The 121,896-nt window shown below is 42.3% G+C and overlaps 4 protein-coding genes and 2 long non-coding RNA genes across 15 annotated transcripts in view; 1 reads left to right on the forward strand and 5 right to left on the reverse strand.

Annotated features, from left to right (window-relative positions):
• LOC112543263 (uncharacterized) overlaps positions 1 to 4,640 on the reverse strand; it is an 11,768-nt gene extending 7,128 nt beyond the window's left edge. For 3 of the 4 annotated variants that reach the window (XR_015797344.1, XR_015797343.1, XR_015797345.1), the window contains exon 1: positions 4,500 to 4,640. This is a non-coding gene — a long non-coding RNA (uncharacterized LOC112543263). Of the gene's footprint in view, positions 2,438 to 4,499 lie in introns of those variants that run through there. The other variant, XR_015797346.1, reaches the window with a different exon arrangement.
• A 22,773-nt stretch (positions 4,641 to 27,413) lies between these two features.
• On the reverse strand, positions 27,414 to 33,850 carry LOC148214833 (uncharacterized). Its single transcript, XR_015797347.1, has 2 exons — positions 33,630 to 33,850; positions 27,414 to 33,238 (listed from the first exon to the last, which is right to left on the reverse strand). It is a non-coding gene; the product is annotated as an uncharacterized LOC148214833 (long non-coding RNA).
• A 6,617-nt stretch (positions 33,851 to 40,467) lies between these two features.
• On the reverse strand, positions 40,468 to 54,633 carry LOC103066570 (C-type lectin domain family 5 member A-like). Of its 3 annotated transcripts, none has more exons than XM_088147448.1 (8): positions 54,454 to 54,608; positions 52,193 to 52,373; positions 50,792 to 50,880; positions 50,058 to 50,114; positions 47,614 to 47,670; positions 45,311 to 45,459; positions 43,585 to 43,694; positions 40,468 to 41,218 (listed from the first exon to the last, which is right to left on the reverse strand). In XM_088147448.1, exons 3-8 carry the CDS (start codon positions 50,868 to 50,870, stop codon positions 41,101 to 41,103), a joined length of 570 nt encoding a protein of 189 aa, XP_088003574.1. In that variant the 5' UTR covers positions 50,871 to 50,880; positions 52,193 to 52,373; positions 54,454 to 54,608; the 3' UTR covers positions 40,468 to 41,100. The 3 variants fall into 3 exon arrangements, with proteins under 3 accessions (XP_088003574.1, XP_088003575.1, XP_088003573.1); XM_088147449.1 differs by having other exon boundaries at positions 52,181 to 52,373; XM_088147447.1 differs by lacking the exon at positions 52,193 to 52,373 and having other exon boundaries at positions 40,469 to 41,218; positions 54,454 to 54,633.
• A 6,649-nt stretch (positions 54,634 to 61,282) lies between these two features.
• LOC148214834 (C-type lectin domain family 5 member A-like) lies at positions 61,283 to 76,919 on the reverse strand. 5 transcript variants are annotated; one of them, XR_015797348.1, is made up of 7 exons: positions 76,793 to 76,919; positions 74,065 to 74,235; positions 71,986 to 72,036; positions 71,764 to 71,900; positions 63,429 to 63,521; positions 61,661 to 61,730; positions 61,283 to 61,563 (listed from the first exon to the last, which is right to left on the reverse strand). XR_015797348.1 is itself a non-coding variant. In XM_088147452.1 (6 exons), exons 2-5 carry the CDS (start codon positions 74,141 to 74,143, stop codon positions 63,429 to 63,431), a joined length of 360 nt encoding a protein of 119 aa, XP_088003578.1. In that variant the 5' UTR covers positions 74,144 to 74,235; positions 76,793 to 76,919; the 3' UTR covers positions 61,283 to 61,730. The 5 variants fall into 5 exon arrangements, 4 of the variants coding, with proteins under 4 accessions (XP_088003578.1, XP_088003577.1, XP_088003576.1 ...); XM_088147452.1 differs by having other exon boundaries at positions 61,283 to 61,730; XM_088147451.1 differs by having other exon boundaries at positions 61,283 to 61,788.
• LOC112542808 (uncharacterized) lies at positions 65,257 to 68,038 on the forward strand. Its single transcript, XM_025176516.2, has one exon. The coding sequence runs from the start codon at positions 65,527 to 65,529 to the stop codon at positions 67,213 to 67,215; it is 1,689 nt and encodes a 562-aa protein (XP_025032284.2). The 5' UTR covers positions 65,257 to 65,526; the 3' UTR covers positions 67,216 to 68,038.
• Positions 76,920 to 83,686: 6,767 nt separating the features above from the next.
• Positions 83,687 to 99,954, reverse strand: LOC103066639 (putative DBH-like monooxygenase protein 2). The gene is made up of 13 exons (XM_088147442.1): positions 99,643 to 99,954; positions 98,508 to 98,654; positions 95,828 to 95,989; positions 95,544 to 95,627; positions 95,237 to 95,404; positions 94,405 to 94,507; positions 92,919 to 93,085; positions 88,061 to 88,152; positions 86,972 to 87,068; positions 86,802 to 86,861; positions 86,249 to 86,379; positions 85,192 to 85,306; positions 83,687 to 83,929 (listed from the first exon to the last, which is right to left on the reverse strand). Exons 1-13 carry the CDS (start codon positions 99,952 to 99,954, stop codon positions 83,687 to 83,689), a joined length of 1,881 nt encoding a protein of 626 aa, XP_088003568.1.
• Between the last annotated feature and the right edge of the window lie 21,942 nt (positions 99,955 to 121,896).

The following is a 121,896-nucleotide window of genomic DNA, read 5'->3' on the forward strand; positions in this document are numbered from 1 at the left end:
TGAGGTCATCAGCAAATGCCAGAATGTAAGAAAATTGTCCATGATTGCATTTGGTGTATAAACAGTTGTCTGCGTGGCCTTGTTTGTATCCTAACTGTGTTAGTGTGGTCTGTAGTTTTTCATTCCACGCCCTAGCAGCTTGTTTTAGTCCATAAAGCCCCTTCTGAAGTCTGCATACTAAATGAGATTCATTTGGTTTGATGAAAACCCCTTTGGGTTGCTTCATATAAATCTCCTCTGAGATCTCGCCATGTAAGAATGCAGTTTTGATGTCTATGTGTCTCACTTGCATTTGCTTTGAAGCTGCTCTGCTTAAAAGCGTTCCGATAGAGGTATATCTGACCACTGGGGCAAAAGTGGCATCACAGTCTTCTCCATACTGTGGACTGAACCCCTGTGCTACAAGCCTCGCTTTGTAGCACTGTACTTTCCCTTCTGTACCTCATTTAACCTGAAAGACCCACTTACTTCCAATAGCCTGTTTGCCGGGAGGTAGCTGGGTAAGAGTCCATGTCTTGTTCTGGGGCAGTGAACTGATTTCCTCCTGCGCAGCATCCTTCCAGACACATGCTTCGGTGGCTGGCATCTTTTCCACCGCTTCCCAGTTGGGAGGCTCTAGGGGTTGCGCCAACCCTGCAAGGTAGGACAGTCGTGGTGGTGGGACACCTTTGTTGGATCCCCATGAGCGTCTGACCTGTGGTCCATCAGCTTCCTCATCAGCTTCCAATGCAGGGATCTCCAAATCAGGCAGTTCCTCTTCATTTCTGGTGCTGCTGCTGGGAGTCTGGTCCTCTGCGTCTTCTTCCTGTTCATGCTCTGTAGATGGTGTTATGGCAATAGAAGGCAGATCCGGACAATCACACATTTCTGGTGGAAAGTACATGAGATCTGGTGTTTCCTTTTCGGGGTGCTCAGAAAAATCGATGACACTTCCTCTTTTGTCAACTTGGCTTTGTTCACCTTATCAAATAACCTACGTGTCTTGAGCTGAGCTGTCCTCTTTCAAGATCCATGACTCTGTAGCCTTTCCCTCACTTTTCCCTTTCCTTTCATTTGGTCGCTTAAATGCAGGGAGTCTTTGTGATTTTGGAGCTTTGCAATCTTTAGTCCAATGTCCTTCCTTATTACAATTAAAGCACACAATTTTCTTTTGGGTCACTTTGGCCTTCACTTGGAATTTGAACATATAGTTTCAATCATTGGCCTTTTCATTTCTAGTGGCAGATTCTTGTCTCCTTTCCACACACTCTTCTCTCAGATGGGCAATTGCTGTTCTTCGAGTTAAGTCTGTCTTCCCACCCACAAGAGTTGCAACAGTCTCGGTTGGAGGGCGGAGCTGGCGTCGCGGCGATACGGCGGGCGATCCTGGGCTCCCAGGATGGCAGCCGATATCTCCTCCCCCGGACGGTCCCGATGGACCTAAGCCGTCCCGTAGAGATGGCGATCGCAAAGGGCACGTCCCGCGGATCTCAGGGACGCCGCAAGTCCCAGATTGATCCGGGGAGAAGCTCTTGAAGCCGGCGGAGGAGAGCCAGCCAAAATGGCTGCGAAAGCCGGGGCAGCTCCAAAGGAAGAAGGAAGAGAAGGGTGTCAACTGGGTGAGATGGACTTTTACTATTTAACTATTCTTAGAGAACACCTTAAGTAACTTAAAGAGATTTTTAAAAGTGAAGAAAAGTGGATTAAGCGGCGAGATCAAGCCTTATAAAAAAAGGGGGGAAATTTTTTTTTTCTTTTCAACTTTCCCTTTTTAGTGGATTTGGCAAGATGTTTTTCTCTTAAAAAAATATATATTTTTAACTGGATTGGCTTTTTCTTTTTAATACTCAATAACTTTTTATTTTAAGCCTTTTTTTGACTAAGATTTCTTTATTGTTGTAAGAAATTTATACTTTTTGATTTTGAAATGGGGAAAGTGGAGTTAAGAGAAAGTAAATGAAAGAAAGTTGCACTGCCATCTAGAGGCTCGACATAGTGCTTTTTTTCTTCTATTGTGACGCATGCTCAAGGACCCTGTGCTTTCTAAAAAGATAGTGGGATGTGCATGTTTATACAGGTGCCATCCGTAACTATAAACAAGAAAGTGGAGTTGAAAGCGATTTTGAAAATATCAAGATGGAAAGTTTGAGCTAGTCACAAGAGCCCTGATTAGTGGCAGTAGCTCTTCTTTCTGCTAGAAGCTCTGCTTTGCTCTCCACTCCCCCCTCAGTTGGATTTTTTTTTAAAGAGACTTAGTCTTTTCCCTCCTCTTCTTTTTTTTTTTTCTCCTCTTGCTTTTTTTTTTTTTTTCTTATTTTTGGCAAGAACAAAGATAAAGAATCCTTTGACTCAATGAAGGTTTATCAAGATAATAAACTATACGAGAAACACAATGCAGAAAAAGATCTCTAAACTATTGAGGATGACTATAAAAAACTGGAAGAAGAGCTGCAGAAATTCCCGCAAAAAAAAAAAGAAAAAAAGATACTAAAGCTAAAATGGACTTAAACATAAAACGGGATCAATGGAAAAGGAAGAAATAGTACAAGAAATCAGAAACATTAAACAGAATTATTGTGGTTAATTAACTGATAAATGAAGAGGGACAGACTTGTTCTTGGCACTGAGGGTGAGAAAAAGATTATACAAGATTATAATGGAAAATCGTACTAAAAGAATGCACAAAAAGAAGAAGTAAAACAATATTGAAAGAAACTACTTCAGATGTTTAAAGAAAAAACGAGGGGAATACAATAATGATGGAACTGACAGAAGCTTCAAAAGCAGAATGTTTGAAAGGACATTTATTATTGCTTTCTCTTATCCAATAATATAGAAAAAGGAATAAACAGTTAGATATTTTGGGATATTGAATGAAAAGGGTGAACTCAAAATTATGCAAGCGCTGGAATAAAGTATAAATCTGAGATATATAGTTAAAAATTGTATTTGATTCTAAATATTTTAAGAGATTAGACATTTACATATGGTTGAATATAGTAACATATAGATTTTAAACTAGAGATATTTTTGTTGAAACATGTAGTGAAGAATCTGGTTAGAACTGTAACCCGGTTAGAACTGTAACTGACATTGTAACTGATACTGGTTAGAACTGTAACTTTTAAGAATTGGAAAAATTAAAAATTACTTATGCAGGAGGAAGTTATTGAAAATTATGAAATGTGCAGAGATGAGTTAAACTGAGATTTGAAATTAGAGTAAGAAGATAAGTAACTTGTTTTTATTAATGATTGGATGAGAAAATATAGTAATGTAATGGATTAGGAAACTTTATAATAGAAATTTGATATTAATTATTATATATATACACATATAATCGATAGATGAAAATGTATTACTAATCCTATTGAAAGTTAAAATTTCTTGTAATAAATGATTTTATAGATTAGCTATGAATGATTAATAATTGTTAATTGATAAGTATACAAGTATATTTTGAATAGATGATATGAGAATTTAAGATTATGAAAGGGGCACCAACGAGTTGGTAACTGGTTGACACACGCTATAAAATGGAAGATGCTCTTTTTTTTATGCCTTTTTATGGTTTTGTTTGTCCATGTATGTTTTGTGTTTGTTGTAAAAATAAAAAAATATTAAAAAAAAAAAAAAGAGTTACAACAGTCTCAAACTTAGATCCTAGTGATCCCAGGAAATAACAAACTTTCTGTTCGTTCCTGCATGGGGTATTCTGTGAGTTCTAGTTTTTCAAGAATTGTCACCAATTGAGTCACTCAGTGACTGTTACAATCTGCTTTGGATATGAGTTTCAAGTTAAGTAAGTCTCTTATCCAGGCACGGTGAGAGCGTTTCCTTGCAAATCCATATGACAATTCCAAATTCTTAAGGATTTGGGCTGCAGTATTCCCCTTCTTAACGTGGATCATCTGCACAAATGAAATACTGTCCAGAATTATAGCCACTGCTAACTTATTCTGCTTGTCCCATGCCTTGATTGAATCTTTAGCGTCTTCAGTAGTGCCAGTAGGCCTTTCATTTTCGATACACTCCAGAATTTCTTTAAGATCAAATAAGACCTCTAGGCGCTTTTTCCATTGGATAAAATGTTTCTCTGTGAGTTTGGGTAGCTTGAGGCTTCCCTCATCAGTGTGATTCTGATTGGCCATCTCAGGAATCAAAATTGTGCAAAAATTTAAAACTAAGTTTAAATCTCCAATCAAAAATCAAAAACCGTTTTCTGCCTAGCTACTGGAAGTCACCACATGCTCAGCAGGAAAAAGAAATGTCCGCTTTGAATCTTGCTTGTCTCTTAAGAAAATCCAGCGACATCCACGAAAATATTTCAAATTTCGTCGTGTCCCGGCCCAGAACTCTTTGTGGGCATGGGATCATGCCTGGAGCTACCCCTTTTATCCCCTCGAAAAACAACGATCACAGTTTTCTTGTGAAACAAGACAAAATTAACATTGTCTTGTTAACTTTTAACATTAACAAATTAAAATTATCAAAATTAACAAGACAAAATTAACACTCACTGACACGAAGTGGTTTTTCTTCAGGAACAGCAGTTACAGTAGCTACAATTAAGCGGCATATTTAATGTATTAAGCAAATTAGAAAATTAGGCCATGATTAGTCTCTGAGCTGAACAGCTCAGACACGTGCTTCCCCCTTGAGAGCACAATGAAGGAGGAAACGGAAACGGAAGTGACCTCACAGAGTCTCCGCCTCCTTCCATGTGTCCGTCTCCGAATACAGGATTCTGCTTCTCTGGAGCCAGAGGCGGGCAGGGAACCGCCGGCCATGATCCTGCCGGCCACAAGCGGCCGCTGGAGGGGCTTGTCGTGGCTTCCCTCTCCCCTCGTTCACGCCTGTCAGAGTTGATGGGGGCGGCATCTCTCCGAACGGGGTGCAGCATTAATCAGGGAAGCTTTGCTAATGGTGGGCGTTCTGGCCCCGGTCATTCCTCCTGCCTTTGGGACCCTGCGGCTGCCTCCGCTGGCAACACTGCAGGAGAGTGAGTAGCGGCAAAGATCAGGGAATCCCTCGCCCTCTGGAATGGTGGTGCCCACCCAGCACACAAGGCTGGACGTACTCCTTTTTTCTGCAAAAGTGAACCCTTATTAGCTAGAGATGTAATTTTCCTGAAGAATCCGTCTGAACGTGTACCTCCATTATCATAGATGAAACCATCAAAATCAGAAATTGTTTATGGTGCCATCATAGTCCAAAAATATGAATATTTTGCTTGGGTGAACCCTAGACTCTGGTTACTAGGCAGTATGCAATTTTTGTCAATCACTCAATCAATCATCCAATCATGTTGGATCAATCATGTAATCAAGTACATCTGGAGCTGAAGCTTTTCTGGAAAAGTGAATGAAAATCACTTCTGAAAGGTGTCAGCTTCTAATTGTAGTTGCATTGTGTCCTGGCAATTTCAGGGCATCTCAGATGGCAATGATCGTTTTGATCCATTTCATTCTGGCTTCTGGTCAGGGTTTTGGGACGCTGACTGCCCAGATTGCTTTGATCAGTGAGGTATGCCTGGGAATAGACAGGATAGAGCTTTTGTTCCCTCTGATGGATGCTGAATCCTCCTCTCAACCATTGGAGCCAGAGCAGGCTCTGGTAGTGTCTCCAGTCCGGTTTAGAGGTGAGGATTCAGAGGGTGGCATTCAGACACTGGAGAGGGATGGCTGTTCCACCTCAGCGCCATCAGCTCACAGATGGTTGCTGCCAGGTGACATTCTGGTCCTGCCCTCCTTCCTCATGTCTAGTATCATAACCAAACGGCAACAAGAAAGTTCATGGACCATCCCTAAATTTTAGTTTTGGTATATTTAGGAACTACAGTGTTCTCAAATCACTATAGGTGCTTAAATGTCTTATGTCACCAGCAGTAACTAAAAACAACAAAGTCTCTCTCCTTCTTCGTATGTAAAGTGGCAGGTCTCTTGTCAGAGGGCATATTCAAAATTTTCCCTGAGTAGCTAATAAGCAATGAAGAGGAGGGAGTTAAATACTATTATTGCCGATTTGCAAAGACTCATTTTAACCCAAACTTCCATGTGCTTCAAAGGAGACAAGGATTTTTCGCCAAGGGAGGAGCGACTGACTCTGCAAACTCTATCTCCTTTTGTAAATGCTGTATCCCAGCAGCAGAAATCCGGGTGACCACAGAAGATTAGAAAGAGCGCCATCCCGTAGTTGCATGGATTTTGCAATTTATATCTTAAGAACTGACTTTCGTTACCATTCATTACAATTCCTATCATTCCAAGGAAACATTTAATTCCAAATAAATATTCCTTATGTTGGTGTTCCCTCTTGTGATTCAAAGAAACAGTTAAGCAAGTTTTCAAAATAAATGGAAGGAATTCAATTCAAACTAGTCCAAATAAGCTGAGTAGCATATATCTGGTTCTTTCAACAAAGTAATAATATCGAGAAGACCCAAATCAATAAACTTCTTAGCTCTGTAGTTGCATTAAACAGTCCGTTTTTTGTCAAAGCAGTATTCCTCGCGTTTCCCGATGAAAGAAAAATGACAAAGAGAATGCTTGCTGTGTGTTTTTCAATAGCTGCCCTTGTGAATTAATTTTGGAATTCTAAGTTTAATTGAAATGAAAACCATGAGCCATTAGAAAGGAATATGAGAGACGATCCAGAAGATTAATTCGATCAACGACCTGTTCCACCAAACGTAGAAAAAAGAATCATAAATGCAAGCCAGAAAGGTTTCAAGGGAGTTTCGGAAAGAAATAGTTCCGACATTCAGAAAAGATGAATACCTTGCAATAAGAAGAGGACGGTGGATCTGGAGAAGATTTGTAATCCTCTGGGTTTGGCCCCTGGGAACAGCCCCCAGAGGAAAAATCCTCCTCTGCCAAATCCTTGCAAGGAGAACAATAAGAACATCTCTACATACATATTCTAAATCTATATTGATTTTGAAGTGATCAGGCCATTACATCATGAAAAGAGTGAGAGATCCTCAAGGAATACAGAGACTGCAGAGCAATGGATTCTTTGCCTTTGCCTTTTCTACGAGAATGCAGGGTTTGGCTCTGAACTGGGCAAACGGCTCCAGATCCCGCAGGGCATCCCAGAAGACCTACTGACGGCTCCTCAGAACAGCTGGTCTAAGGACCCCTGGGGCTTCCCCCAAGATCTTCCCGGGGGTCTGCAAAATCGGAACGATTTGCCAGATATTGTAGATATTTGCAAATATGGAAAGCAATGGCACTCTTCTCATTATTATTTTTATTTGTTAAAAAATAGGGCTTTTTCATTCACAATATTTCATTTATGTGAACATGTCATTGGCTTCATATTGTTATTTTTACGTGGTTCAGTAAATAACTATTCTAGAACTGTGTCAGTTTCAACGTTTAGTAGGGTAAATATAATCCATGCAACCAAAAGCTCTTTTGGGGTTCTCCATAATTTTTAAGAATGGGAAAGGTTCCGAGAGCAAAAGGTTTAAGAAACACTGCCATAAACACCTAGGCATTTTCCTGGGCTTCTGTGATAGCCTAAGAAATGCATGTTCGAGTGCAGGAAGCGCTAAGAGGACAGCAACGTGTAGGGTTGGTACCGTCTGAACTCAAAGGAATATCTATTTTTAAAAAACCGTTCAATCAGTATGCATTGTGACTTTCTAAGTTAAGAACACGTTAAAGTTCTTTTTCCTGATTGATTGATTGGTTGGTTGGTTGACTGATTGATTGATTGATTGATTGATTTACTGGGATTTCTATGCCACTCCATTCTCCTTGGCTCTTGCTGTTGGCTGGGATTGAGTCCACAAGCACATCTAATGCTGGGTGTATCTCCCAGGGAGCTAACGCTGTAGTAGCTCCTGTGATGTGGGTGGGGTGGATTATAGACGGTTTTTTAAAATACGTGGCTCCGTGCACTCCTGCCTAATCCCAGACTGCAGACTGTGTTTCCGCAAGAGACCGGGATCATCTTCTTTATCGTAGCTTTCAGTCTCTTCCCTTTGGAGATAAGCAATGTTATCTTTTTATTCTTCAGGCTTCTCACTTGTCTCTAGTGACCACATCAATTCCATCCCACCTTGACTTTTCTCTTTCCCCCTTCCTCTCAGTCCATTCCCTCTTCATCTCTTTGGTTTGCAGTTCTCTCCTCCATTCCCTCGACATGATTAAATGACTTCAACGTACTTAGCGACCACTCACTTTTGTATTCAGTCCCTGTTCGTTCGGCCCTCTTTCATTCAGCACACAGCCTCTTCTTGTGATCCCACAAACACGTCTAAAGTTCCCCATTCTCATTGCGCTCAGGTGACTTATGTGTTTCTCCCGACATACCCAAACCTCACTCCCACGTAACGAAGCGGGCAAAAAGTCCCATAGACAGCCACTTTCCCTTATGTCAGTATTCACTTCTTGATACACACTACTGTACATGCTGCCCATCTCTCCCAGTGTTTGCACATCTTATTTTTCATTTTTCCACTTGCAGTTGGTTCTGTACCACGATACCCAAATCCATCTATTTGCTCGTTTTTTGCCATTTACGTATAATTTCTCATGGTTCAGTCTCTTTTCCCTGTCAGAGACAACCATCATGGTCATGATGCATAATTTCAGATTCATACTCCTTGTTGCAGCATCTAATCTATCTTGACATTACCTGAAAATAATTCAGCTTTCTTCTTCTCCCTCCCCCCTCCCTCCCCCCCTCTCCTTTCTTTCTTCACTTTTATTCTTAATTCTGCGCACTCTTTGGATGGTCCTGGTGTAGCATTTTTCAACCTCTTCCAAAGCCATTTTTTGATTTCCTTTCAAATTGGTCTGCACTTTCTCTCATTCTTTTAGCATGACTTGCTGTTTTTGAAAAAAGATTTGAAGGAGAAATCTTCCCATTTTTTATATTTATATTCAGTGAAATCTTATCTTTAGAATTTGGCTTTATACCAAGCCAAAAAGGTCCCTAAAATATGGCAGGAGATGACCTCATCTGGAAATCTTAGTTCCAGAAAACTGCTGGATAAGGACCAGAAGAATTCGTCCCACGTGACACAGAAGAAAAGCAGTGCTGATCATATAAATCCAATATTTCCTTCTCAGGAAAATCTATAGGAGAGCAGAACTTCTGCTCCACGAAAGAATGAATCTCAAAAGGGTGCAGGAACTCACACGTGTTTCTACCACATGGATCAAAGCCAATTCCGCCAAACGAAAATACTTATTTAAAAATAATAATTCCAATAAGGGGGAACAAAACAATCTAAGGTGACAGAGAGGGAGAAAAGGCTCTGTGTGAGAAGGCTCTTCTGATATGAACCTGCCTGATATGGTCCACCCTCTCCACTGGGAAGGGGGAACAGGACTTCCTGTCCCAAAGCGGGGGGATTCGAATTCGTTCCAGACCTGCCCCCCGATGGGCTGACACAGAGAGCAGCACTGATCTCTCTTCCTTCCCCACTCTTAGCAGAATTTCAACACGAATGTTCTTGCTGATGTTTACTCTTTCATCTGAGGCAGACGGATGAAGAAACAGAATGGAGCAAAGACAGTTAAAAGTACCATTCCACTATTTATTGAATAATTTTAACAGGTAAACAGCCAACCTAGGGTGAATGTTGCTACGGGGAAGGCAAAAACCCCACGGGCTGAGCGTAACGGCACATTATGGGTAAAATTCCTTCCCAGCCCCGTCACCGGCAACTGACGTTTGTCCGTAGTAAGGGGATGGTAGGACACCCTAGGGGTCTTTCTCTGTGGGGCCGCAAGGTGTTCTCTGCTGTGGGAGGAAGAGCTGGAATTCCTGCAAAGACACAGAGATATCAGGCAATCAGTCTCTCTGCTCACAAGCCTTGCCTCAACCTGACCTGGGAGGAAGCCCATCAATGGACATTCCTCCCTTCCTGGGAAGGCCCTCTGCTGTTGGCCCCCACCCTAACAAGGTTGATTCAGGCCACAGCAAGTCCCCTCCCGTCAGAGGAAAACCCGGGTCCCCTTCCCCTGCTTTCCCTCCATTCGCCTCCATTCACCTCCAGTTCTTTCCCAGCTTCCCTCACCGGTCCATCAGGCGGAAAGGCCTTCATATTCCGGGGGGTACCGTGGCCGCCTACAGCCTGCCACCAAGCGCCGGAGGGCAGCCACCAGTCCATCTGGAGCATGGAGGGAGAAGGCTTTGTCCACCAAACCTTTCAACTGCCAGGCGACTCGCCTGACTGCAGGGTCCTGGTCCCCAAGCAACCTATCCACATCTGCAAAGATAAATATTAGATCAGCGCTTCAAAATGAATCCTGCACCCTTCCTCCCTCCCTCCCTCCCTTCCCTCTCTACACTGCTAACCCAAAGCTGTTCCCCTTTTCCCTTTGCGCAGGCATTGCTTACGAGCTAGGTAGATGGGAACCGTCCCTCCAGTGAGGAGGCTGCCGTGCTGATGAAGCAGGTGACCTATAGAGGAAAGGAGGGAGAAAAACACACCATTGAACCTTTCAAAACCGACTTCCCAGCTGAACGCAGCCGTAACCCCAGAATCCTCTCCCCCTTTGATCCCGGGGGAAACAAGAAGCTCCGTTACCAATGAACATAGCAGCCGTTCTCCTCACTGAAGCCTGCTTGCTCTTAAAGTATGAAAGGCAGGTGAACACTTCCAGCTCCAGCTGCCCCTCTGACATGGGGAACCGGATCTAGGAGAAGAGGCAGAAAGACAGAGGTGGGAGATCACCAACTGGTCCATATGGCAACCCTGCATCTCACCCCTAGAGGGGAATGGAAGCCAGAGAAGGGCTCCTACCAGGCGCTTGGCGATCTGATGGAGAAGCTCCTGCAGGCTGTAAGTCCCCCTCGCCAGGAGGGTGTCCCCGAGGTGCCACCGGAGAGCCGTCGCCAGGTGCTGCAGGGTATTCTTTGCTGCCTGCAAAAGAAAAAAAGAGAAAAAAGCTGATTCCTTTCTTCTCCTGTTTTCCTTGAGTGAGTCAGGTAGCCAAGGTGCAACCCTCTTTGCCCAAGCGAGCTGTGCCCTCACCTCTGCCACCTTCTCCTCAACGTCGTCCACGTGCATCAGCACTGCCACGAGGGTGTGGATGGTGGTTGTCCCCTCGAGATCTTTCCAGTGCTGCTGAAGAGGCCAGATCTGTTTCAGGGCTGCCCATCGGATAATTGCCGCCTCCTACAAAGGAAAAGGAAACGTTAAAGGAAAAGGGTCTCCTGTAGCCCTGCAGTTAAGGTTTCCATTGACTTTCTCCTCCCCTCCCAAGGAAGGAGAAGCTGAGGACTCACGTGGTGGAAGAGCGAGCGGTACTGGGCAGCCAAGGAGGCATTCAGGGGAGTCCAGACATCCTCCACTGTCTGGAGGCCGAGCTGCTCCGCCAAGCCCAAGAACTCCAAGGTGATGGCAGGGTTGGAACTGCCGAGCCCACTGAGGACTGCCTGGCAGAGCTCCTCAGGGCTCATAATCTGCAGAGAAAATGGGAGATCTGAAAGACTTTCCCCCAGTGAAAGAGAGATGACAACCCTACCCTTTTCTGATCACCGCTGGGGATCTTAGCTAGCAATCTCTTCTTAACTGAGCAAGACCAAAGTGAAGATGGAATGTGACAGCAGCAAGCCGTCACCATCCCAAGACTGAGTAAAAGGAAGATATGCCACCTCCCCACCAGCTCGGGCAGCATCCAATGAACGGAAGAAGATTGGGGGAAAGATGACACTTTCATCACAAGGCCCTCATGGGTCCTGTCTCCTCCTCAAATTGAGAGTGGTGTAAGGAGGAGGAGCACAACAGTTCCTCGTGGCGGTCCCCACCCTCCCCCAGAAATGTCAGAACTGAGGGCTATTTTCCTTATGATCTGTCTTTCCATCTATCTCACCAACTCATTTCCCTGAGAACTGCATGACACGGAGAAAAGTCTCGGACTGTATCTTGCCTAGACTAGAGGGGTTAGATCTCCTCCTGGGGTAGAGAAGCTCCACATTTGTCTATGCCCGGTGGGCAAGGGCCACTTACCACCTTGTAGTTCTCGCAGAGATAGAGAAGCCCCTTCCTGCTCAGCTGGTGAACAGTCAGGCTGGGGTGTTCCAGCCAAGCCATCAGGAGCTTCCAGGTCTTCTCCACGGGGGCTTGGCTCTTGTTGTTAGTGAGCAGCTGAAAGAGAGCAGAGAAGTAGAAGGCCCGTCAGTGGCTGGACGAGGAAAGAGAAGGAGTCAGCTTCACTGGGGAGAAGGTGCCCAAAAGTACGCCAGGAAAAATGCTTCCCCTTGCTCTTTGGAGAAGCAGGAACATGCCTCTAGCTTCTCCTTTAGCTGCAGGGAAAGCAAGAGAGATCGCTTTGGGAGCTTAATCCTTTTCAGTGGGACCTAAAGGTGGCGAGGGTCGACTCTGGCTTTCTCCTCCGCATCACTGTTGTCAGCCAATTCCCACTGCCCCCCTTGGCTCAGAATCCTACAGAATAAGGGGGGGATTTTCCTACCTCAACAAAGAAGGCCACCGCTGCAGCTGAATGCTCCTTTGCCTCTTCCTCCTCCAAGACAGAAGCCAGATGTCCCTGGAGGGTGCACGTGGCAGACGAGGAGGTCTCGATGAGGGTCCTGCAACAGACCAAGGCACTTTTGAGAAAAAGCCATCGGACGGACAGGCCAGGCTGGGCTGGAAGAGCAGAAGAAAGGTTCTCTTTGGGGAGAAAAGCGGCCCTTTGCCCTCTGACTTACGTCACCAAGATGGCCACGCCATGGAGGCAGCGGCTGGGGTGGCACAACATCTCCCTGCTGGTCTCATCCAGGAACAGGTGTGCCACCTTGGCCAGCAGCACCTGGATGATGTCAACTGTCTCCCTGCAGAGGAGAGAAGGCCAGAGTCACCAAGCCACAATCCCATCGTCTAAGGGGCAAAGGAAATGCTTTGTGCGACGCCCATGGGGAAACTTCCATCCTTTCCCTGGAATGCCACAAGAAGAGCAAATAGGGGAAGGGGCTGTAGAGGGACCTTTCTTCTTCCTTACAGCCATTCAGTACCACATGGGATTTGCGGCATCTGGGTGAGTTTGTCCCGCCACCCACCCCAATGGAATTTGGAATCATTTCCCAGGCCAAATATTTCGTTTTGTTTCCGCAATGCCTGGGGACAGACCTCATGACGTAAGCAAGGCGCCTAAGCTAGGAGCTCTGCGTGCTTGACAGCTTTTTTCCCTGGGGTCTATGCAATACCTGGCCTCTCAGAGGAGAGGTCTCTGGGGCCAGAGAGGCACTGCCATACCAGGAATGCTGTTCGGACATGCGAAGGGATAAGGAGGAGGAACTCAGAAGCCCAAGAAAGAGAAGGAGGTTTCTCCTTCCCAACGCCGCTGCTTACTCTAGAGGCCCATGGTCCCCTCCGTGGGTCGATGGATTCTGCTGCCTGGCACCCTTGATGATGATATCCACCAGGCAGAGCAGAACTTCAGGGAACCAAGCCTCCAGCACCACGGGGCACTCCCCGGACCGGACGATCCTCCCAATCAGCCTTATCGCGCTGGCCTGAGGAGAAAAGGAGAGTCTGCCTCACCAATAGAGCTGCAAAGGAAAGTTGTTGGAGGGAGTGGTTGAAGTCTTTGTGTTCAAGAGGACCACCTCCTTCTGAGCTGTACCCCTACCGTAGCTGCAGGAAGAGGATGGCTGGACTGTTCCTCTCCTCCTGGAGGCGGCCAAGGGACCTCCTTCACCTTGGCCAGGAGCAGGGCCAGGACCGCATCTCCACTGCAGCACGGTGAGCTGACAAAGGCCCAGAGCAGCTCGCCACAGGTGCTGGAAAGAAAATCAGAAATTGGACCCTTCTGCCCATCCCAGTTCCACATGGAGAAATGCAGAAGGGTCAGCCTGATGTTGGAAGGGTCGGCCTAGAACACGAGGGAGGAAGGACCCATACCCCTGCCTACCTCCATGGGAGCTCTAAGAGGCCATACATGACCCGCTTGATGTTCTTCCGGGTCACGACATGTAGGGAGGACGGGACCTGTCTTATTTCGAGAGAGGTAGTTGATGTCAGGGTGCAGCTCTTATCCAGCACCTCCTGCATATGCAAGAGAGAAAAAAAGAGGAAAAGGAATGGGATGGTGAAAGGCCAATTCTTCCAGGTGAGGGCTGAATTGGAGGTTGCAGCAATAGGTCCTTCTCTGGGGAAGTTTTCGTTTTAACCCTGGGTGTCAAGCCTTACCTGACATTCCCGCAGAGAGGTTGTCTTATTGCGGGGCCAGGTCTGGGGCCAGGTTTCAGCAGAACCTGTTCTGCTGGACCTGCTGTTGAGCGGAGAGATAGAGGATGATTAGACCTAGATTAGGGGTCAGTTTGAGGAAAGGGAGTTATCTGAAATTACGGTTCTGGAGGAGGTCAGAGAAGTAGAGCTAGAACAGAACCGTGCAGGATCCAACCAAGGGCCCCTCTGTCTCTGGAGAGGTCTCTCCGCCATCAACTGGCCAGGTGACATTTTGTCTCACACCCACAGCACACCAGCTTCCCCAGAGCTCCTTCACTCTACTGTCAGAAGAGAGAAGAGACGTGTTTCTATCCACAATAGCCACCACCTTGCAAGGTTTCTACCAGGTGCTGTTTTAAATAAATGAGTGGAAAACACCTAATGACTTTCTGCCGTGAGTCCTGGGCAAGGGGTGACAGTTCCTCAAGGATTGTGCAGCCAAAAGTAGGCACCTCTCCGAAATGAGACTCGGGTCCCAGGCCTCCTCCTTCAGGGCGCTGAGGTCGCCGGTGTGGTCTTCACCGCCTTTGGTGGAATCCTGTGAATGACAATGACTCCTCTGTGGCCACAAAGGGAAAGGAGACTCTGAATTGCTATGTCCGTGGAACCTGGGGACTCTGGAATGAAGGACTATCGAAGGCAGGGCGCCTGACCGGAACAGGGCTTCTCTTGCTTGATGCATCCCCTGAGTTAAAGGAACCCCCATCCCTCCCCCACGCATTCCCCAGGAAAGTAGGCTTTGCACTCTTTGCCTCTTAATGCCCTGCCTGGAAGCAGCAGGGCGGCGGAGAGGATGAGGCAGAAAAAGGAAAGGCGTGGGTAAGGGGTCACGTCCATTTAGGCCGCCAGTCAGCGAAAAGGGCCCTTCCCAGCTGGTCATGACTTACCGAGCGAATGGAGACCTCCTCTATCGTGTGGAGCCCCTGCCTCTGCAGCTCCGTTTCCTGAGAACTGGGGACAGATTAAAAGGCCCAAAAGTCAAAACTAGGCATGGGTCCTCTTACAAGAATGGCCACACACATGCTCTAGGAAGCGTGTCAGCTGGCCGGCCAAGGGCCTTGACCTGCGTTTTCTCCCTTTTATCAGAAGCAGGGTGGAGAAGGAAAGGAGGTGAATCTCCCTAAGAAGACGACTCACAGGCTTACAACTCTCCACAATCAGCCAAGCAGTAGCCCATGCGACTGGCTGGGCTGGCGGATTGGATGAAGGGATTTTGTTTTCCTTTTCCCACCTCTCCGTTTTACTTTTGTGCTGTGTCATTTTACCTTGTCAGAAGCTTGCTTACTTTACTGTGCTTTAAGCATGCACTCCATGCTCAGGGGCCTTCATCATCTGGTCCCCCTTTGGCCCCAAATGGCCCCCCCATTCCATTGATTAAGGAGAAAAGCTTCCTGTCCAGGGGGCTGAGCATGCATCCAACAGAAATCTATCTGTGCACACGTTTCTCATGCCCTTTTTAATCCGAGAGGGTACTACTGCTGTCTTCTTGGGAGCTGCAGATTCCCTCAGATGCGAGCAGATACCTTGCCCAATCGGGAACGATCTCCACATCTTCCAGGCTGTGGGTCCTGGAGGTTCCCTGGGCTTCCATTGAATCCTGCAAATGACATGCATTCATATTAAGGCATAAATCCAAAGCTCTCTGCATCCCAGTAGGATGGCTAAGGCCTAGGGCACAAGGTTCAGCCCCCTAGGAAGAGCGCCTTCAGAAGCCTTAACGTTCAGGGGACATTGCTTCCAGAATAAGGAGCAGCCATTCTCAAAACACGCTATGCTCAAGGTCAGGCGTTTGGCAACCTTTTCCCAAAGACTCTTCAGGCATTTGGAAGAGGCATCCCTCTCTCCTTTTGCCTCCTGCCTTGGACGGGGTGAGGAAAAGAGGGACGCTTAGGCACTCAGCCCCTTCCTCGATCACCCTTTCGTCACTGGATGTCCCTCCACCAGCTGTGACCTGACTTCTGGCAGCTCGGTTGCCCTTTCCAGATGGCAGGCCAGGGGGTTTGGATGTCTAATGGACCCAGGAACCACCCCCCTGGAGTTGAGGCATGAAGTCCCATCAGCCACGTTGCCAAACCTTTCTTACCCCTGAGGTAGAAGAGCCGTCCCCATCATGAGAGCTCTCCTGCTCCTCAAGGTCTCTCTGTGCCTCCTGGGTCCTGAAAGGAAGAAGAAGGGGAGATGTGGAAGAACATCCAGCTAGTTCAGCCTCCCCTTTTCAACACCAGCCAGTCCGCCTGGCATCTTTTTTCCCCTGCAAGCCCCTTGGGGACAGGAAGCGTTCTGGGGGGGCAGGGGCTCCTGCAGATCCTTGCGGCCTGTCAATGGCGCCCCGCCATGCCCAGGGTTTGGGAGAGGCCTTGGTACCTGGCAGGCGGCACAGGAAGGTCTCCCAGCCTGGGGCTGAGAAAGGCAGGCACTTCGTAGCCGGTCTTGAGACCACGGTTCCTCAGCGACCGGGCAAAGGTCCCAAACGACCTCCTTCGGAACCTAAACAAGGATGGTGGCTCTCTCAGGGCCAGCAGTGGCCAACCCTTGGTAGCCTTTGGCCTCTGCCAAAGGGAAACTGTGGGAAACTGTCTGATTGTGAGCAACACGAAAGCACAATCACGCGGCATAAAGCACAGAGAGGGGCCAGAGGTCCCTACTTGGTTCTCTCCTCGGCCTCTTGGGCACTTTGACCCCCCTTTCCCCTTCGGGCCACCCTCACCTGGTATCTCCTGCCCACCAATTAGCAGGCCCAAGTCCTGTCCCCTCAGAGGAGTATTTCCCTTCTTTCTGCCAGCCTGGGGGCCATGGGTCCAAAAGGGGCATCAGAGTTGGGGGGGGACGTACAAGAGGGGTGGGGCAGCCTCTCCAGTGTCTTTCAAAGCCACCTCCCCTCTGGCCTCCATGTCAGGACTGTGGCAAACCGGGGCGTCTCCGAGGGAGCAGAGATGGGGCTACAGGGCAGACTGGTTGCCTGGCACCGAGTCTGGGCCAGAGGGGCCTCTCTGGAGGAGAGGCCACGCAGTGGAGCAGAGCCTTTAAGGACACTGGGTTCAAGCAAAACCTCTTTCAAAGCACCTTTGGATATGATACTTTTAAAGAGAGATTTTGGACACGCAGGAGGGAAAAAAGCCACTCGGTGAGTCACGCTTCATTCCAGACTCATCTGCCTGGGCAGGCCCCAAAGCCTTTGAGCCCTTCCTCTTGGGCAGCTGCCACAACCTCTTCACTCTCCGAGGTGCCTCCTACCTTGCCAGATCGGGACTCTTTTCCCACTTCACGTCCCTCAGGCGGCTGGTCTTGTCTGAGGACGTTACTTCTGAGGAATCCTAAAAGTACAACCCAAACAAGGTCAGGGGCATCTCCAACCGGATTGCAGAGAAGATCGCGCCAACTGGCAGATGCAACCATCCTCGCTTTACCCACGTGGAGCTTTCGGTGGGAAAAGGAGCAGGGAGGACACGTTGCTCTTCCTTTGCTGACCCCTTTCCCAAATCCACCCGGGAGCTGAATGCCAGACTTGCAGAGGCCCCCCTCTATCTCAGCTAGCTGACACCACTGGGCATCTGGCAGCGCTGGGCGATGGAAAGCAGCGGAGGGAGGATGAAGGAGGAAAACAGAGAGCGGGAGCGCACTTCCGACAGGTAGCCTGTCCGTTCCAGAGTGTGTCCATAAATGTCACCCCAACCTCCACCACCGCGCCATCCACCTCCTGGCATATTTCAAGCCCACAGAGACGGGGCTTCTGCCGCTGCAGGGGTGAGCAACTGGTCACGGCTTACCGACACGATGGAGACCTCCTCTATCGTGTAGAGCCCCTGCCTCTTCATCTCTGGTTCCTCAACACTGGGGAGAGATTGAAGGGCCGAAAGATCAATACTAGCCATGGGTCCTCTTTCAAAAGTGGCTACACAATGCTCCAAGAAGACTGTCATCTAGCCTTTTTATTCCGGGACGGTACTGCAGCTGTCTTCTCAGGGATTTCAGAATCCTTCAGCTGAGATTTGCCCAATCGGCTCACCTTGTCCTACTGGGAATGATCCCCACATCTCCCAGGCTGTGGGTCCTGGAGATTCCCTGGACTTCCATTGAATCCTGCAAATGACATGTATTCGTATTAAGACATAAATCCAAAGCTCTCTGCATCCCAGTAGGATGGCTAAGGCCTAGGGCACAAGGTTCAGCCCCCTAGCAAGAGCGCCTTCAGAAGCCTTAACGTTAAGGGGACATTGCTTCCAGAATAAGGAGCAGCCATTCTCAAAACACGCTATGCTCAAGGTCAGGCGTTTGGCAACCTTTTCCCAAAGACTCTTCAGGCATTTGGAAGAGGCATCCCTCTCTCCTGTGGCCTCGGACGGGGTCAGGAAAAGGGGGATGCTTCGGGACTCAGCCCCTTCCTCGATCACCCTTTCGTCACTGGATGTCCCTCCACCACCTGTGACCTGACTTCTGGCAGCTAGTTAACAAACCACCTATCTGGAACCTTGCACTGGGGGCAGGGGAGCAGCCAGGCACGGAGGTCAGGGAAAAAGGAGGTGGCTCCACTGCGAATCCCCCGCCCCAGCTCGGATCCCCTTTGCAGATGGCAGGCCAGGGGGATGGGGTGTCTAAAGGACCCAGGAACCGCCCCCCCCGGACTTGAGGCATGACTTCCCACCAGCCACGTTGCCAAAACTTTCTTACCCCTGAGGTAGAAGAGGCGTCCCCATCACGAGAGCATTCCTGCTCCTCAAGGTCTCTCTGTGCCTCCTGGGTCCTGACCGGAGGAAGAAGGTGAGATGTGGAAGAACATCCAGCTACTTCAGGCTCCCCCTTCCAACACCAGCCAATCCGCCTGGCGTCTTTTTTCCCCTGCAAGCCCCTTGTGGACAGGAAGCAGCCTGGAGGGGGGGGGGTCCTACAGACTGTTGCCACCTTTCACTGGCACCCCACCATGTTCAGGGGTTGGGAGAAGACCTTGGTACCTGGCAGGTGGCACAGGAGGCTCTTCCACCATGCTGCCCACCAAGCAGGAACATGGGCAGCTTTTCAAGATGTTCTGTGAGGAGAGGGAAGCAGAGAAAGAGACCTGAGTCAGGGAGAGAAAACTGAGAATCGGGGCCCGTGACTTTCTCCTCCCCGCCCCCAGTTACTTGGAGGCTGAGAGGACTACACTTACTCTGAACATTGTTCGTACCGCCATAGCAGAGCTCGATCGCCCTGCAGAAAAGCCACAAAAGAGCTAGACGGCACGAAGACAGCCCACCAGTAGGAGACGCCCAGAGGAGCGTCTGCCAGCCAGCAGGCAAGTCCAGAAAGACAGTGAGCAGCCTGGGCACACTGTTTTTACAGGTGGGCAAACAATCGTGGTCCCTCAGCAAGTGGGGAATCAGTCACAATGGCCCTTTTTTGAACCTACCCCTACATGGCAGCTGTACAGGCAGACTCAGGACCTCCCCTTGGCAACGGGAGAAACATCCCCCAAAGCCACTATTTGAACCTCAACAAGGATGGCGGCTCTCTCATGGCCAGGAGCGGCCAGTTCTGGGTGGCCTTTGGCCCCTGCCTTTGATGTGGGAAGCTGTCTGTTTGTGAGCATCGCAAAAGCACAATCACACGTGGCACAAAGCACAGAGAGGGGCCAGAGATGCCGACTTGCTTCTCTCCTGGGCCTCTTGGGCCATTTGATCTTCCTTTCCCCTTCAGGCCAGCCCAGTCTGGAATCTCTTGCCCACCTTTGAGCGGGTCCAAGTCCTGTCTGCTCAGCGGAGAATCTCCCTTCTTTTTGCCCGGGGTACAAGAGGGGCAGCAGAGTTTTTGGAGGTCACAGAAGAGCGTTGGGGTGGCCTCTCCGACGTGATTCCCACAGGGGCTGTAAAAGCAATCCTGGGCGTGATGAGGGGATCGTTCATCTGCTAGTAAGTGTGCTTGAGGGATTCCTATGCTGCACCATGTAAATTGGCAAGTTTCCCAGGGCCATGAATTTGGGAATGCTCCCTTTGGCTCCCACCAACCCCATAGCACACCTTCAGAGGGTGAAAGCTTGCTCAGTCTCTGGATGAACTGTAGCATCAACAGCCCAGGGTCGCTGACCAGGCGAACAGCCCTAGGAATATGCGTTATCAATAAAGACATTACAATCTAGACTATGAAGGGCATTGTTCTGATACATAATTTTATACTCTCTCATAATGTGTGGGCATGCATGTGACAGTGCACTCTATCTTATTTATAAAGGATTAACTTGCTTTGTAAAGAGCACAGCGTTTCTTTCCCCCCACCTTATCTCTTTGTTGAAGGCCTGATTGCCTTCTAAGACAGCACACCATTCCCCCACCCCATTTCCTTTAGAAGCAATTAGCCAGATGCCTGACTGAACAAGTAAGCTGTAAATTAGATTCGTACCGGGCAGGCAGAGACACCAAATTCCAAAGAAGTTACAAAGAAAGCCAGAGAAAGATAAGGAGGTAGACATTTCTTTGGGAACAGAAGAAGAGGAACAAAGAAGAGATAAGGACCGACATGGGCTATTCCCTTGGTAACCAGAAGAAAAAAAGTTAAACTTAGATTCACCTCTTTAGGGCCCACCTTTACTCCTCCCTGGACCATCCCAAAAATCCTTTATATGGACATGAGGGGATGTACGATTTGATTACGTTTGTGGATGCCTATAAAATCTTTGTTGCTTGCTTTGCAAGGTGTGGTTTTCCTCAACACCTTGCCACGGTGTTGAATGAGCCATCCAGATGTTTCTTGGCCAATAAAACATTTGTTAGATAAAAAGCCTCGTCTCAAGTTAATTTGATTCTCTAAACTTGGGTAAATGAATAAACAAAGGCTAGTGCCTAACAACTACATCTGTATTGACACTCCACCTTTTTTACAGGGAATAGACAGAACTTTCTAACGTAGTTAGGTATTAGAAACTTGAAATGAGCCAAGGCCCTGAGCTCAGAACAGCTGATAAAGAGACGATGCAGCTGTTTTGAACTGGAACCAGAGTATTCCAAGCTCGGAGCACGTCTCATCTGCGTCTTGTACAACTGTTGCTTTCCAGTGACAGGACTTTGGAGAAGCCCTTCACCTGCCTCCAATGGAGTTGTATTATGACCCAGAAGAACCCAAACCTCCATGTGCTACCAACCAGGCAAGGATTTTTCGCCAAGAGAGGAGTGACTGACTCTGCCAACTCTATCTCCTTGTGTGAATGCTGTCACCGAGCAGCAGAAATCTGGGTGACCACAGAAGATAGGAAAGAGCTCCTTGTGCCATCCAGTACTTGCATGGATCTTGCAGCCCAGGCACGACGGCCTATTGCACTATTGAACTGCACAAATTCAGTCGTGGATGTCAGTCCCGACCTCCAGTAACCACAGATCCATGGGCATCTGGGGAAAGGGTCAAGCCCACGTCACAATGTCACAATGGAAATTCCCCTTCTCCTGGACGTGTGTCAGTCATGGAGATGCCAGTACCTAACAGCAGGATGGACTTCGCGATGTCACTGTTCACTGGCCCTCATTTCTCAATTATTGTGGCTTGCCGCCGATGCCACTGAGCAAATCCTGACATTGGCTTACTATGATATCAGAGGGCAGGTTTTTATCTACACGAGTAGCAGAGGATGCGTGTTTGTACAAGAAGGTGTGCTTTGTCTGCATGACCCTAAATGCAAATGAGTGAAACCAGGTCACTGAAACCTAGCCTAAGCAACGAATGTACAAGCAAGTGAAGTTGTTCCTGGCCAACATCATCAGCGGAATTACATACTTTTCTGCTGCTCAGCAAAACTTTTCTGCATGGAGAAATCTGGCAGAACATGCTAGACTACATCACGACTCCACATTGGAGGGCTTTTTACTTCAACATCCCGCTTCCTCCACCCTCCCCATCCCCAGTCACGACTGCGCTGCTCAAAAGGCCCGAGTGGGGCAGAGCTCCCAGCAATAGATCCGATGGTCCCTCTTTCTTCCCGTCCCGTCCCGTCCCGTCCCGTCCCGTCCCGTCCCGTCCCTTCCCTTCCCACCCAGCTGCTTTCTCCAAGCAGGTTCCAAACGTTTGGTCGGCCGTCCCCCCTTTGCTGCGATTCTCCTTCCGCTGTCCTCGGCAGCCTCACAGGGCTCCTCAGCTGCGCCCCGAAAGAGATTTGGAGAGGGTTTGGGAGCAGGAGAGGCCCGCTCAGACGTTTCCTCCGGTCCATTCTGCAGGAGAGTCCAGCTTTGCCTGGGATTGACACACGGTCCCAGCAAACACCCAGCTCGCTTCCTCGTCTCCTCCGCTCCTTCGTGCTCCCCTGATGGGAGACTTCTTCCCCGGCACCAGGTTTTTTAGATGGTGTCACATTTTTAAATCGGACTGGATGTCTTCCCTACATTTGTGAATTGGGCTGTATTCAACACCGAAGGCAGAGTTATTATGCTTCCTTGAAATCAATCAAGAGCTAAAGACGACTAACATTTCTGTACTTCAGTATGGGATTTGTAACGACAAAGGTATTTGACTAATCGGTAGAGGAATATAATTGCAATTTATGGCATAAGTGGTGTAAAGAAGGGACTGTTGAAAGGCGGATGCAGTCACAGTGTTTGGTTTCTTTTAAATAATATTTTATTGAAATTTTAAAATTACAAAGTTAAAAGTTAGAAATGAAAAAGAAAATTTAAAATACAAATTGTAAAGAGAAGGAAAAGAAAAAGTGAGATAAAGTAAATGAAAAAGAAAAAAGATATGAAAAATAGATAACTTCCAATCTATCTCTGGTCTTAGGAATAGTAAGACTATCATAAGTGCTAGTTTTTAATACATTAAGTAGGAGTAATTCTTTGTCAAGACATATCCCATTACATTTATAATCCAATCTTCAAATCCCCATGTAAGCTTCACCGCCCCTCCATTTTGCAAATAGCCCATCAATGGTTTCCATTCTTCTGGTAATAGTTGTGTGAGTTTTCTTTTAATAAGCAAGTCAGTTTATCCTTTTCTGCCATGTCCACCAGTTTTAACAACCATTTTTGTATTGTAGGTAGTGTCTGGGTTTTCCAGAACTGTGGATAAAGAAGTCTTGCTGCGGTAATCATGTATTGAGTAATTCTAATAAGATGTTTTCCTATTTGAAAGTCCATTATCCCAAACAGGAAGAGTTCTAGTTGAAATGGGATCTGTATTTGTAGTATGCTCTGCATCAAGGTTTGCACTTGAGTCCAAAATTTCTTTGCAATTTTACATGTCCACCACATATGGTAAAACGATCCCTCTTATTGGATACATTTCAAAGAAACGTTGGAAATTGTCCCATACGTCTTTGATAGTCTTTGGGGTGTCATGTACCATCGAGACATCATTTTATAGAAATTTTCTTTCAAGTTATAACCTAAAGTAAATTTTAATCCTTTAGACCACACATTTTCCCATTGCTGCACATGTATATTATGACCAATATTTTTTGCCCATTTAATCATGCATTCTTTGACTTGTTCTTCAACCATTTCTTCTCTCTCAAGAATAATTTGTATATTTTTGCTATGAAATGTTCATCTGTTTCACATAATTGGATTTCAAATTCTGATGTATTCTGTTCAAATCCAAATTCTTTTTGATCAATTTTACATTTTTCTTTGTATTGCATATAAGAAAGCCATTGAAAGGTATATCCTTCTAAACCCAATTGTTCTTTTGATTTAATTTTATATTCTCCTTGTTCTTTTCCTAATAAGTCTTGGTATCTCATCCCTTTATTTTTATCTCTTGTTTCAGTTCTGTAGAAGGCTTCTTGTGTAGAGGTCCACATCGGCATCTTAGGGCATAAAAGTGGTCTACATTTAGTCCAACCTTTCCATAGAGATCTTCTAATATCGTGATTTTTAAAGTCCACATTAACTTTAACTTTATCATACCACAAATATCCATGCCATCCAAATCTCAAATTGTGACCTTCCAAGTTTAATCATTTTTCATTTCTCAAGGTGATCCATTCTTTAAGCCATACTAAACAGCAAGCTACACAGTACAATTTCAAATCGGGAAGACCCAAACCACCTCTTTCTTTCACGTCTTGTAAGACTTTATATTTTATTCTTGGTTTTTTCCCTTGGCATATAAACTTAGAGATGTCGCGTTGCCATTGTTTAAAGGGTGCTTCTGAAGCTAATATTGGAATTGTCTGGAAAATATATAGAATTCGCGGCAAAATATTCATTTCAATCACCAATAGTCTTCCTAGTAAGGACAATTGTAACTTTTCCCATCAGTCTAAATCTATTTTAATATCTGTCCAGAGTGGAACATAATTATTCGGAAATAAACCCGCATTCTTTGATGTCAGATGTACTCCCAGGTATTTTATTTTTTTTCTCTATTGCAAATCCAGTTTGTTCATTCAGTTTCTTCTGTTGATAAAAATCCTAATTTTTACTTAAAACCATTGTTTGTTGTATGTTTACTCTGAACCCTGCTAACGACCCAAAGTCTCTCAATTTTTGCATTAATGATTCAACCCCCTCCAATGGGTTTTCTAAAGTAATGACTAGGTCATCAGCAAAGGCTCTTAACTTGTATTTTTCTTTTTTAACTCTTATTCCCAAAATGTTGTCATCATGTCTAATATCTCTAAGTAAAACTTCTAAAACCAATATGAATAATAATGGAGACAAGGGACATCCTCGTCTCGTACGTTTTTGAATTTCACATGGTTTAGTAAAGTCTCCATTAAGAATTATGTTTGCGGTTTGAGGTATATATATTGATTTAATCCATTTAACAAAGTTTTCCCCAAATGTCATAAAATCCAAGACTTTAAACATAAAAGGCCAATTTAAATTGTCAAAGGCTTTTTCAGCATCCAAAAATATCAAGGCTGCTTGTTTTTCATAATGTTGTTCCAGGTATTCTAATATATCCAAAACATTTCGGATGTTACCTGGAATTTGTCTTTCTGGTAAAAATCCTGATTGATCCTGATGGATAAATTTTACAAGAATATTCTTCATTCATTCCACTAGATTTGTTGTGAATCTCTTACAGTCATTGTTCAATAGAGATATTGGTCTATAATTCTTTGTCAAGGTCAGATCCTGTTGGTCTTTTGGAATCAAGGTCATATGGGCTTCTTTCCAAGTTTCTGGCATTACACCTGTGTCCAAAATTGAATTCATAGTGATTTGTAAAGGAGGGCAAAGCTACTCCTCAAAATATTTACAGTAAGCCGCTGATAAACAGTGTGGTTTTGAAGTGGAATAGAGCAGCCCCTTTGGACCCTTTTAAACTATGGGAAGTGGCTGACTGTATTGTTGACCTGAACAAAACCTCCATTGCCAGACTAGGAGGTTTCCTGAAATTTGGAATCAGCGACCAAGGGGAGGGCCTCGTCCAAGGAAAAACCTTCATGCCTCAAAGACCCAAATCTCTTTCACAGTCCTTGCTATGTTTCCGAAATGTTGTTCACTCTTTTTGATTGCACAAGACGCAACTTTGGAAAACCTTCTTCATTACTTGATTGCCCCGGCATAATGAGGAAAATGAGCTTTGCGTTCAGGAAGCACGTCTCAGAACAGGGTTTCTCAGACTTGGCAACTTTAAGATAGGTGGACTGCAACTCCCAGAATTCCCCAGCCAGCCATGCCATGCAAAACCCTCGAATTAAGCTCAGCGCAGCATTATTTCTGTTAAATCTTAACCAGCAGCTCCTCAACAAATGCAGAAAGACCTTTCACACGTCAGGGGTGACAGGGTTAGCACCCCTTGAAAATGCCAGATTGAAATGGGCAGTGCAGCCTTTAAAGTAATTCCTAGCAGAAAGTTGACAGGAGCTGGGCAGCAGAAGGGCCTCGATATTTTAGGAAATGCATGGAAGACAGAAGCCGTGTTTGAAGCAGGTGCATGATGACCACGTCAGTCATGCAATGAGACCAAAAGGCTGAGGAAAAAGCTCAGGCCAGCAGAATTTGAAAAAGAACCTTTTTTTCCCTCCCTCCCTCCCTCCCTCCCTCCCTTCTTTCTTTCTTTCTTTCTTTCTTTCTTTCTTTCTTTCTTTCTTTCTTTCTTTCTTTCTTTCTTTCTTCTTTCTTTCCTCCCTCCTCCCTCCCTCCCTCCCTTCCTTCCTTTTTTTCTGCATTTTCAGGAATATATACAATCATTAAATAAGAACAGGGGATAAAAAGCTAAAATACAAATGTGCTTTAACATGCCTTACTGTCTCTCCTCTGAGGAAATCTTAGTGCTTTCCTCTTCATAAAAATAAGCATTTGGTGGTGAGGCGAAAGGCGAAAAATCGCCCCCCCCGCCCCCCATATTTCTCCCAGACATTCAATGCAGAATTTATTATTGCATAGTAAAGAGAGCGAGCCAGTTTGGTGCCGTGGTGGAGGTGCTGGCGTAAAAACCCGCAGACTGAGTTCTAGGCCTGCCTTGGCATGAAAGCCAGATGGATGATCTGTTTGATGATCAAATAGATCATCTATTTGTACATAGATGTCTCAAAGTGGCAAACACCCCTAATACTCCCGCCTCCTATTTTCCGCACAACAACAACCCTGTGAGGTAGGCTGAGCTGAGAGAGAGTGACTGGCCCAAAGCGTGGACCCAAACATGAGCTGTGTTTGCTATGCTGAGTTACATACAGTATATACAGTACAAAGGCAGGATGAAAAATCTCACCACGATGATGTACAAATTGTTCTTTCTGTTTGTATCAACCCAGCAATCTTTCTGCAAACCACCGAGAGGTTCTTCCATGGAAGCAACCAGACCATATGGAGGTAGAATCTACTCTGACATCCAGGTGATCTTTATTGTTTCATATTATTATGGTTGGTCTCACAGTCAGCCAGCTTTGGTCACTTTCATCCAGCTATCGAGTCCTCCCCAAGGACCTGGGATCGGCAGACGTTGTTGCTTGACGGTGTTAAAGGTGTCGTTGCAGGACATGAGCTGTTCCCAGTAAAGCTGCCTTTTGCAGTTGACCGATGGAGATTTTGTCCATGCCGATGACAGAATCTGCTTCTCTTTGCAGGTCTTTATATCTTGTGATTTTCTCCAGTCCTCTCTGTTCTCTTCTGCTGTCTCCAGGTCTTGCAGTGTCCACTATCTAGACTTTTTGGTCTTTCTTAGCAACATTTGTTAAGTCCGGAATTGTTGTGTGGCAGGTGCTGGTCTGTCTGCATTTGAAAGTCCCACAGCACTTTCGCTTCTCCATTTGCTGTGACTTTGTGTTGTGCTCCTGTATGGCACCTTTTATTTCCCAAGTCTCAATAAAGCCAAATAAAAAGACTTGAGACGAGGCTTCTTTAAGATAACAGATGTATTTTGATCAAGACACAGCTGGGTGACCCCAATCAACACATTCAGAAGAGAGGTTGATGAAATCACACCTTACAACACAAACATCAGAGACTTTATAGACATGTAAATCTGTAATCAGATAGTACATCCCCTCACACCCATACAAGGGATTTTTGGGACGGTCTGAGCAAGTGAAAGGTGGTTCTTAGGAAGGTAAACTTAAATGTAACTTATTCTTCTGGTTACCAAGAGAATGGCATACAAGATTTTTCTTATCTCTCTCTCTGGAATGCAGGGCCCCACGACTGTTGCAAAAGCTTGGTAAAACAAACAACTTGTATTCATCTAATTGTTTCTTCAAAGACAATCGGGCATTCAGCAAAGAGATAAGGGGGGGGGAAGAAGAAACCAGTGCTCTTTACAAAGCAAAAGCAAGTTAACCCTTTAGAAATAAAATAGAGTGCACTGTTACAGGTATGGTTAAACATTGTGTGAAGCATATATAAAATTGTGTATATATAAAATATAAAATTGTGTATCAAAATAATGCCCTTCATTTCCTCCCTTTGCTTTTGAACATAAGATGCTTCTTATGTAGTCAGTTTCACAACTTGGGTTGTGACCAAGCCAGCACATCTAGGTGTTTGTGTGGCTGGTAAAGTCTATGGTTTCAAATCTTCTGTTCCTGAATTAGGCCTCTACCGGTGGACCTAATTAGTCCTTGAAAAGATCTGCTGGTGAAGCTAGAGAGCGCTGCAATTTTAGTTTAAGTCCATCAACTGAGGAAACTTGCCAGGTATCTGGGGGTTCCTTCACCTGCTTGATCCTGGATCCATGCACCCAAGCTTTGATGCCTTCAACTTTTACAGCAGTGGGCGTGCTCAGGAGTACTTGCTTCGGCTCGGACCACTTTGGATCAGTGCAAGATGGGAACAGCTCCTTCACTCTGACCCACTGGCCTGGCTGGGCGATGGGTGGTACATCAGGAGCAACTGGCAAGGCGTCTCGAACCTGTAGTGAAATAAAAGATAGGACGTGCGCCAGCTTCTGCAAATATTGAGAAATGTTCTTTTCACCTGTCCATGCAGTTAGCACTTCATGAGATACAAACGGTCTCCCATAAAGCATTTCAAAAGGTGACAACATCAGTGGCCCTCTGGGCATGGCCCTAATACGTGTTAAAGCAAGGGGCAGCATCTTTGGCCAGGGGAGCTGGGTTTCTTGACAGAGCTTTGCAAGCTGAGTCTTTAAAGAGCGGTTCATACGTTCCACTTTGGCTGAAGCCTGGGGCCGATAACTGGAATGTAGATGCCAAGGAATGTCCAAGAATTTGCTAACTTGTTGAGTGACATCAGAAGTAAAGTGTCTCCCATTATCTGACTCTAACCCTTTAGGGACCGAGAATCTTGGGATGATGTGTTCCACCAGGGCCTTGACCACTTCTCCTGCACGTTGAGATGAGGCAGGAAAGGCTTCAGGCCATCCAGAGAACAAATCTACAAAGACCAAAAGATGATTTTTGGGTCCCTTTTTGGGAAGCTCAGTAAAATCCACTTGCCAGGCTTCTCCTGGGTATTGAGCAGTACGAAGGTGGCCTGAAGGAGTAGATTTACCACTCCTTGGATTATTTCTGTGGCAGATAGCACATTGAGCCACAGCTGTTTGGCAGAGGTGCCTCAGCTTCTTGTTACTGTATCTTTGAGAAAGCCACTTGAAAAGAGGTTTGGGGCCACAATGGGCCATAGCATGACTTCTTTTGACAACCATCCATAGGATTTGAAGAGGTAACTGAACACGATTGTTAACAATCCACCACCCATCCTTCCACTTTCCTTGTGGATCAAGATGATCTCTTTGATCATAGAGAGGGGGTAGTGGGTGATCAGGCTCTATAGGAATGAGGGGTAAAAGCTGGTGAGTTTCTGCAGGCATGACATCACCCTTACGAGCAGCTTGTTTGGCCCAATAATCAGCAGCACGATTGCCTCGGGAGATTTCACCTCGATCAGTCTGGTGACCTCTGCAATGAACTATAGCTAATTGAGTAGGCAAACGCACAGCCATAGCTAGTTCTTCAAGCAGTGGTTTCATCTTCAGAGCTTTTCCATCTGCCCCCACATAGCCCCGGGCTTTCCAGAGAGCTGCATGTGTGTGTGCAGCTAAAAGGCGTATCTGCTGTCAGTGAAAATATTGGCTGTCTGCCCTTTGGCAAGATAACAGGCTTCTATAAGGGCTAACAGCTCAGCTGCCTGTGCTGACCAGTGAGAGGGCAGCTTACGTAACAAAATAGGTCCATCAGTGGTGACCACAGCCAAACCTGTCTGGCGGACCCCATTTTCAATAAAGGAAGAACCATCAGTCCAAAACTGACATTCTGCCAAGTTAAAAGGTTCAACTTGGAGGTCAGGCGAATTCCAACAATAATCTCTAAAACCTGATGGCAGTCATGGGGGCCTTCCAATGAGCTAACCTCCTCTGATGGTCGAGGCAGGAGGGTGGCTGGATTGAGCTGCTCACAGCGAAACAGTTTAACTGAATCATTTTCCAAAATTAAGCTGGCATATTTAGTCAATCGGGCTGAAGTGGCCCATGCAGGAAGTTTTTGTTCCAGTAATGTCTGTACAGAGTGGGGTGTATATACATCAACTGTTGCTCCTAAAGAAATCTTTTCTGTCTCTTGAATTAAAAGCGCTGTAGCTGCAATTGAGCGAAGGCAAGCAGGCCAACCTTTTACCACAGCATCCAGAGTTTTGGATAGATAAGCAACAGGAACCTTTTCCGGGCCTAATTTCTGGGTAAGGACTCCTAGTGCACATCCTTGCTTCTCAGTGACAAATAAATCAAAGCCTTTAGACTGATCAGGAAGAGCAAGGGCTGTAGCTCTAGCAAGAGAGTCCTTTAATTCCTGCCAAGCAGATTGATGTTCTCCAGTCCATTCCCAAGCCATATTTTTCTGTGTGAGTTGGTACAGAGGCTTGGCAAGGAGGGAATACCCAGGGATCCAAAGTCTTGCATATCCAGTTATGCCTAGAAATGTTTGGAGTTGTTTGATGTTTGTTGGCACACTTAGGGCTTCTATAGCACTCAGGCGACTCTGATGAAGCAGCCGAAGGCCCTTCTTGAGTACAAATGATGCGTTGAACAAGATCCACATATTGCTGTGGAGACTCACGATAAGGAGGCAATCCTTCTCTCCAGTTAAATAAATCACTGGTAGTGAAAGGAGTGTGAATAAAAGCCAATTGGTTGCCCATTGGTACTTGTCTAAGAGGGGCAAGGAGATTAGGGTCCTGCCCCCGTAGTGGAGCAACAAAAATATCAGGAGAGTCCGTGTTGTAAACAAGTCCTGTCCTGGTATGTGAAGGGCTACTCACAGCCGTTGGTGACTGTGAAGCTGCCACTAAAAATTCTTGAGAAGCTGGCTGAAAAGCAGCTGCAGAGGTTAAAGGCAGTGGGGGGGCAGTCCCAGCTGCGGGGGTTGCTGCAGCAGCAGAGCCCGTGGGGGCTGGCAATGGAGATGCCTGAGGAGCTGATGCAGGAAGCGGAGGAGGGGCCGTTGGAGTACAATAAGGGGGGGGAATTCCTCCTCCTCCTCCTCCGTTTTGTGCTTTAGCTTTGTTTCTGTGCCCTGCTCAGCTCTCGGCTGCAGGGAAAAAAGTTTTACAGGGTTGGTTTTCAGCCCACATAGAACTTGAAGGTCTGGGCGAAGGAAGAGGTTAAAGAAAAATTTAGCATATATCTCTTCCTCAATTCTGCCACTTGAAGCCAAAAGCTGGCAAAAATATTTATGAACTCTCCATCAACAGTACCTTCTGGTGGCCAAAATCCTACATTTGGGCCAATATAATAATGTGGCCAAACGAGTTCACAAAAAGTTTTTAGTTTATTCTTTTTAAAACTCAATTTCATTGCAACTCTGGGTTTTAAAATGTCCCAGTGCTTAAGAACACACTGCAGCGGCGTAGGGCTTTTTGCCGGCATAAAGCGTTCTGCCGCGGCTTCCTTCCTTGCTGTTTCACTCAGGCGGCTGTTGCTGTTCCCCATAGTGCCACCTAGTGGATTTTCTTCTTTTTCTTTTCTTTTCTTTTTCCTTTTTTTTTTTCTTTTTCTTTTTAAGCCTTCTATTGCTGTGAGTTATGGTGCGTGCTGCCTAGAGGATTTCTCGGGTCTTTCCGTCGACTCGGGATTCTTTGAGAGGCACAGGAAAATTTCTCGGGCTGCCTACTCCCTGTTCGTCTTTCCCTCGACGCAGGGCCTCAGCTCGGGATTTCTAGGAATTTCTCGGGCTGATTTTTCCTTCAATCAGCTCGGGGTCTGGCCAGAGTACCCTCCCTAATGTGAAATCCTTTTCCATCTAATAGTGCACCCTCCTACCTTGGAATCCTCCTCTAGGACAATATATTCCAACACACACACAAATCAACCACGCGGATCGTCGTGGCCTCTATCGCCTCACATGGGTAATCAGAGGAAACGCACTAAGATCCTCACACACTCACTTCATGGGCAGATCTCTAACAGAAGTTTCCCATGTCTCATTCACGCACTCACAAGGCACCACTCCCCACCTAATAAAAGCATACTCACCCTTCCCAATCCGTCTTTATACAATGGAAGGGAGAAGCCTCAATTTTGGAGCATTCAGGCCCAGCAGGAGCGGAGTCTGCCGACGGCGATCAGCACAAGGTCACTGGAAAACTTTCCAGGCGCGCGCTTGACATTGATGGATGGTCTCCGTCGATTTTCCCCGTCCGCTGTTGTGAAGGCAATGAGGGGGGCTTAAAGCAGCCTCCCCAAGGAATCCCTGCCTTCGGGACTCCTGGCTGGCTCGCCAAAAATGTATGGCACCTTTTATTTCCCAAGTCTCAATAAAGCCAAATAAAAAGACTTGAGACGAGGCTTCTTTAAGATAACAGATGTATTTTGATCAAGACACAGCTGGGTGACCCCAATCAACACATTCAGAAGAGAGGTTGATGAAATCACACCTTACAACACAAACATCAGAGACTTTATAGACATGTAAATCTGTAATCAGATAGTACATCCCCTCACACCCATACAAGGGATTTTTGGGACGGTCTGAGCAAGTGAAAGGTGGTTCTTAGGAAGGTAAACTTAAATGTAACTTATTCTTCTGGTTACCAAGAGAATGGCATACAAGATTTTTCTTATCTCTCTCTCTGGAATGCAGGGCCCCACGACTGTTGCAAAAGCTTGGTAAAACAAACAACTTGTATTCATCTAATTGTTTCTTCAAAGACAATCGGGCATTCAGCAAAGAGATAAGGGGGGGGGGGAAGAAACCAGTGCTCTTTACAAAGCAAAAGCAAGTTAACCCTTTAGAAATAAAATAGAGTGCACTGTTACAGGTATGGTTAAACATTGTGTGAAGCATATATAAAATTGTGTATATATAAAATATAAAATTGTGTATCAAAATAATGCCCTTCACTCCCACCAGTTCTTGCCTGCAGGCAAGTGGGACTTCTTGCAGAGAGTCCAATGCACCCTGGCTGCCGCTTGGTCACGCCGTTGTGTGTTGTCAGCCCGTGCGATCTTCTTGCAGCAGCTCACCAGGCGGCCCACGGTTTCTTCAGCTCCTTTGCAGAGGCGGCATTTGCTGCCTGTCGCTCTCTTCTCCCTTCTGGCTTGGAGGCCTTTGTTCTTCAGGCTTGGCCTTGTGCAGCCAGGATTAGCCCCCCGTCTCTTTCTTCAGCTTTGCTGCTCTTGGGCAAGGCCAGGTCTGGTTGTTACGAGCTTCAGGGCATCTTCTTCACTGTCCTTCAGAGATTCTCCCCATGCCCTTTCTTCTTCTTCAACTGTCTGGGGTTAATCATAAGAACAATAATTTCCAGAGAAAGAAGGAATGAAATTGATACAAATGAACACGTACAGGAATATTGAAAACATAATGAGGAAATTAAAAAAATACAAGCAATCGATTAAGGGTAGATAGCCAACAAATCGCAATTAACCAGCAGATAGAAAATATCATATGGCTAATAAATTCTACGACATCATTTGCAACTTAGAGGACTAGAAGAAATTTCATATCCCATTTATCAGCAAACAATGTCTCTATAAAAATATCTGGTAAACACAATTAAAATCATTAAAAGAAACAAGTAGATAAATCGTAAACAATACAGTAAGAGAAAACTGTCAATCATATATACCCTTTATCCCTGATTAAAATATAAACTGTACAACCTACATTTGGGGGGTGGCACGTATCGAATTGTGATCCAGAAATGGTTTCCAAATAAGATAACACTGTACATCTGATGTACTTTTCAGATATCAATTTTAGAGATTGAGTTAACCTTTTAACCAGAATTTTGTGGAATGTCTGGTTACCAAACTACCATCGAGTCCTTGAGTGAGTTGAATTTTCCTTCCGTATTTTGTGACTGTTGAATTAGCTGAGAGAGAGTCTCTTCCTTTGGGTGCAGTTGGCCTGCCGGAAATCCTCTCCAGTTCAGGAAAGGAAGCCGAGCGTCAGCCCTCCAGGGTAAGCCAAATCAGGAAGCGGATTCCAGAAGAAATACTGGGGGCCTCCTTTATGGAGATAGGCTTGAGTAACAGAGTCCCGATAGCCTGGCAGCATTTTCCCTTCCCTCCCTCTGCCAGACCCAGTTAGGTTTCTTTCGAATATTCTCTTCTTCTCCCGCCTTAAATCTTATTTTGCTGACCATCCCATACCTTTTCCAAGGTCGCCTCTGAGATTCAATTTGGATTCTTTTCTGTGTCATTCCTCCTACTGATTTTGGGGGTGGCGGGGAGTAATCTTATTCCTAGAATTTCTAGTCATTAAACTGTTAAACTGAACCAAAGCAAAATTCAAGTTCAGAGTGGGAGATCAGAAAAAAGAATAATATTTAATAACATGGTATATAAATGACGAAATGCATTTTGGGAAAAACAGGACAAGAATGGCCTTACGGATTTTAAGCTAAAACAGGTACTGAACAATCAATTTATATCTTAAGAACTGAGTTTTGTTACCATTCATTACAATTCCTATCATTCCAAGGAAACATTTACTTCCAAATAAATATTCCTTATGTTGGTGCTCCCTCTTGTGATTCAAAGAAACAGCTAAGCAAGTTTTCAAAATAAAAGGAAGGAACTCAATTCAAACTAGTCCAAACAAGCTGAATAGCATATATCTGGTTCTTGCAGCAAAGTAATAATATCGAGAAGACCCAAATCAATACAATTCTTAGCTTGATAGTTGCATTAAACAGTCAGTTTTTTGTCAAAGCAGTGTTCCTCGCGTTTCCTGATGAAAGAAAGATGATAAAAAGGATCCTTGCTGCCCTTGTAAATTAATTTACAATAGCTGCCCTTGTAAATTAATTTTGGAATTCTAAGTTTAATTGAAATGAAACCATGAGCCATCAGAAAGGAATATGAAAGATGATCCAGAAGATTAATTAGATCAACAACCTGTTCCACCAAACGTAGAAAAAAGAATCATAAATGCAAGCCAGAAAAGTTTCAAGGGAGTTTCGGAAAGAAATAGTTCCGACATTCAGAAAAGATGAATACCTTGCAATAAGAAGAGGATGGTGGATCTGAAGAAGATTTATAATCCTCTGGGTTTGCCCCCTGGGAACAGTCCCCAGAGGAAAAATCCTCCTCTGCCAAATCCTTCCAAGGAGAACAATAAGAACATCTCTACATACATATTCTAAATCTGTTTTGATTTGGAAGTGATCAGGCCATTATACTGTATGGCACCTTTTATTTCCCAAGTTTCAATAAAGCCAAATAAGAAGACTTGAGATGAGGCTTTTAATTAACAGAGGTTTCATTCGCCAAGGAAACCTTCTGGATGGCTCAAGGAGTGTTGCCCAGAACCACACCTTGCAAAGCAAGCAACAAAGATTTTATAGGCATATTCAGATAGTACATCCCCTCATATCCATACAAGGGAATTTTGGGATGACCCAGGGAAAAGTAAAGGTGGGCCTAAAGAGGTGAATCTAAGTTTAACTTTTTTCTTCTGGTTATCAAGGCAATACCTAACTTCTTTGGAATGTAGGGCCTCTCTCGTTGCAACTTCTTTGCCTGGTACCGATCTAATTTATGGCTTCAGGCATCTGGCTAATTGCTTTTAAGGAAATGGGGTGAGGGAATGCTGTGCTCTCTTAGAAGGCAATCAGGCATTCAACAAAGAGATAAGGTGGGGGAAAGAAACGCTGTGCTCCTTACAAAGCAAGTTAATCCTTTGTAAATAAGATAGAGTGCACTATCACATGCATGCCCACACATTATGAGAGAGTGTAACATTGTGTATCAAAACAATGCCCTTCAATATCATGAAAAGAGCGAGAGATCCTCAAGGAATACAGAGACTGCAGAGCAACTGATTCTTTGCCTTTCCCTTTTCTACGAGAATGCAGGGTTTGGCTCCGAACTGGGCAAACGGCTCCAGATCCCGCAGGGCATCCCAGAAGACCTACTGACGGCTCCTCAGAACAGCTGGTCCAAGGATCCCTGGGGCTTCCCCCAAGATCTTCCCGGGGGTCTGCAAAATCGGAACGATTTGCCAGATATTGTAGATATTTGCAAATATGGAAAGCAATGGCACTCTTCTCATTATTATTTTTATTTGTTAAAAAATAGGGCTTTTTCATTCACAATATTTCATTTATGTGAACGTGTCATTGGCTTCATATTGTTATTTTTACGTGGTTCAGTAAATAACTATTCTAGAACTGTGTCAGTTTCAACGTTTAGTAGGGTAAATATTGATAAATATAATCCATGCAACCAAAAGCTCTTTTGGGGTTCTCCATAATTTTTAAGAATGGGAAAGGTTCCGAGAGCAAAAGGTTTAAGAAACACTGCCATAAACACCTAGGCATTTTCCTGGGCTTCTGTGATAGCCTAAGAAATGCATGTTTGAGTGCAGGAAGCGCTAAGAGGACAGCAACGTGTAGGGTTGGTACCGTCTGAACTCAAAGGAATATCTATTTTTAAAAAACCATTCAATCAGTATGCATTGTGACTTTTTAAGTTAAGAACACGTTAAAGTTCTTTTTCCTGATTGATTGGTTGGTTGGTTGGTTGGTTGACTGATTGATTGATTGATTGATTGATTGATTTACTGGGATTTCTATGCCACTCCATTCTCCTTGGCTCTTGCTGTTGGCTGGGATTGAGTCCACAAGCACATCTAATGCTGGGTGTATCTCCCAGGGAGCTAACGCTGTAGTAGCTCCTGTGATGTGGGTGGGGTGGATTATAGACGGTTTTTTAAAATATGTGGCTCCGTGCACTCCTGACTAAATCCCAGACTGCAGACTGTGTTTCCACAAGAGACCGGGATCATCTTCTTTATCGTAGCTATCAGTCTCTTCCCTTTGGAGATAAGCAATGTTACCTTTTTATTCTTCAGGCTTCTCACTTGTCTCTAGTGACCGCATCAATTCCATCCCACCTTGACCTTTCTCTTTCCCCCTTCCTCTCAGTCCATTCCCTCTTCATCTCTTTGGTTTGCAGTTCTCTCCTCCATTCCCTCGACATGATTAAATGACTTCAACGTAGTCGGCGACCACTCACTTTTGTATTCAGTCCCTGTTCATTCTGCCCTCTTTCATTCAGCACACAGCCTCTTCTTGTGATCCCACAAACACGTTTAAAGCTTTTAAAGGACACTAAGTTTGCAAGTCTCACTTTCTAACCACTTTTGGGAATATGGAATTTCCTATTAACCATTTTAAATTAGAGACCTTTGGAATGACAAGTTTGAAAAGTCCTCATCGGGTGAGTTTATCTTCAGTTCTGAACAAAAGAAAAATTAATTACAACCTTAAGAATCTAAAGAATTTTTTTTTAGATTTTTTAATCCCACCTTTATTATTTTTTATAAATAACCCAAGGTGGCGAACAAACCTAGTACTCCTTTCTCCTATTTTCCCCACAAAAACAACCATGTGAGGCGATTGAAATAAAAAGCAAAAAGCTAAATAAGATTTTGATCTAGGATCAAAAACAGATCAAAACAGATTATAAACAAATTAAGGGTCCAGTTAAATTTGGAATGTTGACTTTTACTATAAGGTTTTGGAATTAACTATAAAAAATAACTAGCTTTTCATGGGAACCAGGGTTATTTTGGCTATTTTGGCTCATAACAAAGATAAGCGACTTTATGATTTTAGAAACTGGGCACTAGATTGGAATAAAGATTCTAAGTAGAAGGAAAAGAATACAAGCCAGCTTTTGGTGTTGGTTAACTGGGGCTTACAAAATGACAAAAAACTTCATAACATTGGAAATATTAAAGGGGATCTTTGAAAAATGGAGCCAGGAATTTGTAGCTACAATTTCAACAGTGTCAGTAATGATGTCTGATTCTATGGACTGATTATGTCCAAAAGGTGTCAGTGAGGGAATGACAGATGTGGAGCATATTTTGTCTGACAAGACAGAGAAGGTACCAACAGTGGAACTACAAATGACAGGCCAAGAGAATGATTTTGAAGAGGACCCTTTACTGGATATACAAAAGAAACTGGCTGAAGTTTTAAAAATTAAAGGGAAAATACAAATGACAAACCAAGAGAATGACCTGGAAAATGTTTTCTTAGTGGATCTACAAAAAAGGCTTGTTAAACCCTTGAAGAAGTTTGTGTGCTGGGATAAAGAAGAATTGAAGAGAAATCAACTCCTGTGACAACATTTGAATGAACTAAAGATTAAGACTGTTAGAAGTAAAAGGAAGGGATATAAAGTTGGTTTATTTCATCAAGGTTAAAATAAGACATTTATTTGTCAAGTTCTGGCAACCCTTCATGGACCTTTTGCTGACACCGGGATTGAAAAGTTGATGTTTTATGGATTTGCTGACAGATGAGGGATGAGATATGAAATGAAGAGATGCCTGTTTGTAACCTTATAGAGGGTGAAGATTTACTAAGTTTGTCTATACTTGTTGTAATAAAGATTGAAAGGTTCTCTCACTTGCACTGATGATGTCACCTAGCTGGTTGTAAGGGAATGTCTGCAAGCAAACAACCAAGCTGAGAGAGCACCAAGGACTCCACAGTCAAAGTCATTAATACTTGGACTCTCCCTGTAACATGCCACCCAGCAGGTATTGTTGACTGTACACAAGCTGAACTAGATGCTTTAACTCACAAGACTGAAAACATATGATAATACATCATGCACTACACCCAAAAAAAGCAGCACAGAGCATCTGAATACCAGAGAAAGTCGGTGTTACATTAATGCAAGCAAAGTGAAAATATTAATAAATGTTTGAAAGGGAAGCATTTTGAATGTAGCAGAATCAACAGCAGCATATAAAAATGAACAGCCAGAATAGCGAATGAAAAAGACAAACCTCTGCAGGATCAGTTGCTGAAAGAAAAGGAAGGCAGGGCAAAAACAGTAGCAAAACTTGGCTTCAGATAGATTCCATCGAGAAGGAAACAGAAGGATTAATATTTGCAGCACAGGAGCAAACATTAGCCACAAATGCCATACAAAATGGAATTCAAAACACCGGAAACCACAGGAAGTGTAGATTATGCAAAGAGAAAACTGAGACTGTTAAACACCTAATAACTGGCTGAACCAAAATTGCGTAGACAGATTATAAGATACACGATTGCATGGCAAAATGGTACTTTGGAATTCATGTAAAAAGCATGGATCTGGCACCCACAACATTGGTACAACTATAATGTCAAAGAGGTGCTCCAGGACAACCATGTAAAAATGTTATGAGCCTTCTGAATCCAGATGGACTGACATCTAGATCACAATATGCCAGATGTCACAGCAGTTGAAGAAAAGCAAGTTTTGCTCAGAAAGGTGTCAATATCAAATGACAGCAGCTTAGCTCAAAAAGGAAAGACTGTAAAATATCAGGACTTGGCATCCAAAATGCAGAGATTATGGAATAAATTGGCAAAAGTTTTCCCCATAATTAATGTAAGCATCGCTGCATTCAGCGCTGAATAAAAGACTCCGTGAGACACAGTTTACTCAGGTGTAATGCATAGTGGTTACAGACAAAGCCAGGATTGGTTTGGTGCGGTTACATACAGGGGTTTTATAGGGTATTCCCCCTTGACCAGGAGTTACCCCTTGTTCCCGCCCTTTGCCCCGTTCATCAGCGGTGTTCTTCCCCTCGTCTTAATGGCAGATTCAGCCGAGTTTCTTTGTCCCCCTGATTGCTGCCCTTTGTGTGTGTGATCGTTGCATTCGTTGGGCTTTTCTTCTGCGGGCCAAGCCGGGGCTCCTTGATTGCTTGCGGACTGCTACTGAATTGCGGTGCTTCCGAGTTGCTGTGATTTGCATTGCCTGGGGTGTTTGAGGGAAGCCGGCTTTGTTACAAAATATCCGCTCCTGCCCTGAGTCAATTGCCCCACCTGCCGGTAATTGACTTGCGGTTTGCCCCACTTCCTCTTTTCTGCTGCCTGTGGTGAAATTGACTAGGGGTGCTGAAACTGAACAGTGGTGTTGGCTGTGCCGTGCTGGCTGAATCTGACAATTAATAGGAGCATTAGGAGCTGTAACAATAGAATTGTCAAAACACCTGGAAAAATTAGAATTATTTGACCTTGCAACATTTAATTTACAAAAAACAGAGCCACATATATCTTACAGCTGTAGCTGAACTGGCCCTAAATTACCAGCATTTGCTGAGCAGAAGAGAATATATAGATAAAAATAATTTGAAACTTCACAGGACTTCAAGAAACCTTGCACATGTTTTAAACTTTCTTTGTTAGACACATCATGTGATAGTGCCGACAGCCTGAAAAGGCAGCTAACCCACCTATATTCACTAATGTAGGAAAAAGCTATACTTCAAAATGTTGTTATTCAACATGCACAAAGGGGAAAGAAGGATGGGATTATGATGTCATAATAACTGATTGAAAGCTCTCTAATCAGGCCACCAGACGTATACTCTGATGTGTATTTATAAACTGCTAACATCAGTCTGGTGGCCTGCTTAGAGAACTTTCAATCAGTTATTATGACATCATAACCCCATCCCTCTTTCCCCCCTCCCCAAGTACAGCCCCAAAGGAGTAGGCTCCAAGATGTTGGTTGGATTCACATGTATCATTTTGGAAACCATGGCTTTTGGCTCAGGAGACCATAGTGAAACAAATCACAGTTTAGTGTGACATGTGGACCCTGTGATAGTCCATAGTCACCATAGCCCTGCAGTATTTTCAGGAACAGGGAGAAGAATTAGCTCTTTTTTGGATCTTGAAACAGCCACAGAAGGAGATAATTAGGCACAATTGTTAACATGAGCCTGTTTGGCCCCCCCAAGATCTCATTCTGCTATAAGGAAAGGAAGGAGGAGGACACAGGCATATCTGAGCTTTGTATCTCTTTTCAGATTACCTACTAGATTTCTACTGATTAGTATCTCATCTCTTCGTAATTCTCAGAATCAAGAATTGCACAAAGGATTTCCATGTGGGAAAAAAAGAATTTAAAATCCTTCTATCTAGGAAACTATTCATATCTTCCCTTACAGCATAAAATGCTGTGATGGTCTTGATACAGCAGCAAATACAATAGCATATAGTAAATGAAGGATGAGATCATGAAAGGACCAATTTTATTAATGAACAAGGTCTGCTGGTTATTCAGTCTTCACTCCTATCCAGCCTCGCATTGGACTCTTTCAGTTCAATCAATTAACTATATGTCTTCTCACAAATCCAGTTGAATGTTTGATAGCACGATACTGGACTCACATTTCCTGCTCTGATAGCAGCACATTCTTCATTCATTGTTGCTTGTTTGATGGGAAAGCTGTGAACAAATAACAGCACAACAGCACAATTCAAAAAACAAAACTGGAGTTTGTTTCAACAAATCTAGTAACATAAAGCATGTGTCCAACCCAAAATAGAAATACTAATCTTACAACTCAAACTGGTTAGTTTATGTATTTGGGGAAACAGTAATGGAAAGAGATATCAAGGGTTTTATAACCAGATTAAGAGTTACTTGGCACAAAGACCAGATCAATTTAAGAAAAGTAGTTACCTTAAAAAGTAACTGAGAATTTAGAAGAGACTTCAAATATTCTTTCACTATATCATAAGAAAAAGGAGTAATGTCTTTTAAGATATTTCTATGACCCTCTATTTATATTTTAATGGATTAAGAAGGAACATGGAAAGGAAGAAACAAGTTAAGATATGTTAAGTGTCACTAGCAAAAATATGAAATAGGGCAAAGAAACCAAAATAGGAGATTAGCTTTTTATAAAGGTCAAATTTAAAATGGCAAAAAATCTGAATAGAAATCTAGCCTTAATAAAGGTCAGATTAATACAAAGCATTGCTTTTTTGTCGTTTCTTTTCTTTCGCTATTTCTAATTTTTTCCTTTGTTCTGTTTTATTAAAGGCAAAAAGAAAATAAAAACAGGTCAGATTATAAATCAAATTAGGAATTAATCCTGATGAATTAAAATATTTTATCCAGAATGCAGAATGAACTCCTTTAACTCAGAGCCAAGAAAGAATGAATTCCTGAGCTCTTCTTGGTTTCTTACCAGCAGAAGTACAGCAAGAAATTATTTGGAGTTAGATGAGCTGACAAGCAATTATAGGATAGAAAGGAGAAAAATTCCTATCAGGGCTGAGCTCCACTGAAAGAACAGGGATCAATCTTCACATCTCAATTCACTGTGGGCCTGTAATGTTAATTAAGTAGCAACTGGATTTGGCCGCCTCAAAAGTTCACCATAGGATTTTTTTTTTAAAAAAATCTGCGCTCAGTTGTTACCGACTCTGCAGTGACTGCTTGGACGAGTCCTTGCAGTTTTCAAGGCAATTGTTCAGAAGTGGTTTGCCAGAGCCTCCTTCCTAGAGCAGAGCCCAGCTGGCGAGCGCAGGAGGCGGGGTTTCCTTTTCGGGCGTGCATGGTTTTTCGCGCTTACTGCTCCTGACTCCTTTTGCAAGGGGCCGCCAGCATTTTTCCTCCCACCGGAGTGAGAGTACCCATTTATCTATTCACGTGAGTTTTCGAACTGTTGGGTTGACAGGAACTGGGGAGGAAACAGGAGCTCACCCTGCTAATGCGAAGGCTGGACTCGAACCGCGGAAGCATCAGCCATTTCTGGCCGGCAACTTTCAGCGTCATTAAGCCGCTGCACCACCGCGGCCCCCTTCACCATAGGATAATGCCCCCTTTATAATGAAAATGATTTGTTCCCCTCTGCACCCAAAAGTTAAGCAAAGGAGGAAGTAGACACCCCACCATTTGGCTCTGGGCAAACAGATGTTGCTTAGCTCTGGAAGAATTGAATCGGAGCCTCCTCACCGCACACTACTTCATTTGTAACTCAGTATTCATTTTAGTATGGTCTGCCCCGACAACTTAATGGAAGTGTTAGAGTTCCAGAATTATATTCTGTGTTCTAAAACTGATGCTGGAAATTGGCCACACATGCTAATTTTAAACATAAATGGATTGGGCCGTTTCATTAAAAAAACATAAAATATGGCAATCTCTAGTCTTGGGTGTGGAGGGGGGGGGTGTGCCCGGCACCATGAAGCATGTTTCAGCAACAGAGCAGTACACCAATGTCCCTCAGTCTTCCCCCTGTGGGGATTCATTGATCCCCTAGCAGCATTTCGGAATAGGTGAGTCCAATGAAATAATCAGCCATTGCTGTTTTGTTTCTAAAAATTATAGAGCTTAATAGATATGGTATCATATTTTAACAAGAGGCCCACAGAAAGTGAACAACTGCTGAAGCAGTACTTCACTCGTGTTTTGTACACAACTCTTGGCCAGTGCTACTTCAGGATTATAGTACACAACTATAGTTCCAAATTATCACTGATATCATGCAAACTAAATGCAGATTTTCTAAAAATAGTAATGTGTTAGAGTTTGCTGGAGGCATGGAAAGTCTTGGATTCTACCAGTAAATATTCTATGGGCTAGGGATGATCCTTATTTTCATCGAAGAAAGGTTAAAAGTAAATATATAAACCTTTGAGAAAATACATTTATAAGTACCTATTTATGACAATGTTTTCATGTAGATTTAAAAAGGAAGTTGCAGTTTATGAATGGAAACAGAACATATGAAATGATCACATATGGGGAAAATAGATCCCTCCCTCCCTAAAGAAGAAAAGTGGAAAAAAAATGAAACATACAGGTTCAAGTTGAGCTCTTTGTTATCACTCCACACCCATTTATTTTTGATTTCTGAATAGGTGAGTCCAATGAAATAATCAGCCATTGTTGTTTTGTTCATAATAAATTCCTGGCAAGAAAAGTAAAATAAATATGGAAAATGAAAGGTTCTTCTTAAGGGCCATGAAAATCACAAGCAGCCTGAAGTAGTCTGAACAGAAGGGTGAAGCCCCTATGCTCTTCATCCTGATGAAGGATATAAGTTGAGTAAGTTGCCATAACTCAAACCACAGATGCTTCTGCCCAAAGTCCGATGTTTCCTTTTTAAAGCTACAGGAATCTTGTCCACATTCATCTCTAGCTTCTCAAGTGCCATGTGAAAGAATCAGTTCTGTATACTGTTTATTAAGGGGGTGTGGGGGGTGGGGAACAAAGATAAATCATGCTTAAAAAATCATGAACTTTTCAATATGCCAGCCATGTGTTGCAAATCAAATCTTGCAGATCAAATGCTGCTTCCCTAATGCTGGTAGTCCTTGCTTGTAAGATTGTGGAGATTCAGTAGATTCCACAGGCTTGTTCAAGGACTGCTAGCAGCCACCCAGTAGACAAATGGCAGTGAGACATTGGAATGGCAGATTGGGGAAGCCTTGAGCCCTATTGCTGCTGATGCATCTGTTGGCTGCACCCAACACACACACACACACACACACACACACACACTCTGCTGAAAACACATCCCTTCCAGACACACTGTGATTTGAGTCTACCAATAAAGGCAAATTTTGAATGGAAGCAAATATAGAGTACTCAGTCAAACTGTAGCCCGATTCCAAAATAGTTCTGAAGTTTCTTATATGGACTTATTCAGTTTGGACCCTAAAAAACATGTTTTGCTTTGAAAAAAGAGAAGACTGGATAGATCTCCAAAGCAGGCAGCTTTGTTTTGGTATTCAGATTCACTTGAAGATGATTCACTTGAAGATGGACTTTTTGATCTGGGAGGCTGAAATATTGCTGATGTTACTGATCCTAACCAATCTGCACACTCTTCTCCTTTCAGAACTCACTGCAGAATAGAAGAATGCCTGTGTTCCTTCCAGACTCTGAAAGGACATTCAGACTACTGTATCCACGATTTTAAAGTACCAGCAGTCTTTATGGATGCTAAGAAGTTCTTGCTTAGCACAGAAAGATATAATCCATAGTTGTTTCTCTTCGATCTAAAACAGTATCTTGATACTTTTTTCTCCTTCCTCCTTGAGCGGTTAGCATTGTGTGACATTAATCTTCCAACTCACAACATGACCAACAAAACCAGGTTTCCTTACAGGTAAGAGCTATGCCTACTGGACAGTCTTAAGGACCCTTATCATGCATTCCTCAGGATACTTTCCTCTCACCCATAGCCCTCACTGCACAGAGTTTGCATTTCTTTCAAGTCCTTGCAAACTCCTGATTTTTTTGACTCATGGTTAATCTACCCAAAATATAAAGTAGGCCTGCCTCACACACTGACTCTGTGTTTCATACTCCACACTACAATCCATATTCCAACTATGATAAATGAGCTTACTCTGGAATCCTGAAAGTTATGTCTGTTTTGTAAGAGGATTGTGACTGCCTCACTGATACACTGGATGTTCTGAAGATCCTGACATGGATCTTTTCTCAGGTTAAAGGGATATGAAAGCATGGACACTTGAAGGATGTAATTTGTTTCCTCCCAAGTGACCATAGACTTACCAGTTCTTTTCTGTCACTGATGATCACAAGGTCTGATTGCCAATCTCTACATGTAGCTTTGCTTATCAGCCATGTTTCTTTCTCTTCAGAAAACCAGTAATCATTCCCTCTGAATCGTTCCCACCTTGGTTGCGTCAAAGGAATCTGGGCTACAGCAAGATGCAAGGAATAAAGGATTTTGAAAGTGATAGTGACAGTTGCAGGAGTGCCAGAAACACGACACACATAAACTTTCATTAGGACCATCTTGATTCCATTCCAATGTCACCACTGGGATTTGATTGTTATTCCCTGTTACCACTACAAGCATTTTTGTCTTATTGACAGAGCACATTACTATTTCTGGAGAATGTCTTTTGACGGTGATTTTGAGTCTGTTTTCCTGTTGCACAATGGAGGGAGATGCTGATCTAGTGGCTGAATTCCCAGCCTGGTTCTCCATTATTCAGCAGCTTCCCTGCTACTTCCTGCTTCCTGATCTAACTCTTCCTCTCCTCCAGCATGAAGTCCAGTGAATGCAGGAAAGCTGTGCCCACTTGCCTTCCTTTCAATTAAAATATGCACGCCCCCCAGAGCAAAAGGTTGCTTTAAGTTCAGGGAAGGCTAGAGCTAATGTAACCAGAGCATGACTGCAAAAATCCAAATGACCACAAGATTGCAGCAAAGAGTTCTCTGCATCTCTTTCTTGCCAACTAGTGGCCATCCAGATTTTTGCAGCAGAAGAGGCTTGTTCAAAACCCCACTGTTGGCTGAAACATCTGGAACCCAGAGCTGTCAAAATGTTCAGGGTTTAGTTTCTGCTGAAATGCCCAAAACAGGTCAACAGAATTTCCAGAATGCAATGTTTTGTTTCAGGTTTGCCACACTATGGCTTCGGTGAAGTTGGCTTAGTCTGAATTCAGCCCATTGCATTTTAGGGCATGCTTTCAGGCCCAAAATTGCAATTAAAAATAGTTAACACAGCCATACTATAACTAAAGCAGCTTTTCTTTTTCTTTAGTTTACTGTAATGTTGTAAGGAAACTACAAAACCTTGAGGATGCATTAATGGGTATTAACAATGTATTTCTTTTCAGAACCATTGACTGTTTAGCGTTTGCCTAAATGTAGGATCATATTCTCTGCAGAAAATTCCTGGAAAGCAAAGTTACAGGCAATTTTCTTAATCTTTTAGGTGCTGATTTTGCACAATTGAAAACAACACCTCATGACTGTGCTCTTTAAAGATCAGTTCAAGGTCTGTTTTCTTGTAAGGAGAAAGAAAGAGACTTATGAATTTTTTCATAAGGAGATGAGAAATCCACAGAAGAGTCCTAATCTGCAAGCTTCTAAACTTTGCTCCCTCAGATGTTTTACCTAATTCCCTCTGTAAACAATTCCTATGTGATATCAATAATGCAAGACATTCTACCACCCATCTTGGTTGAATAGCCCTTCCTCTTAGATATGGACTACCATATCTAAATGAGACAGCTCACTAGAAGTGCTAATAATGAAGCTAAACTTAAATATTTTGGGTGCATAATGTGGGAAAAAATAGAAGACAATTGTTGTCAGAAGACAAGGTGGGTAAATCCATCAAACAGGAGAGTACAAGAACTTAATGGATTAGTGGCTGGAAGAAAATCTTGGTCACAAAGACTTGGAAGTGACTGAATAATTGAATAACCATTGTTTAGATTACTGAAATCTGGATGACCGCTATAGGGCAGTAAAGGTATACTGAAAAGTTTAACTCTTTGATGCCCTCTAGTGCAGGGTTCCTCAACCTTGGCAACTTTAATTTGCGGGCTGGGGAATTCTGGAAGTTGAAGTTCACCCATCTTAAAGTTGCCAAGTTTGAGGAACCCTGCACTAGTGGTCTTCAAGGTTTTCTGGAGCTCAGATATGGCAGCCCTATCTGAGTCAATATGAGGAACGCCATCAAAAGACACTACGTAGTAATAAAATGTGGCTCATATTAAATCTTATGTATTTATTGCCCAGAAGGAACTTTTTACCCTAGGATACAGATATGCTGATTAAATGAAAATGTGAAGGGAAAGCAGCTGATTTGCAGTTTTTAATATCTCACACAAGATAGCTTCAGTTAATTATCTTCTCTCACTCTGTTTTAAAAGAAACTTCTCAATTTATGTTGTCCACCCCTAACCTTGTAGACAGTCAGATACATGAGCTATCTTCCACCACTCTGGTATTCCAAGGTTCACTAGCGGGGTTATCTCTTCCTGCACTCCCCTTCCACCCATCCCTAGCTGGCTGTCAAATATGGAGGAAAAAAAAAAAAGAATTTCACTTCCTACCTGTGGTAGGAAGCAAGGGAGAGAGGGAAGAGGTCTGCTCAGGAGAGGGGGTCCACCCTAGGAAACAAAAAATTGGTTGCCATCATTTACATCCTAAATCTACATTGCGTTTACATCCTCAATACTCAGTGGTACACAAAATTTTAAAAAGCAGTCATAAGTCATGTATGCATCCTTTCTCAGCAAAACTACTCTTCTTTTGACACTAAAGGAACAGAACTGTAGCAAACAGGTCAAAGTAACAAGTTCAAACATGCCTTTGCAGGAAAATGTGACATGGAGCAAACAAGAGCATGAAGCACATACACCTACATTTAGCAATCCTACCAGCATAGAGATGTTTGCATTTTCATTTTTAATTTATATTATTATTATCATTATAATTCCAAGAAAAGAAGAAAAAGAAATAACACTGATACAAATACACACTGAAAGGACATAGAAAATGTAGTAAGGAAAAGAAGAAGAAAAAGAAACCAGTGTAAGCAACATAATACAGGAGATCAAATCTCTACTAACCAACACATCTAAAATATCATATGGCTAATATATTCTAATGCACCATTAACAACTTAGAGTACTATAAGATATTTCATATCCAATTTCTAGTCAAAACATGTCTCTGTTGAACTGTAAAAATATTTGGTTGGCACAACGGAAATCAGTAAGAGGAAATGGAAAAGCTATAAATGATAAACAATACATTAATATAGTGTAAATAATATGTAGGCTGTGTATTAAATTAAAATATAGACTCTAGAACCCAAATTTGGAATGTGGCATAATTACATGTATATAATTGTAATCCAGAAATGGTTTCCAAATAAGATTGAACTGTACATCAGATTTATTTTTAGATATGAAGTTATTCTAGACATCGAAGCACATTCCCACAATTTAATTAACCATTCTTCCATCAGGGGATCAGAGATCTTTTCCAATAAAAAGCATATAAACTTGCAGCTGTTATCATATATAATGCCAATGCATTATGTTTTGAAGGAATATGCAGTTTGGTAAAGTTTAATAAAAATATCTTAGACTGAAATTTCAGAATTTATTCCATTCTGCAAGGAATTAATTTCCAGTATTATTGAGCTTTGCAACATTGTACTATGTATGGAAGAAAGCTCCAAACTTTTTATAGCATTTCTAGCATTTTGAGGGGGTTTTTTGTTTTGTTTTGGTTTTGGGTTTTGGGTTTTGGGTTTTTTTTTCATTTTTAAAGTCTCCATAAAGAAAGTCAAGAGGAGGAATGAATGATGTAACCATCATCAAAGACTCCAAGAGTCCACCAACCAGAGTAACTTTCTGCTTTTCAAATCCACTCCTAGGCAAAAGCTTCCCAGGAGGCAACCAAACAGAATTGGGGTTCTGGCTTCTGCTGCTGTTGTTTTAGGAGAAGCATTCACTGGACAGCCTAACCTGCTCTTCCTGCCTTTATAAGGACTGAAGCTGGTGAGGCAAGAACCAATTATTCCCCTCTAGGTCATTCCCCTCTAGATCCTGTAGACATAGTTTATGAACCATGCAGCAGATGACTACAAATGACACTTAAGGGATTGCACTTTATATTTAGACCCGCTCTCTGTGACCATGGAGCCGCAGCTGAGATTTGATACAGCTCATGCTCTATAGAGAGTTCAAGGCCATATTCACTTCATCTGCTGTGTAAAGCCACATCCAGCACCTCAGCATGAAGCAGGACCTACCTGTTCCTCAGTCGGGATCATGGGAAGAGCTGAGACCTTCCATAGCAGACATTGCTTCATTTCTCATCTTAGTGCACAGTGAGGCAAAGTAATAAGCACACGCTGCACTCAGTTGGACCAAATATCTGGGATGGACATGAGGATCAGGGCCTGCAGCTTGTAGAATCTTGCCATTCCTCCCTGCATTAGTGATACAGGGAGGGCACCATCTGCTTGTTGAAGATGGTGTGTGTGAGGGCATCTGGAAGTCAGGGGCGATCAAATGAAAAGAGCTTCTAGCATCCATGTTGTATGGCTAGTCATCCAAAGCCATCAGCTACAGAACAGCACATGTCAAACATCCAATGCCTTTGGACCATCTTATTGCTTGCCACCTCACAGCTGTTTCCACCCTACATAAGCATCTTGCTCTCTTTGAGAAGAGCTTCTTTGCCTCTAGTCAGCAATGCAGGTTGCCTAGTGTGGCCAAATTTGGGAGACATCTAGATGAGGCTTACTTAATTGTACTTAAGCTCCTCTCATTCAATGGGGAAAATTCTTGCATATCGAAAACCCTTTTCCTCAGATTGAGAAAAGGGGTTTTCAACATTCAAGAATGTTGAAATTGAATGGGAGGAGTTTAAGCAAAATACCACATAATATGGTTTTCTCTCAACAGACTTCAGAGTACATTTATCCCCCATCCAGTTATTTTCTAGACCCAGAAATCTCTGGATTTTTATGTAGAGTTACCTGAATAATTTTCTTTAGAGGTAAAAGTGATGTTTCCCATGGGAAAGATCTGTGGAACTAAAAAGAAGAGCATTTTTAAATAGCAGCTGATAAAAATTCCTTAATATTTTTGCTAAAATAAAGTATGAAGTAAACTCAATTGTTTTGTCATCATAGTTCATTGTCAGCTGAGGGAGTCAAAGGAAAGATAAGAGCCAAGCCCTTAGTTTAAATCTCAAGTTTTCCCTAGGGAACCTTCTGTCTCTCCATATCAGTCTTAATCTGCCTCTTGTTTTCAATGTTGGGATAATAAAAAAAGCACTGTAAAGAATGACTGTGGCATATAAAAGCATTTCTTTGAAAAACCAAAAACCATCTTGTAAACAATAGGGCTTATTTATTTCTCTACATATTGAGGCATAGTAAAACACAGAAACTCAACACATTTCAGTAGTAGTAGTAGTAGTAGTAGTAGTAATAATAATAATAATAATAATTTATTAACCGTATGCCACCAATTACTCTGGGTGGCTCATGACAATCAAAGACATTACAATAAAATCAATAAAAAATAAAAAATAAAATAACAGAAGAGTGAGATATGGCTTTACTTTTTCAAATATAAATATATAGATCAGTATTTCAAAACCCCAAAGCCCTTATAAAATATACAAGACAGGAAGAAATGAGAAAAGAAAGAGACAATGAGATGATTATCAAAGAAGCATTGACATTAAAATCTGGCCAGTACTCACGAAAAACAAAAAATAGAGATGTCCCTGTGACCTTGACCAGTAAAAGGATTACTCCAGGAGCTACTTGTTGCCAATTCATTCTGGTTAATCTGAAAAAGTTCAATAGCATTTCAATGACACCCCATGTTTTAGCAAGTTAATTTTCCAGAGCAGTGTACAAATGCTGAAATTTGTCAATCAATGGACGTGACAGATTGGATGACAAATATCTCTCTGTGAGTTAAATCTGAGTAACTTTAGCCCAACTTTCTCCTACCGGATGACGTCCAGATACATTGGATATCAACTCTCAGAATCCCTTGTGCTTCTTAAGGAGGGCTGCTTTACTTGGATCTGAGCAGACTGTCTTCTTCTTTCTCAACAGATACCACTTTGAACCACCATGACATTAGAAGGTGGAGGAGGAGAATAGTGACACACTCTAATATGTTCTATACTTCTACCATAAGTATATAAGAAGGATAAGATATATATAAGAAAGATCCATAAATGTATAACATACATATACCCTACAGCTTGGAATAGAATGTAGGGAATGTAGATACAGTAGGTTTACAGAATATTTTCTCTATATCCCAGCCAATTCTAATAAATGTGAGAAAGTACTATTAAATATAGTATCTGTGTGGACTGTATATGTATATATAATAATTTAATTGCTAGTTTAAAAATATTCAGAAATAAATCCTACCATATCAAGCAGAGCTTACTTCTGAATGTGTAGACACAATGTTAATTTTACTAACAAGTTTCAGGCACTGTTTTGCCAGTGGGTTGTTATTCTTTTCATATGCAGTTAGTGCTGTCTGTACAGTGTTCTGATTATTTCTTTATTATTATTTCATTTATCTGGCTGTCCAACTCCAGGTGACTTACAGCATAAAATACTTTAAATATTGTACAAAAGAAGAGATAAAAAGATAGGCTGCTCAAATCACAGATAACATCTCAGAAGAGCCTCCAGTGGAAAAACACAGGGAAAGAGAAGGCTCTGAGCAGATCCCAAAACGATGATGATGTGCTCCTATTTAGAAGAAATTTTGATATAAAAAGATGCCACTTTGTGTAAAACACACATGGAATGACTTTGTATAAAGACAATAATCACTAGAGGCAAAAGATTAGACTTACAATACACAAACAGAAAACAATTTTAGTGCAGTTCTTAGCTAATTTGTTCCTATTTTATCTATTTTTATTTAATCTTCTTTTTTATATTGTTTTATTGTAACATATTCAATGTGTCCCTTTCTCCATGTTTTAAGACTTAATTTTTAGGTGTTATATAACCGCTATACTACCTTTGTTGTATCTGTGTTTTTCACCTTGTTAGTCATTGACCACAATGTAATAAATATTAAATTAAATTCTCTTTCTCTCCCCACATACCTCAGTGCATACCTTGTTTATCCTCCTCCTGCTTGAGAACTCCTTCCAGTTTCCAAAAGAACAAAAACTTTTTCACCTGGAGAGGTGAGAAGGGTTGCAGGGGAATCTGTGTGCTAAAGTCAGGGTCTATCCTTAGGAAGGTCTTACTTGAGGTGGACAAATGTATATTCCATCTGGGAAACAGCTGTAAATGCTGGATGGCATCAGAGCGCATGCAATGCAAGAAACAGGGTGTATGGGGAGAAAAAGAGATTGACTGCTATTCCTGATCCAAGGGCAGCAAGAATGGCAAGAGACGATGTGTCACCAAAACTAGGCTAAAGAAGAATTATGCATTTCCAAAAAAAAAAAAAGAACCTTTCTTTTCCTCATGTAAAAATAGCCCTGATCTAGATGACTCAAATTTATGCAATTTGTACATTTTGGATGTACAATGTACTGTACAATTTTGTACAGTAGCAACTGTTTCAGGAGCAGACTGCCTTTTAGACTGCTATTGCACAACGATTATTTCTACGGGTCACCTCCCAAAGTCTCCTCGTCTGAGTTGGGCAGCTGTATAAATGCAATAAATAAATAAATAAATCCCCCCCATTTATATTTTTTTTCCAAATAACATTATTGGATTTTAAGGTAAGAAAGATAAAAACTAACAAAAACTAATATTTAAGATAGAGAGTAAAGAAAGAAAAAAGGAATGAAAAAGAAAGAAAGTCAAAAGGGCAGAAAGAAAAAGAAAAAGGAAGAAAGAGAAATGCAAAGAAGAATGACTTCCAACTTTCCTTGCAACAGATATAAGTATAAATTTACATTAAACTCTGACTCTAAGTTTACAACATAACTTTCGTTTTTTCTATTCTTTCTAATCATCTAATCTATATATCATAATTATCCATATATCATAATTCCCATTTCTTGTGCGTTATTTTAATTCTTGTTTAGAGTGGGTGATTTTATTGCCGGCTGGCTGCTTTATTAAGGGTTGCTTTCATTCTTTTTGTATACCTCTGGGGTGTGATTGTGAGATCACATTAATTCATTACTACCTTTGAAATAGGCTTTGCCAATGTTGAGGTCTCCCCACGTGTCAGATTTCGAATCTGTACTGGCTAGGGATTATAGAAAAATCCAACACTTCCAGACAATCCTAGGTTCAGAAAGACTCGACTCAAATTAAGTGGATTAGAGACCCTAATATTAAAGAGGCAGCATCTCTTTTATAATCTGTTAACAATCCGTGTTGAAAAAAATCCAAAATGACAGAGCTCATTAACAACACAATGTGGATTCTCTGGTTTGGATTAATGCAACGTCTGCTTTATTGCTGTGTGTGGCTTATTCAGGAAATTCTAGTTAAAACAAGCACTAATTTAATGTATGATGTAAACCCAGAAGTGCTGGAGGGTGGGGTTGAGCGTCTCCTTTCCTGCTAGCCAGAAAAAAAAAATAAAGGCAGATGGAAGGAACCTACTACTAGCAAGTTCTTCTCAGGGGAGGATATAATTTATTTTATTTTTATTTTAAAATCGGTATAAAAGGTAAAGGCCATCTTGAATCAAGCTCAGCTCTTCAAGGACGTCGGCATCTATGCAATTTTCTTGGCAAGAGGGTGGAAAAGTTGTGTTGTTGTTTTCTCTTGCTGGAGTGTTGCTCTCTTCCTAATCTAGCCTACACCCTGGGAATTCCCCAATTAGCCCCGATGTTATGCAATACTTTTATTAGAAGAACCTCTCCCGTGCCACAAAAAGAACAGATAAATGTTTACTGAACTTGCAAAATGCCCAATTTTGGATGGGATTTCTAATTCCCAATCATTTTACTTCCACACACCACCCAAAGTTGATCATGAACAAGTGTAGGAGTGGGTTTTATGTGGAAAGACCAAAGTTCCACTCACTTCTGGGACTCAAAACAAATGCCGTAGGATAGAATCTGTCAGTAGCATCTATGCATGTATGTATATATTTTATGATTTATTACATCTGTATTTTGGACGACAGTCCTAAATAAAACAAAAACATTTCTAACATTTTTCATTTCTAACATTGTAGCCCAGGGCTTGAGCTAACCTGGAAGCGTCATCCATTTCAGAGTAGAAATTCAGCACCGAAAAAGAACCCAAATCAAAACGGATCTCTGAAACAGTTTAACCCTTATCTTGAAGCAGATCATGTAATATTATTGGGTTTCTAAGTTAGCAGTCTGTTATTTGATGGATTTGATAACCACACTTTAATTTTAGAAAAGAAAAAAAGAAGAAATGGAAATATTACTTATCAAGAGGATTCCGCAGAGATGAGAAAGTACTCCAATATAATTCTTCAGCAGATGACAGCTGTCTGAACATTTTTCATTCCCTTTAGATTTATGCAGTCTCACTCTTCCTAAGCAACTGTTAAGCCCTAAGAAGTTATGCTACTTCTCCCTTTGTGTGAAGATATTAGCAATACACACTCATACACGCCACTGTCTGAGTTATGAAACACTTCCTTTTTCTCAAGACTTCCTACCAAGCACAAGTTTGGCAGCTGGACTTGGACTCATGGCTTGTACAGTTTGGTATAAAGTGATGGCTTGGATATTTGTGGACTAGAGCTATAAAAACACTTTTAGACTGTGTATTAGACATCCTCCAAATTGATTGGATGTCAGACCCCATAATTGTAGCCCCTGTGGCCCACACCTAAAGGTACCAAGCTGGAGAAGTGCTGAGCATAAATATCTGGAAAGCACAATATGTTTTATGTTGAAGCCTGCACTACTCCTTTGAATGGCATGCCAGTGGCTATGCACAAAAGCTAAAATTAAAAACAAATTTGGGATTAAAAACCCATTACATTTTATTAATTAAATAGAAATTGAAATGAAATGAGAATTAATTAGAGTTCATACCATTTACTTTCCATGTAGTCACAAATTACAATTTATCAGCCATTGTTGGAGAAGCTCTGGAGGACATATCCAAGACTTTTGTAGGTAACATGTAGCCCGTAAGGCTGAGATTAATTGCCTTTGATTAACCCTGTGATCTTGGAAGTAACTCTCAGTGAACTCATTGCAACTTACTTTCTGGGTAAAAATGTTCTGTAAGAATGACTGATTCATATTTATCAGGAGTAGAAAATCTGAGGTCAGGCTTGTTGGGGCTTCTGGGAGTGGTAGGACATCTGAAAACCCAGTTTAGTCCAAAACTAATTTAGATATCTCCCTGTTCCCCTTCCATAGTTCCCCCATCTCCCACCACCTGAGCAAATCATAATCTATTCTCTCCACTAGCCAGACACAGTCCTAAAATCAACCCCTTGAAAAAACCTTTTGAAATTACCTGGTCAGAGAGCAAGGAAAGGGTACAACCAGTACTTCACAAAGAAAAAAAGAACTTGCCAGTAGTAGCTTTCTTCCATCTGTTTGTCTTCTATAAGCATAGTGCCAGCAGTCTGGATGCCAGCTGGATGATGGAATGAATTCTGACACCTTAAGAGAATCTTTTGGAATCTTGCTGGGTGGAAGGAAAGAAGAAATGAGTGAATGTATAAAGAAAAGCTTTCAAAACTTAGATGAGTGCTTCCTAGCTCAACTCAGAAAAGGCTGGGGAATCAAATCAGAGCAAGCCGAAGCTGAATTTGGAGAAGACAGCTATTGCTGATGTCAGGGTCTGGACTTCTAGATCTAGGAGATATGCCTATTCTGGGTGGAATTCCACAATCGATTCACAAACTGGGTGTCATCTTAGATCTGGCATTGAAAATGGAAAACTATATATTATCTATGGCAGAGGTAACTTTTACTAGCTTTGGCTGATAAACTGGTTGTGCCCCTCCTTGGAGGAGAGAGGCCTGATCCCCCTTGACATATGAACTATAAATCTCAAGCTTAGACTCTTGCAATATGTGCTTGGTGAGGCAGCCCTTGAAAACAGTTCAGAAATTGTAACTAGTTCAGAACATGGCAGGGTGGATGCAAACAATGTTTCTCAGGTACAGTGGTACCTTGGGTCACGAACGCTTCTGTTCACAACCAATTCAGGTCACGAACAGCTCCGTTCGCAAATTTTTGCCTCCATTCGCGAACGCCGGATCAGGTTATGAACAGGATCCACGGCCATTTTCCCTCCCGTGACACGTGGTCGTGGCTTCCTGTAGGGAGGGGGACTCTCCCTCCAAGCAATAACTGCCTCCCCACCCACCTTCCTGTCCTCCACGCCAGAAGTCGCGTCGAGCAAGGTTAGCGTTCTCTCTCTCCGTACTGTATTTTGTTTCATATTTTTGCGGTTTTAAAAAAAAACACATATGGTTCAGAACGGATTAACCTCAATTACATTGAACCTTATGGGGAAATTTGATTCAGGACGCGACCAAAATCAGGTCGCGACCAAATTCGGAGGGGTCAGAACAGATTAACCGTATTTACATTGAACCTTATGGGAAAATTTGATTCAGGTCGCGACCGATTCGGGTTGCGACCAGAGTCGCGGAATGAATTAAGTTCGTGAATCGAGGTACCACTGTATACCACTTCAGTCCCATGTTAAAACAACCACCCTGGTTCCTGGTTACTTTTTGAACCCAATTTAAGATGCTTACAATAGTATACAAAATCTTATATGGCTTAGACCCAAGGTCGTTGCAAAACCCCTATGTTCATATATTCTCCCTTCATCTTCAGTGGGGCACTCTTTGTGCTGTATTTGACAACTATATCAACTGTTTTCTCCATGGTAGGACAAAATGCCATTGGGGTTAAGGCTTGTGTCATCCCCTCCTCCAACAACTTATCACCATTGAGGGAGGAATGACTTCAACCCATCCCACCCAGTCACACAGAGAGGGCATGCTTCGGACCCCCTCAGTAAAAGAACTCTGGCTAGTGGGGTCCAGAAGGCGGGCCTTCTCTGCGGTAGCCCCAGCTTTTTGGAACATTCTTCCCCCGGGGTGCGATTGGCCCCCTCACTCCTGGCCTTCCGAAGGGCTTTGAAGACCTGGTTCTGCCACTTGGCCTGAGGTGAGGAGGGAATACTTCAAGCATGGGGATGGCTAGCCCCATAGAGGCCTGCTGTCTTCAGCTCCAGATTCTTCATCTTCTTGGACTCTCCTTTTCCCTTTTTTAGTAATATTTTTAAATTTTTGATGTTTTATGTATTTATATATATTTATGGTTTTAATGTTTTGTGCGAGTTGCCCAGAGTCCCCCATTGGGAGGAGATGGGCAGGGGAGAAATGTAATAAATAAATAAAATAAAATAAAATAAAATAAAATAAAATAAAATAAAATTAAATTAAATTAAATTAAATTAAATTAAATTAAATTAAATTAAATTAAATTAAATTAAAATAAAATAAAATAAAAATGCATAAAATATTTGTGAAGTAAAATAATATTTTAGTCAATTAATTCTTAACTTGGAACATGAAGGACTCATAGAGCTACAGAGAAAGAGGATAAGCAGTCAGGGCCACTTTCCAGGAACAGAGAAGCATTTTAGGAATGCTTTGTGGCTTGGGGACAAAAAGTTGAACCCTCTCCGACTCAGAATTGTGTATCATGGGGAAAATGCACAGGGAACACTATTTTACTATTTATACAAATGGAAAATCAGAAAACCTTTCTATCCACATTATGAACCTGACTAGCAGAGATTATGAAATTGTTCAGATCGAGGTCTCTGATAAAATCTAGTTATGAAATTGAGTAGAAAATAAGAAATGAAGGGAACAAACAACACTGTATCTAGGTTTACTCATAACTATGTCTAGTTCAGCCCTGTGCCAGAAGTATATTAAAATAAGTTAAAAACAGGGCAATGTCTAAAAATGGAATATAGTTTGTGTGTTTTGCTGAGAGCATGCAGTGAAGAAATATAAGATGCCTTATGTCTGGGCTTGTCCAAGTAGGAAGCTGCTTTGAAATGTCAGAAGAGGAATGGGTGGAAAAAGGGATGAAGGGTCATTAACTGCTTCTAAATAGAGATGGAAAGGACCACAATGATCAACTCAGCTAAGCCTTGCCTGCTGTGTGGATCCAATGTAAGGAGGTGGTCTCACCAAAAACAGCAATAGATTCCATAAAATAAGTCTTATATATACAGAATTTTTCAATACAGTAAAAGTATACAAAAAAGGTAGAAAGTAAGCAAAAGAAAAAATGAAATGAAATGAAATGAAATGAAATGAAAAAAGAAAATTTAGTTACGCCTTCTGCCCTTCTTTCTATCGAGTAATTACCATCTTCACCCTTTTTAATCCCCAACTCTAGAAATCATCAATTCAGTCTTTTCTTCCTTCAGCAAAAAGTCCATATAAGGTTTCCTGTCTTTCAAAACAGTCATTTTTTCCCTGACCAAAGAAAAGCAATAGATTCTGTAGAATATGGATAATGACTTGTAATTCCACTTACAGCAGATCTATGGGGTTTGTGCTCAAGAGCCTTCCTTCCAGAGCTACTTTTAACAGGCGAATCCCACTAGTGACTTATACCTTCATCTAACCATCACTGAGATTATTGAAAACCTGTCACTCATTACTGTCATTTTGGCACAACAATGGTTGGGTGATTCTTAAGATAGTTAAAATCACCATTGGGACCCTGTCAATATTCTCTCCTCCACGAGAGAGCAAATTTAACAGATGAATGTTTGAATGTGGACAGCAACCAGATGAATGCATAAAGCCTTCACATGTCAGGATGTGCTGCCAACATTATGTGAATTGTTACCTATATGGATAATCTGAACTACTTTGCACATCTTTTGTTTTCTTTCTTTTTTTCCAGTCTCCCTTTCATTTGTGTTTACTAGCAGCCTTTCCTGACTACTTTCTTACAGGAAGTAATTATTTTGATATTATTTTGTTCTTGTTTTGAGCCCTGATGTCAAACCTGGGTCCATTAATTCATGTGAGTAAGGGTTGTCCTGTTTGTTCTACATAGAAACCAGAGGGGCTTTGCTGGCAGCGAAGGGCATATATCATAGAGAAAGGCCCCTCTAATCTTGTATGTGTACTTGTTGGGGCCTGTGATGGTGCTGTTGGTGTAGATGTAGGGCCAAAATAGACAACTGGATTTGTTACAGGGTCTGGTATATGTATTAGTATTATTCTTCTGTTGTATTGGAAGAGAAATGCATTTGATTTTTAAAAAGGCCAGCTACCATTTGAAGGGAAAAAAGTTTCTTCATAATATGAGAAATGTCAGTTGTAAAAATGGGTTGTCAAAATTAGCCATGAAGTCTTATTTATAAATAGAAGAACTGCCTGGAAAAGGGTTTCCTAATCATTTCCTCTCAAAGTGACTCTTTTTCTAGAGGAGCAAGATATGATACTGCATTTTAGTGCCTGGTGGGGTCAGGAAAAAGGAGGGTCTGCAGGATACACTCCTTGCTCTTCATCATCACGTGAATTGCATAGTCTGGGCCTGTGTTGGAATGCTAATTCACTCAACACAATAATATCCTTTCAGAACAATGAGCGGACATAGCCTGCCCAAGGTTTCATTTTGAATGGGTACTTTGAAGCCCGTTTTAAGAGAGTCTGTGCGTGTCATCTGGTGTCCTGGTACTAAACCAGCTCTTAGAGAATGTGTTAGCTGAACTAAATTAAATGAGATTCAAAAGCAGATCGCACAGCTCACCTAAAGACAGAAATACAGCTACTGAGAGTTGCAAATTTGATCAGATTAGGATGACGGAAGGAATATTTTTATCCATTTCCCTCTTCTTTCAGTTCCAAATTGCCTTCCCCAGCCAAAATGGGGTAGTCAGATTTAATTTCAGGGAGGAACAGATTTGGGAGCAGGCACATCTGAGGAGAAAAAAAATGCCCTCCAGAGGAATTGCAATCCCCATAAAAAAAGAGAAGTGATAGATGGTCAGTGGGAAGCCACAGCCGCTTTCTGGTGGACATGCTGACCAGGGGCAGGAGTAGAAGCTGGGTGAGGCAGCATGAACAGAACCAGGAGGGTTCTGATGGGTGTGGAGAAGCATCTGGCAGCAATGGCCAATGGCAAAGGGGAAACCAAGAACAGCAGCATCCTGTTTGTTTTTAACTGCATCACAGGACAGATGGTTCGGCAAGGGAGCCACCCATACACCTATCACTACCAAGCAGTGAACAAACTGCTTGACTGAACAAAATGATCTTTACATTGACCATCCAAACCAGGAAACAATGACATTTGCTGGAGGCAGCTGAGGATCACAACGAGTGTTCCCAGATGGAGAGCTGAAGTACTTCACTGGAGCATGAGATTTGAGAGGGAGAGTGGATACAGTTTCCTTTTTGAACATCCCTTCTTCAGTGGACCAGAAATGGGGAAACAATGCATCTGATCAGAAATGCTATACAGATGCAGCCAGTTTCTATCTTTCAGTAAGCCACCTTCTCTGTTCAGTGCCTTCAGCAGTTTCAGAAGTGTAATGTAAGAACCTTGGGAGACAGGAGGAAGAGCCACAGCCTAGACAACAGTCTGATAAGAGACACCTGAGTCCAAAGGAGGGGTGGGGGTGGAAAAAACATTTCAGAAGGGACCCTCCCTAGTTTTCTGATAAGTAAAGGCTGGGGGGAAAAGCTGACACCCCCCATTCTGAAAGATGGATTGTTCTATCCTTTGAACCCTCTGGGCCATGGAAATAAACAGTCCCAACCCCTCTTGTGGTCTACCTCCTCTCCTTCCAACTTGAGCATTGAACTGATGAGAGCACTAATATGGTATGAAAAAGTCATTGCACATCCATGTGTCCTGAAGAAGAATAAATCAAATTGTGGAGTAAACTTTAGGACAGCGGGATCTTTATTTTTTCACAACCATCCTGCTATATTCCAGGAGATGATGGTCATTCTCAAGAAGCAAACAGGTGGGCAGAGACCACTGCTTTGGTTTAAAACATATTAACCTGAGCAAGAAGAAGGGAAGGGAGGGTAGACAGCAGATGCTGGAAGGCCAGAGAGATGGTGAGGGAGAAAACTTGCCAGCTTGCCAGGTGATGGGAACTTGGCACATTCTCAAAGCTACAAAGATGCCTACTGATCCAAAAATTTGCCTATATTGTAGAATAACAATTCCACAGTCACTGAATACAAGAAGCCAACAAGTAAAGAAAAACGTTTAATGTATACAGGCAGATTTACACAATTATACAACTCTAGATAACCACAAGATGGCAGCAAAGAGATGCCAAAAGTCTACTTTTAACTAATCTCTAGAGATCATCCACATTTTTAGACTCCAGATCCGGGAGCTGTGTTGTCAAACCCTTGAACCTTCCTGGACTAGCTGCAACAATTCATGGTTTGGGGAAGGTTTTCTTGCAAAACTCATCCCAGGAAATCCAGATTTCTTTGACAGTCAGCAAATGTCACAATTCATCCTTCCAGTTTCTGCCTGTCTTGTGCCTTGATGTGGAAGAACCAGAAGAGGAGTTGTGCAATTCATCCTTTGCAGTTTTGCTCAGGAGCTTTTAGAAAGTGTTTATTCAACTATCAGCCATACTTCAGAACAGAGATGATGTTGATATCTGCAAGTTGAAATCTGCTTTTCCTCAAAAGTCAGAAGAAGATTTCTGTACAGCATGTGCAAAGAACCAGGAGCTTTAGGGATCAACTGGAATTCCCATGTTCCTTGTTGAAAGGATGAAGGGAATTTACATAATATCCTATCATATACTAAATAGTATAATTTCTCCTCATGCTTCTAGAACCCATATAATATGAATATTGTAATATGAAAACACCATCTTATATGCTGTGCCTCATAAATAGTAAATATTTTAGTTAGTCTTATCTGCTGTGATGGCATGCAGGCAAAGAATATGTGCCCATCATTGTGGTCTATTTGGTCCACAATGAGCTGGAAAAGAATATGTCCAGGAAGACCCTCAACAGGTACAACTTATTTAATCATTTGATAAAGATGCCCCTGATGAATCTATGTTTGATGCAGCTCTACAGGAGAAAGTCCTCCCCCACCTTCCATTCACCATAGTAATGTTGCAGGCAGAAATTCTGTAGGCCAACAAGAACATGCTGCAAGCAGAGCATATGCAGAATATACCCATCAGAAACAGACAATATACACTGATGGCACCCAAAATGAGTATGTTCAAACATAACAAGTGCACCTGAAGGTCACAGCTACTGATCTAATCCAAAAAGCAAAAATTGCTCGATATCAAAGCCTGTAAAGGAAAGACCTTCTTAAGAGATTGGTGGGATGATCAGTGGCAAGCTATGGTTAGGGTTAGCCTGCACTGTAGCTAATAAAACTAGATGTCTTGCACATAAAGATTAGAAAAATGATCCCTTTAGATCAGCTGTGATGACCTTAAATAGCAACCTTATTGCCGGATAGTTCAAACAATTGCTGCTCCCTCAAATGTTACAAGCAATTAGGCAGCCCAGCCGATCAAATAACTTTCATATCAGAGTTTGCAAAACTGGGGCATTGAAATCCCACATATTTAACCAGTCCTGTCTCAAATCCATCTCATATACCTTGGAAATACATCCTTGGTCTTTTCCATGTATTCTTGCTAAGTGATGTGATGGTACAAGATTCACTAAGATAAATGGCACAATGTCTCAAGTAACTAGAGTTAATGCCTTTTATTAATAGTCAGAGGCTGTGTGTACCATAAAAATGCTTAACAAGTATTCAGTTTTCACTTTAGAGAATACTGACATTGATGGAAGTGGCATCACCTGTTCCTTTCTGTCTTTCATTCGTGCAGTTCTTAATACTCACAGCCTCTGATAATTAACTCAATCCAAAATATATGCCTAATATATCCGAATGGGCTTCTTAAACCCAGGATTGATTTCCCACAGTAAAACTATTCCCATTCTTTTATGTCAGTTTTCCATGGCTTCTCTAGCCCCATCATTCTGAGCCAGTATTCCCTGTGGTTGGGATGATAGGAGTTATAGTCTAATAATATAATAATAATATAATAAATGTGGTTTTTTTAATAAATTTTAACTATGCATTTATTTATTGTTTTAATCTGTTGTAAGCCGCCCAGAGTCCCTCATTGGGGGGAGATGGGCGGGGATAATAAATAAATAAATAAGTAAATACCTACTCTAGAATAGGGCTATCAGATCTGGGCTCCAAACATTTGGGTGATGACAGCAAAGAATTAAGAGGGTTTTTTGTATTTCTTTACTGCCATCTAGTGCTGATCCAATTTTTTGCAACCCAGATCTGGCAGCCCTAATTTGGAAGGCTTTGGGGAAAGCTGTTAAACTAAAACATGCTTTACCTATTGAATGATGGCTGTTAAAGACACAGGAGATCTGCCGAGAAGAATGTGGAATCCTATGCATATTTTCCTGGGAGAAAGCCCAGCTGAACTCTGAAAAGAAGCAGAATGCATTGGGTGGGGGGAATCAGTTAATATATGTTACTGTCCTTGGTGACTTATTTCCTAAAATGAGTAAAATAGGAAAATACTTGGCTATTTCCAGGTTGAATGCAGCATCATTTCTATCAGTAGCATTTTGTATCTGGAAAGAAGTTGTTTCTGCCTGATTATGTCAAGCATGGGAGCACAACATGAAACCCTCCAGATGTTGCTGAGAGATGTAGCAATGTCCTTCACCTGTAAAAGCTTCTCTTAAGGGAAAACCAAAATGGTGGTTGGAGGCCACTGATACCACTTGTGGTGCTGCTGTAGGTTAAACAAAAAATACTTTAGATGCAAGCAGGAGCTGTCAATAATGGTGTTTATGCTACTACCATCATAAAATAACAACAAAAAGGTTTTAGAAAGCAAAACTAAAAATGATTGGGCAAAAGGGAACTCAGGCGGGCATCACTAATAGATCCCTCAAGGTACAAGCCCCAGTGTTGACCATAGAGGAGACAGTCCTCCAAGCTAAAACTCTCCTTTCTATTCTCAGTCAGTGCCCTAAGATTTGAAGAACGTGTTTTATTTCAATCCCTAGGGCAGTGTTGTCTAAACTTGGCCACTTTAAGATGAGTGGACTTCAACTCCCAGAATTCCCCAGCCAGCATTCGGGCAGCATTCCCCATCCCAGAATTCTGGGAGTTGAAGTCCACTCATCTTTAAGTGGCCAAGTTTGGACAACACTGCCCTAGGGGAAACACTGACAGGAACTTTGCAAGCATGGATATTATATGTCCGTTCATTGATTGCTTTCTGTTGATTATCCTACTGCTGTGATTATTATACTCCTGCTGACCCCTACTCTGCACTGCTGAAGAGCTGAGTTGCTCCACACATTTCTACAAGGTCATGTTTATCACAGGGCTAGAAAGATTGGTACTTACCTATCCCAGGTTTGTGACTGAAAGCCCCTATTCATAAGGGAATCAGTGAATCTTAATTATTTGGGAGGAGTCAGCACACATGGGGATGAAACACTGGGGTTATAAAAGAGGAAGGCAACAGGGGTGGATTCTTGAGGTTTGTTTGGATGCTGTTGTAGGTACAGAGTGAGTGGCTTTTGTAGTTTTGTTACTAATCAAATGGTGGAATTGCGTGCAGGGAAGAAGTTTCAGGTTTGGAGTCTTGCCTTCAATCTGGAATTGCAAAAAAGTGAGTCTGAAGATGGTGTGCTATCGGGAAGGGGATGGCTGTATGGTATAACAGACGCTTGGTGGTGGTGACCTTTTCAAGACGCTTTTCAACCTTTAATAGCTGAGAGAATGACAATAATATAGCCTCAACTTTGGCTTGCATGGTGTTGGAGAAATAACCTGCCAAATATTGCCTTTTGCTAAATTGTTTGGTTCTTCAGCACTTGGAGAATGGATAAACATTGCAGACTTACCGTGACTAAAGAGTGGGTAAAATTTCCTCTTTACAGGTAGAAATGCTACGAATCTGATGGCTACATGAGCAGCCAGAAGCAAGCTAGCAAAATGCTTCCCCATCATAGTAACCTTAGAAAAACTTGGCTTGCTAAAAACACGGCACAGGTTAATCAAAACTGATAGCCCTTCATGGGGAAGAAATGTTTGTTATGGAGATTCTTTGGTTCCTGCACTGATGTACCCCATATAATAATGGATGCTTTCCCTTGAGTAGAGCTGTAGTAATAAGAGAAAAGAGCCTGTGGCTTTAAGTTCTGTGTTCTGATGCTATGAAATTGTCAAATGGCAACAGTGGCTGGAGGGATCAAACCCATGAAGCAGCTGGGATAGACATGACTGTATTATTAGCTGAAGGTTAAAATGCAGCTTGCAGGTAAATTGGTACCAAGATCTCAGCAGCAGAAATAACAAGTTGGGATTCTTCAACCACAGGCTGGGTTAATATATGGTTTGCTCCAGGAAAGACCTATTCAGCTTTTTCTTCATTTAGTGCTTTGTCTGTTACCTTTCAGAGTGAATCCATGGCAAATCAATCAAGGACATCCACTAAGCTCTCCCCCCGCTATTCCGCCCTGACTTTAGAGGACGAGGCACCGGCCCTGCTTTCCCGAGGCCGCTGTCCAGATGTTCGCTCTTCAAAGAGCTCCCAGCTTCACAAACAAGTTTCTGCCTCACCTCTCCACCCCAAGAGGCAAGCACACACAACGCAACTTAACGTGTCCCGATGCCGTCGCTCAGAAACCTTTCCTACACCAGATTCAATCGTGGTGTCTCTGCTACGAGCCCTGGCCCAGGCTGGAATCCCGCTTTCAGAGGCAGAGTTCTTTGAGAGTCTTGTGCAGCAGACCGGTGCTAAACGATCACTCCCTTCCCTTGCACAGCTCCACCGTAGCTTTCTTCCTGCCCTGAGACGACGACATGAATTGGCTCTTTGCCATATCCTTCAGCATCGTGATGCCTTTGTCTTCCTTCATGAGGCTACCACTGGTGATGGGCGGGCAGCCCTTGGCCTCTCCCTTCTGCCTCTTGATAGACTTGGGCAGTCTCCACTGCTTCTTGGGGTTGAGATCCTGGAACAGTTGAGCCATCCACTAGTGGCCCGTGCCGTTGCCCGAATGCTGAGTGAAGGACATGTTTTGTTCCACCGGGTACTGGCTGTGGTCACTTTGGGAAGTGTGCCTATGATCCAGGCCTTTGCTGCAAATGGGATTTTGGGTGCAGTGTTACCAGCTGCCCTCCATGTTCCCTGCTTGTTCCATCAGCTGGAGTTGGTGATGGAGCTTTGGCAAGATAAATTAGAAAGGCTAGTTTCACTGCAGCTCCTTCTGGAAGAGACACTTGGACAGCGTCCAACCCTCCGTCATCGTTATGAACTATTCCTGAAAGAGCATGAGTTGGAGCTGTCTGTCCCTGTGTCCAGTATGTGGGCTGGCCCAGAGGTTTGGCTGGAGAAAGTCATAGGCATTGCAGAACATCTGTCTGTTCTGAGGGAATTTGTAGTGGCTGATGAAGTAGAGGGACCCCTCATGGCAAAATTGCAGAGTGTCCTGGTGGAGGACAATAAGGAACTTATGGCAGAAGCCACTTTTGTAGCTGAACATGCCCTAGGTCTGTTGAACATGGCACAGTTTCTCCACCAGACAGGTGAGCCACTGGCCCACCGAATCTATGGAGAACTGGATTCCTTGCGGGTTTCTTTTTCCTACCACTTAGATGCAAGACTGGGTCCCAAGACAGAACAGCAGCTGGCTCTGTGCCCACCTCAGCTTGCAGAACAGTTTCGTGGAATCTTAGCTCAGAGCCTGAGTCGCCTGGAGCGCTTGTTTGACTCTCACCCTGCTATGCCCACCTTGAAAGCAGTGCGGGCGCTTGATCCCAAGCAACTGGGGGCTGTAGGGTGGAGCCAGGTAGACCATGAGCAGGGGATTCCCGGCCTATCAGAGGTGCCAGAAATGGAATGGTTTCGGTATCAACATTTGGCTGAAGCAGCTCCTGCTGATGTCTCCCTGCCTCAGTGGTGGGAGGCACAAGCAGAGCAGCTTCCTGTGCTGAGCCCCCTGGCCCGGCGATCCCTCTGGCTGCCTGTTTGTGCTCCCAAGTCTCCCTTCCTCCCAGGAGGCTTCCTCAACCTAACAGTGCCTGAGGACGGCTTTACAGAGGAGAGCGCACGTCTCTTATGCATGCTCAGGTATAACCGCAAGCTCCTTTAATTGACTCCTTCTATGTAATCTATCCAAGACTGGACAAGGTTCACTTGGAATGGTCCAAAACCTCTAGGGTTTTCTTCAGGTCTACCGCTAGAATTTCAGAAATTTTCTTGATCACTAGATGGAAAGTCATAAACTAGCCTGGTGTGAACTAATAAAAATCTCATCTGCATCAAATGTTTCTTGCTCCTTCCCTTTTCTGGTGGTGAAGAATAAATGGGGATCACAATGCAAGTTGGGGGACTGAGTATTGCCACTACGGTGGGAGTCGAAAATGTCTATGCCTGAAAATAATAGGTACCATTCAGTTGGGTTGTCTCTTGGTGATTTTATGGACACCAGCTTGAGCGGTTGCCTTCTACTTCCCTCAACCTTGTCAATCCCTTTTTTTCAGTCCCTCATCTACTTCCATCACATGTCCAAAGGTTCTAGTTAAAACTCAATACAGCTGCCAGCCCTTGCATCTACCCATTCACATGGCAATGCTTTCAGAAGTAGGAGCCCTGGCCTTTCAGCAGTGCTGTAATCTGACTGCTGGCCAATGGATGGAGCTTCTGAGTCACCCTCCAATTCTTTAGCACCTACACCAGATACTCCTTGCTCCAACAGAAAGCAGGGAGAGTTTCCAAAGAAAGCTCCTGAGTTTGAAGAAGGGATGTTCGAAAAGGAAACTGTATGCCTCTGGTAATCTACTTTGTCATGAAAACAAATTCTAGCGTAATATTTGCATCTGAAGGTAGGTCTTGACAGATGCTTCCTCCATTGCTAGTTGAACTGGTGCTGCTTAATGGGTCACAAGCACGGCCGCCTCTGATTTCTGTAAAGAAATGCAGACCTTCCATAGATTCAGACAAGATACAGAAAGCCATTTAAAAGATTTCTAAAGAGCAGCCTGCTGCACTGCATCTGATTAATCTCTCTAATGCCTGATGAACAGAAATTAATCCAGCGTTTCTCAACTTTGGCAACGTGAAGATGTGGAGACTTGAACTCCCAGGATTCCCCAGCCAGCATGATGACTGTCATTCTCCATGTCCCATCAGGCTTTTTCAGAGGCCATACAGGGGAATTGAAAGGAGAAACACTCAAAATCCCTACCTCCAAAAGCCCCTGTATGATTTTAGGTAATTCTTGATGCCCCCAGGTAGCTGGCATTGTTTAACATTTACTGGCTTTTCAGGTGGGGGCATTTTCAAAGGCATTCATTTTGCTCTACCCACTAAAATTGCTCGAATTCCAAAGGCAAAATGGCCCACTGGAGTCTAAAACTCTCGTCCGGGTAATAAATCAAGTCCAATAATGTATTCAGGGACATGAGAGATCAGTACAGTTGCCCAGAAGGGAGCTGACTGCCCCAAAGCCAACTGCAGCTGTATCTATGTAGTGCTCTCTTCCCTATTTCCATATGCATTAATGCACACAGGTGCTTGTTAGGATTCTCACGTATGACTCTCACTTCTGATCCTGCAGCCATAAGGGCCAATACCTGTTGTATCTTACCATGAAACTAGTACATTGTTAATAGTAAGTAAGGGTGCTGGTCTCCAGGGATAGATGTCTTGATTAGCCTTACCACTGGAGCCTTACCACAGCCCTAATCCAGAGGCTGGGGCATCTCCCATCCCCTTCTGCCTCTTCTAGGTTACAGAAGGATAGAATTGCTCTTCAGGTGGGGCTGTCAGAGTGGTTTCTCTCACTTGTGCATCTCCTTGAACTTCTTTCTGGTTAGTGGCACATTTCTGTTTCCACATTTTGTACAACTCTAGGGTTGAAAGGCCATGTATGTCTGCTTTTGGCACCCCTATTTTAAGAAGGGCTCTAAACAGTTTGCTCCATGTTATTTTATTGTTGAATTCTCGCATCTCAACACTTTATCCCTCTTTAGCCACTCAAGTATGAGGTTTGGGAGCATTTTCTCTCTGTACATCTCCTAATTGTCTTATCAGCACTACAGCCTCCCCCATGGTTGTTCCCTGTGCTGAACCCAGTAATGCCAGCAAAGGACCACGCATACAGGAAGGGACCCCTTTCATGAAACGTGCCCTCATCCCAGTGGTGAACTTTGAACGTCAAGTCCTGCAAATCCTTGCTGGTAAATCCCTGCTTGCATAGCCATTCCTCTTAACTGATCTGTTGCTTCTTCAATGGTATGCCATGAAAGCATCTGTTCTTCCCAGTCCATAGCAGCAGGGTATCTGGCTTGTATGGCCAGCACACACCAATCAAAGACCCTGCTGCAGCCATATTAGGAAGCTCAAATATTGATTAATCAAGGTGTCTCTAGATAATGCCCCCAACTTAACTAATTCCTCTCCAGTTAGGTAAAGGCTGCTGGCTCCCTGATCCCACAGTCCTACTAACCACTAGCTTAGCCTTTCTCCTGCCTTCTGCCTGTTAGTCTTGGATATGTCAGCTAGCTCCTGCTGAGTGTAATCTCTGACAGTACATGTTGCCTGAGCAGCCTGTGGGTTGCCAGGTGGCCCCTCAGATTTATTAGTAACCAAAGGTAGTGCCTACTTATCTCCTTCATCCTCTCCTTCTGTCCAGCTGGATTCCTCATCATCAGAATCCCACATATTTCCATCCCAGGTTTCTGGATTCCACTCCCAGGATGAGATAAGAGTTCTAACTTTGTGAGGGTTAGGTATGCACCCTTTCTTTACTTGTTTGCAATGTTTTAATTTTGCAAACCAAACAGCCATGATTGTGGCTCATTTCTCTGCTAAATCGCCCCTCTCTTGGGCACTTCCTGGTGCCTCCCTCAAGAGACCCTGCTGATCTTTATAAGCCATCATGTCATCAGCTTGCTGTTGCACCTTCCTCTGAGTAGCTTCTAATTCTTCCCACACATCATGGAGTGCAGTAAGAAAGATCCATCCCAGTTCCCCCACTGCCTTCTGCCCCCTTTCTCTCCCACCCCAAAGAACTGCATGCATCTTAGCATTGCATTGGGAGTTGAATTTCCAAATTGTGCCAACTCAGTGGGAATTTGGCCAGATGCATCTGTGGTTTGAGTTATGGCAACTTACTCACTTTATATCCTTCATCAGGATGAAGAGCATAGGGGCTTCACCCTTTCTGTTCAGACTACTTCAGGCTGCTTGTGATTTTCATGGCCCTTAAGAAGAACCTTTGATTTTCCATATTTATTTTACTTTTCTTGCCAGGAATTTATTATGAACAAAACAACAATGGCTGATTATTTCATTGGACTCACCTATTCAGAAATCAAAAATAAATGGGTGTGGAGTGATAACAAAGAGCTCAACTTGAACCTGTATGTTTCATTTTTTTTCCACTTTTCTTCTTTAGGGAGGGAGGGATCTATTTTCCCCATATGTGATCATTTCATATGTTCTGTTTCCATTCATAAACTGCAACTTCCTTTTTAAATCTACATGAAAACATTGTCATAAATAGGTACTTATAAATGTATTTTCTCAAAGGTTTATATATTTACTTTTAACCTTTCTTCGATGAAAATAAGGATCATCCCTAGCCCATAGAATATTTACTGGTAGAATCCAAGACTTTCCATGCCTCCAGCAAACTCTAACACATTACTATTTTTAGAAAATCTGCATTTAGTTTGCATGATATCAGTGATAATTTGGAACTATAGTTGTGTACTATAATCCTGAAGTAGCACTGGCCAAGAGTTGTGTACAAAACACGAGTGAAGTACTGCTTCAGCAGTTGTTCACTTTCTGTGGGCCTCTTGTTAAAATATGATACCATATCTATTAAGCTCTATAATTTTTACTATTTTATGTTTTTTAATGAAACGGCCCAATCCATTTATGTTTAAAATTAGCAAATGTAGCCAATTTCCAGCATCAGTTTTAGAACACAGAATATAATTCTGGAACTCTAACACTTCCATTAAGTTGTCGGGGCAGACCATACTAAAATGAATACTGAGTTACAAATGAAGTAGTGTGCGGTGAGGAGGCTCCGATTCAATTCTTCCAGAGCTAAGCAACATCTGTTTGCCCAGAGCCAAATGGTGGGGTGTCTACTTCCTCCTTTGCTTAACTTTTGGGTGCAGAGGGGAACAAATCATTTTCATTATAAAGGGGGCATTATCCTATGGTGAACTTTTGAGGCGACCAAATCCAGTTGCTACTTAATTAACATTACAGGCCCAGAGTGAATTGAGATGTGAAGATTGATCCCTGTTCTTTCAGCGGAGCTCAGCTCTGATAGGAATTTTTCTCCTTTCTATCCTATAATTGCTTGTCAGCTCATCTAACTCCAAATAATTTCTTGCTGTACTTCTGCTGGTAAGAAACCAAGAAGAGCTCAGGAATTCATTCTTTCTTGGCTCTGAGTTAAAGGAGTTCTTAAACTGACTTAGGGTCAAGCTGACATGAGCAAAGAACAGAAGTGGCTTAAAAAGGTATGCTGCAGATATGCCCTTCCATTTAAAGGTAAATTGTTTTGTGGGGGGAAACAGTTACACATTATTTTCTGGAACTGTAATGAGTTTTATGTTTGCCCCAAAATATTTGCAAAATTCTTGCTGGTTTACTATCCACTCTATTTTCTCACCAGTTCTGCTTTGTTGTTGATAATGGCAAGATGAGAATCTGACTGGGCACATTCCTTCTGGCTCTCATCCCACGTTTTCTCCAGAGTAGAAAAGTGGTAGCACTTTCCCTCGTACAGAGTCCATCTTACGGGACAGCCTATGGAAAACAGGGAAACAGGCTCAGTGCAGACAAAGGAGGAGAATTCCCACTTTCCCTGGTGCTGTTCACATTGCAAACTCACTGGTTTTTCCTGATGAGGTGGTTTTGGGGACTTCGGGGAAGATCTGTGAAACTGAATACAAAGGACTCTTAATATAAGCAGGCATTTTGAAAGCTATTAAGGACATTCACAAAAAATGGTCACTAAATTCAAGTCCACCTCCTCCCTCCCAGCTATACTGCCCTTCTCCTATAGAAAGTGACTCTTTACAGTTGAGAATTTCCTTTCATGATCCATTGAAACTTCCCATGCTAGTTCAAACACTGACAGAAATGTTGTATAACGTGTTCTAACGAAGTATTGGAGTTTGAATATGATCAACAATCTAGCTTTCATGTACAATTTAGTAAAGTCAGGGGAGATTCAATAAACCAATAAATAAATCTCAGTGGCGTACAATCCTGGCTTCTCCTGGATATGGATAATCTGGTCCCAATAATTCATGTTCTGGTATCAACTGTATGTGTGTGGTGGGGTGGTGGGGGGGAAGAGTTTGGGGATGATAAGGTTGTTCTGTATGAAAGGGCACTTATATACCCTTCTCTCTGTTAGATCAGAAACAATTCGCCTTTGGCCTTTAGATCAGTCCCTTCTACCTTTAGTAAGGTGGATAAGTCCCCTGTCCTTGAGGTTAAATAGCTGGGAAAGAGGTTGCTGGAGGCTTTTGTGTTTTTGAATTTCCCTGAATATTAATCCCTGGCTATGGGGAAGCAAAGACAGCAACCTCAGTACACCCAGCTTGTGGGAAGAAATGTTCCCCAAACATTACGTTTGGGCTTGCTCCTACAACCCGAGCTGAGGGGCAGACAAAAAGGTGATTGCAGCAAATACAGCTGAAGGCAGCCACTGCAGGCTCTGCATTTGACTGAGAAACATTCTCTGGGAAGGGATCAGGTCTCCCTGCCACACACAGAGGTACTCAGAAGGAACAACTGTATCCCAAGTGAACACAGGATTTGCACACCCCTCCAACTGCCCGGCCTGTGTGTTGGTCATAATTACTGAAACACTGGGCCTGTTGAAAGCAAGGCGAGGCGGCATGGCAGCAAGGGCCAGGTTGCTCAATGTGGGCCAAAGAGAAGCAACCGCTATGTTCTCTATGAGTTTGCATCCGCAGCCTGAGGAAGTGGGTTTCTTGCTGACGATTAAGGAAGAAATGACAAAGGGGAAGAGCCAGCAGGTTATGGGCCCTCCCCAGCAGACGTAATTCCTTGACCTCAGAACCTGAAGTGAAAGCAGACAATTTTCCCCCCACTGCCCTTTCCCAGTATGTTAAAATCTGTTACACAGAGGGATCACTTCTCTCGTTAATATAAATCCTTATTCCGCACTGCAAACAGCTCTGGCTCATTTATGTATTCTTTCATAAACCTGTGAACAGACCATGTGATAAAATAGATGCACGCATCTGTTACTAAGAAGGGAGAGCTCTCTCAAGCCACCAGGGCTGGTCTAAGACTGTCTGTCTTCCTTCCTTCCTTCCTTCCTTCCTTCCTTCCTTCCTTCCTTCCTTCCTTCCTTCCTTCCTTCCTTCCTTCCTTCCTTCCTTCCCCCAAACCCTAACCCCCATCTTTACCTAAGTGCCTATCATGAAACGATCAAGAATTAATTTTACTGCATTTCATTCAACCTCGATTATTCAGTGTTTTAAAACAGTTGGAGATCTTCCTGTGACCTTAGCGGGATATGCTTCGGGAGTTGCTTATTACCTGCCATCTCATGCAGCTTACTTCAAAAGTATATTGAGGCTTATAGCTTAAAAGGGCCCCTTCCGTATCTACCTAAAACAGATTCTGAAAGAGATGGAGGTTTATCCCTGGGCTGGACTGTGGGGCTGTGGTTCCAGCTGCTTGATTAGGCAGGTCTGCTTTTGTTTTTACTTTTACAAACCCAAGTAAAGCAAGAACAAGAACAACAACGGCAATATACTTTGCGTATGGAACGTAGATCAGTGCTATGTTGGTCAAAAGAGCCGTTATGGTTGGAAAGGAGCAAACCCCAAGAATGGCCTGACGTGCAAAGGAAGCATTATTAAACCATCATTCTCCAAAATCAGAAGACTGTTAGTAAAAAAAAAAAAAAAGTCACGGTGATACCTACAATATAGAAAGAACAGAGAACTGCCAATCAGCTTAATAGTGACAGTTGGCACTAGTAAACCCACGAGTTTCCAGTCCATATTATTCTGTAGTTTAGATGCAAAAGACCAAGAAAGTTCTCTTTTTCCATGCAGACTGAAATCTTCACTGATGTCTCAAGCACGGCTTGAATCTGAAATATAAAGCGAGCTAAATAAGATAAAGTGCAGTATAAGACTTGACACTACAGGCTGAGAGTCAGCATTTTCTATCAGTAAATAGAAATCACGATGTTCACTTAGGCTCGTAACTGATAATGACTGCATGCAGAATATGAATTTTAAGGTTTCAGAACTTTCTTCTCCATTTTTTTTTACTTCAGGTTTTTTTCTTTTTCTGTACAGTTGATGAGCAGAAATTTACAAGTTTTAGGGATCTTCCTCACGACTAGATTCACATGCATTTCTCCAGGTTCTGAGTCAGCAGAAAAGTATACCTGTTTAAACTGTGTTGCCGCAATAGCCCTATTCTGCCTCAGTGGCAAGGTCAGCGGTGGGGAGGGGTAGGTTGGGGTGGGGTGAGTATAGGCAAGTGAAATTTCTTTCACTCCCTTCCCAAATGAGATGCTCCACTGCCTTTTTCTCCCCCTTTGCTCCCTCAGTGTGCTCCTCTTTGTGTTAGATGCGTGTTTGTGTTAGAAGTGGGTGTATTGGGGAAGTGAGTTTCTTGCACCAACCAACTGCCCTTAGACAAGCCCAGTGTGGAGAAAGAGAGGCTTCTTGACCAGCAGCCCCAACTGCAGCTTGTAAAATGAGAGGCACCATCATCCTGACCTCGACGTGTTGCTCTGGAGTCTTTGGGGTTCTCTGAGCTGGTTGTTTTCTTGCAGACCTTTCGTTACCTGACTAGGTAACATCTTCAGTGCAAGAAGGGAGCAGGGTTTGCCCTGCCAGTGTTGGTGGGGGTGTTGTTTTCTCCTTGGTAGTTCCTAGATTAGGCTGTTGTTTACTGCTTGATTGTTGTCTGAGTCAGTAGTTCCTTGACTCTGCACTTGACTCTACAGTTTAACCCTGAGCTACATGTATTCTCTCCTCTTGACATGTTGCTCTACCATGGTGCAGGACATGCTGCCCCTTGGGAGGATCACGGCATCTAGACAATGCCCTTGAAAGCTCATGCGTCAAGCAGTCTCTTCCTGCCACCAGCTCTCTTGCATGCTGAGCCTGGAGGGAGCTGCCCATTCAAGTCAAGGAAGCCCCAATTGCCAGCCATAGGCTTTAGCAGCTATTGGCTCGTCACTGGAAAGCCTTGGGCGTGGCAGCAGGGCAGAGGGCAGAGGATGAGATGTGAAAGGAGGTGTTAAGTGATTCTTTCAGGGAATCTCACAGGTAATCCTGCCTATGGGTCCCCAATCCGAAGGCTGCCCCTTTCATCTCAGAATCCCTCTTTGCTCACCCTTCTCCCCCCACCAGCCATTCTTCCTCCACCCATTGTTTTCTTCTCCAATTATGTGGTTGTGTGTTGAGCAAGTTCCCCTTTTCCCCATCCCTCATGTCTTGCTCAACTGTGGCTGGTTGGTACACGAAACTTGCTTCTTCTCTTCCTCCCACCTTAGCCAGATTTGCTGAACTCTGGAATTGTGGTTTTGAACAAGGATGTACACCTACATCCAACCACAGAGCAAAAGAAGGAGGAACGTTGGGGAGAAAATAACAAAAAGGAAGCAGGAGGAGGGGGCAGACTGAGATGGGGTTTGCTGACGAACAGAAGTTATTGGCAGTGTCTCCTTCTGTCCAAAGACCAAGCTCCCCCCCAAAACAAGCCAAATCAAACCAAAAGCATGCAGATACTCATACACACCTGCAGACTATCATTCTACCAAACCATGAAACACTTGACAAGACAGCCCAGTCAGGCAGATGCTCCTCTAGATGCCTGGTGTCCAGCCTCTCCTGCAGCCCATGCCAAAAAGCCAGGCAATTGAAGGAGAAGGGGCTTGTCCACAACAGCCTCAAATGCCAATGGGATTTGGGCACATCCCAGCCCCTGACCACATCTCAGCACATCATCAAGCAAGCACAGGAGCTCATGCCAATGACCAGTTTTATCAGGAGAAGGAGAGGGGAAACACGGCTTTAAAAATGGAACAGTTCAATAGGAATTTAAGCTGCCTCCACTGTGAGATGGCTTAAATCCCTGTGTCATGAGGACATGTCCTTCAATACCAGTTGGGGGTGGGGGGGGGGCTGAGCCCTTAAGATAAGCTTCTGTAGGAGTCAAGCAAACAGTGTGTAACTAATTGCTCATGTATCTGGTCTAGTGAAATTCACTAGTTACAGCTATTTCCAGCACAAAGTGCCCATATGAGATCTACTTGCCACGTAGCTGTTAAAGGTGAGGAACCAGCCCCAATTAGAAGGGCAGAAAAGAAGAGGAGAAGGTGACAGCTAGCACCACAAACTCAAAGAAATAAGTGTTCAAAACCCTGTACTTGGGTGGGCAAATCCATCCACTTTACTTCCTCTTACATTCAAATACTTTATGTTATGTTCTGGAATTGGTTAACAAAAATGAACCCAGTCAAACCAAACTCTTCCTCGTTCCTCCTCTAAATGGAGGAGTTACATGTCCATATCAAATCAGTTGAACGTGAATCGCAGAGAAATCTCTGGAACCCGAGTCATGGCTAATCTTCATAAACTGATCTGGATACAACCCCCTGGGTTAGAGCAGAAACAAAATAAGCTTACTTGAGTGGAAATGGGATATTGTTTCTGTTTTCTTCCACAGTTGGTCATCGAATTCTCACTGTGCCTAAGAGGGCTTAATTACGCCTTTTCTCTCTTCTTAGTTCTTTCCCCCTTTGCTTCACTTGGACTGTGTTTCACTTCTTCATTTCCTAAAGTAGTAATTTTCTCAGCTAGTTAGATTACGTAGTTGCCTTTCTTAAGATATACATATTGCCCTTTTTCCTTTTATAGGCTGGAATGTCCATGTGTGGGTATGTGTGTGCATATGACAGCACTATTGAGCATATAATTGGAAGAGTGTGCTTTGTTCTCCTCCTCCCATTTTAGCCACCCCTGTGAGGTGGCTAAGGCTCAAAGTAGATAAATGACCCGTGAACTTTGTGGATAAGTGGAGATCTGAACTTGGTCCTGGCCAGCTTTTCTAACCTCCCAGTTTATTTAGCTTCTTTCTAAATGTTAGAAAGAGGTAGCCTATCCCTTTATGATGGGTGGCCGAGAGAGGGATGGATTGCTGTGCCATCCCAAGAAAAGATGCAGCTGTGTTAAAGAGAGGTGCGAGGCTGGTCCTCGTACGTACATTGAATCACCTTGTTGGAATCAAATCTGAACCCTGCACAGCTCTAATGAACTGACCCTCCTACTTCAGTGGAGCCAGATGGTGGTAAGATTCAGGGTTTCTTCTTTGAACTGAAGCAATTCCTCATTTCATTTCATTTCATTATTTCATTTTTTTTTTCTTTTCAAGCACAGTTTTGCAAATCCACAACTATGCTCAGACAAAATACCCAAATAGGTAGAGGACCTTTACATATTAAACTGAAAGGGACAGTTTAATACTGATTAATGTTTACTGTAGGAAGGCAGATGTGAAATTTAACTGGAGTGTTGAACATAATAAATACAATAAATAAAAACAGACTGAAAGCAGGTCTAATAGCTCTGGACATATTTAAGGCTTTTGATTGTGTGGAATGGCCAGCTCTAAAAATAATAATAGAAACCTGTGGATTTGGGGAAAGATTTCAGCGACTGATAAATCAATTATACTGACAAAATACTGCAATGGTTGTGGTGAATGATGGAAGGACAGATCACATTTCACTAGCCCAAGGTACGAGGCAAGGTTGTCCCCTTTCCCTGATTCTGTTTACTTTAGTTATAGAAATTTTAGCCAATGTCATTAGAGAGGATGAAAGCATTAAAGGGATTGGGAACAAAAGGAAAATTAAAGTAAGCTTGTTTGCAGATGATACTTTATTAACTATTGAAAACCCCTTGGAGTCGGAGGGAATAGAATGACACTTGAGAGAATTTGGGGAAATGACGGAGCTGAAAATAAATTGATCCAAATCAGAAATGGTGTTATTTAATTACAGCAAGAGGAGAGAGCAATAGTTTATGAGTAATAACAAAATAAGTTAAAGAATTCGATAAAATGTTTAGGAATAAATATAACAAGAAAGCTAGATAATTTAGAAATGGAAAATTTTTATAAATTAAAGCAAGAGATTAAAAAGAAGTTGGAGGGTTATAGGAAAATTTAATTATCATGGTTTGGCAGAATAGCAATTATTAAAATGAAGATTTTACCTAGAATAATTTTTTTATTTAGGATGTTACTAATTAAGGTATGAGAGATAGAGATGAAGAGTTGGCAAACCATGTTTAATAATTTTTGTAATGGGGACAAGAAAGCAAGGGTGAATAAAAATAGCTGGAGGACTGGGGCTTCCGAATTTAAGACTTTATAATATAGCTAATCAAATAAGATATATTATAGACGGTATGGTAGGACAAGGAGAGTTGAACTGTGTAGAGATGGAAATGCAAGAAATGGAATGGAAATTAGAAAATGTATTTTTTAATAAACTAAGAAATGGCTGGACAGGGTTGAGAACCCCTTTTTAAAAACTATTTTAAGGATCTGGGCAAAATATAAAGAGAAATTAATGCCACCTGTCTCCCCATTGACCCCAGTGGTGATGATGGAAAAATTCCCTATAAATTTAAAGAAGGAATCAGAAAAGGAATTAAGAAGAAAATATTTTGAATAAAGGATTGGGCAAAAGAAATTATTAGTAAAGATAGAATAAGAGAGGCGTTAAGGAGAAGAAAAATATCATGGCTTAACTGTATACAATTAGAGAAGTGGACTAGGGAGTGGATAAAAGAAAATAAAGAATGTAGAGGTTACACAAGATTCGAGAAGATGATTCTAGAGAGAGAAGACACAGAAGACAATATAGTTATTAAAGGTGGAACAAGTGAAATTTATAAGATATTATTAGAAATTGAAGATCAACAAGATTATCTCAAATCAGTATGGGATTATGATTTAACACAAATAAGTAATCAGAGTTGTGGTAGGACATGGGATATGTGTATTTTAAAAACTATGTGGGTAAGGATAAAGGAAAATTACTTTAAATTGTTCTGGAGATGGTATCTGACACCTGTAAGATTAAACCAAATAGATAGGAAATATTCAGTAACATGTTGGAGGGGATGTCAGGAGTCGGGTACTTATCTTCCTATGTGGTGGATTTGTAAACAGGTACAGAAGTTTTGGCAACAGGTATTTATAGAGATAAAGGAGATAATTGGGATAAATTTGGAAGTATCTCCTGATACAGCACTGTTATCAATATATGATATGGTTAGATGCACTCAAGCTACTAAAGATTTAACTACAAATTTAATGACAGCTGCAAGACTAATGATAGCTAGAAAATGGAAAACACAAGGCAATTATCAAATAGAGGAATGGTATAAAGAAGTGTGGGGTATTGCAATCAATGATAAGTTAACATGTAATATTAAAGTTAGAAGGGGGTTGGAAAGTCAAAATGACTTTGCAGAAATATGGAATATATTTATAGAAATTGTCTTATTGAAAGGGAAAGGAGGTACACCTACACAAAAATTATTATATTTCTAGAAAGAGGAATGATTAAGTAAAATATTGGTCCTGGGAGTGCGGTGCACATCTAATGTTTCATTTTATAATTGTAATTACTAAATTTATATGTAAAAGTAATAGAAGTTGGAAACAAGTTATGTTTGTATGTACATGTATGTGTTTATTGAATAAAATAAAAAAAATGTTTACTGTACTTGCTGATCTGAATCAAATTTATATCCCCTAAAAGACAGTCAGTTCTGGCCTACGGTGGGTTTGTTCACATTGACAAGATCTTTAGAAGAATAAAATTGGAGATCATTAATGCTCCAAGTACGAGGGAGATTCTTCTAGACCAAATTTCTAGCATATGACATTTACTATGTGAGAAGGAATATGATGGATCAGCACATTTGTCTTGTTAAAAATAGGACAAAATAGGTTGAATGCAGAGAAGCAGTGAAAATGTAGGCATATCGATGTACTGGCAGGGAAAGTCTAGTCATTTGGGACAGGATTCAGCACCCCCAGTTTGGATGGACTCATAGCTGTCAGAATAATCAAGCAATTGAGGAACATTTATAATATTAAACATGTGCATGTTTGCCTGTCAGTATGGGTACAGCTCAGCTTGCATGCAGAAATTGGGGTGGGGGACAGCAGAGAGACTGATAGCTTTAATGGTGAACCCACAACATGAACATGAGAGGAAAGTAGATAATTTCTTCAGCGGAGCACAGGCCTAGCCTGCCCCCTAGAGATTCTGCCTGCAAACTTGTGATTTGGAAGGCAACTTGCAGTCATCAAGTACATTAAAGAAGACAGAAACATTTGCAGGTATCAGATACAAATTTATGTTAGATTGTCATAATCAGGTATCTGCATTTTTAATAAACAAAGACTTAATCAGATGAGCATTTTCTTCCTATATATCCAACTATTCAAAAACATTTCAGAATCATGTATTATTATTAATCTATAAGAATTTTTTGGATAATAAATTATTTTGTTGGTGAAATCTCATTTTAATTAGGTAATTACAATAATTTACAAATAAATTATTATTAAAGATATGAAATCATTACTGTTTGAGTATTGGATTTTGGAAATTTTAAGAAAAACTGTAAATGCTCTTGAGGCACTTCATTCCTATTACAAAGATTTATTTTAGGGGAATTTTTTTTAACAAATTAATAGACATTATGATTATGATTGTGATTGTGATTATATCCCACCTTTTTTCTTCTAGTGGAACCTTCAAAATAAAGATTTCATTGCTAAACGGCAAACTTAATCCTTTGTTTTACATTTCAAAGCATCCAAAGACTGTGAGAGTTCTCCATGTTCCATTTCTATAATAATCAACATCTTCTTGCATCAATACCAATTGTTTTCTCTATTCTAATATGCTTACTTTCTAATCTTGCCAGGATAACCAGATCTTAGACTGCTTTCAAAGGGACTCGAGCTTCGATTTTGGCCAATGTGCTGTGGGAAGAACTGAAATAATTGGAAATGGATTTATTGTAAGTGAAGGCCAGCCCCATTTAGGTGTTTAAATGCTGCAATGGGAAAACATTTTAATGCCTTAATTTTAGCTTAGATCATTTAGGGTAAAATTCTAAAACTAGTCAACAGCCAACTGATGGACCACTGGATATGATGTAAATGATGCTCCAGTTCATTAGTGCTACTGAATCCTTCTATACAGTCATGGGTAGTTCCTTGGGCATTGACGTCCCATGAGCAGTGTACTATACTTCTGAGAAATTGGAGGGAGAATTGACTATTAAGGGATAGCTTAAAAAAAAAGAAGAAGAAGAACAGGAAGCTGAAACATTTTAGAGAATGGCAGTAATTCTGTTGTGGAATTTTCATCTTGCACTTGCTCAATAAAGATGTTAAGATTTTGCCTTCTAATGATTTCTGGTGCTCAGTTTTTCTTCCCTTTCTCTTAAATAGAAGTAATGAGTCTCAGCATGTTAAGGAGATCCTGCCATGAAACATCTGCAATTCCTTTGAACGAGAAGGAAAATAAACCTACAAAAACTCATGTCCTTCAGCTGACATTGCCTTTCTGGGAACATCAGAAAGTTCTTCTGATTCTTCTCTCTTCGGGATTCAGTATTCATGTTTACAGTCATTAGAAATATGATCATATCTGGGCTGCAAAACCAGGACAGCCATGATGGCAACAAAGAATTTTCTGAATCTCTTTGCTGCCATTTGGAGGTCATCCAGATATTTGCAACTCAGATATGGTGCCCTTGCTAGGCACATTCTCTGGATGGGGATGTGCATCTGAATTCAGAGTCAGATTAATGCAAAGTCAATTGAAACAGGAGAACACCTGCTCCCGCTGCAGAGCAAAGATGATCCCGCTTGTTCCTAATGTCTTGTCAAGCCTTTGGGAATTGGAGCCCTTCTCTCTCTGCTTACTATTGTATGCAACCTATGGGTCGGGTTCATCTATAGCTTCATTTTTACCGAAGTCAAGGGCAAACAAAGGTCACACTTGTACCACTGTGTTATACTATTTGAAGTGGAAGTGCAAGCCTTCTCCGTTCCAGGGCTCCGGTGTCTACTACAGAGAAGAAGAACTGCTTGGTAGTCTCAGTATTTTGCAGTGTACTTAGGCATGAAAGACAGAAACAGAGGACTACATTTTAAGGAGCATCCTGTTTATGGTCTTCACCCTGAAATGTGCAGGCGAGTATATTGATAGTCCTCTGAGAAAATGTCTCTCTTTGTAACTAAACTCCATAGAGAACATGGAGTGACAGGGCTCCCAAATGTAATCCTCATCAAACACTCCCCCGCATCCACATATCCACACTGGAAATCACAATCTGTTGCTTTCTTTCTCTGAGCCTTCACACTAGATTTGCTCCATAATATATTACCTCTAAACTACTAAGTTGAAGATCACAGCCTGAACAAGATATGGCATTAGAGGCATGATTCTTGTCATGTAATGCATCAATGATTGCAGTGTAAAGCTGGGCATTCCTAAAAGCTGGAATTGCGCTGCAGAAAACCGTGCGCATGTCCCCTTGGGCCGTCTCAATTCCCCAGGTAAGAGAAATGGACTTTGATGCTGAACCCTGGAGTGTCCCCTCCACCTACTATCCCCATATGCATAATGGGGTGGGGGTGGGGGAGAGAAGAACAATAGTTAGGCTGAAGGAAATATTACAGAGTAACAACGTAATCAGAGCAGCCAGCAACATTGAAAATTAAGATATTGTTCAGCAGCCTTCCCTAACTAGGGGTCTGCCAGATGAGTCAGGCCAATTCCCATAATCCCCATGCCAGCACGGCACCAGCCAGGTTGGGGAAAACCGCTTGACTGCCCACTTCCTTGGGCACATAGTTCTTTGCTTCAGCAGTGAATCTCATTACTGTGGGTTCACCCCAGACTCCTTTCTAATGGTCTTCCTATCAGGGCTTCATCTTGCATGCCTTCCTGGACAGTCAATGCAAGGCACACGGTTGAGCACAACAGAATACTTAGGAGTTCCCTTCTTTAACCAGGTATCTTCCAGATACTCAAACCTCCCAGGCAGCAAGTGTCTGGCTATGTTGGCTGGGAAATCTGGGGGTTGCAATCCAGGTACATCTGGAAGATACCAGGTTGGGGAAGGCTACTGTAAAATTCACTGGTTGCCCACATCTGCCCTGGGCTCTTATCCTCTGCTTCCGCCATGACTGATGCCCCATTTCCCTCTAGAGTGGAACTCTATGGCTCCTTTCAGCAGGATTGGACTGAAATTGAAATTGAAAAGTAGGATGGGTCCCCTCTAAGTTCCAGGTGATAGATGTGGACTTCTCCCCAGTGTTGGCTGGCTTGCTCCAGCTTTGCACCATTCGCACAGCAGTGAAAACGTGGTTGGGCCCAGACCTGCAGCCATCCTGTCACAGAGAAAAGTAATGGACCACAGTAGCCCCACAACTGGGTTAGTGGCACTCTAGAACTACAAACGGGCAGGGGATGCTCAGAATTCATGCTGGGGGGAGATGAGAAGCCAAGCAAAACCCAAAGGTATAAGCAGCAAGCTTGGAAGTGGAAAGATGTTTCTCATGTTAATGGCTTTGGAAGCCACGGCTGGAATAGCTTTGTACTTGTCTTGCCCTTCTGGTTGAGGTGCCACAGTCATGTCTCTTGGACTCCTCTCGCAGGGTGGTGGTTCGGAAGCTGCAATATCACGAATGAAACCGGTTTCGTTTGTTAACACCTCCTGCAGGTAAAGACAGAAAATGCTCCAGATATACAGCACCTACTTGTTGGGCCTCGCCGGTCTTCTTGGGAGGGGGTTTCTTAAGCTTTTTGTGCCATGCACTCTTTTGAGAGTCTCAAGAAACCTACAGAGCTTTGGTCAGAAAAATGTGTTTAAGTGCATAAAACTATTTTCTAATAAAGAAGAATGTGTATTATTTTATTACATATTTGTTCATTTATATTGTTTTATATCATTATAATAAATATATATTGTATAATAACATAATTATATTACTTATTTTTTATTAATACAATCTATAAGTATTTTATTACAAAGGGAATCCATCATGCTCAAATATAGTTATCAAAATGCTAAAAAGTAACAAATATGTAATATGGTCACATATATGCTTCTTTATTAATCCGTTAAATCGCTTACAAGACAAGCTAAATTTCAATTAGAGATTAATGAAAATAAAGTTTTGGGGGGTTATTTTGCATCCAAGTTCACGGATACCCTGAAATCTATTCAAGGACCCCAGGTTATGAACCCCAGCCTTAGGACAAGGCAAAGTCCTATTTTTTCTTTATGAAGTCAGGGGAAGACATACCTAATTTAAAGATCAAAATAAACCACTAGCAGGAGGGATTATTACAATGTTCTGCTTACTCCAGTCATCTCCTTTTAGGTAAATCTGTTGCTGGAACTGTACGAAGTGTGGTGTCTGATCTGAATATTTATTAACTTTCTAGTAGATAGCCATCTTTGTTTGAAAAAAAAAATCAAACCCTTCCAAGGAATTGCATGAAATGAATAGAATTTAGAGGAATGTACTTCTACACCTTTTTCCTGTCCTAATTTTGAATGGCTACTATCTCAGAAGTGGGATTTTCAATCTACCAGAAGAAAGATGTTGAGCAAGAAATGAACAGAGGCAAAGTCAAGTGTGGAAGACCATCCAAAGAGGGGGATGGCAAGAGGACCAATTGGCTAGAAAGGGATGGGAAAAATTAGCTGTGACATACTCAGATGCCCCATAAATACTTTTAAATTACCTGGCCTCTTTTTGGTTTGATAGCTGAGATTGACAATATGTCAGCTTCAGTTGCATGAGGTTTGGAAAAAAGCTCCCTGATTGCTATTCTTCACACCAAGCTCAGGATACAGAGTGAATGGAAAGTGTAAACCTCATCAGGATCCAAGACTAGCTTTCTATTTTTCCATTTCTAACTTTTCCAGTTGATCAGTTGCATTTCCTCCCACACGTAAAGCCTACTTACATCAATGGTTCTTATGGTCACAATCTGAGGTGCGTCCCTGCATGCTTTCTCTGCTTTCCTGATAGTCTCATTGTTCCATTCTACATAGTTGATGGCCATCATTCCTTCCGTTGCACTGCAAGGAGAAATCGCAACAGAGGGAGTTGTCTACAGGTACCAAGATGAAACATGGAGATGGAAAAAGTGGTTCATGATAGCTGCATCCTGTAAAGCTAACTGTGGGTAAAACAGACAGCTATTCTGAGGATGATAACAACCTGGCCAATGGTTAGGTATAGTGAGTGTCGTAATTAAACACAGTCTCCAGCTCAGCCTACTGCCAGACTCCATTCAAATTGCTCCTACAACATTTGGAAAAGTTTATTTTTACCCTATAGCAGCACTGGACAGGTTTTTCAGTCCTAAAGTTACATCTGGTACCCTGGGTAAGTTGAGGGATACCCCATACAACCTCTGTCTGAGATGATGGTGATATTTTGCCTTGGAAAAGCATACTGGGAGCACACACACACAAAATTGGGTAGGGGATAGGACAAACATTTGATTTAATTGGATTTAAATGTATTAAATTAGCTAAATATAGTTCAAGTGACGTCTCCACAATTTAATAATCTTCCCCATTCTGTCCCATTAAAACTGCAATTCAACTGTAACTTTTGGAGGAATTCTTTGTGCTGCAGACAAGGCTTTGGAGGCTGTGTGCAGTCTGGGTGATAATACAGGTTTCGTACTCCTGCTATATACCTATGCACATACACAGATTCACCTACACCGATATACACAGTCCCATTTGCACAAATCACACGTGCTTAGCGTGCTCCCTCAGGACTCTTCCCTCCCACATCTGTGTAGATCAGTTTCTCTGCTGGCATTAACATTCTGCTTCCCGTTGCACTACTAAGCATCAGGAAAGATGGAGGATTCTGCATTCACAAGTAGAGTGGCGACAGGGTGCTTTGTGACATTATGATGCTTTGGTAGCAATCCATTCCTCACACATTCTCCAGCTGTGCCATCCAAGCAACTTTGCTCCTTGGGCCCAGCCAAGAACACTCACTCATTTGCCTCCTGGCCAAGCTGATTGGCAACATATTGAATGTCGGGGAGTCCTAGGCAGTTGGTGATGTTGTGGCGAGGATAGTAGAAGAGGAATATCAGGCACATTTCATTCAGGGTACTTGGGCCTCCCTGAGAGAAAGAAAAAAACAAAAATAATACTTGTTTGAGGTTCCCTGGAAGAGAACCAGATTGTGCAGGAACTTCAACTCCGCTTACGCTGAAAGCATTTGTGGTGGGAATAAGGGGAAATGTGGCTTCCTGCAACACTTAGTTTTCTCTGAGAATTCTAACTGGACAACACACTGCAAATTTTCCATTAGCAATCCCACATCAGAACTATAATTCCCCTTTGTTTTGTGATTTTTTTTCCCTCTTACCAGAAAGCTGAAAAGTTTGCTTTATCTTCCTAACCATTGATGGAAAGTGGCTAATGGACATTGTAGACCCTGCAAGCTATTACTAAAATATTTGTATATTACAGGATAAGCATGATTTTATTTTCAAAAACTGTCTATCCACCACACAATCTTTGGCATTCAGACAAGACTTACAAAGGTCATCTCTGACCGATCTGTAGTTTGATAGCGGCATTCCACCACAAATTCATCTCCCTGTGAACAAAGCAAGCAACTTCATTACAAACCTGTCAGAATATGGGGTCCCAATAACAAATGGATTATTCCCTAACTCTAACTCAAACAGATATCTTAGAATGACATACTGGTTTGAGAATAAGATGCTCCTTCAACTCTCTTGCCTCCTGAAGATTGAAATCATATCTATTGTCTTCACAGAGGATCCTCAACTGTTTTCCATTCCTGTACATGGAGACAATATCAGTGAGACAGACCATTTCTCGTGCTGCTGAGAGGGATGTATTTGGGGTGCAACAACAACTGTGATCTAATAATTTCCTGACAAATCTTTCCATGGTCACTACAGCTCAGATAACAATGTGTCCATTTCTTTATAGGATTAAGAAAACGAATTTTATAGCTGTATCTTCACATTATCCTTAGTCCATCAGCATACAGTACAAAGCCTCACTCGTTAGGATACTGGCTGTTCTCTTTGGAGTAATCTGGCCTGTTTCAGAAGGCATGGGAAGGCTTCTGGGGCATGGGTCTGTGACAGGATGGTACCCCCAAGTCTCTGATCAGGAAAAAGAGAGCCAATGTCTGCAGGAGTAGGATTTGAATGAGGCTGAGGAATCCCAGCTACCTCTGGAGGGAAAATTGGAGCCAAATGTTCTGGATCAAAAACAGCAAGAGAGTTAGAAACTAGCCCTCATCCTGGCTTTACAGAATGAGGTTTATGAAGGGAGTAAGGCCCAGTGCAGGGTTGAGGGTAAAAGCTCTTAGCAGCAATATTATCTTGGCTGACCAGCCCCTGAAGGGGAACGCTCAGCCTGGGGGATAGAGCCAGCCCACTACCTGCCACCTGTGCTGCCTACAACCGCTTTCCTTGGTTGGGCTAAGTGAACATACTCCATGTTTTGTGCACTGGTGCTAGACCCCGGAGCTGTTCCATGTCCACTTTGTCCCTCCTGCCCTTTGAGTTTGACCGCTGCCAAGAACATTGTAGCTATGGACAACAGCGTACTCGTAAAGTCTCCTTCTGTTTTGGCTTTCCTGTTTACGTCTGATGAGGCTGCTGGCTTGCTGCCAAGAAATGTGCAGCTCTCTCAGCCGTAACGATGGATAGCCAGCACTCCTCAGCTTTTGCTTTCAAGCCACCTGCGCAGCCTTTTCAGTCAGCCGGGGGACTTGTGCTGCTGTCACACTATCTTCGGCCTACAGAGTTTGCTTACCGGTACTGGATGCCTCTCAGTCCCCTCCCAGCCAGGTGGGTATGCAGTAAATAACCATGGATGTGCATATCTTGCACCGGACTCCCGTTGATCTGCAGAAGTAAAGAAACGAACTAGTTCTAGGCTGGACAAACGCCTCATGCCCAGAGCCAAGGGACTGCAACCTCCATTCCACATTTTCTACCTCTTCCAGGCTGATTCCTGACAGCCAAATGTCTCAGGAAGTTAATGGTCTTTGCATTTTTCCTCTGATGGTTAACTCTCATGCCTTTATTACTTCTCGTTTGGCTTGTCTTAAATATTGTGATTTGGCTCGTTGCCTTGACGCCTCTCGCTTACCTCTGCTTTGCTGCAGCATAACTTTTGCTGCACCGTTTCGACATCAACTTTACCTGCCACGCCTTCCCAGCAAGGCCAGATCTCCCTGCTACTACTTTGCCTGTTCCTCCTTGCTTCACCTCCCGTGCCCATTGCCTGCCTCCCAGACAAGCTGCCGCTGGGCTTCTGCCTACCCGCCCTGGCCCTTCACAGGAAGGAAGGGACTCCCACAGGAGCCCTGCAAGCGTGTGATTTGGAGGACTGAGGGAACCAAGAGACAGTCCCTGTCACTGGAGCTGTGCAATCGATTGGAGGTTCTCTCCCTGGAGGCTTCTGAGAAGGATTTTTAGCCCAGTGTTCCAGGGACAGCAGGGAGAGGAAGCTGAGGGGAAACCCAACAGAAGCCCCAAAGAGGAAAATGGGTGTGGGCGTAATGGGTAGCACGATCAGTGTCTGACTTCAATAAGTTAAGAGAAAAAGTAGGAAGGACTGCATGGATGGAAATACAGTACTTGGAAGGAAAAACAGGTCAGGGGATTTGGGAAATTCTGACAAATAAGATCATTAAGGTCCAAACGCAAACAATATCAAAGGGAAAGAAAAATGGGAGGAAAACTATGAGAATGGCATGGTTGCATGAAGAGCTCTCTGATAAACTAAGAAACAAAAAGGACGGGTTTAAAAGATAGAAAAAGTGGCATATTAGAATATCAGGAATGAGCCCAGATCTGAAGGGATGGAGTCAGAAAGGTGAAAGCTCAGTATGAGGTGAGGCTTGCAACAAACACCGAAAGTAACCAAAAAGGATTCTTTGGACACATGGGAATAAGAGAAAAGTCAAGGAAAGGTTGCCCTGTCAGGTGGAGAAGGTGACAAGATGTTGATGGACAACAGGGAGAAAGCTTGGATTGTTTAATTCCTATTTTGCAACTGTCTTTTTGTAAAAGGAAAAGTGGTCCAACCAGTCAGAAAGTATACCATGGTGGCAGAAGAAAATCCAGGTCAAAATAGGCATGGAAGTGTGAGAGAACACTTAGCTGCTGTGAATGAGTTCAAGTTTCTGGATTGAATGGATTATGTCTCAGGGTACTAAGGGTACTGGTGACTGCAATGTCAGAACCACTAACAGTAACACCTTGAGAAAGGTGCAGTACGATAGAAGTGCCAGAAGCCTGGAAAAGAGCCTAGAGATTGTTCCAATATTTAAAAATAGGAAAATAAATGGACCCAGGAAACTAAAGGCCAATCAGCTTGACATCAGTACCTGGGAAAACCCTAGAAAAGGTAATCAAGAAGTGGGTTTGCAAGCATTTAGAAAGGAACAAGGTGATTACTAGAAGCCAGCATGGGTATTTAAAAAATAGACTGTACCAGACTAATCTTATAGCTTTTTTGGACAAAGTGACTAGATTAGTAGACCAAGGGAATGCTGTGAATGTAGTATATCTAGACTTTAGTGAGGCATTTAATAAGGTTGACTGTAGCATCCTTTTTCATAAAATGGAACAATGTGAGATGGATTCACAGTTGGCTGAACAACTATACCTGATGCATAGCCCTTAATGCAGTGGGGTACCTCAGGGTTCTGTCCTGGCCCCAGTGTATTTCAACATTTTTAAATGACAGACAAGGGGATAGAAGGGGTGCCCAGCAAATTTACAGAGCACCCAAAGTTGAGATGAGGAGGATTGCTAACATCTCAGAAGACAGGATCAAGGTTTAAAAGGATCTTGGTAAACTTGAAAATACAATTTTACAAGAAAAAGCAGTTAGTGCATTTTCCAAGAAAATGCAGTTCAGTGGCAAAAAAGGTAGATCTGCACTTAGGTAGGAAGAATCAAATGTAAGTGGTACCTAAATCAACAGGTAATTTTGTGAGATGGATCTGGGTGTCTTGGTAGACCACAGATTAAACATGAGCCAGCAGTCTGCTGCAGTTGCCAAAGGAGCCAATGCAATTGTGGGCTACATCAACAAAAGTATAGTGGTGAGATCACAGGAAGTGATAGACAAGAGAACAATGAGCTATGAATCAGGAAATCTCCAATTGTCATCTTGCCTTGAATTCACCACACTGTGTTTGGCAAGACCTATATCTTCAGCAGTCACATTCCCTTTGACTATTGGTAAATGGAGAAAAGTAGGTGTAGTTGTAAGGTTCTTTTGCTAATTTTTTTAAATAATAAAATCACCACTTCTGCATTTTTTTAAAATGTCAGGCACATCGTTTGGGGTGGGGGAATGTTTGATGGTTTTCTCTGGAGTTGCCACCTTGATGAAAATAATGTTCCCTTCCAGGCCTGCTATTAGTTCCAGTGAACAGGCATCAATAAAGGCTTCATTTCTGGGATGAAAAGCAGCTTTGAAGACAGTGAAATTTAATTAGAACAGCAGCAGGAGGAAAGGATAAAAATTCCCTACTCATGTGTTCCTCTCAATGTCTCGGCTCTGTTTTTAGCCAACAGGATTACAAGGGACACATTTACTATCATGTCTCCTCTGTCCCAAAGGCCAAACCTGGATGTTCTGTAGGAGACACAAGAACAGTGGCTTGACTTCTTTTAAAACTCACACACAGCCTTAGGGACTGTGGCTGGAAACAGGAAGAAGGAACAGCTGGAATAACTCTTTCCCTTCTTGTCATTTGCCTCTGGAAAATGTTGCCCCCCCCCCAATCTCTTTCCAATGCTTTTCCATGGTCAGAGCAAGCAAAAAATAGTCCTGGTAACTTTTGCTTAGGGCAGTGTTGTCCAATCTTGGCCACTTTAAGATGAGAGGACTTCAACTCCCAGAATTCCCCATGCTGGCTGGGGAATTCTGGGAGTTGAAGTCCACTCATCTTAAAGTGGCCAGGTTTGGACAACACTGGCTTAGGGAAACATTTGGAACATGCAGGATCATACTGACCCAAGGCAGGAGCAAAGCTCCCCATCTCATCTGCTGATCCCACTTGGATCACACATATTAATTTTACTAGTTCTTTCATTCAGTTTTATCTCTGCACCATTCCCTCATTCTCTCTTCATCGTCTCAATATTTTTCTGTGTTGCTTCATCCAGCAATGAAGCTTTTAAAAAGCATGACTCTGTCTCATACTATCAAAAGCACTTCAACTGCCTACCTGCTAACCCAGGGATTGGGAACAGGAGGGATAATCAAATTATTACATCCCCAGCTGTTACTCTTCCTTCTGTATCACTTGCATCATTCGTTTTTTTTTTAAGTTTCAGTTGGCACCAGTGGAAGCTTTCTAAAGCTCAGTTGTTAGACTCCAGAGCCAAGCAGGCTCAGACTTGGTTGGTACTCAGATGGGAGATACAGGCTAGACTGGCAAGTCTGGAATCATCTGGATAGGAGGCAGTGGCAAATCACTTCTGCATTATGCCAAGAAAATCAGGGATATGCCCATGAAGTCATCAGATAAGATCTACTTGAGGACATATTTAGGCTTAATTTTATTGCTATGTGGGGTTGGCTATTTCAGAAAAATGCCACAGCACGTGAGGAAGGGGTGGTTGATCCTTCCATACCCAGCAATGGCACTCCCTGAAGAAGTGAGTCTTTAATAAAATCACTATTGCCAGTGTAGAAAGTTGAGGGAGATATACAGGATTTGTTGCCTAGGCAAAAGGGGTTGAAGCATTGTTTAGGTCCAGAACAAGATAACATTCAGAAGCAGTTCAGACAGAGGCCTCCCTAATTCACTGAACTGGGGGGGGGGGGGGAGGAGGAGGAGGAGGACACTCAGACTTGCAAGATTCTATTATTATATCCAGTATATCAGTAAAAGTAGTTGTAGCCTTCCTGTGGAGTTGATTTCGTGGTCTGGTCTATCTAGTGGAACTGACATCTAGGTAGCCGGAAAACAACGCAGTTTCATGGCAAAGTGTAGAGGAAATAATGGCTGACGTTTCTTCATCTTTATTGCAAAAGAAGAGAAACAACTTGGGGAGAGGGATTTCCAACCAAGAGTTGGAAGGAAAGGATGAAGCAGTGCCTTCCATTCTATTGCTCAGATGGTCAGTTTCCTCGGGCCTGTTTTCTGACAAGAGGCTTAGGAGGGGCTCTTGTGGAATGTTTTAGGTGGCCTAATATTGAGAGCCAGTTTGGTGTAGTGGTTAAGGCACCAGGCTAAAAACCAGGAGACCGTGAGTTCTAGTCCTGCCTTAAGCATGAAGCCAACTGGGTGACCCTGGGCCAGTCACTCTCTCTCTCAGCCCTAGGAGGAAGGAGGCCATGACAAACCACTTCTGAAATCTTGCCAAGAAAACTGCAGGGAGTAGTCCAGGCAAATGGAAGGAAGGAAGGAAGGAAGGAAGGAAGGAAGGAAGGAAGGAAGGAAGGGAGGGAGGGAGGGAGGGAGGGAGGGAGGGAGGGGGGGAAGGGGAAGGCAAGGCAAGGCAAGGCAAGGCAAGGCAAGGCAAGGCAAGGAATCCAACCTGTTGTAGGATTTTTATAAGAAAGACCAGCTGAACCCAACAGTGCAATAAAGATAACCAGGGTGATTGTGATGGAGTGGGCTAAGGGCTGCCAAGCCTACCTCGTCAAACCGACTGGTATTGCAGAAGCCATAAGACAAGAAAGAATCTGCTCGAGGGGGAATGAAATGGATGGGAAAGGTGTAAATTCCTGTGTGTAGCACCCCCATGTCGTATGGACGCAGCTCCGGGGTATAGAAGAGTCGCAGGCCTGAGCTATCAATTAAGCCTTGGGAACAAAAAAACAACAGAGTTGAATGAAACAGCACCAGGCTGTTTGTGGGTTCCGCTCATTAAGGAACTATACATTAAGCAGTACATTTATTTGATATGTTTGATATATTTATTTATTTGAATGTATTAGCTGCCCAACTCCAATGGACTCATTCCAGTATTGTATCAGATACATAGAACAAGCATCAGATAAACCACTCTTTTCTATGCCTTGCCTTCAAGTCCCAGAGGTACTGGCTAAATTAGATGAAATCATAGAAATTTCTGATGTTCTTATCTAGTCATCCTCAAACTGGTATTTCCAGATATGTTCCAACTTGATCATGCTGGCTGAGGGCAGTGGAAATAGAAACCCAACACCCCTTGAGGATACCTATTTGGGAGAGATGGAACTTCCCCAAAGAAACATGGGTTTGTGGAGAGAGCTGTTGGATATTTACTTCACATCTCTTGAAACCAACCGGCCACACTGCCCAGTCATGGCAAATCATGGTAATGAAGACATTCAAAAGTATTTCAGAGATATAAATATTTATAGAAACATATTGTGCCCTGGAAGGGCTGTTCAGACAACTTGGACAAGTGGCCAAGGAAGGCATGGGAAAGAGGTATTGAGATTGATCCTAAAGTCCATGCTCTCCAATATCGATCCACTTACCACATCCCTTGGTGCCCAAAGATAGTTACATTAAACTCTTTGATTTTCCCAAGATTGTTTTCAGAGCATTTGATATAACTTCTCCAAAAGAGAGACTAACAATAGCTTCCAAACCCAAATGTTAACCTTAGTGTAAAACTCTACTTATAATAAGGCTATGACTTCCATTATGCATTGATTCTTCTACAAAATGTGTACATTTAGTGTACGAAATGGCAGTCCAAAGCTACTCCAGATTTAGAGCTCTTGGGCATCACGCTCTAAAAACTGGCAAACCAAGGAAGCAAAACCAACATAGATTTCAGAAGGATGTCTTTAACACTTGTCTGCAGTAAAAACAGAATCTGGAACCTGTGAGAGTGAGTTCCCAGACAGAATTACAGTGAGTTAATTAAACCAGAGTCTCCTTGAAATGCTTTATTCCCATGTTTCTCACTTCTGGATTGTGTTGCCTCCCCTCACTTAAATGGAACTCCTCCTCCTCCTCTCCACAGTATCTCACCTTGGGCAAGACTGTGAGAAATTACATATTCCTCAAATAAAATTGTAGAGCTTTTGGTACAGTCTTGGTACATCTTTCCATTCTGCCTCTATCCTTGGAAACTGTTTGTGTCTCTCATGTTACCCTTAATCAATTCACACACACTTTTACTGACCTGGAATTAAATTAAAATTGCTGTAATGAATTTCTAGCCGGACCCATTGGGGATCAATTGGTGTCCCTATGGAGACGCCAGTTTCATCTGGGAATGTGTAAGGCTTATTTATGGGAAGAGGGTAGATGGGGAGAGAGAGAGAGAGAGAGAGAGAGAGAGAGTCACTTGACAGTAATGCCACTCGGTCTCTTCCCCAGATGGGAAAGAGCACATTTGATCCTTCAAACACAATGCTAGATGTATTTATCAGGGGAAAAGCCTCAAGGAACTCAATGCTTTTGCTTTTAAATATACATATGTAGGGTTGTAGGATAAAATGGTGACGTTTGTAATAACCTTTGCAGAATTGCTTTTCATTTCAGTGGGAGATTCTCTAGGAATTTGTAGTGGTGAATTGTACCCCTTGATACCTGAAAAAGAGCTATATAAAAATGATACATGGCTGATATTGGAGAATATATGCAGCTTAGGGTGAGGATGTTGGGATCTTGGTGTTGTTGAGCTTTAAGGCATGCAAACTTCAACAACACCAACCCAGACAGTTAGAACAAGCTGCATAAACAGCCAGCAAACCCCACTCCCTTGTGTCAAAGCCCAGATGATATGATCTAACTTGGTCATGAAACATTTGCAAGAAGAAAACCAAGCTGAGCAAACCCTATGATCCCTATGCAGCCGATATTTCAACGTATCGGATCATTCCTCCCTCATTCCCAGAAATTGCTATGAAATAAAATCTTGACAAATGCAAGATAGGCTTTCAGACAACAGTGGAGTAGCTCAGTCAGAAACAGGTACCATTTAACCTGATTTGGAAGATCTATCCACTCACCCCTCCTCCTACAGCCCAGCCAGCAATTATCTCAGAGCACAAAGAGAAATCCGGATCAGCTCCATAGCAGTCACTGACTCCACTTGGCAGCACGCTTCCATTGCCACAGGCATATATCAGGATGTGGTGCACTAGTGTTTCATTTTGGGGCGTGATTATGGGCTCAAACTATGGACAGAAAAAAAGACAAGGTCAGACCAGATAGAAGATACTAGCAAATGAAAAGTTCTTACAGTCTGGGAGGAGGGTAACTGTCAAGCTCACCAGCAGAGCAGATAAATGTAACCCTGCTTGATTTTCCAGTTACCTTATAGATATGATGTTTTGTCTTGACCATGGGTAGTGGGAGAAAGGTACAGGCATAGGTGGTGTCATCCAGTGGGATAGGAAACTGAAAAGGGAAGCCAAACACATGGTAAATATCTCAGGCCTGAGAACTCTCATCTCAAAAGAGATTTGCATTGCTCTGTGTATCCCATGGTCACCAGAGTGAAGGGCCAATGAATGAAAGAGATCAGTCTGCTGGGGACCATTGAAGGCTATGGAATGGAAAGAGCTTTCCATCAAGAGCCTTCAATTTTAGATACTTACATCATTTAGTTGCAAATTGTACGTATAATAGACCTTGGGATTGTTCATTTCCTCTTCAGTTGCCACCAGCATCAAGAAGAGAGATTTGTAGGCTATTTTTCCTTTGAAGAAATCAATCGTGTCATTTGTGCCAAAGGCAGCCATGAGGCGTTGTGTGTCACCCTGTGTAGGCACAAATGAAAAAGAAAGTCCTCTGTCCTATCACACATCCCTGGACATTCAGCTTCACCAGCAGCCCCAAGGGAGTAACCTTCCTAATTTTCAATATGCTGGAGCTCTTGTTTGTTTACTACTGCAATTGTCTATCTCGCCAGATATCTCATACGAATCTTGACACCAGTTCATACTAATATTCTTACAGATAAGTATGATTACATCAGTTTCTGAAACAAACATTTAAGGAGTGCCAATATTAGTTCCAAAGGAGTCAGTCATATTTAGGCATTATGGCAGGAATGCCTTTGGGTGCTTAGATCAGAAGTTCCCCAACCTGGTGCCCTCCATGTGTGTTGGACCTGCTACTCCTAGGATTCCTAGCCCAGCCTGCCCAACAGCTGGGAATCATAACTTCAATGCATACGCAGGTACTCAGACAGATTTATGGACCTTCTCACTTGGGAGACTAAAGAAACACAAGGAAACCACAGGAAAAAAACATTTGATGACACTGTAGTGCTCTCCTGTGAAATTGCTAGCATGGCATATGTGCAGCATCCCAAATTTTCAGTAACAACCCATTTTGTTTAATAACTCACTGGAGAATCAGCTTAACTTTTAATCAGTTAATCAGTTAATCAATTTAACGGAAGGCTTTCCAGTTTGGCTGACCTCCGATTGCATATTCAATATTTTGATCCCTCCAATGTTAGTGTTAAAGCCCACACTGATTCCTCAATACTTCCTTTATTTCTATTTCACTTATGCTATACCATTATGTATCTCAAGCCCAAGAGTTACTTGGCAAACATATGGCACACTTGATAGCTAATATGAAAATGTAGCTCAGAACATTTCAATGAACCTGGGCTACTTAAGTGCTTGAATTCATTCACCCTTAGGAATCTTGGAAGTCCTTTTCTGCAGAAAACAGAAACATGCGTCACCATTGCATAAGACTTGCCTTTGCCTAAAGAGAAGTCTGGGAGGGTAGCACAGCCCTTCACAACTTCAAGGAAGTGGTGATTATTCTCTGTGGAAGACCTGGGGGTCCTTGTGCTGCTTTTGGGAAGGCAATTATCCTTGCTGCCCTCTGTGAAAATAATTGCCCCCCGCACCAATGTCCCAGTCCTTCCATGGAGTGCCTATTATCTTTTGCTGCTCAGTGATTTCTTGGCAGCAACTGGAACCCATGTTCTCATTTAGATGGAAGAGCCTGGTGGGCATTTTATTCCCGTACCCTTTTTAGGGATAAGGGTAGGGATCATAACCATTGATCCCCTCTCCTTCCATTGTTTGGGTTCCCAGCCATCCACATGCATGGAAACCCCTTTAACCAATGTATTCCTTCTTTCCTTTGTAAAGAAAATAAGATTGCCATTTCATTTCACAGTTTTTAAATATAAATCAGCAAATACAACTACAACTAAAGTAAGAGCTAGCAGATCAAGTGACAATACTCCAGAGTAGATTAAATGAATAACAAGGATTTTGGCCAGCACCAAGAAGAAAACAGCATTGACATCTTGTGTGGGGACATCAAGGCACATCCTCTAGTCAAGCATGACTCTTACTGACCTCATTGACATGCCTGTGGAGCTTTCTTGACAACAGCACTGTACTGAGGCTGATTTCCTATTGTCTCCTTCTGGGATGATTGTTGATATCATTAGAATTTCCTGGTGCTCTCCTACCCAAGTACTAACCAGACCCTGCTTAGCGTTTCCAGATCAGCCCAAATCAGCTAGGTGTTATCATCTAGCTGGGTCACAGTTGAGCTTCTATAGCCCAAATGTCTTTTTTCCTAATTTGTACCCACTTCACTTCTGATAAGAGACAGCGATATCAGAAGAGGACTGAAGGCCTTGGTTGGGTTGGTATGGAAGCAAAGAATTGCCCCAAGTTAAACACCAGCACTTAGGAGACACGATGAAGTTGCACAATGCAACTTGGAAAGGGTGTCTGTGTGGGTGTGGGAGGGATGTGATCAAGTCTCAGATTTCTAGCTGTTTTGTGCAGTAGTGGAAGGTTGTTTGAAGTCTTTTACCTGCCTTGCCAGTGGCAAAGAGATGGAGCGGAGATACGGGGCCTGCAGGCACAATCCATCCAAATGCTTTCATGCCTTGAAGACAGCTACCTGCATCTGCAAGGCGGAGTCTCCAAGGAGCCCTCTCCCCTCTGCCAACATTTCATTTTAAGTGTGTTCTCAGATTTTGAATAGGCTTCTAAAGATTATTACATTGCAACTTTTACTGCATTTTGATAGCACTGCATAAGATGTTTCAGTCATTATTTGTGTTATGTTCTAACTCCCATCCCCTTTGTGAGCTAACATCTGGACAGCAAAGAAACCCTTGAAATGCTGCTTGTTTCAATAGGAAGGAAAAGCACATCTTTTAGGCTCTCCCGGTGCAACAAGTAAAGGCAGTTCACGCCTGGTGGCAGCAAATTCTTGCTGCTTTGTGTCCTTCGTGTTCATGCCCTTGCTTATGCATTTGGCATTTGGTGCCATTGTCTTGATTACCGTGATGTCCAGGTCATGCTCATCACATGTCCGGAACGGTCGCCTGAATGCCATGGTGGTGGAAGTGGCATTCTGAGTCAAGGACAGCAGCTCATAATCTTGACTCTCATCTTCCAAGATGGTATCCTCGTTCACGCCATGCCAGTCCTGAGTGAAACAGGAAGAACTCAGAAAGCCCAAGAGATCAAATATGCTGTGATGGATAGAGGGAGAGACCATCCAGTTGGAGAGACCATCACTTGAATGAACCTCCTTGGATGACCCTGGGTGAAGCATTGCATTCATTTATCACACACCTTGCTGCGTGAATTGCTATCAGGTAGGTATGTATATAATATCATCCTCTTATACCTTCAGATGCTTTCTGATCTATGCTCACTTGGGAATAAGTGACCACAAATACTGTGGCTGGCTATCTATTCAGTATGCGATTAGGCTGCATTGCTGCAAATTTGTATATGTGTGTGTGTGTGTGTGTGTGTGTATACACACTTTATAAAAGGAAACCCCATTTATGTGGCTAGGCTTATGGGCAAAGATTAGCTTGTAATTTGTAGGAAGAAGCCATAGCTCTTGATATTATAATGAAAAATCATCCTGGAACTCTTGTCAAAAAATAAGAATCTGCTCTGAAGTTCTGCAGATGTGGGTGGCGGCCCAGACTTTCCATTTCATAGGAATCCTGTAATAAAATTAATTGGCAATAGGAAAAAAAACCAAGACAAAATAAACTCCCAAACTGTTGGCATTTCCCCATCCCCTTTAAAGGAAGAAGGGTTTTTTCTTCCTTTTTTGTTGAGATCTGGGAGAGTATTGCCTTCAGAGTGCAAATTAGGCCTCAAAAATGGACATATTAATGATTCCTGTGCCTTCCAACATGAACTGAGCAAGCCCAACAGCAAAAGCCATCAGGGATGCTTTTTCTGCCATACCAGTCCTTGGGCTCCAGCAAGAATGAAAATGCCACATTGCCCCAGCAGTGCATAAATGACACTTCAGATATCTCATTGGTTACGTGAAACCATCATCTCTAAATTCACTTGTAGCTTCAAACTACAAGATATCCCTCCTCCCGCCTCAATGTTGCACATAGAACCAAGCTCCTCATGAAATGGTACCCGTGATTTAACCTTACTGAGAAATAGATGTTGCCATCAGGAAGAACACCACCAATCACGAAATCTGCTCCAGAAATCTCCTTATTAATGGTGAAGCCAAAAGCCACCCATCCAGTTGACTGGGCTTGAAACTCAAAACTCATAATGGAAAGTTCATCATCATAGTCCCATCGGAGGAAAGTCTGGTGCTTGGGATCCAGGAATACAGAGAAACGCAGACGGGGAACTAAGGAGTGGCTGGAGCAAAGGCACAAGGTGAGGAACAGCAGGCTTTTCATGGATGAATGGTTCATCTTTGCAGCAGACTGTGCTTTTTTGTTCTCTCTCATGTCTTCTGACAGAGCTGTCCTTCAACAACCATCCTGTGGGGTGGAGGAGACCCAATTTATAAGAAAAACTGGGACCAGCTGGGATCCCCGCCAAAGAGGAAGGACAACACTTTTGGTTCTGCAAGATCAGATTTCGACCCTAGGATCTGTCTTTCATTTTATGTAATAAAGTGGCGTGCTTCCCAAAAGGCATTTGTTGATGCCTTTTTACATAAGGGAGGCTTCTTCTTGTCCAAGTATTGCAAAATGTGCAAAATGCACATCTTCCAGAAGCATTGGTGATGATGTAGGCTCTACTGAATGTGAAGCGAAGCAGAACGTTTCTGAAGTGTGTGAACATTTTGACCACCTCTAACTTTGTTGGTGTCTCAGTCTGAGGTAAGAAAGAGAGGAGACGTCATGCTCTGTTCCCTCCAGCCTCTTCGTTTCAGTCTAGGGGTCTGGCAGGAAAAATCCTCAAAACTGCACGGTCCCACAGGCAGCCACCGATCTGTATGTCAGTGTGCACGATCCAAGCAGTTCCCCATAACTTCTCACCAGGTTCCAACTACGAAATGTGTCTTACATTTTGTATTTGTTTGGGATATGAACAATGGGTCAGAAAGTGCTACCAAACGGGCAAATATTCCAAAATTTTAATTATTGGTCCATTGAAGTAAAATAGGCCTCTGTAGCCAGGTGCTTTTGCCCAATCCCAGGCTTGTAGAATTGTCTTGCCATTGTTTCATTTCCCTCTTATTCCATTAGGTAATATATTGTAAGTGATGCCCCATCCTCCCACATTACTAGGAATGCCTCTTTTTTTATTTTAAAAAAGATTCATCACCACCTGAACAGGCTAATCTGCTGCAAAAGAGAGAGAGAGACAGAGAGACAGAGACAGAGAACGAACTGTGGGGAGAACACTTAATCTGGGTCTTTAGCAAAGGATTTCAGTAGTTCGTACCATTGTATTTATTTTGGATTTTCCTTTACCTAGATCAGAGCTTTTGGCATCCTGGCCGGTTTTTGTTACGAAAGTTTCACCATTATCCCTTCTAAAACACTGATTTATTTTTCTCATAAGAACGTGAGGGCAACCGAGGCAAATCAGTTGGGTCCACTTAGGCTTTTTGAAAAGGGAAAGCCCCTTGAGTGGAATTCAAATCCTGATGATTTCATGGAGATGGACATGGACATGTTGTTTGGTTTTGTTGGACAACTCTACGGAAATGATTTGTTATTGCTGTCTTCTGTTTTTTCCCCTAATTTCCAGTCTTGCCTAGCGCTTCTAGGTAGCTAGGGTGGGTGTCTGTCTGTCTCTAATCTTTCCTCGCAGAAACAACTCTTTGAGGCAGGTTGAGAGATTGTAGCTGGCCAAAGGTACTGTAGCCAGGGAGCTCCCACAGTTTAGGGTAGCTTGGACCCTGGATCTCTCTCTCCCAGGCCAACCCCTTAGCCACCAGACCACACTGACGCTCACGTATTCCTTAAGAGCACGTATCAAATGCTCTTGATTTTATTAGAAGCCTGGATTGACTATGGCAGTGTGCTGAGAGTTACACAAGCTTGGGTGTAAAGCTAACTAAAGACTGGTAAACTCCACAAGCCATAATATCAGAGATGGAGCATGACTCTTCTGCAAGCTAATCTTTATTGGCTGTGATGTAGCACTGGTGATCTGGACACTGTCATCATTCTTTAATAATCAGCCTATGGGTTATTTCTTTTTGGCCTATTATGTTGTTCCATGGGCCATCAGAAGAAACAGTCTCTCTGCAAATCGTCTCACGCTGCTGTCAGTGTGCATGACATTTTTACTATCAAAGGCATGAAAAGGGCAAGATTGCCAGCCATCCCATCCCAAGTCACATTTGTTTTAACAGAAAAGATGTACAAAGATTTTGTCATGGAATCTGCTAGGAACAAAGTCCTAATGGACTTCCAGCACGATCTGAGGAATCAATTCCTTTACAACCCTAGTGGACGCACACTCACAATTTTTTTTAAAAAAAAAACACATCCTGAAATGTCAAGATACTACTACATACTACATGTTGCAAAAAATTTTAAGTTCTTCTCTCTACACTTCTGCCTCCCTTTTTTATTTATTTTATTTATGTATTTAAAAGATCTATACAGTTGCCCATCTTAAACAACTCTGGGTGGCTCACAATAACAGTAAAACTAGTCATTTTAAAGCAATCATAAAACAGTAAAATGATTAAAAAAAAAAAAAACCCAAAACCCTGTGCCTTAATCATCCCCTTAGGATGCCCCACAGCAAGATCCAATGGCCCTCATTCCATAATTTCCATCTAGTCAATCCTATCCAGCGTCTCGGTAAAAAGCCAGGATTTGATGGTCTTCTGAAAGGCTAAAAAGGTGGGGGCCTGCCAAATTGCCAGGGTAGGGGCAGCCATGGAAAAGACACGCTTCCGAGGTCCCACTAGTTGGCAGGATTTCAGGATTTCCCGTCTGATCTAGTGGGACGGGCAGATATTCTTCGGAAGAGGAGGTCCCACAGATAACCAGGTCGCGTGCCATGTAGGGCTTTAAAGGTGATAACCAGCACCTTGAATTGCACCCGGAAGGAAACTGGGAGCCAGTGCAGTACTGTACCCCCTGCCATTGGATGACCTCACCCAGTGGTTTCATGTAGATGTTAAAGAGGAGAGGGGAGAGACCCAAACTCCGAGGCATCCCACACTGCAGGGGCCTAGGGCTCGCCCTCTCCTCGCCCACTAACACTGACTGGAACCGGCCATGGAGAAAGGAGGAGAACCACTGCAAAACGGTGCCTCCCACTCCCAACCCCCAGAACCAGTCCAGAAGGATACCACGGTTGATGGTATTGAAAGCCTCCAAGAGAGCCAGGACAGTTGCACCACCCCCATCTTGAGCTCTCCAAAGGTCATCAGGAAGCGCGACCAATGTCATCTCGGTGCTCTACCCTGGCCTGAATCCTGACTGAAAAGGGTACAGATAATCCGCTTCATCAGGGCCCTCTGAAGCTGCATGGCAACCACCCTCTCAACAGCCTTCCCCAAAAAGGGAAAGTTGGAGACTGAATGAAATTTGTCTAACGTGGTTGGGTCCATGGTTGGCCTCTTGAGAAGGGGGCGCACTGCCGCCTCCTTCAAGGCAGGCGGTACTATCCCCTCCTGCAAAGAGGCATTAACCACTGCTCAGACCCAGCCACATGCCACCTTCCGGAAGGCCTTAACCAACCGGGGGGGCATGGGTCCAGAACACAGGTGGCTGAGCTCACAGCCACGAGGACCCTGCCCAACTCCTCAGGATTAACCGGCTCAACTTCCTCCCAGATAACAGGGCTCAGATGTGTCTCAGTCACTTCCAAAGGATCTATCCAGCCAGAGTCCAACTCCAAGCGAAGTCGAGTGACTATCTGACAGATGTTGAAAATGTTCCTCACAGTGGCCCTGCAGGAGCTCCCCGGCTCTTCCTTAGCCAGGAGGGACCTGGTCATCTGAAACAGAGCTGCTGGAGGATTATCTGCAGATGCAATAAGGACAGAGAAGTCAGTAGCTTTGCCACCCTCATTGCCACAAGGGAAATCCTAATATAGGCTTTGACCTGTGCTTGGTCAGCTTCACTCTTTGTCTGCCTCCAGCAGCGCTCTAGGCATCTCTGGTGTCGCTTCATTTCTCGGAGCTGCTCGGTAAACCATGGCACTCTATGATCCACATGCACAGAGAGTCTGTACAGGTGCGATTCGGTCCAACGCCCCCATTGCTTTCTCATTCCAAGCAGCAACGAGGGCATCAGCCGAACTATATGCCAGAGCTTCAGGGAAAACCCCAAGTTCCCTCTAAAACTGCACTGGGTCCATCAGGTGCCTGGGGCGGCACTAATAAGATCTAATAAGCCCCACCCCTCTGCAATGTGGGGTGGCTGCTGAGAACTCTAGGGCCAACAGGGAGTGGTCTCTCCATGGCAGGGGATTGATATCAATGCCCCCAAATCTACATCACAATGCCACTGCCCTGAGGCAAACACCAGATCCAGCATGTGGCCCGCCGTGTGTGAGTTGGGCCATGAATAACTTGAACCAGGTCCACGGCTGCTATGGTGACCCCAGGTCCAGAGATGGCAGCTTGAAATCCCTCAGAATCATAGGCCTGGGGAACTCCACCACCAGCTCAGACACAGAGTCTAGGAGCACAGGCAGAGATGCAGCTGAACTGCAGGGAGGGAGATAAGTGATCCCCACTGATCCCTATGGCCCAGCCTCACAAAGAGGGTCTCATATCTGGTGATGTCTAGGGCAGGGCTCCTGGAGGCCACCAGAGATTCGCCAATAACAACCACCACAGCCCCATCCCTGCCCTGGAGTTGTGGCTAATGCCACACTGGAAACCCACGCTGGAAACATTTGTGTAGTTCCAGATGAATGTGCAGGATGGTACTCATTCAAGATGATTCCCCTGTCTCCCACATCACATGACATAACCAGGGTTTTGCAATTATGATTGATTGATTGATTGATTGATTGATTGATTGATTGATTATGTGCCATCAAGTTGTTGTTGACTCTTACTGACAAAATAGTTAGGTTTTCTCAATGACAATCTGTCCCTAACCTGGTCTTTCAGGTCTTCCAACTGTGTCCCCATCGCCACTTACTGGTGGCCATCCTCTTCTTCTCTTTCCTTCCACCTCTCCCAGCATTCGAGCCTTTTCTAGGGAGCTAGGTCTTCACGTAATATAAGCCCGGTCATGTAAAATGCTGTTTTGAAAATGACAATGTGTTTGAAGGGGGACTCTGTGTTCTTATCAGATGAAATTTCTCATTTGGCTCACTTTCCCTCTGCTGGGAACCCCCTGTAACCGGGTGCTGCCATGGTTAGGAAAAGAAGCCCCAATACAGAACTGCCAGCATGCCAGGAAGGCAAAGTTGGTTTGCCACCATGCAAAATGTTCTATCTGGAGGCTGGAACATGTCCACAATCCATCAAACCACTTCCTGTTTACATTCAAACAATTTCCAGACCACCCTTGGAACAGTCAGATCAGTGTGAACTGGAGTTAAAATGGAAGAGGGCTCCCCAGAAAGTTCCATCCCTACAATGGAACATTTTGCTCATGAGCACAGAGAAACAGGAAGATGCTAGCAATTCACTGTCTTCTATATTTGTGGAAAGGGAGAAGTTTGCATGTTTAGGTATGGACCGGAGTGGTGGGATAAGACACAAAGTTAGCGGTCAGCAACGGAGCATTGATTGGCTGGTAAGTTTTCTGTACTTAGTTATTGGCCAGAAACACCAAACTAATTGTTTGGAGGCTTTCTCTGTACTCTATAAATTTGCAGATTTTTAAACATGCCCACTCTTATAGTATGCTGACATCTGGATAGCTATGAAAATATTCAGAACAGCCTGGATGAATTGTCTTTGGAATGGTTGAGTGAGGGAAAGGTTGATCATGTGGAAGTTTCTCTCATCTTTCCCTAGAGTAAAAAGAACAGGGTTTGGAGGGTCTTCTGGTAAAGGTACAGGAGTTGCTATTTTATATGGAAAATAAAATAATTACTTTAGTTTTTTAGTCTGCCTCACTTTTAAAATAAGTTTATAAGCATAGGGCAGGACCTGCCTCAGCCATTTTGGGAAGTCAAGAATTTCTAAAAAGTGAGATAAGTTTACAGCCAATATATAAGGAATGGAATCAGCTATTTTATGATGGAATTCTGCAAGCTAGAGGCATTTAACTATATTTGTAAGTTACAGAATTTCAGTTTATGTAATGCATTTGGAAATTAAATAAAGAAGGGGGAGAATAGGGATTGGTAAATGAGAGAAATAAATACATTCTATCCCATTGTGGCTAGGTATGGACAGGATACAGCAGGCTTATTCAGAAATTAACCAAATAATCTAGAAACAGACAATACCTATTGAAGACTAGTCTTGTCCTGTTCCTTTCTATCAATGCTCTAAGTAGCTTTTTCCCAGTTCAGGTGTGGAAAGTTCTTTTTGCATCAGAAAGCATGAATTGAATGTGGGAGGTGCTCCTGATAAGATGTTGGACAGGGGAAAGAGTTGAGGATTACAGGCAGGATGGCTTAAGAAAAGATAAGAACAACACAGTTTCTTGGAAAGAAGAAACTTTAAGGAAGATTGTGTGTCTCCATTTTGAGGGCATCTGAGATGCCTCCAGGAAGGGGGAACATGACTTTGTGATAACAAGGAGAGATTAAAGTATACTAAAGAAGATAAAAATCACAAAAAGGCACTTGTAGAAACACTTAAGATCTGGCACCAAATAGATTGCAAGGGAATAGAGTGAAACCTAAGTCCCCATGAGTAACAATGGATGCATTGACAACGCATGCCCCTGAGGGGAGATGGACATGTGGGCTGATGCAAAGAGGGAAGAACCAGTGATTATGAATGACAACTATGTTAGTAGGTCCATTGTATATATGAGCAAAGTGATAGGAACGCATACTAAGCGAGGTAGGCAGTTTGAGGAAAATTCAGAATGGAACCAAGAGAAAAAACATACAATCTAAGTCAGCATTCTCCAATCTGGTGTCCTTAAAATGTGTTGGAATTGCAATTCCATGAATTCCCAAACTTATGGTTGAAGGCTGGCTGGTAATCTAGAGGAAAACAATGTACAAACCTGTATACTGTCACTAAGAACCAATGCTTAGAATGGATAGCCAGGTATTCACTTGGCACCAAAATGAAACTCTTAGCAACAGCCCAGCTTCCATAATTAGGCTGCCATAAGTGACAAAGCCCTATCTCATTTCTCCATGAGATATATTTTTCTCAGTGAAACAGCACCCTCAAAAGGGGTGCTCCTCCAAATATTGAGATCCAAAACCATTTAGGACATCATCATTCACTAATACTTTGGAAACAGTATTGACAACCAATGCAACTCCTTTAAATCTAGTTAAATACGATTCCTAAATTATATTATTGCCTAAAGTATAGCTGTTACTTTCTGACCCTATCTGTAGATCCAAGTCAAGGATAGTCCAACACTTTGTGAATTCCAGTAATTTAAATTGGAAATGACCAGTGCTTGAACTCTTGTCACCAAGCTGTCCTTGTCTTTGTCCAAGGAGAGGCCCAGCTGGCAGGCCAATGGAAGCTGACCAAAGGCACTCCAGGCTACTAAAGACTGTGATCCTCTTGTGATAAAAATGAACTTAGGAATCAAAATCTCCTGATCACTTCATCCCATCCTTACTTAGCTATTTCAGTTAGGGTGTGCCTTCTTGGTATCTCAGATAGATAGATAGATAGATAGATAGATAGATAGATAGATAGATAGATAGATAGATAGATAGATAGATAGATAGATAGATAGATAGATAGATGGATGGATGGATGGATGGATGGATGGATGGATGGATGGATGGATGGATGGATGGATGGATGGATGGATGATAGCATTATTGGTCCATATCTTATTTCACATGACAGAAGCTTGTCACAGGAACAACTTGTCCACACTGATGGAAAACTCTTAACTCCTTGGTTTTCTCAGTCACAAAACTAAAACTTTTGCTCCCAAAGAAGGAATCACTCTAAAAGTTGAGATGAATCTAAATGCTCTCTGGCTGTTGAGTCTAATTGTTTATTTTGTGAAGAGGTTAAACAGTTTGGTCTGCTCATTCTCCTTCCATTCTTGTTCGTGAGGCAGAAAATGCTGTGTCATCAAGGAGGCCACCTCATTCTCATCATATAGTCTGTCCAAAAAAAGAAAGAAACAAAATTATAAAGAGATTAAGGGAAGTGAAGGAAAAGTCCTAGCTTTTGTGAAGGCGATAATTTCAGAAGCCTTCTCCTTCATTATCAATTCAGTTCATATGTGAATCAAGGTATCCCTAGTTCAGATCTGCCACCAGAACCCATCCTGTCTCAGGACCTCAATTACTAGCAAATTGAGCGGGCAAGAAATGAACAGGGCCAAGAGTGAGACTGTTGCTTCAGGTGACAGATCACACACACACACATCTTTCCCTAAGTCCAGGGACTTCCTGTATCCACTGCAGTGGGAATTCAGCCCAAAGTCTTGGGCACTCCTGGCCCTCTTCTGGCTGCAGCTCCACTAGGATTTTCCAGAGCAGTAAACCAAAAGTACTCAACGGCTGCACCAGAGCTCCTTGAAAGTCCCTTTCCTGTTGGTAGGAAAGCAGCTAGGGTAAGACTCCTGAACAGCTATCCAATGCTTCACTCTGCGCTGTCCTTCTTCAGAGTGAGGCTTTGTAGGGCAGGCGGTCATATCTCCCCCAATACCTTCTTTGGGCTATTTAGAAAAGCGAGCTTTGATAGGCGATGTTGCCCACGAGGTGGCTATTGCTGACTTTTCTGCAGGAAAGAAGGAAGGAGCAGGAGAAGAAAGTGGAAATCCTCCTGCCACAAGCCAAGCAACATGTGTGAATACAGCACTGAAATGGGGCCCCTAAAAACAAAAAGGCAACAGCAGAACGCTTGGAGGGGCCTCCCCCCTAGATATTCAGAAGTTCAGAACAATTCTTGGAAAGAAACCTTCAAAACAACTCATTGCTACTGTTCTATAGGGAGTGAGCACGCTTAGAAGCCACAGGTGCTGCTTGGGGAAACCGCCCCTGCCCCCAAAAAGCAGACTGGATGTATGGAACGATCTTCTTGAGCCCCTTCACAGTTTACAATATCATGGAAGAGGACATTTCTGAGTGTCTTTCTGGAAATGTGATCTGGACCACTCTTGTTAGGTGTTAATGATACACCAGACCATTGTGTGGGCAGCCCTGCTTGTGAATGCAACAATACTGATGTCACACGTAGGGTTGTTGTAAGGTTTGATACTAGGGATGGCATTATTCTTCCATGGAAGCCAGTTTGGTATAGTGGTTCAAGGCTCGGGACTAGAAACCATGAGTTCTAGTCCTGCTTTAGCACAAAGCCAGTTGGGTGACTTTGGGCCAGTCATTTTCTCTCAACCCTAGGAAGGAGGCAATGGCAAACCACTTCCAAAAATGTTGCCAAGAAAACTGCAGGGGCTTGCCCAGGCACAGTCACCAGGAGTCAAGACTGACTTGAAGGCACCACAAAGCCAAACAAACAAAAAACCCACCTTCCGTAGAAAGGATGGCCCATCACAGCTGGTTTATGACTGATTCCTGCTGGAGTTTCCAGATGTTTCCTCTTCATAAGTCTGATAGCGCTGCAATTAAGGCTGGATCTCAAGCCACAATCCAAGACACTGCATACAGCAAACAGTCTGGAGCCATATATGAGCTGACCAAATAATGCCATGGCTCACCAGAGCCTGTTCTTTGAGAAGACATTGGGCTGTCTGGAGAGGATGTGTACTTGCAGTTGTTACTGTATGTCCGGAGTCTAATGGGGGTGGGTAGGTAGAAGATCTACACCTATTTAGGTGCACCACTGTTGACTGATACTCCTGCTGGAATGCAGCACTTAGTTCTCTGCTATACCCAGGAGATGGACTGGTCTTGGAGTGCTTGGGACGTCTTAAAGCCAGGGCGAAACGATAGCATATGTTCAGTGCTATTGAGTAAACTCTTTCAGGCAGCTGGAGAACCCCTTTGGTCAGACTCAAAGAATGATCTCAGAGAATACTTCTGCAAAATATTCTGAGGCTAAAATAATTCCTATATCAATAGAAGAGAATTCACAGTGTTCTTCAATCTAGACATACAGACCTTTCTATCTGAGATTCTTTTAACCTTCCTTGCTCGAATGGTTCCATCCTGGTTTCCCTGCTCACGTGATTTCCTGTTGTCACAACTGCATTTTGTTGCCGTTACACCTTACATTGATGTAGGCACAGCTGGCCCAGTCAGAGAAGACTCTGCTGGAATGCCCTATTGCCACAAATGAGCTTCCTGTTGTTTACTGCTCTCTGGTCCTTGTCAGGTAAGAGATTTACTGCCATCGCTTAAATCACTGCTCTTTCAAGTGATAGAATCTGGGAGTCTTTTCCTTGCCACATTTTAACGTCAGCATGAAATCAAATGACAGACACATCCCAAGTGATGTTAAAAGGGGGCACAATAGAGAAATCATTACTTATGGTATTCATGACTTTGTTATCTTCAGTTTCTGAAAAACAGCGAAAGATCTAAAAGCAGTAAAGGCCTTCGAAAGGAAATTGTGATCATGCCACTAATGTAGTCTCAGTGATGGTGCTACTCACATGCATCGCAAAGACCAGTAATGTAAACAACATCCTCACCTCCTTTTACTAAGTTGTTTGTGATATAAGTAAAGCTTTTATTAGAGCTTATTTCATTCAGTGTAATACTGAATTGGGGGGGGGGGGAAGCACAAATGAAAACATAAGCTATTTTACAGGAGATTAAGAGAAAAGAGGGAGAATTAAAGGAATTGCCAACAAAGACAAGCATTTTATATCAAATCAAACTATAAGCAACAGTTATCTATGTTGACAGTAAGAGAAATAGAAACTAAAATGAATTACATAAAACAAAGGAATTTTGAATTTGTAAACAAACCAGGAAAGTGGTTAGCCTATAAATTAAGGAAGGAGAAAGAAAAAAGGATGATATTGAGACTCCAAGAGAGAAATATAGTTCTAACAGATAATTTGGCTTTACAAAAAGCTTTCCATCAGTATTATTCTCATTTGTATAAAAGACAGGACATTTCTCTGGAAAGAAGAGACGATTATCTAAAACTGCAAAACTTACCACAGCTTACAGATACACAAAGACAAATAATGAATAGACCTATAACAATAATGGAACTTTCGGAACCTATAAAAAACATTAAATTAGGAAAAGCACCTGGGCCAGATGAATCACCAGGGCCTTATTATAAATGTTTTGAGGACGAAATTTTACAGCCACTTCAAAATACGGTGAATTTTATTCTGCAAGGAGATGGGATCCCACAACCTTGGAAAGAAGCTAATATTGCTTTAATACATAAAGAGGGATAGGACTTAAACTTAACTACAAATTATAGACCAATATCATTACTAAACAATGACTATAACTTATTTACAATGGTTTTGGCAAATAGACGAAAAATAATTTGACAAGATTTTGTTCATGAAGGCTAATGTGGATTTTTGCTTAAAAGATAAGTAAAAAAACAATGTTAAAACAGTACTGGACGTTATAGAATATCTGGAACAGCACAATGAAAAACAAGCAGCATTGATCTTTTTGGATGCAGAGAAAACTTTTGACAATCTTAATTGGCCTTTTCTGTTTAAAGTTTTAGAAGATATGGATTTTGGTGAGAATTTTATAACATCAGTTAAATCGATATATACTTTCTATGATTGATTGATAGATAGATAGATAGATAGATAGATAGATAGATAGATAGATAGATCACAGAAAGTACAAATTATCATCAATGGAGATTTAATGAAACCATGTGAAATTCAAAGAGGTACAAGACAAGGATGTCCATTATCCCCAGTTTTGTTTATCTTGGTTTTGGAAGTTTTAAATAGAGATATAAGACAAGATGACAGAATAATGGGAGTAAAAATCAAGAAAGAGACATATAAGTTGAGAGCTTTTGCAGTTGATTTAGTGCTGGTGTTGGATCCATTGAAAGGGATAGAGATACTAATGAGAAAATTAAAAGAGTCTGGTGCATTCGCTGGATTTCAGGTTAACAAACAAAAGACAACAATGCTAACAAAAAATATGAAAATACAAGATCAAACAGAATTGATGAATAAAACAGGTTTCAAGATTGAGAAAAAGATAAAATATTTGGGTGTTAATCTGACAAATATGAATTGTATGTTGTTCCAGAATAATTATGTTAATGCATGGAATGAAATTAAGAAAGATGTGTTATGATGGGAGAAATTACAACTCTCATTGCTGGGAAGAAACTCTGTGATAAAAATGAATGTTTTAGGATGATATTTTTGTTTCAGACAATACCAGTTGTGACTACTGATTTACCTTTTAAGCAATGGCAGAAGAATGTAATTAAATTTATCTGGCAAGGTAAAAATCCACAAGGTAAATATAAGGAGTTGCAAGATGCTAAAGAAAGAGGAGGTTTAGCCTTGCCTGATCTCAAATTGTATTTTGCTGCTTGTTATCTAGTTTAGTTGCAAAGAATGAGTGTTGTTGAGAAATAGCAGACTATTGAATTTGGAAGGACACAAATTAAGATTTGGGTGACATGGCTATTTATGGTATGATAAAGTTAAGGTTAATGTAGATTTCAAGAATCATTTTATTAGATGTGCCATTTTGAGAATTTGGAATAGATATAAACCTAGATTGTGTCTGAAAATACCCTTATGGTTATCTCCACAAGAAGTATTTTACAGGAAAGAAATGGCAATTAAGCAAAAATGGTTAAATTATGGCAATATTCTCAATATTCACCAAGGAGAATTTAAAATAAAATCAAAAGAGAATTTGAAATCAGAAGGACATCTATGTCAATGGTTTTCATATGAACAACTTGTAGAAATATTTAAAGGTGGTAAAAGATATATGGGTTTGAAAGAAATAAAACTCTTTGAAACAGAATTGGGTATGAACGATGGACATCTTATTGCTAAAATGTATAAGGTTTTGTTGAGATTTGAAACAGAAGATGAACAAGTTAAAGATTGTATGATAAAATGAGCTAAATTTTTTGGATATAATATACAAATGGAACGATGGGAAAATATGTGGATGAAAGGGTTACAATTTATACTGTGTTATAATTTGAAGGAGAATTTCTATAAAATGATGTATCAATGGTATTTGTCACTGGAAAGTTTATCAAAAATGTATAAAGGGGTTTCAAATATATGTTGGAAATGCGAACAACAAGAAGGGACTTTCTATCATCTTTGGTAGACGTGTAATAAAGCTAAAAATTTTTGGACTCAAATCCATATATTAATTCAGAAGATTTTTAAGGTTAATAGATAATCAAAATCAGAGACTTTTCTTCTGGGACTGATGGATAAGCAATTGGAAAAAACTCATAGACTTTTGTTTTTATATATGATAACTGCAGCTAGACTTTTACATGCAAAGGTAGAAAGATTCAACATTACCTACAGCGGAAGAATGGATGGTGAAGTTGATGGAGTTAGTTGAGATGGCAAAATTGACAGCTTTGCTTAGAGAAAAACCACTGATTAACATGTAATGCTAACTGGAAGCCCCTTTTGGACTTTTTTCAGGACATCGAAAATAATGAAATTATGATAATTGGATTTGATGATTAGTTGAATTAATAGATTATGCAAAATAGGTACATTAAGATGTAGTTCTAGAGTAAGAGGTTATTTAATGATTCATTTATATCTGCTGAATAAGAAGTCAGAAGTCATTCTTTTTGTATTTCTTTCTTCTTTTTCTTCTCTGTTTTCTACCACTTTAGATTTCTTTCTTTATTTCTAGCTTTCTTGCTTTCTACTCTTCTTCTTGATTATTAGTTCATGTTCGTTTTTATATTTTTGCTTTTTAAAACTTAATACAGTTGTTTTAAAAAAAGGAAAAATACACAATGGAAAATAAAAACCTTGTTACTTGGATCTCATTCAATAACAGCTGGAGAGGAAAGATGTCATTCACATGAGTTTCCCCCTTACCTTGATCTAACCATTTAATAATGTCATTGTTAGATAAATACGGTGGAAACCTAAATGATAAAGACTCAATCTTTGGCTTGCTTGCAGATAAGTAAAAATTATTTCTATGAAAGTTGAAAATTTTTGTGGGGTTATTGCTCTCTGTCATAAGATATAAATTTTATGTCTATTTTATGCATAAAAGCATCCCACCTTTTTCCAAAAATATCTAGATGTGCAATTTTTTTTTTAACGGTGAGGGCTGCCCTTGGCCTTTGAATGGCATACTGGAATAATACAGCAAAAGTCAATTAACTGAAGACAAAAACTCAGTTTGATTTAGTGTAAATAAAAATGAAGCGAATTGTGTGAATATGATTACTTCAAGCTCCAAAGGACTTGCAAAAACTCAAAATTCTACTCTCTAAGAACATTCTTATCAATAGATGCTATTAGACTTTAGGGTATAAAATAAAATCAAGACTTAAAAAATATTCAGTTTGAAAAATTAGAATTCATTTTATTTGCCTTTCTATTTATTTATACACACACACACATACATACATATAATTGATATGCTACATGCTCCTAATGACTCTGGGTAGTTTACAATTAAAAGTAAGGGGGGGAAAATCACAAACAGCCTGAAGGCAAACTTAGAAACCAAACAAACTCCAATGGACCGGCTCAGCCATCATCCTGCCCTGAAGCCTGGAAGAACAGCTGGATCTTTACTAGCTTCTTGAATATCATCAGGGTAGAAACCATGTAGATCTCTGGGGGTTATCATTTTAGAGCTTCCTGGGTCTCACTGGATGACCCAGAATGTGGGTTAAACAGTATATTGATGTTTTATTTTAAAAAATGCTCATCAAAGTTTAAGTTAAAAACAGAAACTGGAAATTTTTCCACTCAGCGGAATGTCAGGAAACTGAGAAGTTACCAAATTGCTGATTTTGGTCATATCTCTGGTTAAATGAGTCTAGACATTTTACAGATGAAAAACTCAACTATATTGGAAAATTTGTGTTTAATTTCAGTGTGGAATCAGCTTTTCTGTCTATTACATATAATACAAAAGAGAAAAAGTAAATCTTCTTAAATCTAAAGTTTGTTCTCTTAATTCTCATGATTGCTAGAAATGGTATACAGTAATGCCATCATGGAAGAGCTTTTCAACAAGAAAAGAACAATTCTTGTATGCTCAAAATCCATTCTGAAAAGAAATAAGGAAGAAGAGCTTTGCACTGAAGAGACTGTCTAATCACCGAAAATACTCTGCAAGGTCTGAAGTTTGAGATGCAGTGCTGCTAACACATGAGATATTGTACCAGAAGAATACGAAAAGAAATAGAGAGAGAGAGAGAGAGAGAGAGAGAGAGAAAGAAAGAAAGAAAGAAAGAAAGAAAGAAAGAAAGAAAGAAAGAAAGAAAGAAAGAAAGAAAGAAAGGGCAAATGTTTCTTTTATATATATTTTATTAAAACTTTTTTAAAAAGTCGATAAAAACTAATACAAACTAATATAAGGTAAGGAAGAAAAGAGAAAAAGAAAGAAAGCAAAGAGAAAGCAAAAAGTGCAAAAAAAGAAAACAGTTAAAGAAAAATAGAAAAGAAAGAAGATACTAAGAAGTGGCTTCCGATATTCTTCACAGCAGTTATAATTATATTTTAACCTCTCTCTCTAAAGTTACATCATAGTACTGTTTTTTTCTATAATCTATGCTGTCTAATCATCAAAGCCATAAATCATAAGTTCCTTTTTTTCTCCATTTTTATGCAAAAAGTCCATAAGAAGTTTCCAGTCACCAATAAATGCAGATGGTGTCTTCTCTCTAATCGAAGAAGTTAGCTTGTCCATCTCAGCAAGATCTGCCAATTTCACCAACCATTCCTCCATAGTGGGTAGTGTCAAATCTTTCCATCTCTGGGCATATAATAATCTCACTGCAGTAATCATTTATTGAAATAATCTTCCATCTTTTTCTAATTGTTTATCCATTAGTCCTAAAAGGAAAAGTTCTGACTTCAGTTGAATATTACTCTTTAAAATCCTCTCTATCAATGTCTGTCCACCAAGCATGATAAAATGTCCCTTCATGTTGTTCACATTTCCAACATATATTTGAAGTGCCTTTATACTTTCTAGATAATTTCTCTGGCATCATATACCAATGATACATCATTTTATAAAAATTCTCTTTCAGATCGTAACACAATGTAATTTCAACTCCTTTAACCACATATTTTCCCATTGATCCATTTGTATATTATAACCAAAATCCTTAGCCCACTTTATCCTACATTCCTTAACCTGTTCTTCCTCTGTTTCAAATTTCAACAAAAGTTTGTACGTTTTAACAATTACATGTTCATCATCGGTGCACAATTGTACTTCAAATTTTGTTTTACTGCGCTCCATACCATAAGTCTTTCTGTCCATTTTGAATCTTTCTGATAACTGTAAATGGGAAAGCCATTGACAATTATATCCTTCTGCCATTAATTGCTCTCTTGATTTAATTTTAAAAGAACTGGCAAATGTTTCTTATTTCATTAATTTCATTGCTAATAATGCCATGTCATAATCTGCCATTAATATGTTAAAGAGTCAGTTACATAACTGGAATGGAGATGAGTTCCTCGGTCTTTGCAGGTCCCCACCTTCACTTCCTGCTTGCTCAGAGAGGCCCAGAAGCCGTTCTGCCCACCGATGAGGTGCTCCAGAGAGCTTCCTCTGTGCCAAGATTCAAGGGCAAATGCCAAGCTGTGACTTTTCTGGCAAGAGGAGACATGCTGGGGAAGGTACTTGGTGTGCAGTTATGGGCAGGTAGGAATTCCTTTTCTCAGGTGGATAGATAAAGCTCGAAAAAGCACTGAACATTGATGTTGGGAAAAAAGTTACTGAGGGAGATGTCAGTAGAAGAGAAACTTTTTGCAGCAGGAAATAGAAGTAGCTGAGAAAACAAACTGATCAAGAAGTGAGAGATTAGGAGGTTTGTCTGTTGCGCAGAGTACAGCAGTGCTCCCAGAAACCCTTTGCCCAGGGAAAAAGTATACACCAGCATGATAGGTCTGTCAAACTGCAATGTCCATATCTTGTTCTCCAAAGAAACTCAGCCAGAAAATATATACTATCTGGTTGTTTATTGATAAAAATACAAAACTTCATAAAATACAAGTTGCATACAAAATATAGGAAAAAACACTTCTTCTCATAAATTCAGCTTCCAAGACTTATCCACAAACATAAAGTCTCTAGCCAAAAACTCTCAGAGAAGAGGTACACTATTTGGTTATTAGTTACAACTACATAATCCATAAATCTACATAGTGGCTGCAACTACAACTACAACTGCAACTGACAAAGCTGGGCATACAATGCTCCAGTTATATTGGCACTCCATGCCCACCCACACTGGGTAACTAGCATACACACGCCAATAGGTGGCAGTAATTAGCAGTATACGTGCACAACACACAGTCACAAGTTACACTAACAATAACAACTTTGTCACATGACTCATATAGCCATAATATTGTTGTACAGATAACGGGATGAACTTCTTTCCCATGAGAAAATCCTGACATTGTCTAAAGGAGCTGAGAAGCCTCTGCTAGAGGAGAAGTGATCCAGCTCGTGATGCCTGTTTATCGTCCCTCCTTCCTGAACATTATTAATGTAGACGTTACAAAATATACTTGATATATTACACTTTAAATAATTTGTTATTATAATGATTTCACAACATATTTGCATTTGAGCTGTATTGCCTTTGAATTTATTTCTGTCCTTTATGTCGTGATCAGCTGTGTTGGGCATTCTCTTCAGATGAAGAAGCGGAAATCTTATTTACGCCCTGCCAGAGTACTGAGTGTGACACACTTCAGAACCTCTCCGAACTGATCTGTAGAACAAGCCCGTGAGATTGGCTGGGTTGAGAAACGGTGCCTGGCCTTAATTCACCTAATGTGGCTGGGAAAGGAATCAGACTGGTGTCTTTTGTATTCCAGTCCCTCGTATTACAACATGCGCGTTAAAAATAACGTGACTGAGAGAAAGAAGCCGGGAAAACCATAGAAAGCTTGGTCCATCCTATTCCTGTTCTTGGTGGGATCCATTTAATTTAGCAAAGGGAAAACAAAGTGCCATTTAAAAGCCGTAAAGCTAGTAGCCTGGTCTGGTGGCTTTCCCACAACCCCCTTCCGGACTGTGAATTTTCTAAGCCTTTCTCTGGTGGTACGTAAGCAGGATTTAATACCAAACATTAGTGCAACAAGGAGAGTAAGTCTTACTCCCAAAGAGAAAGAAACGTTTAACCAAACAGCACTTTTGGATCTGAAGTGTGACAGAGTGTACAGTGTTAAGCAACTCCCCCAGGATGGACCTTGTCCTCTCTCCAGTCTTCACAGGTCTTTGCCACGGGGTCACTGTGACCCAGAAGGAACGCTTCAAAACCATCCAAGCCGGGGCCCAGACAGACATCACTTGTGAGCACGATGACCGTACCTACTTCACTATCTATTGGTTTCGGCAGGAGCACAACAGTGGACAGAAAGAGCTACAGCTCATCGGCTACTCCATAGAAGGAAACACTCCACAGCTGGAAAAGGAAAACTACAGCATAGACAGATCAGATGTGACCTGTGCTTCTCTCAGGATTCCTCCAGAGGAGGCTGCCAAGCCAGCAGTATATTTCTGTGCGGTTTCCAAGGCACAGCGAGAGCTCCAGGTTTCACACCTGCACAGAAACTTTCCAGCACCGTGTACAGCCTCCATCTGCGCCACAAAGCCAAACCACTTCATTTATACAGGATCTGAATCACAGCAACACGGAGCATTAAAAACCCTTCTGGAACACTGTAATATTTAAAGAGAGGAAAAAAGAGAAAAAATAGAAAAAATAGATGTGTTTCTAGCTTATGCATTACTGTAAAGCCTGATAGAATTTTGACTGTGTTACAAATTAGAAGTCACCACAGATGGTAGAATATTATTTGGAACACGGATGCAACAGCAAGGACTTTAAAGCAATTGTCTCCACTCTGGTACTCTCCAGATATGTTTGACTACAAATTTCATTGCTTCCAGTCAAAAAGGTGATTGGCTGAGAGGCTGTCAAAGGAAAGGCACAGTTCTGGGGTCCAGCAAGATGACACGGTTTAATGGAAGGGAGTCAAAGCCTGCCCTCCCTGTACATGCATAGGGCGAGCAGAGATGGTGGGAAATATGGACATTAAGTGAATTAAACCTAATTACATTTGACTGATTGACTGTGGGTCATCAAGTTGTTTTTGACTCCTAGAGATCACGTAGATAGATTTTCTCTGCGACGATCTATCCCTAACCTGTTCTTTCAAGTCTCCCAATGGTGCACTCATTGCCACCATCACTGAATCCATTCACCTTGCTGCTGGTCTCCTCTTCTTCTCTTTCCTTCCACCTTTCCCAGCATTAGAGCCTTCTCCAAAGAGCTTGGTCTTTGCATAATGTGCCTGAAGTAGGACAATTTGAGCCTGGCCGTTTGTGCCTGGAGTGAGAACTCAGGTTGATTTGTTTGCTGATCCATCAGTTTGCTTTCTTGGTTGTCCCTGGTATTCTCAGGAGTCTTCTCCAACACCAAAGTTCAAAGGCGTCAATATGATTATTCCCCATATAGTCAATAATTTCCCTTTTCTGTCACGTTAAAAAATGGCCTTTGGTAGCAACTTTGGAAGCACCCAGAGATGTGGAGGGCCACAAGCATTCCTGGCTGAGCTGCTCTGACATGATCTCAGGTGAGATGAATGGAGGGTTTTCTCTCCATTCATCTTTCCTCTCTTGGAATAAGGATGTCCTTGGAAAATAGCATTAGATCGAAACTCAGATACATGAATCTTTTATTTTTTTTTAAAGTTTACATTATTTGGATTTGAAAGATATGAGAGCTAGTATAAAGTAAGGGTATACAAGATAGTAGTGCAGTAAGGTATGGATTCTGAACAACAAATAAGAAGGTGTTGGTTCAGATCTCACCTTTGCAGGAAGCTCGCCATATGATGTCAGTTCAGCTACTGGTCACAGCCAGCAGCAGTTCCATATCTCCAGTATGAAGTTTATAATATTCTACGGCTATGTAACACTGGTAAAACATATTTTAAATGTTAATATACCAATATCCAAGTTTTATAAAGGATACCACTGAAGTTAAATAGAAACATGGGTCACCCTAAATGGGATTTCCTGATTCTCCCCCCCCCCCCGCCCCATATGATGGAATTGAGACCTACTCATAGAAGAGAATTGAGTAATCCAAGAACATAGTGGTTGAACGTGGCATTATCTATACCCTACCTAACAAAAGGAATCCATAGGCTTTTTTATGCTTTGTCAAGGCCTCATTCCTTGTGAAAATGGTTTGTTCTTCAAAAATTGTCATGACATTCTGCCTTACATTATTTTTATACTTATCTTATGCTGGGTAAAAAATGGTGGAGAGAGCTTGGTTATGATCCCTCTATAAAGTCCAATATTTTAACAAAGCCGTGTGTAGCAAATGATTAATCTTCGTGGAACAACTTCCCTAGCAGAGGAAGAACTGAGAGGTCAGCCTGATGCAGTCTTAATCACAACAATTAATCAGCACAGGCCAGAGATCACTGCAACAATCCTTGTAGCATCTCATCGGCTCGCTACATTTAACCTGTTTTCCTAAAAAGCTGCTGTGAATTGTCATTGGAATATACTGTGGGAGAGACTATTCTCATCTGCCAATAGCTGGTTTAGGACTCCAGAGAAAAACTGTCACTGCGAGATCAAAGGAGCAGCCCAGGCTGATTCAACTGTCTTCTCCAATCTTTTCTTGGCTCAGTTGTGTACCAGGCAGATGTTTTCTTCTCCATTGATGTGCATGCACTAATGCCAGGATGAAATGAAACTGGACCTTGTACATGAATCAACTGATTTTTAAAAAGTACACAACCCCACACACCTTCATCCTGAGCAGGATCCCAACCTAGTGAACACAAACACTGCTTGGTTGCTTCATCTCCAGAATGGAACAGCGACCATTTTTGAAGCCAGAAACCAATGACACTGGCCTTTATTCACCTCCTCCCTCCCACTACAAATATGACCTCCCTGCTGCAATTTGGAAGGAGTTTGTTTCCTCTTACGTTGCCTTGAGTGCTCTTGTCTGGGCTGAAGCATTTCAGGTCCTTCAGACCAGTTCCAGAAGTTCTTTGGCAACTTTGCAGAGGAAGGAACGTGTCTTCAACTGGGCCAATGCTTACCATTAGCTCTAAGACTTCCCCTTTGCTCCGATTGTTGCAATAGCACCGTTGGTTTTGCCTTATAAATCAAATATTGTTGGTTTGAGACTCGGCGCAATTTAAAAAAAAATTATATATATTTCCCCCCCCGAACTTCCTACATCTCCTTTGCTTAATTTTTTTAAAGGGCAATTCTAGCATTTCACCAGTTTTGCAGTCACCTCAGCTAGAAGGGTTTCACCCTCAGCTCCCAGATAGCCCAAATAACCTATGGAAGAAAGCTTAGAAAAGAAGATAATAATTTTTAAAAATCTGCTGCACTTTGAACCAGCAGCACTTGACTTCCAGGGCAAGAATTATACTGACTGTGTAACTGCAATGCTTGTATTAATGGTGGGTTAAAAAATCCTTAGAAATAAATACAGCAGTAAGAAAAGATTTTTTTTTAAAAAAAAGGATTTTATTGTGTGTGCATTATGTACTTTTTGATCTTTTAATTTTGTATATATAAATTTAATGTAACTTTGCATGTATGTGTGTCTATATATACACGTGTGTGTATGTGACTATGTGTGTGTATATACAAATATATCTGTATATGCGTATGTTCATGCTTGCATATGTGGGTATATGTTTGTGTATATGCATACACATGTGCACACACATTATATTTCTATATATATACATGCACACACTCACACATACACAGATAAAAGTATATATGACCAGGAAGCTCACCCACAAAAAAGAAACCGATTGGCCATTGCTTTCCCAGGAGAGAAAGGTGGGAGGGGACAGCAGCAGGAATTGTCCAATGGGAGGACATGGTAGCTTGCAGTTAAGATTGAATACCTTGTAAGCTGCTGCCAAAGTGTCTCCATCTGGACAGGAGTTTATTAAACTGGCTTAGAGTCAAGCCGGCATGGGCACAGGACAGGAAAAGCTTAAACATTAGATGCAGATATGCCCCAAGACACTAAAACCACCTAGAACTGTAATCTAATTTAATACTGAAATACAGGTAGTCCTCACTTAACGACGGTAACTGGGACCAGAATTTCTGTTGCTAAGCAATGCGGTTGTAAAGTGCAACATCAACATCACGTGACCATGCCACAGTGACAGCAGTTCTGGCAGTCCCCAGTTACTGTTGTT

The sequence above is a fragment of the Python bivittatus genome, unplaced genomic scaffold (genome assembly GCF_059951505.1).
Source record: "Python bivittatus isolate LINGU-HERP-01145 unplaced genomic scaffold, Pbiv_v1 ctg000520_np1212, whole genome shotgun sequence".
NCBI classification, from domain to species: domain Eukaryota; kingdom Metazoa; phylum Chordata; class Lepidosauria; order Squamata; family Pythonidae; genus Python; species Python bivittatus.

Bases quoted from the DNA above. Each gene is read 5' to 3' on its own strand.
- LOC103066570 (XM_088147447.1), bottom strand. From the start codon at position 54,527: ATGTTCAGACAGCTGTCATCTGCTGAAGAATTATATTGGAGTACTTTC. The intron at 47,671-50,057 runs GTAACTCTACAT...TTTGTTTCCTAG, and splicing joins CTCTAAAGAAAATTATTCAG to GGTGGACCCCCTCTCCTGAG. The intron at 43,695-45,310 runs GTAAGTCTATGG...TTTTCTTGCCAG, and splicing joins TCAGTGACAGAAAAGAACTG to GAATTTATTATGAACAAAAC.
- LOC112542808 (XM_025176516.2), top strand. From the start codon at position 65,527: ATGGCAAATCAATCAAGGACATCCACTAAGCTCTCCCCCCGCTATTCC.
- LOC148214834 (XM_088147452.1), bottom strand. From the start codon at position 74,143: ATGGACTGGAAACTCGTGGGTTTACTAGTGCCAACTGTCACTATTAAG. The intron at 72,037-74,064 runs GTAGGTATCACC...CTTTGTATTCAG, and splicing joins TTCTCTGTTCTTTCTATATT to TTTCACAGATCTTCCCCGAA. The intron at 71,901-71,985 runs GTGAGTTTGCAA...TGTTTTCCATAG, and splicing joins CACCTCATCAGGAAAAACCA to GCTGTCCCGTAAGATGGACT.
- LOC103066639 (XM_088147442.1), bottom strand. From the start codon at position 99,954: ATGAGAGAGAACAAAAAAGCACAGTCTGCTGCAAAGATGAACCATTCA. The intron at 94,508-95,236 runs GTGAGTGGATAG...CCCATAAATAAG, and splicing joins GCTGGGCTGTAGGAGGAGGG to CCTTACACATTCCCAGATGA. The intron at 93,086-94,404 runs GTCAGTAAAAGT...TTTGTTCCCAAG, and splicing joins CAATTTTAATTTAATTCCAG to GCTTAATTGATAGCTCAGGC.